Source organism: Saccopteryx bilineata, chromosome 4 (assembly GCF_036850765.1).
Source record: "Saccopteryx bilineata isolate mSacBil1 chromosome 4, mSacBil1_pri_phased_curated, whole genome shotgun sequence".
Classification (NCBI taxonomy): domain Eukaryota; kingdom Metazoa; phylum Chordata; class Mammalia; order Chiroptera; family Emballonuridae; genus Saccopteryx; species Saccopteryx bilineata.
The window spans coordinates 177,144,550-177,288,728 of NC_089493.1; positions in this window are offsets into that span (position 1 = coordinate 177,144,550).

A 144,179-nucleotide genomic window follows, 5' to 3' on the forward strand; every position below is an offset into this window, starting at 1 on the left:
CAAGTCCCCTACTGGGTGATGCTCTGCCTATCTGGGGCCACTGCTCCATTGCTTGGCAACTGAGCTATTTTAGCACCTCAGATGAGACCATGGAGCCATCCTCAGTGCCCAGAGCCAACTTGCTTGAACCATTTAAGCCATGGCTGTGGGAAGAGAAGAGTGAGAAAGAAAGAAAGAAAGAAAGAAAGAAAGAAAGAAAGAAAGAAAGAAAGAAAGAAAGAAAGAAAGAAAGAAAAAGAGGGGAGGGGAGGGGAGGGGAGGGGAGGGAAAGGGGAAGGGGAAGGGGAAGGGAAGGGGAAGGGGAAGGGGAAGGGGAAGGGGAAGGGGAAGGGGAAGGGGAAGGGGAAGGGGAAGGGGAAGGGGAAGGGGAAGGGAAGGGAAGGGAAGGGAAGGAAGAGAAGGGAGAGAGGTGGAGAAGCAGATGGTCGTTGCTCCTGTGTGCCCTGTCCCAGAACTGAACCCAGGACTTCCACATGCAAGACTGATGCTCTATGGCTGAGCCAACTGGCCAGGGACAGGAATAATTTTTTAATACCTTATATGCTTCTGAATTTTTTCAACTGTTTCCACAGAGCATTAACAACTATTTCCTCCTTTGATTATACAAATATCCTGTCAAATAACTAGGAAAGTTTTTATCCTGCTTTAACCAATTTGGTGGATACAGCCAAAAGATGCTAAATGAATTGCTTAAAGTCAGAGGACATACTAATTACAGAGCCAGGGTTTTAACTTCCAACTTCAGATACAACCCCAGAAGTCTTTTCAGGATTCCAACATTATTTTTCTAAGAAATTATAAAGTCGCGACATTTTATTAATTTACAATGAGAAACGCCAAGGTCATTCTGAGTCCTTGTCAGTTTCTATGACCTTGATTAATGATGACAATACCGAAAACAGGGTCTACACTTTGTTGACTAACAAAAGTAAGGTCCCTAAATCTGCCAAGGCTGGATACTCTTCGAATTGCCCAACTGGCCTCCCTTTGCACACGGTTTGTCAACCTTTCTTTATTATCACTTCTCTATGGAGTCTTTCAGACCTTTTTTTCCCCTAATTGTTGCCCATGAAATTTTTTTATCATGGATATACTGCATATCTGTGTGTGTGTGTGCATGTGTGTGTATATATGCACATCTGCAATTTACGCGTTGAGAGTGAAATCTTTTGCTCCTTCCTGTAGTAATCAATTGTTGCCCCTTCGGTGTCGGCATCATCCCTATTGAGAACACATGCTCTCAGGATACCCAAAAATTGAATTATGTCTTGCAAATAAACTTCAACATTATGCAACACATTTTTTTTTTAATTCCAGCATGCTTTCATTTACATGCACAATTATTTTAGGGGACATTTTTAGAGTGATGTTCTAAAAACAACCATGAACTTGATTGAGTTCTTTCCTTTGTACAGAATAAACCGTGATCCACACTTAAAAATGTGAACTTGCTGATGCCAGCTTGTTATTTAGCCAAATCAACTGGTTTGATCTCAGGTTGGCCCATTTCTCTTGTTGAAAGTCACTGGCAAAATGGAAAGGACCTGTTATGTCTTGTTGCTAGGTCTCAGTTATTAGAACCACACAGAAGTCTTTCCATCCTTATCCTGACATACAACAGCTATTGCTTTCTCTGGATTTCTGTTACTTTCTCTCTTCTTGACTAAATGCTATTCTCCTTTCTACTCATCTAAAGTCAAAGTACATTTTTTTTTTGAAAAGCATTCACAGCCCACGATGACATCTTTCTTTTCTCCTCCCATGGAATTCTATCTAGTGCTCATTTGGTATGCATTTATGCACTTCCTACGGACCTAGAATAGGACCCACACCCATTGCACCAAAATGAGGACAGAGGCTCTTTCCACTACTTCACCCATGACACATCAATAGTCAGTTCAGTCATCTCAATCCCACTGAACAACAAAGAAGCTCAAGAAAGACATTTCTAGTGATGCCAAGTTAATATACAAATAAAACCTAACTGCCTCCTGGGCTTTGTTTTCTTTATAGACCCTGAGCCCCCAGCACAACCTTCTGCATACCGACTATGCTCAAAAATTACTATTTCTTTGATAAACAAATGTATAAATGCATCTAACCAATGTGGATGTCTCCAAGAATGCCAGAGCCCACACCCAGAGCCCAATGGAAACCGGAAAGGCAAGGTCAGAGGAAAATGAAGACATTAGGTAGGAAAGAAATATTCATCATATCTGGGTGACATTTACCTGATTTCTTAATGTCTCTGGATTTCTATTTCCTGAAAAAAATGATGAGTAATTTATTCTAGGGCCATATCCTTAAGTCTCCCTGTAGCTGACTTAGAATAATTATTTCTCATAAGTGCCTTGGACACGAAAACATTTGCCAAGAAAAAAGAAGACTCAGGTGGACCCCCAGGCACTGCTTTCGCACATGGGGAAAGATGACTGAGCTCTCAGCTCAAGGCACAGAAGAAATTTCTCATAGTAACAGCCAAGGGCATGGCACACTTCCTTTGGAGAGAAGTGTCCTGTCACTAGAAGTGCTAAACAATATACTTGACAACTTTGAAAGGCATCATTAGAAGGCATTCAAAATTGAAAAGGAGGCTAGAGGAGACTTGGCTCACCATGAAGTTCTTCTCTAACCACACGAGGCTGTGATTCAGATGGTCTGAAAAGCTTCAGAACAGGCTCTCCAGAATGAACCACATTGGCACACAGATTATTTTGAACTGAAGACAATCAAGGCCCCAAAGACCCAGGAATAGCTTCTTCTTCTTCTTTCTTTCTTTTTTTTTTTACTTCACCCCTTAACTGCCTAAAATTATTTATATATAGAGTACCCGGTTCTGAAAGAGAACTATCATCAAAGATAACTAGAAAGAGCCAGGGCTGGGTATGATAAGCTTGTGGGGGCAGCTTAGCAAGGCCTGGAGATAACATTTTTCTCAGTGTCCCATTTTATCTGCCTGGCATGGCAAAGAAATATCTTTTTCCTGTTAATCTTTCATCTATCAAACATTGGTTCTTCCCATCTTCCTGTAAATTGTCTCCCCAACCCCCTCTGAAGTCACAGACCCCCTTCTTTTTAGTTCAGGATGGAACATAAGCCTCGCAGTGCCTGCGGGCCTCATGTTTCTCGGGGCTCCCCATACCCATGTAATTAAATTTGGTTTTCTCCTGTGAATCTGTCTGACATTAATTTGATAATTAGACCAGCCGAGGAACCTGGAAGGGTAGAAGAAAAATGGTTCTCCTCTACAGGTTCATCCCAGGGCTGCCTGGGTAACTTATGGGGCGTGCCGTGCTCAAACAGGACAGACCATTCTCTGATGGACCCTATTCCCTTCCCTTCATGGTGACACAGGCTGTCCTCTCAAACCCTGCCACTTCCTATGCTCAGTGACAATCAAACAAAGAAATCATTGCATTGGAGAAAAATAGCAAATAGCTTTGTAAAATTATGATTATTGCTGCAAAGAGTATTGGTTAGTCTCCACCCTTGTCCTACTCACAAAATTTACCAATATGTTTTTTTTCCCAGGTATGAGGCAGCTCTTTTTATTACAAGCTGTTTGAATATTACATTTCTTCCTGGACAGCAACTTGGTGCTGTAGGCAAATTGAGCCATTTCATTTATGTAAATACAGCCAATGTTTCAGTGATATTTTAATTACCAACTCGAAGGGGTACTTGACTTTTTTTTTTGTTTGCATGGTTTTACACAATGAATTTTCTAAGAATGCAACTATAAGTAAGTGAAGATTGTATTGTTTTGTTCAGCTCTTTCCTAAGAATCATTTACCACGTTACCACTAAACCATTCAATCAACAGCATTGCTGCTGGTAGTGTTGGTCTTGCTAACGTCACATACTTGTTATCAGTCTGCATTTATAGCTGTGACAGTCACTGTGATTCTCTGTGATTCTAAACCTGTGTGTGTATGTGTGTAAGTCCTACAGCAACTATAAGAAGGGTTGATTATATGCAGTTAGACACTGTCTTGTTTCTCTCAAATCCAAACACACATATTACAAGTGGATGTGGGTTCTAATATAATTGTACCCAGGTACTAAAAAATGCCTGTGTGTTATAAACTGATTTTCTTTTATTTCCCTTTTATATTTTATTTAGAGCATCATTTTGATTTTTATAAAACTGGGCATTGAAATTGGTCATAGTATTTATATACTTTGTATGAAGCTATGAAAGAAGAACATTACAAGTATTTGTTATAAACAGGGGGTATTGGGTTTAGTAAAGTTGAAATATGGATGAACAAATTTTTCTTTGAAATGGTGATGTTTTGATGTTTGTTACCTAGATTATCAATGCCGCAGGTCAGGGATCTGGTATATTCACCACTGCAGCCCTGATGCCTAGGACAGAGCATCTCACCTAGCACAGTCATTCATTTGCTCCACAGACGTTTGCTGAACACTGCTCTGGGTCAGGCGTAGCAGTGACTATGACCATGGGTGAGACAAGCAAAGCAATAAGTGAGCGGATAACAACATAGCCAGATGGCAGTGCTGTGTCAGGAGGAGGATCCAGGTGCAGAAGAGCGCCTGACAGTAAGGTAACTTAGAGAGCAGGCCAAAGGTGGGCCTCTGTGAGAAGGGGACTTTTATATGAAGCTGAACCAACCACGATAAGGAACCAGCAGAGTGGGAGCCAGCAAGAGTTTCTGGGCCTGAACGAACAGCAAAAGCAAAGACCTGAGGCCAAATAAGGCTGAGTGCAATCTCAGGACAGAACAGCCGGCATGTGGCTGGAGGGTGGTGAGGGGGAGCAGAATTCATCACCCCAAATATGCCTCTTTGGCGCAAGGGTTATTTTAGGTACATTATTTTTAGGAAATAGCACACACACAAGAGGCACTGAAGACAGAAGTTACCCTTTTGTAAAAGACATGCACATTTACAGGGGAACTCTCCGTGTGTAAGGGTGTCTCCCTGGCTGTAGGAGGAGGAGGGGGGGGGATGACTAAATGTCTAGAAACTCTTGGGCAATCAGGAAAGGAGACACTTTAATCTGCACGACCACTGCACCCTTCTTTACTCTGCTTGTCTCTTAATCTTTTCAATACAAGGGGTCTCAGCCAATAAACCTAGAAGGCTAGAAGGCAAAGGCAAGAGGAAAGATTATTTTTCCTCCCTTCAGCGGTGATGGAGACAATGGGGGGAGGAGTGACACAAGATGCAAGCAAGGGCCAGGTTCTCTTTGGTCTATCAGGTCCTGGTAAAGTATTTGGATTTTATTCCAGTTACAATGGGAGGCTACTGGAGTATTGTAGGGAGAAGGGAACTGAGGAAAGCATCACATAGGGGATATATAAAATGAACTCACTTTAAACAAGCTACTAACATTATTCACATTACGAAGGTTGAGGGCACAAGGAAACTTGTTCCAACTAGCCTGGGAACTTTCTAGTCCTGAGTCATTGCCTCAATATACATCATTTCATTGTATCAACACCTGGATATTCACCAGATCTCTGGATAACCCTCTTGCCCTAGGACTCATGTATCTGGACCACTTGACATCCACTGGACCTCTATTATCTAAACCACTGGACCTGAACAGACCTCCTGTGCCCATCTTCCAGACCACCTGGCATTTGTCTTCCAGACCCTGACATATGACTGATAACCATCTTGGACCAATCCTATGGCTAAGCATGTAGGACTGATACTTCACTTTTTTTTATTTATTTAGTGAGAGGAGAGGAGGCGGAGACAGACTCCTGCATGCACCCCAGTCGGGACCCACCCAGCAAGCTCACTAGGCAGAGGACAATCCTCTGCCTGTCTGGGGCATTGGTCCATTGCTCAGCAACTGAGCTCTTCTTAGCACCTGAGGCAGAGGAAATGGAGCCATCCCCAGTGCCCAGGACCAACTCGCTCCAATTGAGCTATGGCTGCAGGAGGGTGAAGGAAAGAGGGAGGGAGGGAGGGAGAGAGAGAGAGAGAGAGAGAGAAGAGAGAGAGAAGAGAGAGAGAGAGAAATGAAAGGGGGAGGGGTAGAGAAGCAGAAGCAGATGGGCTCTCCTGTGTGCCCTGACTGGTAATCGAACCCAGGACTTCCACATACCAGTCTCAAGCTCTACCACTAAGCCAACCAGCCAGGGCCTGATACTTCTTAAGAATGTACTTTTTTACCCTAAGAACTCTTAACTTTTTTTTTTTTTTCTTAAGAACACTTCTGGGTTTTTGCCTAGCTGTGTTTCTGGTTTGCAAACTCTAAGACCCTTCAATAAATCCTGATCACGTATTTCTAGCAAAGCCTCCAGATTCTTTTTGAGTTTGACAGAACTAAGATCTAGTTTCCATTTTTAAAAGACAGCTTTGACTGTGGTGAGGAGAAGGAACAGACTATTGGCATTGAACAGATGCTTAATAAATAAATGCCCAAATACACACATCCATGCATGAATGAATAAATCTATGAATTCAGTGGTGCAAAAAAAGCCAAGGGGCTGCAGCCCCATGCAGGGCTCACACTGTGCCCCTGCCCTCTTCTTCCTTGCCCGTCAGTCCGTTCCTGAGCCTCAGTTTCCTCCCAGGAGAATAGGCTTTGGAGATCCCCCTCCAGCTCTGCACTCACTCAGCAGCTCTGCCAACCCACCCGCCTGCCAAGGCTCTCAGGCTTCAAGCAGCTGAAAAGAAAAGCTGCTGAATGCTTCTGCTGTTCGCCCTCCCCGGCTTGGCATTCTGTCTGCAGCTGGGGCCCTCTCTATAAGACCACTCAGCATCTATACGCTGACTAATTTCCGTGTTGATTGCAAAGCTGGAAATGTACACACTTGTCATTTCTTATTCTTGGCCCAAACGCTGCATGCTGACAGGAGCTCTGACGATGAGGCCCTGACACCACTTGCTAGTTATTGTCTGATGTGCAATTGACACAAGTGGGTTTGGGAGGATATGTACAATCTGATAATCAGACCCCATCTGCAAAGCAATCACGAGTCGCATTATGGAGAAAATGCCAGTGACAGCAGAGGATGTGGCTTTTAGTTCTGACTTCCTTTTCCCTAGTAAAGATTGTGTAAAGAGACGCTGCTGTGCAAAACAACTTTACATAAATATATATATATATATTTAATACAACGAGCATCTCTGAGTGCTTTGAATTTATGCAAGTGCAGCAAGCGGCAGCCTACAACACAAAACGCTTTAGTGGATGTGATCTCATTTTGCAAATGCATCATCTTAAGAGTTTTAAAGTCATCTGTGTTTAATGAAGACAGCCAAACCACACAGCAGCAGGTAAAATGGAAAGACCACTCTCTGGAAGTGCACACCCAGCTCACCCCGGTGGGCTGTAGTGGTGGAGAGAAAACTCTATCTAGTCAGACTACATGGATTTGGATCCTATTTCTGTCGCTTAGACGATTTTCTGTTCTAACCTCAGACATGTTACTTCACTTCTCCATACTCCAGTTTTCTTATCTGTCAGGTAAAAATAATAGTACCTGGATAACAGAGTTGTCATAGGGATTAGTTTCTGAATGTAACGTCAAATGTGAATGTCAAGTTTAGAATAGCACCTGGCACGGATTATGGGCTCCACAAATATGAGCTACTCTGCCTGTCTATTGTTATCACCCCTCCTCTCCAAAGCCAAGCACACCTGGCAGGTGCCTACATACAGCTTTCAGTCGAGCCAGCTTCTTGAGAAACCTTTTCTCTCCCTTTTCTTTGATTAAAAATGGCACCACAAGCTACAACAAGTTTTTCATTTTTTTTTTCTTTTTCCCGGTCAAAATGGATCATGGCGACGCTTATTCTTATCGATATCTAGATCTGCATCATTAATAGTTGCATAGTATTAATTTTTTGAATGTTGGAGAACTTAGGGACTATTCCTTAGGTGATGGACATGGAGGTTGCCTGGAACTCTTTGCTGCTACAAATAGTGTGGCCGTGCATGTCACTGTCAATGGCTCTGCAGGTGCCTAGTCGATTCTCTGTGGAGAAGTAGAAGATCCTCTCGGTTGTGTATTCGTAAAAACTCTAAGGGGGAAGCAGGGTGAGTGAGTGCTCTTATCCATGAAAGAGATGAATTCTAAAAGTTTAGCAATTTCCCTAACTCCTCACAGCTAGTGCTCAGAGTACAGGTGGAAAATAAAACAAATACTCAGCTCTTCTGCTTCCAAACCTGGGGCTCGTTGCATTGGATACCATGGAGTTAGATAGTCTCCCCAGGTATCTGATAGCCTCTGTAAGTCTTACATATTGGAAATCTTAATAGATTTGTTAACTTCATGTTCACGTGGGCCCCGAAAGGCCTGACTATAAACTGACCACGCAAAGCCAATGGGAAGGGAGGTTGGAGGGCTGACTTTTTTGTACTCTTATAGGTTCTTTGGCAGGTCTAATAAGACAGATAAACAGGAGAGGGGGGGAAAAACAATTTTAATTTTATTTGTACAGGTGCTCCAAAAGAAAAGGAAGCCCCATATACAATCTGGCAATTGAGGCTTATATGCCATCTAGAGAGAAGGAAAAATGGTTGAAGTCTGAGACTTCAAATGGGAAGAAGGCAATTCACAAGGATGTGGGAAAGCAGGTGTTTGGGAGACAAGCATCTGCCATGGCATGCAGAGACAACGGGACGCAAAGAGGACTCTGAATCCGAACAAGCTCGCCTGGCGAACCCCTCCAGCCCACCACACCCACCTCTGCCACAATATTTGTCCTCATCTCTGATGAGCTTTCTTGGTCCTGGCACAGGCCCTGTATCTAAATTTTTTTAGCAACTGGGGAGAGACTGGATAGAAATCTCTTCCTGGATCTTTTATTGTTTTGTTTTGTTTTTAAATTATCAGTCTAAAATAATCCTCCTGCCAAAGAGACATATTATGGGGTGGCGAAAGCCTGCTCCTCTCACCACCTTCCCTGCCTGTTATTCAGGCCCACAGAGAGATGCCCAGTCCTTAAAGAGGGATTAACACTGGCTGAGCCCTCCATATGGCAAAGGCACTGGACAGAGGGTTAAAAGGAAGCAAAGTTGAGTCAGACACTGTGGCGAGCTCTTGCCTTGAGTCACTCCACAGTGGACATAAATAAGATATGCATAAGTAATTAAAATACAAGGGAGATGAATTGCCCAAGGAAAGTGACAAATAACAGCCGTTGAGGGCCAAGAAAGAAAAGATGATTAAAAAAACCACAGTTTACCTCAGGGGTAGTCAACCTTTTTATACCTACCGCCCACTTTTGTATCTCTGTTAGTAGTAAAATTTTCTAACCGCCCACCGGTTCCACAGTAATGGTGATTTGTAAAGTAGGGAAGTAACTTTACTTTATAAAATTTATAAAGTAGAGTTACAGCAAGTTAAAGCATATACTAATAATTACTTACCAAGTACTTTATGTAAGCGATGCTTATTCTTATCGATATCTAGATCTGCATCATTAATGCAGATTTTCACTACGTTTGGCAGAATAAATCTTTATAAAACAACTTACTATAGTTAAATCTATCTTTTTATTATACTTTGGTTGCTCCGCTACCGCCCACCATGAAAGCTGGCACGCCCCCTAGAGGGCGGGAGGGACCAGGCTGACTACCACTGGTTTTACCTTTACCCGCCCCCCTCAAAATTGCCACATGCTTATCCCTAGAGTTAATTTGGTAAGGCATTAATCCTCTTACCTCAAGCACTTTACAGCTCTTAAATCTCACCACAGAATAATCATTTACACATGAATGAACAGCAACCTTAAACTCAGCCACATATTTTCAGCTTTGTCAGTCAATTGGTAAATAAAAGTTACAAAATATCAGAGCTGTTGAGATTAAGTACTTAGATGAGATGGTCTATACCTAAGGTTAGATTTTTGTATCAGCTTTCTATCATATTCTGCAAATATTCATCCAAGTGAATTACACACTAATTTCTATTTAGTACAATGCACACGATGCATTTTTGACAAAACAAAAGCATCCTGATGCCTGTCTCACAGACCATTGTCAAACTATAACAATGTTTTTACAGCAGTAATTAGTTATTCTTCTGGGGACTTTATGACATGGTTTGAATCCACAACAATGGTACAAATGAAGTTCTATTACTGTTTTGGTGTTTGTGGTTATTTAAATTCCACAGTCAGGTAAGAAGACAGGTGGAGTTTTCCTCAGTGTTCTGGTACCTAGAATAAACTGCATCTCTCTTTTTTTTTTCTGTAGGCATGCAACTGAATACTAAAAGCTATAGCTATCTTGATTATAAATCAGTGTTAGTTATTAAGGGATTGAACTTGTTGGCTGCCTTACTCACAGAAATTTCAGATATGAACTTGATTACTACTGTTCTTTGAAATTCTGATGTTCTCAAAACCAATGCTTTGAATATCCACTCAGTTTTCCAGATAGAAATAATCCAGCTCAGGGGGCTGTTGCTTTATAATTCCACCTCCTGCTCAGTCATTAATTAAACCATAGAAAAGGAGGAGGAGGAGGAAGAGGAGAGGCAAGGCAGCATGTAAATATCATTCACACCAGTATCTTAGTTAATAATGTCTCACTCTAGGACATCAAAGTAAAACGTTTCCTGAAACCTTGCAAGCATCTGGGAGTTTAGCAAGAAAAATAAAAAAAGGGAACAATTTGATTGGTTCAGTGCAAATGAATCACAAACATATGTGTTGGGTTTCTCAATATGGGAATGTGGCTGGCAAAATTCATTTAAGCTGTGCAGAGCCCACAGCACTTGAAAAGGAGCTTGGCAAGGCTGAATATATATCTGTGCTGTCCTGTAAGCAATGCAAATAATTCTTAAATTAAGCTCAGAGATTTCTTTCCCAGTGGGCCAGAAAACCTAACTGCATAATAACAGCTTGCATTTTCATAACTATGGTTTCCCCACTCAACAATCCAGAAATGCTGTGAGCAATGCATCCATTTTTTCTCTCCCTACTTATAGAGCAAGATGGTAATGTGAGGCAGAACAAACATGGAAAGCTTATATACAGACTTTACATATATGTGTATACACACACACACACACACACATTGATCTTGTGTGTGTATAGACAAAATAAATAACATTCAGTTATGTTGAAGTTTCAAATCAAGAACCAATAATATTTTAGTATAAGGATATACCATGCAGTATTTGGGGTCACATTTATATTAAAAATAGTGTTTTAAAATAATTTATTTTATATATTGTGTTTACATAGATTCTAGTGTCACCCCAAATGCCTCCCCCCCCCCGTATTCCCCTCAACTGACCAGGCATCGCCCTTGCCCCCCTCCCTAAAGCGCCCTCCCCCCTTCCCTTTAGGTTTATCCCATCCTATCATCCCCTTTCCCTCTGTCACCTTTGATCCCTCCTCTGTCTCAGTTCCATTCCTCAGTTCACATTGTTTCTTGGATTCTTCAAATGAGTGAGGTCATAAGATATTTTTCTTTCTCTGCCTGGCTTATCTCACTTAACATAATAGTTTCCAGGTACATCTACGTTGTTGCAAAAGGTAATATTTCTTTCTTTTTCATGGCCCCATAGTATTCCATTGTATATATGTACCACTGCTTTTTATATACTCGTCCACTGACAGACACTTGGGCTGCCTCCAGATCTTTGCTATTGTGAACAATGCTGTCATAAACATGGGGGTGCATTTCTTTTTTTGAGTCAGTGCTATGGTGTTCTTGGGATATATTCCTAAAAGTGGATGGCTGGGTCAAAAGGCAGTTTGATTTTTAATTTTTTGAGGAATCTTCATACTGTTTTCCACAGTGGCAGCACCAGTCTACCTTCCCACAAGCAGTGCAGGAGGGTTCCCTTTTCTCCACATCCTCGCCAGTACCTATCCTGTGTTGTTTTGTTAATGAGCGCCATTCTAACTGGTGTAAGATGGTATCTCATTGTGGTTTTAATTTGCATTTCTCTAATGAATGACTAGTGATGAACATTTTTTCATATGTCTATTGGCCATCTGTATGTCCTCTTTGGAGAAGTGTCTATTCATTTCTTTTGCCCGTTTTTTGATTGGATTGTTTGTCTTCCTGGTGTTGACTTTTACAAGTTCTTTATAAATTTTGGTTATTAACCCCTTATCAAATGTATTGTTGAATATGTTCTCCTATTGTGTGGTTTGTCTTTTTTTCTGTTCATATTGTCGTTAGCTGTACAAAAGCTTTTTAGTTTGATGTAGACCCATTTGTTTACCCTGGCTTTTATTTCACTTGCCCGTGGAGATAAATCGGCAAATATATTGCTACGAGAGATATTGGAGAGCTTACTGCCTATGTTTTCTTCTAAGATGCTTATGGTTTCACGACTTACATTTAAGACTTTTATCCATTTTGAGTTTATTTTTGTGAATGGTGTAAGTTGGTGATCTAGTTTCATTTTTTTGCTGGTAGCTGTCCAATTTTCCCAATACCATTTGTTGAATAAGCTGTCTTTACTCCTTTGTCAAATATCAGTTGTCTATATAGGTGTGGGTTTATTTCTGGGTTATCTGTTCTGTTCCATTGACCTATATGCCTGTTCTTATGCCAGTACCAAGCTGTTTTGAGTACAATGCCCTTGTAGTATAACTTGATATCAGGAAGTGTGATACCTCCCATTTTATTCTTCTTTTTCAAGATTGCTGATTTGTGTTCTTTTTTGGTTCCATATAAATTTCTGTAATATGTGTTCTATATTTTTGAAGTATGTCACTGGTATTTTAATTGGTATTGCATTGAATTTATAAATTGCTTTGGGTAATATAGACATTTTAATGGTTTATTCTTCCTATCCACGAACATGGTATATGCTTCCACTTGTTTGTGTCTCCCACAATTTCTTTTATCAATGTTTTATAATTTTCTGGGTACAACTCTTTAATCTCCTTGGTTAAATTTACTCCTAGGTACTTTATTATTATTTTTTTGCAATAGTGAAGGGGATTGTTTCCTTAATTTCTCTTTCTGACAGTTCATTGTTGGTATATAAAAATGCCTCTGATTTCTCTGTATTAATTTTATATTCTGACACCATGATGAATTCATTTATCAGGTCCAGTAATTTTTTGACTGAGACTTTAGGGTTTTCTATATACAGTATTGTATCATCTGCGAATAATGAAAGTTTTACTTCTTTTTTCCAATTTGGATTCCTTTTATTTCTTCTTGTCTGATTGCTGTGGTTAGAACTCCCAGAACTGTGTTGAATAAGAGTGGTGAAAGGGGGCACCCCTGCTTGTTCTTTATCTTAAGGGTATTGCTTTTAATTTTTGCCCATTGAGTATGATGTTGGCTGTGGGTTTGTCCTAGATGGCCTTTATCATGTTGAGGTATGATCCCTGCATTCCCACTTTGCTGAGAGTTTTGATCATGAATGGGTGCTGGGTTTTATCAAATGCTTTTTCTGCATCTATTGAAATTATCATGTGGTTTTTCTTCTTCTTTCTGTTTATGTGATGAATCACATTGATTGATTTATAAATATAGTACCATCCTTGCTTCCCCAGAATAAATCCCACTTGATCATGATGTATGATTTTTTTCATGTATTGCTGAATTCAGTTTGCTAATATTTTGTTGAGGATTTTAGCATCTAAATTCATCAGGGATATTGGCCTATAATTTCCTTTTGCTGTGTCCCATAAATTTTGAGTTGTTGTATGCTCATTATCATTTGTTTCTAGGAATTATTTTATTTCTTCTTTGATCTCATTGTTAACCTGTCATTATTTAATAACATGCTATTTAGTTTCCATGTGTTTGAGTATTTTTCAGTTTTTTTGTTGTGGTTGATTCCTAGCTTCATGCCATTGTGATCAGAGAAAGTGCTTGATATGATTTAAATCTTTTTAAATTGGTTGAGACTGCTTTAGTGCCCTAACATGTGGTCTATCCTACAGAATGTACCATGAGCAGTTGAAAAGAATGTATATTCTGCTGCTTTAGAGTGAAAGGTTCAGAAGATATCTATTAAATCCAGTTGATCTAGTCTGTCCTTTAAGTCTGCTGTTTCTTTGTTAATTTTTTTTCTTGAGAATCTATCTAGTGATGTTAGTGGGGTATTGAAATCCCCTACTATTATAATATTGCTGTTGTTTTTGCCCTTTATATCTATCAAAGTCTGCATTATATATTTAGGTGGTCCTATATTAGGTGCATAGATATTTATAATGGTTATATCTTCCTGTTGGATTGCTCCCTTTATCATTATGTAGTAACCTTCTTTATCTCTTACCATATATAGCCTTTGTTTTAAGTCCATTTTATCTGATATAAGTATTGCTACCCCAGCTTTTTTTTCATTTCTATATGCATGAAATATTTTTTTTCATCCTTTTACCTTCAGTCTATGTGTATCTTTTGTTTTGAGATGTGTCTCTTGTAGACAGCATATGTATGGATCCTGTTTTCTTATCTACGCAGCTACCCTATGTCTTTTGATTGGATCATTTAATCCATTTACATTTAAGGTTATTAATGATATGTAGTTGTTTTTTGCCATTTTATTCTTTAAAGCTATATTCCTCTTTTACTATATTCTTTCCCCCCTTTGTTCTGTTTTACAACCAGTCCCTAAACATTTCTTGCAACATTGGTTTGGTTGTAGTGAATTTCTTGAGTTTTTTTTTTTTTTTTTTTTTGTCTGGGAAGCTTTTTATTTTTCCTTCAATATTAAATGATAGCCTTGCTGGATAAAGAAGTCTTGTTTGTAGGTTCTTTTTCTGCATTACTTTGAATATGTCTTGCCATTCCCTTCTGGCCTCCAGTGTTTCTGTTGAGAAGTCGAATGTCATCCTTATGAGGTCTCCTTTGTAGGTGATAGCCTTTTTTTTCTCTAGCAGCTTTTAATATTTTCTCTTTATCTCTTAGCTTTGGTATTTTAATTATGATGTGTCGGTGTAGATTTCTTTGAGATTCTCTTTAATGGAGTTCTCTGTGCTTCTTGAACTTGTGCGACTTTTTCCTGCATTAATTTAGGGAAGTTTTCAGCTATGATTTCATTGAACAAGGTCTCTATCCCTTGTTCTTTCTCTTCTTCTTCAGGAACCCCTATGATGCAAATGTTGTTTTTCTTTAGGTTGTCACAGAGCTCTTGGAGTTTCCTCAGATTTTTTTCAGCCCCTTTCCTTTTTCCTGCTCTGCTTCCGTGTTTTTGTTTATCTTGTCTTATAAATCGCTGATTCAATCCTCTGCTTCATCCAGCCTGCTGTTAATTCCTTCTAGTGTAGTCTTCATTTCTGGTATTGCATTTGTCATTTCTGACTGGTTCTTCTCTATTATTTCAATGTCCTTTTTGATGCTTGTTATTTCTTTATTATGTGCTCATTGTGTCCATCCACTGTTGTTCTAAGATCTTTCAGTATTCTAATTATCATTATTTTAAACTCTGCATCTGGTAGTTTGCTTATTTCCATCTCACTCAGTTCATTTTCTGGAGGTTTCTCTTATTGATTCATTTGGATTGCACTTTTCTGTCTTCTCATTTTGTCTGTGTATACCCTCCTCATTTGGGTGTGTTGTTTGTAGAGCTGGCTGGCTAAGGCTTAGGTTGGTGTTATCTGCCTCCAATTTTCAGTTGTGTTATTTCTAGGTCTTCTTGGGTTGGCATTAGCTGTTGTTTGTAATCTGCTGTCAGATTTGGCTTTCATAGTAGAGCCACTTTGAAGTCTTCAACTGATGTGAGCCAGTAGTGGAGACCAATATAATCCAGTTTACTCCTTTTCCAAGTTCATCTGAACAATTAGTAATTGACGATCAGTACCACTCAAGATAAGACTTTTCAAATCAGGAATCACAGTTATTTCCAACAGGAAGAAGAATGGACTAATTTCTTAAATTAGAAGTTCTCCACTTATCCCGTTCAACAGCCCAACCAGTGACTTCTTCCATTTTCCCCTTAAATAATTTTTAATATAACTGTCACACAATATTTAGGATATGCTTATACTAAAAAGTATTTGTTGTTTATCCTTAAGTCAAATTTGATTGGATATTCTGCATTTAAACTTCCTACACCTGGCACCCCTGGTTCTTTCACTTCCCCCAACTAGAGAAATGAAACAAAAAATGTAGTTTTTGTATTAGAGAGGGTTGTTTTTATTCAACAGAAGGAAAATTTAGAATACTGCAAAGGCTGGAGGTGGCAGAAACTTTTCACCAACTATTGGGCTCAGAAAAGAAAGGCAGTCACAATTTGTGAAAAGTACACAGAAGTGGTTTTATAAGTGAGACTCTACTTGTGCTGTCCTCAAAGCCCCTTCCTATTTCAGTAATATTATGGGACCATGAAGTGTGCTTAGAAGGAAAATGGAGCATATATTCTACTGGGAGGACTCCTTAGGCAGGTAGAGCCCAAGAGGTCACTGCCAAGCTGTGTGGGAGAAGAGAAGGACACACTCTGAGTAAAGGAAATGATAGGTGTGTGGATACTCAGGAGAGAGTGCTGTGCCAGAGAGGGTTGCAGACTGAAAATCAAGAACCCTTGTGAGTTTCTCATCCTCTATTTTGTTACATGTGCAGTTCTTAGCCAGTGTTTGACAATGTGAGCACTCACTATTTGTGGAGGAAATGAACAAGTAGACTTCCCTGTCTATAAAATAAAAAATGAAACCAAGTTACATAGAACAGCCAATGGGAAGGGAGCAAAGGGAATCAGATGTTTAAGAGCCTGCTTTTCTAGAGAGTTACAGCTTCATATGCTCTCCAGGGCATCCCCTGTTGCATTGGGACCTAATCCCCTGGAGTGAGCAGGACCATTACTGGTCATTACTGGAAGAGGAATAAAGAGCAGGAAAAATTCCTCTGCTGGGCACGTGCCCAGTAGAAGTCAGAGTGGCATAGGGGGAGGTGTTTCCTCTTGAGAGTAAGTGTAGTACAAACCAAGATGGCAACCACAGAGGTCTTTCAGCCTAGTACCTAGTCCTTCCCAAAGCCAAAGGCAATATAATCAACCTATCAAAGAAGCTCTCTCCCTCTCTTGCTTGGTTACACACTCACCCATTCATTTTGTGAGTTCTTCAGTAGCCATTTAAGCCTAGGAACTACATGGGCACCTGGGGGCTGGCAACCACATGGACTCTCACATACAGACCCTGAGCACAGGCCTAGACACAGTGCTAACAAGAGCACAGCCAGGAACACAGGTTATGCTAACTGGACAAGAACAAAGACTGAACTGGACTAAGCTTTGATATGTACCAAATCATGGCACAGAATATCTGGACACTGGTCTTTGTATTGGGCCTGATGAAGACTAGGCTGGACTTTATCTATGGTGGTATGGGGGAAATGAGACATTGGAAGCCTGGGGGCCTATCTATTTCAACTCCATTAAATATTACCAAGCCACAATTGCCCATTCATGAGTCCTTTGGAATGCCTCCCCTGAGACTTCATGAAAGGATGCCGTTTCCACCTGCAACAGAACTGTCACATATCAAACCAAGTCATTTTGGAGTTAAGCCTAAATTTCTGCAGACGTATCTGAGTTTACCTTCATAGGAGTTGTCAGAAGCAGACAGAGACCCAGGGACACTTCTTCTACATCAGTCAGGTCACCTCCTTGTCTATTTCTCTTTGGCCTTGAGGTTCAAGTAAAAGTTAATGTAGAAATGGTTCATTGCAGAACTTAGAAAGTTCTGAAAATATGGTTAAGTTTTAGAAGAAATGCCTTTGTTCTAAGTCCTATGACTCCATCTACCTGCTATTCTTCAAAACAAAATGATCCACATGTTTGCTCCAAGCCAATAGGACATGGTGACTGAGAAAACACAGACTAAAGAACAGGACGGAAAAGTGAACCTGCCAAAGGATTCTCTCTCTGGTCTCTAGTTTCCCCCAACAGTTCATCTCAGCAACAGCAAGTCTTGCCTGGAGTGATAATTACTTCTCGAATCCCAATACAAAAATGAGGAAGAAAAATAATCCTGTGCAATCTCTCCAGCAGTTTGTCATTCTGAAAATGTAGCCTAATTGATTCTGCAAATGCGCCGAGGGAATATAAAACTGTAATCAGTTTCTTCGGAGTGTTTATATCTACAGTGACGGAAGTCTAATTGCAAAATTTATCATTATGAAATAAATGGTAGAGATCACAGGTATACACGGCGATCAGCAGGATGAGGTTACTCGTTTTTGGGTAAATCACTGTTGGCATTGTTTTTTGTTCTGTATACAAACCGGTCTGGGACAAGCTCAATTTTGACCGTGTCGAGTTATATTCCCATTGCTATGTTAAGTGTTTTAATGATCTCTGTAATCTATTAAGTGGGTTGCTTCTGTCCCCACCTCCACCTCCAAGAAATCTCTACCTGCCTCCAGCTCATGAGCTCAGGTGAGAATGTTACAGGGAGGCTACCTTGAAAGTGTCCTTGAGCCACGCTCTGGTCTGAGCCCTTGGCTTCAATGGCTGCCCATTAGCACAGAAGAAATTCAAGCAGCTCACTGTTCTCATCTCCGGAAGCCCCTCCTTTGGTCTTACCATGCACCCCTCACTGCATGGCTCTACCAGATTACTTGCCAGTCACTGAAAACTCGATTATCTCCTCCTTCTCTGGCCCTTTCTTCATTTCTCTGAATCCTCAGGTTTTATGTGCATATTAAAATATCTATATATAACCATTTTGACATCAGGCATGCTCCTAAGCATGTATCTGTCATTAAAAGTAGGGCAGCAGATTTCTGCTTTTGGGAGGACAGAATAGATATATTTTCCCCCTATTTCTCCTACAAAGGACTTTCTTTATATTAAAAACCAAACATCAGATGACTCTGAAAGGCGAGGAGAAGCAGGCAGACCAGCTAGGGAACTGTGCCCTGAACGAGGAGTTTCCTGGGTTTCCTTTTGCCTCCTGTATCCCAGACTGGCGACTGGACAAGCCCATCCCGGGGAAATGTCAGTGGGCACAACAACAAAAGCAGACAAATAAAAAGTCAGCCAAAGGAAGAAGAAAGGGGGAGCCTGGCCCAACACAAAACTTTTAGCCAATAATTGCTCTACTGTAGCAAATATCACCCCAAACCAATGGCCTCACCTATACCTACAACAGGAGAGGCTAAGTGGGGAGGCTGCATTTCCTCCCTGACCAGGCTGTTATTAGGAGCCCTGATCTCCCCAAGCCCTGCTGGGGTGGTGTCTAAGAAGGCCAAGCGAGAAGATGGGACTTCATCCCTGCTGGGCAGTTATAACCCCCCACTTCCTGTCAGTAATAACCACTCACTTTCTGTCAGTATCAGAGTGAGTCATCTGGAAGCCTGAACTACCACCCAGACACATCAGTAAGAAAGCACACCTACCTCCCGCTCTGGGTGGCGCAGCCTAATGGAGAGGCAGGACTTGAGGACTTTAACATCACCCAGTGGTAACAAGGCCACTCCACTGCCTTGGTGTCAGTGGGGACCAATGAGGAGCTGTGAGGTGGACTCTTATTCTTCCTCGCCAGGGAGATTTCAGTGGAGCCCTAGTGGGGAAGCGAAAGTCCCAGCAATGCCCACTGAAATGAGAGGCTCCCCACCCTCAGGTGTAAATGGAGGCCAAGAGGGAAACCAGGACATCTATTCCTACCAGGCAGTAATGAGACAGAACCTTCCCACACCTCCTCTGCCAGACTGGCATCAGAAAAAAACCAGTTAAAACAAGTGAGGTTTTATTTATTCTGTATCCAAGATACACAATATAATACCCCAAATATCCAGATTTCAATTAAATATCACACATCCTACCAAGAACCAGGAAGACCTGAATTTGAAAAAAAAAGGGGGGGGGATTTGTAAATATCAACATTGAGATAGAGAGGCAGAGAGGCGAGGCTTATCTGACAAAGGCTAGACTTACCTAGCAGCCATCGCAAAAAAAAAAAAAAAAAAGCTTCACCAAATAATTAAACATGCTTGAAATAAATTTAAACAAAAATAGAGTCTCATCAAAGACAAAGATATAAAGAAGAACCAAAAGTAAGTTAGAGAACATCGCATATAATAACCAAAAGAAAAAATATATGAATGGGCTCAAATTAAAATGTAGGGGAAGGAAGAGAAAATCAGTGAACTAGAACGCAAAATAATAGAAGTTACTCAATATGAACAAAAGAGAAAAAATAGACAAAAATAATAAACAGAGCCCCAGGGACTTGTATGTCTATTGCAAAAAATCTAACATGCATGTCGTCAGCCCCAGAAAGAATTCAAATTACAGAGTTTTCTCTGACTATAATGGACTCAAGCTAGAAATCAACAACAAAAAGATGACAGTGACATCGCCAAACATGTGGACAATAAACTATATACCCTCTCAATAATCCATGAGTCAAAGAGAAAATTGCAAGAGAAATTAAAAAGTAAACTGAATGAAAATAAAAATACAACATATATACTCAAATAAGATAGACAGGTGGCAAATAAGCATATGAAGAGATGCTCCACCTCATTTCTCATTTGTCATCAGGAACATGGAAGTTAAAACAACAATGAGATGTCACTATACATGCATTAGAATGGTCAGAATCCAAAGCACTAAATCCATCAAATGCTGGCAAGGATGAAGAGCAGTAGGAACTCTCATTCATTGCTGGTGGGAATGCAAAATGGTAAGGCCACTTTGGGAAACTGCTTAGTGGTTTTCTTACAAGACAAAAACTCTTAATGTACAATCTTGTAATCACATTCTTTGGTATCTACCCCCAAAAGTTAAAAACCTATGTCTATGCAAAAACTTGTACAGATGCTTATAGTAGCTATACTGCCAGAGCTTGGAAACAACCAAGATGTCCTTTAGTAGGTGAATGAATAAGCTGTGGTACATCCAGACAATGGAATATTATTCAGCACTGAAAAGAAATGAACTATCAAGCCATGTAAAGTCATGGAAGAACCTTAAATGTGTATTACTGAGTAAAACAAGCCAATGTGAAAAGACTACATATAGTATAATTCCAACGATATGACACTCTGGAAAAGGCATGGCCATGAAGACAGTAAAACAGATCACTAGTGGCCAGGGGCTCAGGGGGAGGGAGAAATAAATGACAGAGCACAGAGAATTTTTAGGGCAGGGAAACTATTTTAAGTCAACTGCAATGGTGGACATGTAGTTGTGCATGGAATATACAACACCATGGGGGACTGTAATGCAAGCTATGGACTTTGGGTGGAGTATCAATTCATTAGTTGTAACAAATGTACCACTCTGGTGTGGATGTTGACACTGGGGAGGCTGTGCATGTGTGGGGCAGGGAGTGTATGAGAAATCTTTACACCTTCTCCTCAGTTTTGCTGTGAACTACTTGAAATTAAGTAGACTGGGCCTTGGTCGGTTGGCTCAGCGGTAGAATGTCGGCCTGGTGTGTAAATATCCCAGGTTCAATTCCTGGTCAGGGCACACGGGAGAAGCAATCATTTCCTTCTTCACCCCTCTTCCTCTCCCTTCTACTCCTAAAACTACTCTTAAAACAGTCAAAAATCCATTTGATGGATTTAGTGCTTTGGATTCTGACCATTCTAATGCATGTATAGTCCAAAAAGACTACTACTCCTAAAACTACTCTTAAAACAGTCAAAAATAAACACCCATAAGCATGAGCATACACACACACACATATGCGTAAACCCCATGTGAAAATTCGTGTAACACAGCTAATGCAGTGCAGCGAGGGAAGCTTATAGCACTGAAATGCTTGCACTATAAAAGAGAACAACTCTCACGTCAGTAAGTTATGCTTCCACAGAGGGAAGAAAATAATAAATGTAAGGGCATAAATAAATAAAATTGAAAACAGAAAAGTAGAGGAAAATATCAATGAGGTGAAGAGGTGGCTCTTCATAAATATTAATTATATTGATAAACCTCTAGCAAGACTGACAAGTATCAAGAAAAAAAATGCTAATATTGGTTTTGACACAGGTAATTATTATAGAGTCTGCAGACATAAAAAGTGGATAATCAGGGTTACAACATGAACAACTCGACACACATAAATTTGAAAACTTAGATGAAATAGACTAATTCCTTGAAGCTACTATAACACTCATTATGAAACAAAGAATTTGAATAGCCCTATAACTATTAAGACAATTTAATTCATAACTTAAAAACTCCCAGTAATCTCCAGGCCCAGATGGTTTTAATAAATAATTCTACCAAATTATTAAAAAGAAGTAACACCAATTCTACACAATCTCTTCTAGAATACAGAAGAGCAGAAAATACTTTAATTTTCTTTATGAAGCTGTTGTCACCCTGATACCAAACCATACAAAGACAATACAAAGAAAGGAAATTAGAAACAAATGTCTTTCAGAAATATGGACACAAAAATCCTTAACAGGATATTAGAAAAAGAATTCAACAAATAGAACAATAATTATACACTATGATCAAGTTGAGTTTATTCTGGGAACGCAAGGCTGGTTCAATATTAAAAAATATTACCTTTTAGTGGAATTTACCATACTGACAGGCTGAAGATGAAAAATATATAATCATATCAATCAATACAGAAAATGCACTTGACAAAATTCAATATTTATTCATGATAAAATAAAACTCATAGAAACATAGGAATAGAGAAGACGCTCTTCACCTTATTAAGAGCATTGACAAAAAAGCCCTACAGCTAACACAGAACATAGTGGCAAAGGACTGGAAGCTTTTCCCCTAAGATCAAGAACAAGAAAAGATATTTACTCTCACTAGTCTAATTCAACATGGTGCTGGAAGTTCTACCTAGTGCAACAGACAAGAAAAAGAAATAAAAGACATATAGATCAGAAAGAAAAAAACTAAACTATCTATATTTGCAAATGATAAGATTGACTATAAAGAACATTATAAAGACAGCAAAAAACAAACAAACAAACAAAAAAACCCAAAGGATATATAATAACCATACAAAAATCAGTTACATTTTCATAGTCTACCAATGAGCAGATGGACATTAAAACTAAGAATAGCATAATTTATAGTAGTGCATAAGGAAATAGTTAGGTGTATATTGAATAAGACAGTTATAAGACTTGCATACTGAACACTAAAGACTGCTTATGAAAGAAATCAAAGTATACCTAAATAAATAGACATATTGTGGCCCTGGCTTAGAAGACACAAAATAGTCAAGATGCTAATTCTCTCCAAATTATTATATAGGTTTAATGTAAATCCTATCAAAATCCCAGTGAGTTGTTTTTTTTTTTTTTGTCGATATAGGCAAATTTTTCTAAAATATATACGGAAGTGCAAAGGAATCTGGATAGGTAATACCATTTTGAAAAGAAGAATAATATGGAAGGAATCAGTCTACTGATTTCTTTCTTTCTTTTTTTTTTTTATTCAGAGAAGGGGAGGCAGAGACAGGCTCCTGCATGTGCCCTGACTGGAATCCACCTGGTAAGCCCACTAGGGGGCAATACTCTGCCTATCTGGGGCATTGCTCTACTGCTTAGCAACTGAGCTATTCTTAGCACCTGAGGTGGAGGCCACAGAGCCATCCCCAGCACCTGGGGCCAACTTGCTCCAGTTGAGCCATGGCTGCAGGAGGGGAAGAGAGAGACAAAGAAAGAGAGAAGGGAGAGGAAGAGGGGTGAAGAAGGAAATGATTGCTTCTCCCGTGTGCCCTGACCAGGAATTGAACCTGGGATATTTACACACCAGGCCGACATTCTACCGCTGAGCCAACCGACCAAGGCCCAGTCTACTTAATTTCAAGACTTAACATACAGCCTCAGGAATCAAGACTGCATAGTACTAGAAGAAGTACAGACATAGATCAATGGGACATAAGAGAGAACCCAGAAATAGATGCATACAAATACGTCCAACTCCTGTTTCGTAAAGATATAACAGCTATTTGATATAGGTAAGGCAGGCTTTTTAACACATGGTGCTGGAACTACTGGACATTCATGGTCCATAGGCCAAAAAAAAAAAATTTTTCAACCTAAATCTCAATTTCACACCTTATAAAAAATTAACTCAAAATGAATCACAGACTTACATTTCAAATGTAAAGCTATAAATATTTTAGTAAAAAAAAAAATAACATAAAATCTTTAGGATCTAGGTCTCACCAGAGTCTCTGTTTAGACTTGATGCCCAAAGTGTGATTCATAAAGGGAAAATTGAGAAATTGGACTTCATTAATATTAAAAACTTCTGCTCTGTGAAAGACTGCATTAAGTGATAAAAAAAAAAAAGACAAGCGACAGAGTGGGAGAATATATTTACAAAACTCTTATCTGACAAATAACTCAGATCTACAAAATAGAAAGAATTTTCAAAAGGAACACTAAAATATCAAATGATCAAAGCAAAAAAGAAGCAAAATGTATGAATAGACATTTCCCAGAAGAGGAATAACAAGTAACAGATAAGCAGGTGGAAAAATGTTTAGCATCACTTGCCTTGAGAAAAAATGCAAATTAAAACCACAATGAAATATCACTACGCCCCTAGCAGAATGGCTAAAATAAAAGAGTGAAACCCCCAAATGTTTGTGAGGATCTGGAACAATTTGATTGCATTATGGGTGGGAATATAAAACAGTACAGCTACTCAGGAAAACCTTTCGGCAGTTTCTTAAAAAGGAAAATGTAACTACGGTTACTACCCGGCAATTACAATCTTGGACTTTGTCCAGAGAAATGAAAATTTATGTTCACAAAAAATCTTGTATATGAATGCTTCTAGCAGCTTTATTCATAATTATCTCAAACTGGAACCAACCTAGATCCCCTTCCCTAGGTGAAGAGCTCAATTGTAGTAAATCCACACCTTGGAATGTGACCATGTGACAACCTAAAGAGGAATCATCAGAAATTGAGTGAAAAAAAAAGCCAGTTCAAAAGAAGGTTGCATATACAACGTGATTTCATTCACATAACGTAATTGTCAAGACAACATTACAGAAATGCGCAATGAATGAATAGTTTCCATCGGTTAAGAAGGGGCTGTGGACGGGAATCCAGAGGAATGACGGTTTAAAAAGGCAACATGGCCTTTGAGGTGGCGGAAATAGCCTGTATACAATTGGACTGTCATCGACGTCAGAATCTTGGTTGTGACCTTGTACTATAGCTATGAAGATGTTAACATTGGGATAAACAGAGTAAATAGTACATAGAATATTTCTGTATTATTCCTTAAAACTTCCTGTAAATTGCCGGGGAATGGGGGAGGGGAAGGGGGGATAAATGGTGATGGACAGAGACTTGACTTAGGGGGGTGAGCACACAATAGGGTGTACCGAGATGTGCTGTAGAATTGGACACTTGAAACCTGTGTAATTATGTTAACCAGTGTCACTGCAATAAATTCAGTTTTGTTTCTTTTTTAAACTGCCTGTGAATCTGATTATCTCAAAAAGAAAAGCTTAGTTTAAAAATTCAGTAGCCTGGAGTAGAGAGAGGGGTGTATTTCGGTGATATGAGTTCCACAATGAATACAGACTGTTGTTATGTTTGAAGGAATCTGCAGCCCAGTTCCTGCCCCACTGATTAGGAGATGCTACTGCATCACCCAGTGCCCCAGACTAACATCCCTATCGTGTGATTTCTGCAATGCTCCGGTCCTCTTTGGTGCTTCCCTCTCTTGACTACCACCCGTCAGCCGCATTTCCACGCCCTCCATATTTCTTTCTTGTCTGTCTGCTCTCTGTGTCTCATCTGGGCAAGCCTCTGTAACCTAAACCAGAGATGGTGAAGTGAAAGTTTGTGCTGCTGCGTTTTGTTTCCCCACCCGGGGAGGACATTACTAATTGACTGTGACTCCCTGCTGTTAATCAACCATAGCTGTCATTCAAGATGGAACCCGCTGGTCAAGCCTCGTTAATTTGCCCTTTGCCAACAAGCTTTTTGACAAAAATTTCCTTTAGTATATTGTGATTTACTATCTATTATTTATAAGGCAGTGGAGGGTAGACAGCCGATTTTAGGAAGCTTCGCATTGGGATAGATAACTTGGCACAAATAGCCCTGCCTTGGGGTGGGCACGCAGCAAGCTCTGAAAGAGAGGCAGGAGCCTCAAGGGAAACATACAAAGTGAAAGGTTACATGCTACTAATGGGCTTGGGGGAGTCTTCGCCCAGACGTGCAGAACTATGCCATCATCTCCTGGGTGGAGAGGACTTAAACTGCTGGAGATGACAGAAAGAACATTCTGTTCCCAAAGCAAAGGCAGTAAAATGTAGGGAGAGTAAGGTGTACACTGGGAACAAGAAGGTGTTACTTTGTTGCCCAGGGAGTTCTGATGCAAATGGCAGGGGAGGAAATTGAACAAGAAAACAAAGCCAAATCTTGGAGGACTTTGGATCACATGAGCTTAAAACAGCTGGATTTGCCCACACAGCCAGCCCACAGATGTGGAGGGTCAGAGACACATTAGTTTCAAAGCTGGAAGAGATGTGGAAGGAATGATCATCTCTTTACATTTTCCACAGAGACATCTTACAGATAAGGAAGCTGAGAACCAAAGAGGCTGAGTATCGGAGAAGTTCCAGAACCAGGGTGAAATCCAAGGGTTCTGCCACTTGGTACTGTTTTCCCTCTCCCCTAGTTCCCAGGTGTCTGCCCCTGGGCACAGAAGCAGCCAATAACCATCACCTCGTTCCTCTGCCTGAATCAGGCTTTCCCCAGACTCTTCACCAGTAGTGACTTCTTCCTCATAACTCAAGTTTCAGCTCAAAGGTCACCTCCTCAGGGAGGCCTTCCTTGACTACCCTGTCTGAAGTAGTCCTCTCATCACTGCCCATCCCATCATCCTGATTTTGTCCACAGTGTAAACCACACTTAGAAATGATATACTTTGTTCATTTATCAATTCATTTTTGTTTTTGTCTTCTTTTGAATGCAAACTCCAATCTTTCTTTCTGCTTCTGCCAGAATTCTATCTTGGACTACTAGCATTGTTCTAAAACTAGGAAAAGGCGAGAGAGAGAGGGGTAGGGAGGAAGGGTAGGAAGGAGAGAGATGGAGAGAGGACATTTACAAGGAAGTTAATACAGTTTAACTAAGTTATTCAACCGTTTGTGAATCACGGAGCCAGACAGAAACAAGAGGAATACAGGAGCGACCAGATACGGTTCTTGTTTTCAGAGTTCTAAGCCAAGGGTAAAGTCAAAATGTACCCAATTCATTAACTAAGTAAAATTAAAACTACAAGTAGGATTAATGCAAAGAATGAGAAACACAGGCTACTAGGAGAGCCTTTGACAGAAAGACTTGACCATATTGGAGGAGGCTCCACTGAGAAAGTGATGCTTGAGCTGAGGTTTGAGGGTAGGAATGAGTGAATGCGGTAAAGAGGAGAAAGAGTATACTAGGCGGGGGTTAGAGCATCTCAGCAGTCATGTGTACACGCCTGGTTGTGTTACCGATAGTGGTCACCAGGCAGCCTAAGTGGCCCTGCCACTATAGGTCACTGTCAATAAAGCAGAGTTCTGGACATATGAGAATCAGCAATGAATTATCATTTCTGGCGCTGGAGTCATTATTTGTTAGCATCCAAATAAACACCGAGTAGCTAATGTGGCTTTATCTGTCTACAGCAGAATTTTAATTTGCATGCTTTAGGACACTCATCTTTGTGCAGTATTGAGTAGATAGCTTTTACAGTCAGATTTTCTCTCCATTCTTTTAATATAATGTGGGAGGAAATTAGGAATTCTTTTCTCCCCTTCTCCCTTTAGAACTTCCCTTTCCTCTGGGCATTGCTGTTTTCTTTTCACACTTCCATTAATTCACCTGCTTATTAATTTAACTAGAGTTTGCTAAGTCTACTATGGGCAAGGCCCATGGGAAGAACTAGGGAATTCTAGCTCTCAGGAAACAGAGGTGTTCACGGGCTGAACATTCTCTTTTCTTCTACATTGAAGACAGAAATCCTCCTCTACATGCCATTCCCCCCAAAACGCAATGTTGTTCCAGGTCTTCATGAGTGGGACTTGCCATTTTCTTTGTCTGGATTTTCCTCCTCCTTTATTACACACCTAATGATCTTTACGACTGGGTTAAATTCCTATCTATTCTTTGAAGCCATGAATCTCCCAGGATTATTTTGATGGTAACGACACAAGAAACCAACTCTAACTAGCTTATGTTTAAAGAGGGAATTTACTATCACGTAGGTGAACAGTCCTGGGGAAAACCTGGCTTCGGGAATTGCTTGTTCTAAGAAAAACTAATGTCACTGGGAACCTGGCCTTTTAAAAATATGTATTATTACTTTGGTTCTTCTTTTACATATATTCCATCTCCTATAAACTGTTTGTTTCACATCTTATAAGGAAAATACAAGTATTATCTCATAAATCTCAGAGAAGGGTTTCATTGTTTTCCATCAGCCTGTAATGTATCTCATGACCATTCTTTCTATTACAATACTACTATATTTGGGGGGGGGGATGTAAGGCTCTGATCAGACAGGCCTCTCCCATGATAGTCTTGTTGACCTGTGGGTATTTCTTGAGGACCTCTCCATTCCTACCATGTGGTGCTGTTTTTCTTTTGCCCCACATGCACTTATAAAACTTTCTCTTCCATACACTTTAAAATTCTCTGTGGCAGGTGAGATGGAGAAAGGGATAGGGGTATGGTGATGGGGATGAAAGGGCCCATAAGAGACTTACTTGCAAAAATATTAATAAATTAGTATTCTTTTGTTGGTGGCTTTCTCTGCCCAAAGTATCATAGGACCTACATAGAACACTAGTTTAAAAGAGGAGTTATGGCCTACACCCAGGAAACTGGACGAGGGTGCTGTCAAACGTGGTTATAATGAAAATATCATCAATGCACCATTATAATGTATCAGCTATTTTGCTGGGGGCTGTAGTAACATTTTGCATTTAAAACACACAACCATGTATTAATTTATAGATGGGAAAAGAGAGGCTCGAGGCTAGTAACTTTCTCAGTCTTTCAGCAAGTGTATGTTAAAACCTGAACCCACTGTGCCAAGAGAGGAGAATGCACTGGTGTTCAAAACTCAGAAAGGTATTGTCCTCACAGAATCATACAGCTTCAGTGAGAGTCATCATTCAAGTAATCATGCACATGAAGGTCAAATTATATAGAGAAGCACAGGGTGCTATGAAAATATATAGCAGGGCATCTCGAAAGATTCTTGTGGAGACATTAGGTTTTAATTAAGAATCAAGAGAGGGATCTAGGGTTAACAAGCTGGAGAAAGGAGGAATATTCCAGATGAGATCACAGTGTGGTCAAATGCTTTGAGGAGCAAGGAAACATGGTATATTGGAGGACCCGAAGATGGCCAGAGTGGCCAGGATACCGAGAAATAGCCTGGCCTTTGACTGGCCTCATGTGAAATTAGACTGTGGTCCCAGTGGCCAACCTTGTGGGCTCTGGTAGGTTATGGCATGCGTTTTCATTTCAGAGTAATCGAAAATATTTGCAGGGTTTTGAGCACAGGAGTGATTTGCTTAGATTGAACTGCAGAGCAAGAAAGAAGCAAGAAGGCAAACTAGGAATATATCGTACAGCCCAGGAGGGAGACAGCTGTGTGTGAGCAATGGCTAGAGAAATGGACGGATTCAAGAAATGACCAGGGGGTAAAATCAGAGCTACTCAGTCATGACAGTGGGCTTAGACAGCATGTGGGAGGGTGGAGTGAGAGAGGGAAGTGTCAGCATGAACCGAAGGTAATAGGAAGGCAGAGAAGTAAGGTGGCTCCTTCAACAGGGACTCTGGGGAACACAAAGAGGATTGAAGGAGGGACCACTGTGCTAAAGGTAAGAGACAGACCTACGTGGCTGGTTTTGGTGAGCACAGAAAATTGGCAGGAGCCATTTGGTGGGAATGAACAGTAGGAAATAAGGCGGGAAAACCGGATGGGAATAGGTCGAGCAAAGTCTCAGGAACCGGGCTAAGATGTTTATACCTAATCCAGGAGCAACGGGGAACCATTGAAAGAAAGTGACAGCAAAGAGGAATGGCCTGACCATGTAAGCATGTCAGACAGGTTCCCAAGTTTCCATGCATCTTATAAAAGAAGGAGGGAGGGGCACAGCAACGAGGAGCAGGGGAGACTGGGGAGACGAGCAGCCAGGAGGCTGATGCCATATGTTCAGAGAAAGACAGAAAGGATCTGAAAAAGGCTACTGGAGACGGAAAAGACAATCGGATCCGAATTCTAAAGTAATGTGAACGTGTCGTGTTGTCACGCTGGGCGCCGTGGAGGTTTGTGAAGGATTAATAGTATTATCTTCTGCCTGAGGGAGTTTAAAGTTTAGGGAGGACTGAGATTTTCTTTCATTTCTGAAAGCCCAAATAAGTAATAAGAGATAGAAAATAAAGCCACAGAACTTCAGAAGACAGAGGGGTGGTTCTCGATCAGGGGTCAAGCTAGACCTCATAGAGTGATGAGAATAACTTAGAATGCGGTTTAGTACAGTAGCAGACAGGAGGACAACTGGTTTCAGAGGCCACAGCCTCAGATGCCCGTGTCTCCAGAGGAACGGGACTCTGATGTTTGCCAAAGACTGTACTGTAGCGTGTCTGATTCCTTGGTATGCTTTCGCATCTCTTTGTTTTCAGCCTGTCAACTAAGTACCCTCTACAAATTACTCTGAGATCCGTAGCCCTGGTCTGGAGAAGTTAATGAGATGGTAATGAGATTGGGCTGATCTCTGATCCTGGAAAGCCCCCTGTAGATACGGAGACCTCCCTGCAGCTGTGATTCCAATCATTATCACCCTTTGTCTGTTTTACCATTACATTCCTTGACAGTTTTCAATCCTGATAACAGTGCTCATATCCAAGCTGATCTATAATTAATATTGCAGATGGGATCCCATCAAACTCAATCGTGCAGTTTCCCGAGATGCCAACATGCAGCACACAATGCATTTATTTCATGTATTACAATTTTAATTCTATCAGAAAAGCAGTTAAGGATTTCTAACATTTTCTGTCCTCATAACTCTAAGTAGCATAGCCATTTATAGTCATAGCTGTGGGGCTGGTCGCTTTGTTAGAAAAGGAAGTTATAATTACCAGGGATTTTTCTAGAATCATAGAAAAATGATTTTACAGTAGAAAGGAGATGAAGAGATAATCTGATAATAATGCTCATATTTGTTCAACAGTTTTATAGTTTTTAAACATTCTTTTCACTTGCCCCAGGAGGCACCCTGGGCAGGAATTAGCATCACCATTCCGTAGTTGAAGGAACTGTATTTTTATAGGAGTAGATGACTTGCTCAAGGTGACACAGCTAGCTATTGGCACATGAGCCTGGAACCCAGGTCTCCTGGTTCATAGATTACTAACAATCTAAGTACTTTACTGTGAATACTGTAGTATGCTGGCCTATAAAGTGTTAACACTCTCAGAAGGTTGTCCAAGTCAAACAACATCAGGGGACTGGGAAGTATGAATATTTGAAGCACTTGGGTATTAACAAATTTGGGAACGATGGAACTATAGCCAACAGGGAGAGTCGCCTAGTGTATAATTAGTCTAAAGACAACATAAAACATAATCTTAAATACTCTTCTGGATGAATATACCATGTATGTAAACTAAATTTGCCTCCAGGCTGCTGGGCTATGACCCTTACTTCAGCAACTAAAAAACAAAAAGTCATCTAGTTCTGATTCCTTCAACCTCTAGGATTCTTATATTTTATTTATATTTGTATGTTTGATAATCATCTTCCTATATTTCTGTGTCAACTACTCAGATATTCAGGTTTTTATATGTCCTTTGTAGAATCACATTTATATCAAGGAAGCTTTTAGGCATATGGTTATCATGATCATTTAGGGGATAAATTATATATATAACATAAGAGGCACAGTTGAAATGACTATAGGAGCTCAGAAAAGGGAGCTTTTCCTGGGGGCTGAGGTGCTCAGCTGAGGTTTCCTGGAGAAGATGTTGCCCTCGCTGAGCTTTAGAAAAACCAGGTAGTTCCCTGTTGATGGTAACATTAAACCAGTGATCTCTTCCATGGAGTATAAAAGTAAACTGTGTTAGGGGCAAATAAAAACATGGAATTGGTAGAGAAAATAAAACAGACGCAGCACAGAGTCCATGACTGGCAACCATGGGTGGTCCTCATGTCAGGTGTTTCTGTTCTGTTCTTTGCTTTGTTCCTACAAACCTGTCCAATGTGGCTGCTGTGACACCATTAATGGCCATGGGCAGTGGCCACCTCAAGAGTGTTCCTTCAAGAACTCCTAGAGGTTTCTGCTTGCTAGGCTGACATAGTGTGCTGGCTTCGGGCAGGCTGCCGATCTCACTGTGTGTCCAGGGTCCCTTATGTAAGCAGGGAAGAGAGCAAAACCTTTCTCACAGAACCAAATTCATGTCCTCCCTACAGTTACTACTAGGAACCCTCCTGTAGCCGCAGAATCCATGTCCCACTGGCCTTGAATTCCATTATTTCCAGTTTTATACACTAAAGTTTGATAGACTGTGAAACCCATAAAAAAAAATCACTGAGCACATGATTTAGTCTATGCCTCCAAGTCACTTACACAGAAATACAAAGAGTCAGAATTAATTTTTAAATATTATAATTGTTTGTATGTCTCTCAAGAGACATTAAAAGAAGACACAATGGGCCCTGGCCAGTTGGCTCAGCGGTAGAGCGTCGGCCTGGCGTGCAGAAGTCCCGGCTTCGATTCCCGGCCAGGGCACACAGGAGAAGCGCCCATCTGCTTCTCCACCCCTCCCCCTCTCCTTCCTCTCTGTCTCTCTCTTCCCCTCCCGCAGCGAGGCTCCATTGGAGCAAAGATGGCCAGGGCACTGGGGATGGCTCTGTGGCCTCTGCCTCAGGCGCTAGACTGGCTCTAGATGCAACAGAGCGACGCCCCAGAGGGGCAGAGCATCGCCCCCTGGTGGGCATGCCGGGTGGATCCCGGTCGGGCGCATGCGGGAGTCTGTCTGACTGCCTCCCCGTTTCCAGCTTCGGAAAAATGAAAAAAATAAAATAAATAAAAAATAAATAAAAAAAAGAAGACACAATGTCTGTTAATCTTCTCATGTGACTTTGTCTCCTCCCCAAGCCTCTCACACAATGCTTGGAGTCTGTGGGACTTCTCCTCTTTCTAATTTTATATTATGTCAGGGACCCTCACATATTGTATTACATCCTCTCTCTTCATTTTGGCTTTTTCTTCCTTAGCTTATTCATTGACTTCTATATTACAAAACTTTGAGACTCATTCTGGGAGCACAGGACATTCTTGTAGAACAGGATGCAGTGACTTGGGGTGAACACACTCATGGATTCCATCATAGTGGACAACGCTCTTTATAGAATTGCCCATTTCTATAGCATTAACTCACTAAGGTATGCTACTTGATGTAATAAAAATCAGCATCATTTTATCTACCAGGAGCTCAAAATTAAGTAGAAACCAATTAAAAGAATTTTCCCATGCCTCATTCTATTGTAGGCAGGGCAGCTTAAGTGCTACTTTGTATGCAAGATCCAGAAAGTGCAAACCACACAATTTAACTTGGATAATACGTATCTAGCACCAAGCATTGCTGAATGGTCTAAGACAGGGGTTGGGAACCTATGGCTCGCGAGCCAGATGTGGCTCTTTTGATGGCTGCCTCTGGCTCGCAGACAGATCTTTAATGAAAAAAATAATAACGTTAAAAATATAAAACATTCTCATGTATTACAATCCATTCATTTCCTACTGCTCATGTTCATGGTTGCGGGTGGCTGCAGCCAATCACAGCTGTCCTCCAGGACAACACCAAATTTTTATTGGATAATGTGTAACGTACACGGGTCGTTGTATGGCTCTCACGGAATTATATTTTAAAATATGTGTCGTTCATGGCTCTCTCAGCCAAAAAAGTTCCTGACCCCTGGGCTAAGAGACTACCAAGCCCTGTGTTACCCAACCTGGAGTCTCTGCGTCCCAGCCATGCACCAGAGGACATACAAAGCTACAAGGAAACCGTGCACAACATTATGACAAAAAAAAACCCCAAACTGTAAATGATAGTGACTGTAAAATTTAACAAGTTTTAGTGTAAAACAACCACAGATACATGGTTCAATAAATAAACAATTGGAGGCTACTTTTAAAATGTAGAAATTGAGCCTGACCTGTGGTGGCGCAGTGTATAAAGTGTCGACCTGGAAATGCTGAGGTCGCCGGTTCGAAACCCTGGGCTTGCCTGGTCAAGGCACATATGGGAGTTGATGCTTCCAGCTCCTCTCCCCTGTCTCTCTCTCCTCTCTCTCCCTCTCTCTCTCCTCTCTAAAATGAATAAAAAAAATAAAATTTAAAAAAATGTAGAAATTGAGATTTTTCATTGGACTGCAGCAGGTTATGCCACACTCCTGACTGGAGTGTAGAGTCACCCCCTCTGTCTGTGGGACAGTGGTTTCCAAGTCTGCATGCACACTCTAGGGACCTGGGGGTGCTATATCAGTTACAGTGCTCTGGTGAACCCCAACCCCCAGCTCAAACATATTTGAATCAGAATCTCTAGACACTGCACCTGGGCATCTGGGCCTTCTTATCATTCTTATTTGTTTTGTTGTAAAATTCAAGCTCATTGGCCACTCTAATGTAAAACCAACTCTGAGAACCGCTGACCCCGGGGGTGCACTAGCAGACCTGTAAGAAAAGCACTGCACAGCATCTGCTTTTCATTTTATCCCTAAGGCACCTGAGGCTCAGAAATCAGAAGGAACTCACACGGGTCACATAGCATGTTGCTGTCAGCGCTGAGACGGGAAAGCAGATTTTCAGATGTTTATGCACTGTCTCTTATGTTCATCATCACAGCCTTTCTAATCTGCCAGTGTCGATGTCATAGACACTACCTACAGCAGGGGTCCCCAAACTTTTTACACAGGGGGCCAGTTCACTGTCCCTCAGACCATTGGAGGGCCGGACTATAAAAAAAAAAACTGTGAACAAATCCCTATGCACACTGCACATATCTTATTTTAAAGTAAAAAAAAAACAAAACGGGAACAAATACAATATTTAAAATAAAGAACAAGTAAATTTAAATCAACAAACTGACCAGTATTTCAATGGGAACTATGCTCCTCTCACTGACCACCAATGAAAGAGGTGCTCCTTCTGGAAGTGCGGCTCCATTCTGGATAAATGGCCTCAGGGGGCCACATGTGGCCTGCGGGGCCATAGTTTGGGGACCCCTGACCTACAGATGGCTATTTAGAAAAAGAATCTCAAGCATAAACCACTGAAGAAAGTATTTTCCTAAATACAAAATTAAGCAACCAGGAGTATATGAACTGACCCCCATGGGTTATTTCTATGGAAATAGCCTGACTTAGAAGAGTTGCACTCTCTCTCCATTTCCAAATTAACATATTTATATAAACATGCAGCCAGGCACAGCCCAGTGCTAGAGGTCCCAAGGAAAGCAAACAGGATCGCAAATCCCCAGTTCAAGAGGAGGGAAGACTCCCAGATAATTCTCTGAGAAAACGCATTACCACTGTCCATGCTCAACTCCTTTAGGAATACAGAGCAGGGAGGAGGACTCAAAAACTGAGAATTTGGGGTTTTTTAAAGGAAGACTCATGGAGATGGTTGGGGAACATGTATGCATAAGAATCAAAATGAGCACCAGTAGGCAGAATCCATGGAGACATAAGACAGTCTGCAGAAACAGGTCACATGTGTATCCTAATCTGTCTCACATGTTCCCCAAATACAAGGGAATGTTGTTCCAAACTGCTCTGCTATCGCCAGGGGCCTTTTCCTTCTGTCACACTGTGAACCCCCCCCCCCGAGGGTAGGACAGTGCCCTGTGATTCCTGGTATCCCTGGCTTGGTAGGAAGAGATGACCTGCAGATGTTAGAAAGGGGAGACGTAGGAAGACTAGCTGACTAAACACCTGCTACACAGGCTCGTTGTAAGAACGAAATAGTTGTGAAAATGTTTTACACCATGTTTTGTACACTCGTCCCCCTTTTTGAATGTGACTAATTCCCCAGCAGTGCTCATCAGAAAGGAGTGGGCTGTGTCTGGGCATCATTAAAGTTGCTGCCTGTGTGCAAACCATGCATTTCTCATCCAAATACATCTTTACCACTGCTCAGGGGATAAAATGTGAGCCCTTCATTCGTTCCTAGGCCTCCGAACAAAGAAGGCGGAGCCTGCCACCTTCTTCTGCTCTCACAGCTCCCTCGTGAGCACAAGAACGGCATTCACTTGTCAAAGGATGTTTCCCTACCCTCCATCTTCCAAGGTACTCAGCTAACTCTCTGTCTTGCATCCTTTAACTAGCTTCAGGAACAACTAATGCCTCTTTCCTGTTTTGAAAGACAAGCTGTTACAAAGCTTCCTAAGAGACAAATATATAAAAATGGTGTTCTTCTTTTCAAGTGAGGTGCTAGCACTTAAGCTTTGATGCACCGTAAAGTGCAGCCCCTATCCTTACTTACTTTGCTCCATCTTGTCTTCGGCGTTCTCCAGATACATGCGTGCCTAGCACTCAGCAGGCCATGGGCATGGCTACCACGCAGGCAAATGGAAAAACTACTGGTTTCTCAGAGCTTTTACAGCCCAACTTAAAAAAAAAAGCAATAAATGAACAAACAAGACAAATCAACTGACAAAAACTCATGAGGCTCAGACATCAGTATGATGGTTACCAAAGGCAAGGAGGGTGAGAGGGAGAAATAAAAGCTAAAGAGGGTTAAATATACAGCGATCGCGGAAGATTTGACTCTGGGTAGCGGGCACACAATGCAATGCGGGGGGCTCCCTGGGTTATGAATGAGAAAGGTTCTGTAGGTTTGAAAATGCTTAAGTTTTAACATGCACAGAAAGGTGAAAATAAATACTGTGTTAAGACAAACATCTGTGTGAGTTGCATTTAATAGGTAAGTGTGCCTGTTTCAACTCACATACAAATTCAACTTCAGAACAAACCTACAGAACCTATCTTGTTTCTAACCCCGAGGACTTGCCTGTGTACAGATGACATAAACAGACAGAACTGCACACTTGAAATACCCCAATAAGTGTGAAAAAAAAAAACCTCAACAAAGAAGTGCTGTTTTTCAGATGTTGGGGGAGTGTGGATAATCAGAAGGCGAGGGAGGATGAAAAAGAGGGCGGGTCGGGTAGTCAAGGCAGGTGGGGAGCTGTCTTAGATATCACACAGTGGGGATCCATGACTGAGCATACAACGGCGAGCCTTCCCCAGGAAAAGGGGAATCGACCTCACAGGCAAAGCCGTTCTGAAATGCGAGAGCACAGGAGGCCCCCCTTTGGAATCCCCCTAATGTAATAGATGCTGGTATGGGATTGTATATATACTTTGGACAAGTTGGGGGAGAAGGAAGAGAAAGTAACTCCTCCTACCGCATTTTAGAAGAATACTAGCAACTTAGTTGAATATTAACTGTATTTGTAGGCAGGATTAACTTGTGGAGTTCATTAAGACGGATCACATATGGGTTATAAATTGTCTTGAAAGGCACAGCTTTTAACATCTAAACTCCTTACTATTCCTTATTAGCTGCTCTGACCCTGACCTCTGTCTGCCTCCTCCAGTGTACCCCTCATACCCCTCACCGCTCTGGACATTGAACTCGAAGCTCCAGACCCACTGAATTTTTCTCAGGCCCTTAATACCGGATTTTTACAGCTCTTTTCTATACTTGAATCTCTTTACTTTAAAGGGTCAAAAAGAGAAAGAGAGCCTGACCTGTGGTGGCACAGTGGATCAAGCATCGACCTGGAACGCTGAGGTCGCTGGTTTGAATCCCTGGGCTTGCTGGTCAGGGCACATATGGGAGTTGATGCTTCGTGCTCCTCCCCCTTCTCTCTCTCTCTCTCCTCTCTAAAATGAATAAAGTCTTTAAAAAATTAAAAATTTAAAAATTTAAAAAAAAAAGAGAAAGAGAAAGACAGAGAGAAAGAGGTTTTATTTTATTCATACATAACCTTAATAAAAGCAATGTTTTAAAAAATATACCAAAACTAGAAAATCCAGCTTCTACTTTGATTTTTTTTTTCTTTCATTTTTCCGAAGCTGGAGGCGAGGAGGCAGTCAGACAGACTTCCGCATCCGCCCGACCGGGATCCACCCGGCATGCCCACCAGGGGGCGATGCTCTGCTCCTCCGGGGCGTTGCTCTGTTGCGTCCAGAGCCATTCTAGCACCTGAGGCAGAGGCCACAGAGCCATCCTCAGCACCCAGGCCAACTTTGCTCCAGTGGAGCCTTGGCTGCGGGAGGGGAAGAGAGAGACAGAGAGGAAGGAGAGGGGGAGAGGTGGAGAAGCAGATGGGCGCTTCTCCTGTGTGCCCTGGCCAGGAATCGAACCCAGGACTCCTGCACACCAGGCCAATGCTCTACCACTGAGCCAACTGGCCAGGGCCTCTACTTTGATTTTTTTTATGCCTGTTGGGGATCTAAATTTTTTTAATTAGTCAACTATTTTTTACAATAAGTTTCATTCTTGGTGTTGTGCATGCTATGGGTTTTGATAAAGGCATAATGACATATAAATATATTCACCATTGTAGTATCAGATAAAATAGTTACAGTACCCTAAAAAGTCTGTGCTCTGCCTACTAATATACCCCACCCTCGTAACCTCTAGTTTTCTTATTCTCTTAATAGTTTTGCCCTTCCAGAATATAATATAGTTGGAAACACAGCAGGTCACCTTTTCAGATTGCTTTTTTCCACTCAGTTATATGCATTTAAGGTTCCTCTGTATCTTTCTATGGCTTCATATATCATTTTATTTTAGTACTGAAGAGTATTTTATTGCCCAGATGTCCCACAGTTTATTTGTTCACTTGCCTACTGACGAACATCTCGGTTGCTTTGGAAAATTGGAAATTATGAATAAAGCTGCTATAAACATGTGTATGCAGGTTTTTGTGTAGACACGAGGTTTTTTTTAACACACTTGGATCAATACTAGGAAGCACAATTGCTGAATCATATGGTACAAGTGTGTTTAGTTTTGTAAGAAACTGCAAAATTATTTTCCAAAGTAGCTGTATCATTCTGCGTACCCACTGGGAGTGGACTCCTGTTGCTTCACATCCTCGCCCGCATTGAGTGGTCTCTACTTTGGATTCCGGCCATTCTAATAGGTTTGCATGGTATCTCATTATTGTTTTAAATTGCAGTTCCCTAATGACGTGATGGTGGGTAGTTTTTCTTTTCATGTGCTTATTGGCCATTTGTATATCTTCTTTAGTGAGGTGTCGGTTCAGATCTTTTGCCCATTTTTAATAGAGTTGTTTTCTTAATGTTGGGTTTTCATGATATTGTTTCCTACCGCTTGCTGAAAGATAAGCCCATTTTTAAATTCAGGGGTCAGATTTTTAATTTCCAAAATGAATAGATACTTCATGTTCACATTTGGAATTAACATCTGGAACTTTGATCAGAAAGCAAATGTAGATGAATGATCACACACTTGCAGGCATGCGTGCATGCGTGTGCATTTGGGGCTATAGTACGTGATTCCTTCTATATGAAATTGCAGCAGCGGAGGTGTGAGCTCAGCTCAGGTGGAGCCTGGCAAAGCAGACCACGTGGCACATGAAAGAACAGCCTGCTGGGCAGTAACAGGGTGTAGTCTTTACGACATCTCCACTTGCCCCCTGACCCCCTAATTCATTTCAGTTTCCGTAACCTTGTGGTCCTGCCAGGAACTTTATGATCAATTCAATCCTCTCAGGCTTTACTGACTCAGGGAAAACGCTTTCTGGTTTCCTTTCTCATTCCAGAGAGAAGGGAAAAAAAATGAATCAATGAATTATTAATTTTACTAATAACATGAAATCATGACAACTCATTCCTCCCAGCCTGAGGAGGAGCTGCCGTCTAATTAAAAGAGCAGTCGCTGCGAGCATCGAGCATCATAAGAGAAATGGGCGTGGGTCATTAATTAGGAGAAACATTACCATTTCGGTAAAGGCCGAGATGAAGTCACTGAGACATAATGTCCTCCTGGAATTGTTTTGATCTTAAAGAGACGTGACTGTCTAGTTCCACTGAGTTTCCCTTTCCGGAGAAAAGCTTCATGTGGATGTGGCATTAAGGTAAAAAGCTGTGATGCGCGAACAAGAAGAGAAGAATACTGCAATTTCTGTTTCCTCTGTGCTCTCCTCTCCATCAGCACAGAGGGAGTACTGAAGGGGGACTCCCTGTTTGAATGTTCCGAAAAACATTATTACGGACAATCGAAAAGCCTAGATATTGGCATCATTTTATTTAGACCTTTTAAGTTGGTGTTTGCTTCCAGTTTGGAGAAAATGAATTGAAATATCTCAATCAAGTGAGTGAGGTGCACTAGAGAGATACTGGGAAATTTCTCAAAGCCAAGGATAACTAAAGGTCTAAAACCACAGGCTGGGAAGTCATCCAGGAGTGAGGTGACCATCTACCTGCCTCTTTTACCCATCTTCCCATAGTGCTCAGACAAATATACTTTCCCGAGAGCAGCACGGTGTATGTTTCCTCTATTCAAGCAAATGGACCAGAATGAGAGACATCTCAACCCAAATGCCAAATACCTGAGTAAGAACATCCAACTGGTTCACTGCAAGTCAGGTGTCTATGCTGGTGTGCTCAGCCAATCCTGGCCATGACAGGGACAGGATCACACCATAGCCACGTGGCTCCTAGGGCTCACCCCTGGGAGTGGCATTGGCAGCTGCCTGAGGAACAAGACCCACTATCAGCTGCTCATACATTCACGAATTCACCTCGAGCTTTGGTCTGAAAGAGCAATTTTCTCTCTAGAAGTCTCTACCCCCGTTAATAGTCATCATCACATTATAGGAACACAATGGTAAGTGGAATTCAAATTAATCCAACAGCTCTCCATGGCACCAGTTTATAACTCACCCCCACATATTTATTGAGACTCTGATTTCTGTTTGGCTGCCTTGCCTTATTTTTTTTTCCCTCAAGAAGCAGATGTGCCCTCTGACAATAGGTTTGATATAGTATTGTCATTGGTTTATCTCCAGATGTGGCCAATTTAACAGCTCAGTCAGAGGATGGCAAATAAGTACCTTCCAGGGAGAAAGCAAATGATGACATTTAAGTCTTAATTGCTACTTATAATAATACCCTTTTTAATGTCTGATTCAAATAAATTGATTCTCATTTTCTTTATGTTTAACTGAAAAGAGTTGAGTTTAAAAATACAACAATTTACTTCTACAGCATGTTTTAAAACTAAAAGAAGTGTGATCTGTAGGAACATTTTTGTGTATATGAAGCGTGACTACCGTGCATTGGTTCTATCATAGTTTATATCTCATCTCCCACATACGTACTGATGTATGCAATTCATTTGCTATTGTAACATAATATCCTGCAAACATCTGTCACCCTGTATGCCCCTCCACCTACATAACAATAGGGTCTTGCATTGGTAAAGCAGGAAATTAGCATTTTCTTCTCTCTGTTAGCCCTGGTGCCTGAAATTCTGCCCTCAAAACACAAGTTATTTTATTTACAGAATGTGCTTCCAGGAGTCTCCTAAATACCCCCAGAAGGGAAAGTACATTAATTCATTAGGCGAGTAATGCAATGTAGTTCAACATGTGTTGAAAACGTGTGAGTCCATGCTAACAGACTTGTTCAAGGGGAAAATGAGACCGGGGAAGGGATGATAGATTCCCTATTGTAGGAGGCTTCCAAGCAGAGGCTAACCAGCCACTGGGAAGAGGTATTAAAGATAACTATTTAGGCATTGAATATAATACAGAGGGGAGCAAAAGCAGGCTTACAGTTGTTTGTATGGAAAATAAAACAACAATCAGTAAGCAATACAAGAATAAAGTCTGTGTTTCGGGTACTCGCAACTGCCCAACCCAATACTGTATTAACTATGATGACTGCTGACACACGTACTTTCACATATGACCGTCTCTTAGTTTGCTTCTCTGTCCAGGCAGCCATCCTGTATCCAGTGTCTGCTACTATTATAAGATCTGGGCAATCAGTTGTAAACAAGAGACAGAGCTGAAGAGATTATAATCAGAGGCTCTATGATTAGCTATTGATATTACAGCATGAAGTGGTTGATGAAAAATTTACACGCGTAACTGCTCAAACAGTTGCAGATAATTATATGGTAGGAGGATTGCTAAATCTGGTCCAGCAGATGTGTAAGTAGATCATAGAGATAAAGGTCCCAGGATAGAAGAGGACAGTAGTGGAAATGTACCAGAGGTACCTAGAGAATGATGCCCGAGAGGTGCTTCTGGACTCACAGGGTCATGAACACCCCGGCCCCGTGTTCAAACCCTCTCTAAACTGTCTTTCTCCCCCACTTAAAAAAAATACCGAGTGACAACTACCTTATCTCCCCTTGAAGCAGCCTAACTTTTATTATGTTCCGGAGCTGTTAATACTACTAGCACAAATAGCAAACACATCTAGCAATTACTGAGTGTGTACTATGTATCAACCATTGTTATTAATTTGCATGTATTATTTCATTTTAAACTGTATCCTCTGAGGTAGAGTCTAATATATATTATTGCCATTCTACCGATGGGAATCACTAAGGCTCAGTGCAGTGAAGTAATATGAATGTGGTAACAGTAAGTGGCCAAGCTGAAACCCAAACCCAGACCAATCTAATATCAAAATCCTTTCTCTGTAATTTTTTTTAAAAAATATGGGGCTTAAGTTAATTTCTCCGGAGTGTCAACCAGTGAATCTGATTCTATCTTCTGAATTTTTATAAAAGTTGTTTTTAATCATATTATTGACACTAAAGATATGTTCCCAAGACAACAGTGGTCTTCTGATTAAACGGCACTATTTCCTTTATTCTGTATTCATGGGAAGTGCTTTATAAATGCCTACCCTGCTTGGTTTCATATGCCTCTACCCATTAGAGTTCAGTGACATTCTCCCATTCTCCTCAGACTCCTCAGAAGTAAAATACAAGAACTGAGCAGACAAGCTCTAAGTGGAATAGAGTCATCATCATCATTACTATCTATTGACCTTGTCTACTGGCCATTATGACAACAGCAAATACTAGTTAAATTCCAATTAGAATTTACAAGTGGATTTAAATAGACAACTGCTATTGTTCTTCACAATTTCCTACTTGGCTCTTGACACCATTCATACAACTGAAGAACATTAAAACTTTTATTTATTTTTTTTAATAGAAAATTTCTCCTTCTCATGTGTTGAAGCCTATCTTCCTATAGCTTTCAATCTCTGGTCCCAGTTCTGCCAGAAGACCACAATCATGGTGAATGGAGGAGTTTGGGTTCCCACCCAGGTTTGCATTTCTCCAAAGCCTATACTCTAAGTCACAGTACCATAAAGTTCTGAGTGTCATGTGAAAATGTAGTCAGCACGTCCTGATCAAATCACTGACAAAGGTATCAACAGAACCAGGCTGAGCAAATAACACTGGCACATAATCTTCAGGTACGTACTTCTTTGTTTCACCGAGGGTACAGTAGAGTAGTTCCTTTGTCCATCCCAGAACTCATGAGAACAACCGAAAATCCAATCAGAATCTCTCCACACTACCTGGCAATTTACATAGAGGTGTTGCCAAGAAAGCTACAAGACTGGAGTCCTGCAATCTATTTGTTATAGCAAAACAACTCATTTCTCCCAGGAACAGCAGCACATCGATTACCCCTCAGGGGAGAGCTGCACCAAAACCAGAACTTTAAACAAGACTAAATGCTGGATTTTAGACGATTTTTAAATCTCAGTACCAGATATTTATTTAATAATTATTAATCCCTTAGACTTAGAGGGTATATTAAGCTCTTTTAATACAAATAACTAAGAGTGGCACTTAAAATTATGTTATCTCTTTAATTTTTACATCTATGACTCCCTTTTTTCTCATAACAAAATAGGTAAGAGAGGTATTATTTCCCCCAAATTGCTATGAAGGAATTAAGACACAGGAATAAAATGTATAACTCAGAGAGTCAACATTAACAAAATTAGGGAGACTTATGACAGAACAGATATTATTTTAACTGAAAGCAATGGCAAAATAATAAAATCTACATAATTAGGGTATGGAGAAGGATATTATCAAACAAGAAAATTCAGATTAACAAGAGTCATTACTATTTTCCATGAAAGGTAACTCCAGGCTTATTGACAGTCAAGAGGAATGAAGGAAAACCTATAGACTCCACAGAAAACATTTAAAGAGGGAAGGACACCCATGTACTGGGCAAGAGAAATGTGGAGCATGGATGTCAAAGAACTGATTACATGAACTATATCGAGAAAGTTATATAAATATATATAAAACTATACACTTTCCAAACAGGAAGGAACTTGAGATCTTTCTGAATGACCTAATTTTACAAATAGATAGCCTTGGTATACAGAGAAGGGAAGTAAATTTCCCAAGACGGCTAAAGGTATGAAATGAATAACACTAGGATCAGGGGCTCAGGTTCCATCATGTTTTCTGTGTTATTCACATACAGTACTTGGAAATCCACAGCCCCTTCCTGTGAGAGGAGGGAGGAAGGAGGAACCCCAAAGACCTTGATTCTTAGTCCTGTACTAAGAGCTCAAAATACAGAACCAAACTAGCTCGGATTAAGAAACGGTTCAAACATCTTCCTCCTGTCTTTCTTTTTAAAGAAGCCTAAGTTTAGAGAGCTATCTTTAACTATGCCTTAGTTGATGAGTAGAAATAACGAAAAATTATAGGGCACAAAGTCTCTGCAATTCTCAAGGAGGAATATGACAAAGGAATGAGAACAGCAACAAAAAAGTTGGTTTATACCCATTTTAATCACAGAAACAGAAACAACAATGTAGCAAAAATTAATGTTAAGTAGATGCTGGGTATGAGGCAGGCACTGTATCAGATACTTATTATATAACTTATCTTTAATACATATTACATAACTTAATCTTTACAAGATTTTGTGAAAGTAGAATTCCTGTTTTACAGATTAAAAAAAACAGGCAGAGATTATATACATTTTGTAGATTAGGAAACTGAGGCAGAGATTATACACATTTTCAAGAAATACACCACGTTAGGGTAAAACTAGGACATGAACAACGGTCTGCCTGACTCAGAACTCCCAAGTTTCTTGCTCTGCTATGGCAGGACAAGAATCTAATGAATGAGAAAAATGGAGTCTACATGTGAGGGGTGAGATGGAGTGGAGTGTGTGTGGAGTGGCAGGAAGAGTGTTAACAGAAAAGAGAATTCCTAGAAACTCTATCAGGATCTTTGGCTTTATGCCCTAAATCTTACAAATGGGATTAGGAAAGAGGTCAATTTAAAATTTAATAAACTTCATTTTTCTGTTTCTGTTTTTGGACTATTTTTTTTAAAGCTTTCGTTTTGGCTGTTAGTTCTTACTTTTCCCCACACAGAAACTAAGCTTCTATTCCCAGTAAAGAAATAAATCCTGACCAATACAGGAAGTACCTCTTCCTGCAGGGGAAACACTTCTGATGGTACAAGCCATACATTAGAACAACAGGACGGCCTTGAACCAAGGTGCCTCTGGTCCAGGGACCACCCACCCCAAATATCCACTGCCCCATTGCAGTCACTGCCTCTGCACAAATTTTAACCACCTGGAAAGGACACGACTTCTTCCTATATCTGTCCTACATGTTTATGTGCCCTATACATATTTTACATAATTACAAAACAAGATTTTAAAAAATTTTCCAAAATCAAGAGCAAATGAAGACCCATGAATTCAAGTGTGCATATTCACACAAAGAGGAAGTATTTCAAGTGATTTTCAAGTAGAGTGATTTGGCAGTACATCCTTTTGAGACACATCCTAAGAACAAAGGAAACAGCAGAGAAGTCTCAGCAGCTTTTAATTATCATCCCATTAGGGAAAATACTATGGCAATGTACTTCTGATCCAATTATAAATAAATTATAGGATAAAGTGAAGAACAGCATCAGGAATCAAGAATTTCTAGCAGAGGAGAAATGAAATATAAATATAAAAATCTAAGAAGGGGAAATCTTATAATCCTACCTTTGAATTGGAAACAATAGTTTCTAGTCAAGAAGTCTGTGTTCTTTTTCTTTTGCAATGCTCACTTCCTAGCTCTGCCAACTGAAGAGACCTATGAATGATACATTAACTTAGCAGCCACGATCGCCCCTAATGCCCTCACTGTAGTCTCCAATATAATTTCCTAACCGAAGGACCAGGGTATTGTTTGAGAAAGGTTGATTCTAGGTTTAAGGTAAGAAATGCAAAATAGGACTCTAGAATTTCTTATGTCAGAATACAAAGAAGTTCTCAATTACTATGAGCGTCATATCAAAAAGACTCAATGGTCAACTTGAAAAGGCCCAAGTAGGGACATTACCGGACATTATTCAATAAGAATAGTAACTAATGGCCTGACCTGTGGTGGCGCAGTGAATAAAGCATTGACCTGGAAATGCTGAGGTCGCCGGTTCAAAACCCTGGGCTTGCCTGGTCAAGGCACATATGGGAGTTGATACTTCCAGCTCCTCCCCCCTTTCTCTCTCTCCTCTCTGTCTCTCTCTCTCCCTCTTTCTCTCCTCTCTAAAAATGAATAAATAAAAAAAAAGTTAAAAAAAAAGAATAGTAACTAAGAAGTCATTATAAAAATATCATGCTAAGCAAAATCAGCTTCATTAGAAAATATTAAATAAATAACTCATAAAACTTATATTGGGAAACAACATTTCCCCAGAATTTGAAATTTGAGTTTTTGAATCGGTAATGTATTCACAAGGTTCAGAGAAATTAAGTATAAAGGATCATACAGTGAAAGTTCTCCTATCATCCTTATTCCTCATCCCCCCAATTCCACCTGCCGCATCCCCTGGGGAGGCACTGTTTAGTCTCAGGTACCCTTCCACAGTTTCCCTAGGTGCATACAAACATATTTAAGTACAAACTGATAGCCCCTTTTATTGTAATTTTAAAAAAAAGCACAAAAATCACAATAGAATGGGTAGTAACTGCAGTGGCTTTAAACATATCTACTAAGTTTACAAACCTAACTAATAAATGTATAAGTTCATAATAAAACCAAACAATAGCATGCAAGAAAAATGTATTGGTCAGTTTTAGAGTTTAATTTAAAAAACAACAACAACAGAGTTTACCAATTGAAAACTGGGGAGTAAAATTTTGAAAGTATTTATCTTGCCTTTCCTATGTGAACAGGAACTTTGGATAGTCCCTTGGTCGGCAAACTGCGGCTCGCGAGTCACATGCGGCTCTTCGGACCCTTGAGTGTGGCTCTTCCACAAAATACCACGTGCGGGCGCTACCTTGATAAGGAATGTACCTACCTATATAGTTTAAGTTAAAAAAAAATTGACTCTCAAAAGAAATTTATTTTTTTAATTTAATTTTTTTTTTTTTTTGCATTTTCTGAAGCTGGAAACAGGGAGAGACAGTCAGACAGACTCCCGCATGCGCCTGACCCGGATCCACCCGGCACGCCCACCAGGGGGCGACGCTCTGTCCACTAGGGGGCGATGCTCTGCCCATCCTGGGCGTCGCCATGTTGCGACCAGAGCCACTCTAGCACCTGAGGCAGAGGCCACAGAGCCATCCCCAGCGCCCAGGCCATCTTTGCTCCAATGGAGCCTTGGCTGCAGGAGGGGAAAGGAGAGATAGAGAGGAAGGTGCGGCGGAGGGGTGGAGAAGCAAATGGGCGCTTCTCCTGTGTGCCCTGGCTGGGAATCGAACCCAGGTCCTCCGCACGCTAGGCCGACGCTCTACCGCTGAGCCAACCGGCCAGGGGCAAGAAATTTCAATCGTTGTACTGTTGCTATTTGGCTCTGTTGACTAATGAGTTTGCCGACCACTGGGATAGTTGGTGAGTGGCAGTGCCCAGCCCACCACTGTCAATGTGACGCAGACAGGGAACAGGTAATCAGCATCATGTGCTGCCCGATGGGTCTATACATTCCACTTCTGAGGAGTCTTCTTTTAAATGTGCTTAGTGATTTTATTTTCATGTTTTAATTGAATTTATTGGGGTGACACTGATTAATATCATTATCCAGGTTGCAGGTGCCCAGTCCCACAACATCTCTCTTGCTGAATGGTTGATCTTATTTACAAATCACAAAAAATACAGGTGAGAAAAAAATATGGAACCAGCAGGATCAAGAGAATCAAAAAAAAAAAAAATAGAGAGATGGAGAATCTAACAATTATAAAACTTAAGAGACTCAGCAATCAATTAAAATGAATAGCCCTTAGTTTTGTGCTTTGAACAGTTTGTGAAAAACAGAAAAGAGGGACACACAGGGCCAGCTTTTTTACAGTCAACTAAGAAAAGTTGAATATTTTAGTAATTATTGTTTTATCTATTTAGATGTGATAATGATACTATAAGTTTTGTATTTTAAAAGAATCGATTTTTTAGATATATATGCTGGTATATTTGTAGATGAAATGACATGATAGGCTCTGATTAAAAACTACCCAATATGAGAATATACATATAAAACAAGATTAGCCATGAGTTGTCTTATACAAAAAGAATTTGAAAATTGTTCTTGATTTTCCCCCCCTATTGTCTAAAGTAAGCACTGAGATTGGGTGATCTTTACATCTTTGATATAGTCCCCCTGTGACTCATGGGGTCTGGTGCCTGTATCTGTGTGTGTATAAAAGTGGTACAGTTTTAAGTGTCCACCTTTTGAAGCCAGACATGACTTTGGTTGAGCCCTGATACTTCCCCAAGAATGACTTTATGTAAGTTACTCAACTTTGAGTAGTGAGTTTTTTCATGCTTGCTGGCACCTGGGAGTGAGGTTTATTTTTTTTTCAAAAAATGAAATTAGTTCCAGTTCCAGTTTTACTAACTTAAAATTATGTTTGTTTGATAACCAACTTATGGAAACAAGAAGAACATACATTTGCCTGCACATCTTTACTGCTCTGGCTCAGAGTTTGAAGACGTACATGGATGATCATACTCTGGACGGTCGGGAGGCACGAGGACGTATGTGAACGTTCGTTCGTACTACTCAGAGGGTTTAGCTCACCTCGTCTCACTTTAACAGTAAAATGAAGGTAATAATGCCTAGAACCAGGACTGCTGTCAGGACATTAGTTTCTTATCATTGCTATGTTCCTCCCCATTATGCAGGACATTTATATGTAATGTTTCTTCTGTCTAGATTTCTCTTCCTCTTCTCTTTGCTAATTAATGCCTACTGAGTCTTTCTATGTCAACGCCCATTATTACTTCTTAAGGAAACCCATTCCTTTTTCCTCCTTGTCAGGTCAAATTCCTTTACTGCAGGGCCTAATCATACACCTCTCCTTTTTTTTTTTTTTTTTTTTTTTTTTAATTTTCTGAAGTTGGAAACGGGGAGACAGTCAGACTCCCGCATGCACCCAACCAGGATCCACCCGGCATGCCCACCAGAGGGCGATGCTCTGCCCATCTTGGGGCATCGCTCTGCCGCAATCAGAGCCATTCTAGCGCCTGAGGCAGAGGCCACAGAGCCATCCTCAGTGCCCGGGCAAAATTTACTCCAATGGAGCCTTGGCTGCGGGAGGGGAAGAGAGAGACAGAGAGGAAGGAGGAGGGGAGGGGTAGAGAAGCAGATGGGTGCTTCTCCTGTGTGCCCTGGCCAGGAATCGAACCCAGGACTCCCGCACACCAGGCCGACGCTCTACCACTGAGCCAACCGGCCAGGGCCTACACCTCTCCTTTGAAACTCTTTTCACGGAGAGATGACGTCAGAGTAATGGCGGGGTAGGAAGCGATACCGATAAATCTCCCCCAAAACTCAACAAGATCTTCAACCAGAAACAGAAAAACCTATCCTTGGAGCCTCCAGATGTTTCGCAATACACCCAAAGATATGGTCGAGCGAAAAATTGGCTAAATATATAATGAAGCTCTTTTCACAACCTCACGTTCACATTTGTGCAGTGATATCTGATTCACAGACCTTTTATCCTCTATACTCCATGATGTCAAGGAGAGAGTCTATCTGCTGCACCGAGTCTCCCTGGCAGCTAACATGGTGCATAATCAGCACACTTTAGCTGACTAGATGAGTGAATGAAATACTGAGCTCAGTACCTGACTGAGCCAGCCCTCAATAAATGCGGTTATTACTTTTTACCTCCATTGTTATTGTTTTTCTGTAATAGCTGAGAAGAAAGGAATAAGGCTGTTGAGAAAAATACAGGGTGTTAAACGTAGGGCATCAACTATAGGGCAATAAGACTTAGAGCAGTTCTCCACACTCAATAGGAAACAAGACATTTATATGGTAGCTGACCCTTACTGTTTAACCTGTTCATCATGGAGCTGTGGCTTGGAGGGTCACTAGCCACAGGCACAGATATACTGCACCTATGCTGTGACCTTCTCCAAATCCAGGCTGCTCTTGTCAGCAGTTTGGTAGAATGGGCCTGAGCCAGGCAGGGCATACATCCTTCACCTTAGTTGTCCTACTTGGGGAAGCATGAACTCCTCTAGGTCCTTAACAAGTATGTTGAGTTGATTCTAAATCTGTTGAACTCAGTTGATGCAGAAGCAATGAAATCTCATCAGAAACTGTTGATCACAACAGAACAAAAGGTTAGAATTTCAGTTTTAAAAGTTTTGTGAAATCAAAATATGTGAAATGAATGGATTGATCCAGTTTCACCATGATAATTATTTCCCCAAACTTCACCCCCTGCTTTGAGACAGAGGAAATAAATTTAAAAAAATAATAATATAATTTGTGTAGACTGCGGCAAAAAGGGCTAAGATATATCCCTATTCCATCTGCTAAAAGTTTGCTTTAAATTCAGCAAGTTGGGAATGGTTTGTAAATATAAGACATCTAAGGCAGTGTTCATAATTTTGCGGGTTACAGTTCTCTTTGAGATTCCAAAAATAATGATACTTCTCAGAAAAATTCCAATCTAACCACAATTCGCTTTACCTTGTTTGTGGAATCCTTGGAGCTTACATAGAAATCCTAGGGCAGGAACAGCTGTTATGGAGCTATGGCTCTGTGTGTGTGTTCCGGTGATTAAATCTAGCTTTTCACAAAGCGATGACTTCCATATTCATCAGGTCTGCTGATTAATAGTCAGTGTTCACGGAAAACAAAAACGCAAGGAAAAAATACCTCAACGTCCTGCTGCGTTAATGATGACATTATTTGATTTAAACTGATCATCATCAAGTTCTTGCAACAATGAAAACAAGCTGTGTCTATATGTATCAGTACAAGTTTTATAATCATTTAGGTCGAACAGCATATGATTTGTGGATTGTAGTTTAATGTTTATGTAAAATACCAAATAAAAAGTATCTATTTTATGGATATATAAATGTGTAGCAGAGAAATAATAAAACATTCACAGAAATTGCAAACACTAAAATTCATAATAATGTTTACTCCTGGGCAGAAAGGAAGGAAATTAAATGCAGTAGAATATAGAGGATTTTAACTGTAATGTTTCCTTCATAAAAGAGAGAGAGGACCGGAGCAGATATGACATTAAAATTTGATAAATATGAGCTGGTGGGTACAAAACAGTTCATTATGCTATTTTTCCTCACTGTCCATATAAAAACTTAAAAAATAAAAATAATGCACTGCCTAGCTCACAGGGATGCCATTAAAAAGCTAATGGAAAGGTAAGTGAAAATGCTTTGGAAAATATCAAATGCCATACAAAATTCGGACAAATGTTTCCCTACCTAAATTCAATTCATTTTATTGTAAGTTCAGCCCAATAAATCTTGACTAAACAGGGTTACTATCTCATTAGACCTAAAGAACACATGAATATAAGATGTTAGTCACAGATTAATGGGGCCTTATTACTCAACTTGTAGATTCCGAAGTGTTATTCTCAGACTCAGGTAGATATATAAGTCAGGGTAAAGAAATATGTTTAATTTATTAAATCTCTGGGCACTCATGATACTTCAACCAGAAGAGCATCCTTTCTCTTAGGTACATTTTGTCAAATGTTTTGTTGGCAACATTGATCAACTGCTAGAAATTTACTGGAAATTGTTGATCTAATCCTATCACATCTCGAGGACTCGAGTGCTACGAAGGAAGCATGTTGCCTTTGCTGCCAACCTCTCATTTCTCCTTATGCCACCAGAGCCCTGATTTTATTTTGGGTAACACCCTTCACACATTGGGTACTGTCTGCTGAGCTAGCAGTGAAGATGCTTCCGGGTGGGAGGGGGAGCTTATCCTGGGAATCAAGCCATGGGACCCAAACTCCTTCAACTTGGCACCAACCCTGAGATGTCTACATGAGCACTTGGCAGAGAGGGGGTTCTCACTGCCACTAAACTCAAACTGATTGCGTAACATGCAAATCTCAATCTTCTGGAAACCGTCTTGCCTATCTGAGGGACCAGAAATTGCTCGGGACAGTGGGCCTGACAAATGGAGCTACCATCAAGGACAACATAGTCAAGAAATGGAGAGAGATTGGGTCCTAATATTACCTGAGCACCCGGACCAGCTGAGACTGGACTATTCAGCCACCTGAAATAATAAATTCCCTCTTTGTTCTAAATAGTGTCTTGATTCATTGTTGTTTCCACTTGATATTTGAAAAAATGTCCAAATCAAGTGGCTCTCTATGCTGCCATATACCCCTCCCCCATTTTACCGTAAGTGATGGGGAACTTAGTGTCATATGTGAGTTCCATCTTTGGGCTGACTTCAGAAAGTTCTTTATGTTTAGCTAAAATTTATGTCCTTCTTTTACACCCATTTCTCCTGTTCTTTCATTTAGAGTCAGATGAAATATGTCTCATTGTCCATGTACGATACTTGGATATTATTCTAGCCTCTCTTCCTGACTCAGCCCCTCTACTCACCTGTCCTCTGTCCACCTCCTTCCCAGAGTTTCTTATACACTGAAACTTCAACCTACATTTGAAGCTTACCTTATCCACAAAATATTTTTAATACAGCATCTTAAAATGACTATTTTTGTTATATTGCACAATCACTGGAATTAAAATTCAACTGACAAAGTCAGTTTTTGTGAGTAGGTATCTCACAAAAGTTAACTTTTTTCCTTTCTTTAAACTTCTCGATCTGCTTGCACCATGTAAGTCCTTGAATGGGGTATGATGAGTACAATCCTCTTATCCAGTACAGTGAAGCCCACTTCTCACAAAGCAACGTGGAAACAGGTGCCAAACCTCCTCACTCCATTTTTCAGAGAATGAAAACAGCTGTGGAGTGTTTCACAGATTTCTAGAGCAAGACATAAAGAAATTGCAACGGAAATCCTTTCAAAGCAGGAAATATCAACAGAAACCCTTTCAAAGCAGGAAGTATCAACAGAAACCCTTTCAAAGCAGGAAGTATATGTGCTCAAATCCTTGAAAAATAATCTTACAGAGTGGTAAAAACAGGCAAGATCTTAAAAGTTAGCACATAGTTCCAGAGAAGAGACTTTGTCAAAGTCAGAGAGAGGTAGCAGAAGATCTCAGATCTGAACACCTTTGCATCTGTTTTGATGCTAATTTCACGTAACAGCATACAATAAATTATCACACAGATCATTCAGATATCAAGTGCATTGGATCTAAAGGAAGGAGATAACACTAACACGTGATCTGGAAAAATAAGAACCGGACTTGATAGGCAATGATTAGCTTGGCCAGCGGGTGAGACCTAGCCAGGAACTCCATCAACATTGTTCCTAGATTCCTAGTCTAAACAGTGATCTAAGGAAAACGAGATGGTATGAACCAAAGGAAATTCTGAGAGCTGCTGCTTAAGTATTCCTACAGGCGTGGCTTTACCAAACATTTCTGAGTATCAGAGACAAGTCCCTGTGTTGACTGTGTCAGAAATGTCTCGATGGCAGAAGGTGTGGAGGTGGGTGGGAACAATGCCTGGTCTCAAGAAGCTGACAAACTCCGAGGAAGTTCCTAAGACATAAATAGATTTTCCATGTTAACTAACAGTAAACGTAGTGTTAAATCCACCTCATCCTCTCTACTCCAGTCACGGGGAACTCTTTTTGTCCTGAGAACACAGTAGACCACACCGGCCTTAAGTGTTTGCTAAATATATATTTGCATGAAAAGTTGAGAGTCTTATGTTATAACTAGTAAATGCTGTATCTCCTTCTCCCCACCCCACCCCCAATACTATCCATCTTTAAAACCCAAATTTTCTGCTTATCTACAAAGCTTTCTTAGAGGTCTCTTCACTGACATTAACCTTTTCATGAGCCCCTGTAACATATGTTACTGGCACTTCTTTTAATGCTTAAAATATATGCTGTCTAATGCAGTTTTTTAACTGCTTTCTGTGTTAGGGCTGATTTCCCCAGCTAGATTAAGCATCTGGGAGATGAATGCCTTCCTTTTCTTTTCCTATTTTCTCTAGTTCCTAGAACAGCACAATTTAAGTGTTCCATGTATTTCAAAGAAAGGAATGAGCAAATGCTACTTTCCTTTGCTTCTCCATGGCCAATCAAGTCTATTCCAGAAATTCCAGAAACCTTTTCCTGTTCAGTGTCTAATAACCTCAGTCAGGACCGAGTTATGAGAAAACGTACCGTAAGTGCAAGGGTTTGTTTGTTTGTTTATTTGTTTATTTATTTATTTTGGATAGAGACAGAGAAAGGGACTGATAGGGACAGACAGGAAGGGAGATGAGAAGCATCAATTCTTCTTCATTGCAGCACTTTGTTGTTCATTGATTCCTTTCTCATATGTGCCTTGATGGGGCAAAGGGCTAAAGCAGACTGAGTGACCCCTTGCTCAAGCCAGCAACCTTGGTTTTAAGCTGGTGAGCCTTGCTCAAACCAGATGAGTCTGCACGCAAGCCCGCGACCTTGGGGTTTTGATCCTGGGTCTTCTGTGTCCCAGTCTGACACTGTTCACTGCGCCACCACCTGGTCAGGCAAGGGTTGATTTTTATTTCAGTTTTGCCAGTTTTTTTTAGATGAGGAAAGCCCCTTATTTCACTTACATCATCCACTAGAAGTCTAAGGGACATTTGAAGAGGAATGAGATTTGGTGGTAAGAAATATTTAGAATTGAATTAGCCAAAATGGTATAATATTGCCTGATATTGAAACACAACATATTCTAGGGAAGTATCGTCTAAGCTAATAAAGCAGCCACTGAAAACTACAGCCAGATCATCAACTATCTTACCTAGAAGTATAAGAAATTCCAACAATTTTGTATGGGCAGAAAGCATGAGATTTTTAATGTTTTCAGTGGATGTGTGGAGTCCAAGCTTTGAAGATTATTTAGAGTTCAGTCAAGTGCAAAAGTGATGGTCAGAGTAGTTGAGAAAGAAAAAAAGGACTAAATTGTAATGGAGTAAAGCCAGTCTCTTCAATAAATGGTGCTGGAAAAATTGTACAAGTACATAAAAAAAAAAAACAAAAAAAACAACAACCCCAAAATGAAGCTAGACCACCAATTTACACCATATACAAGAATAAATCCAAAATGGATAAAATACTTAAATGTAGGTCATGAAACTGTAGAAATCCTAGAAGAAAACATAGGAAGTAAAATCTCAGACATCTCTCATAGCAACAGTTTTGCTGATATGTCTCCTTAGGCAAGGGAAATAAAGGGAAAAAAAAAACAAATGAGACTACGTCAAATGGAAAATTTTTTGCATAGCAAAGGAAACCATCAACAAAATGAGAAGGTAGCACATTGAATGGGGGACCATATTTTTCAATGATACATCTGATAAAGGGTTAATTTCCAAAATATATATATAAAGAACTTATACAACTCAATATCAAGAAGACAAACAATCCAATTAAAAAATGGGCAAAGGACCTGAATAGACACTTCTCCAAAGAGCATGTACAGATGGCTGATAGACATATGGAATGATTTTCAAAAAATCTTTTAGCTTCAATTTAGAGTTTATTTCTTCACCAAATATTTTTATAGGATAAAAACATTTTTAAATAACTTATTTCTGTGACGGATGTGATACCTTGTTAAGCTGACAAAGCAAACTCACATATCATCTCAATTTTATTTTTGTGCCAAGGGAGAATAAAAATCTACCCAATTCAATATAAGAACTCCATACAAAGGTTTTTCCTTGCAAACCAAAATCAAATCACAATTTCAGATTTTCAAGGTTAAATCTGGGATAACGTTTGAGCTCACTCATTTCATTGTCCTGCATTCCCCCTTGTTTTCGAGGAAAAGTTTCCAGTATAAGTTTGCAAGTTTTGTTTCAGTAATTGCGAATGACTAAGACTGTTATGGATGCTGGTGTGCTGATGCAGCCATTTTATTAAAATAGTATGATAGCTTCTTATATGGTTAAACCAACACACATTTACAACCAATCCAGTAATTCCACCCCTAGGTATTTATCCAAGAGAAATAAAAAGATATGTCACATAAAAGCCTGCACATGGGCCCTGGCCGGTTGGCTCAGCGGTAGAGCGTCGGCCTGGCGTGCAGAGGACCCGGGTTCGATTCCCGGCCAGGGCACATAGGAGAAGCGCCCATTTGCTTCTCCACCCCCCCTCCTTCCTCTCTGTCTCTCTCTTCCCCTCCCGCAGCCGAGGCTCCATTGGAGCAAAGATGGCCCGGGCGCTGGGGATGGCTCCTTGGCCTCTGCCCCAGGTGCTAGAGTGGCTCTGGTCGCGGCAAAGCGATGCCCTGGAGGGGCAGAGCATCGCTCCCTGGTGGGCAGAGCATCGCCCCTGGTGGGCGTGCCGGGTGGATCCCAGTCGGGCGCATGCGGGAGTCTATCTGACTGTCTCTCCCCGTTTCCAGCTTCAGAAAAAGAAAAAAAAAAAAAAAAAAAAAGAAAAAGAAAAAAAAAAAAAAGCCTGCACATGAATATTTATAGCAACTTTATCCATAATTGTAAAACGCTTACTACAACTCAAATGTCCTCCAAGTTTCTAAAGGATAAAACAAGTGTGGCATGTCCATACCATGGAGTAGTATTCCGTAATACAAAGGAATTATCTACCATACATACGATGACATGGTTGGATCTCAAACACATTACACTACGTAAAAAAATACCAAAGTCATAGGCTACTACTGTATGATTCAATTTACATTTCATTCTGGAAAAGGCAAAATTAAAGGAACAGGGAGTGGGGATTGGGAAAGAATTATGATAAAACTTTCATATACCTTTATTGCGTTGGGGATCACATGATTATACTAGTTCATCAAAATGAATAGAAATGTACACTAAAGAGTGAGTTTTAGTTTGTATAAATCATACTATAATAAAATAATTTTCAAAAAAGGTTGAAAAACAACAAAAGAAGGTCTTTGGCAATGAGTTACACAGTAGCTATAGTAACATTAGCACTGATGTTGAAAAATCCTGTAAAAAACTACTAGTATTCTTCCAATGTGTTTTGTTTTGGGTTAATACTCAAGCAGAAAACAACCCAAAAATTCAACATTATAGGGTTGTTTAAAAAAAAAAAAGGTTGATCTGCTTTCTGTTCCACTATTTGAATGTTTAAAGATTTCCTACAGATTTTAATGGAAACATAAAAATTTAGAATTTGCAAAAAAAAAAAAAATCAATAATACTGTAAGACATTTAAGCTGACTTTAATAAAAATTCACAGATATCTGAAATCAAACTGAATTTGGGCAGCAAAGAAAGTATGGCCACACTGAAAATTATTAAAAATATATATTGAACATCACCTTTATCAAACAAATGTTGTGGTTTAATTATTCTAACTCTGCATATATAAAAATGCTCATAAAGTTTGAAAACTGCTGTGTTTAATTTGATTGGTGAAAACTGTGCATTTTTTAGAGGCAATTATAAATGTGAATGCTTTGCAAATAACACCAAGTACATTTCAGCTCCATAAATATAACTTAATTTAGTAAGAATATAATATTATGTCCCAGCAAAATGTGCATTTTTATTATCACTACAAAAATTATCATAAATGATAAATTTTAAATGAATTTATGGTCAGAATCAAAATAATGTCACATCTGACTAGTGACAGATATAGTTGCTTTTATTTGAATCCCATAAATTGGATAACAAACTGAATCATGATCAGAATGAATTAATCTTATATTAGAAGCATCTGATGATAATGGTGTAAAACAAGTCTCATTAGCTGCTTGCAAAGTCTTTTTTCTGCTAATAGAGGCCATATATTATCAGTTATTATATCATTTTCTTTATATTCACAGAAAACTTAGAAATGAGAACTAGTAAAATTAAATTTAGAACATTCATTTAATTTATTAGAAATTTGTTAAAAATACAAATTTCTTTTTATTTTTTTTTATAAAGGGACAGAGATAGAGTCAGAGAGAGGGATAGATAGGGACAGACAGGAACAGAGAGAGATGAGAAACATTAATCATCAGTTTTTCATTTTGACACCTTAGCTGTTTCATTGATTGCTTTCTCATACGTGCCTTGACCACGGGCCTTCAGCAGACCGAGTAACCCCTTGCTCGAGCCAGCGACCTTGGGTCCAAGCTGGTGAGCTTTTTTTTTTGTTCAGGCCAGATGAACCCACACTCAAGTTGGCAACCTCGGGGTCTCAAACCTGGGTCCTCCGCATCCCAGTCTTAAGCCTTATCCATTGCACTACTGCCTGATCAGGCAAAAATACAAATTTCTTAACCTCCAACCCAGACCTGAAGCAGAAATTTTGGCGTTGGACCTCAGCCATCTGTGTTTTCTTTTTTTCTTTTTCATTCAATGTATTGGGGTGACATTGGTTAATAATTTAATCTTTTATTTTTAGGTGTACAATTCTATAGTGCATCATCTGTGTGTTGTATTGTGTGTCCACCACCCCAAGTCAAGTCTCTTTCCATCACATCTGTGTTTTAACAAACCCTCCAGAATATCCTAATACACATTCAAGTTGAGATCCAGAAAACTAAATGAAAAGTCCTGTTTCACAGAGTGTTCTTTAAATATGCAGATATCCCTTGGACAGCCACCACTGTTGAATCATTGTCTCAGGCGAGGTCTTTGTAAAATGACTACTGACTACTGAGTACAGAAATAGACTTACAGGTATACTTTTGAATTTTCAACAAAGGTGTGCAGGCAACTCAATAAAGGAAGGGTAATACTTGCAATAAATGCTGTCATAAAAATTTGATAATTATAGGCAAAAACACCAAAAACTTCAATCCATATCTCCCACCATATATAGAAACTAACTCAAAATTGATCATAGATCTAAAAGTAGTAATACTATAAAACTTCTAGTATAAGATGATAGAACACCTTGATAGCCTTAGGTGTGAAAAGAATTTTTTAGACAAGGCATGAATAGCGAAACCATAAAGGAAACAAAGTTTATCAAAATTTAAAGACTATGCCCCTCAGAAGACACTGTTAAGAAAGCAGAAAGGCAATCCAAAGACTGGGAAACAATATTTGTAAAACATAGCCAGTAGATAAAAAAAACCTTTATCTATATTATAGATATAAATATATTTCCAATTAAAAATAAAGTATTGGTCAAAATTTGATAAAACACTTCATAAGAGAAGATATAGAAATGGAAAAAAAACTACATGAGAAGATGCTTAACATCATTTATCATTAAGAAAATACAAAATAGAACCACAATGAGATATCCCTGCTCCCCCACCAGAAGAGCTACAGTTAAAGAAAAAACCCCCAAAACTAACCATATCAAGTGTTGGCAAAAATATGGGAAAATGGGAACTCTCATACATTACACACTGGATTGTAAAATGGTACAGCTACTTTGGAAAAGTTTGGCATTTTCTTAAACATACACTACTGCAAAATGTAATCATTCTACTCCTACATATTTACCTAGAAAAAATGAAACATATTTGTACCCAAAGACGTGTAAATAAATGTTTATAGCAGTTTTTGTTATAGCCCCAAACTGAAAACTCACATATTCATCAATAAAGGATAAATATACTATAGAATATCCATACAATAGAATACTACTGAACAATAAAGGAACAAAAGATGAACATGAATGAATCTCAAAACTATGTCAACTGAAAAAAAGCCAGACTTGCCTGACCAGGCGGTGGCACAGTGGATAGAGCGTCGGACTGGGATGCGGAGGACCCAGGTTTGAGACCCTGAGGTTGCGAGATTGAGCGTGGGCTCATCTGGTTTGAACAAAGCTCACCAGCTTGGACCCAAGGTCGCTGGCTTGAGCAAGGGGTTACTCAGTCTGCTGTAGCCCCATGATCAAGGCACATATGAGAAACCAATCAATGAAAAACTAAGGTGCCACAATGAAAAACAAATGATTGATGCTTCTCAGCTCTCTCCGTTCCAGTCTGTCTGTCCCTATCTATCCCTTTCTGACTCTCTCTCTGACTCTGTAAAAAAAACAAACAAACAAAAAGCCAGACTCCTAGACACACTAAGAATATATATGATTCTATTATATACATTTCTTAAAGATGCAAACAAATCTATAGTGACAAAGAGCAGATCAATGGCTGCCTTGAGAGAGGGTGAGAATGGGTGATGGGCAAGGAAGGGCTAGATTGCAGAAGTGCCCAGGAAAATTTCTGGGGATATGGGCATATCTGTTATCTTGGTTATGGTGATAGTTTCACAAGTTTACACATGTGTCAAACTCACTGTGTTAAACACCTCAAATATTTGCAATTTATTGCACTTTGATTATACCTCACTAAAGGTGAGAAAAATTTAAGGAGAAAGATCTAGTTTAATGCCATTCCAGACAACATAAACCAGGACTGCCTCAAATAAACCAAGGTGTATGAATAACCCAACTGTATGAACACAAGCACCTACTTACATGGTTAATTTTTAATATTCTTTCAGCTTATAGGTTAAGTCACATCTCCTCTTCCTCCAAATGATCCATTCCTTATCATCCCTGATGAAATTTCCCTTCCTTACATTTGCATTCAACCACACAGATTTTCTTTCAGGACTTATCACATTGTACATTTGCATTGATTTTCATTGAATTAATGTCTACCTTACTCCATTGGATTGTAAGAAACACAAGTTCTGTAATCCTTTTTTTTTTGTTCTTTTCCCCTCATTAGTATATTCAGTGACTGATACCTATGCCTAATTAATATTGATCGAAAGAATAAGTGAATCTGGCAGAGAAATAAAAGATCTGATAAAAGGTGAGAAACATACTGTAGCCTTCTAATTAATTTGTGCAATCAATGAAATAATTATAATAACATGCTTTACAAAGAAAGCATTTGCTATGAGAAAACATCCCTCCTTTCACTATTCTATTTGAACTTTGTAAGAATTATTTAGAGAGTGCAAAACAAATAAATGAATGAATGAACTTGGGACTCAAATGGTCACATGGACATTCAAGCTGTGAAAATAAGTCCTGAACCCACAGATTTGACACCAAGGCCAGTGTCTCTTGCACTAAAACACAGCAATCACTATAAAGGTCTTTGTCATCTCATTCCCAAATATTGCAAATCCCTCTTAACACAGATTCTCAACCTTTGACGCATACTGCAAAGATATAAACAGTTGTGGGTTTTTTGATAGTTTTATTTTTTTAATACTGATATTTCCATTCTGATCTCAAAGATTCTGATGAATAGCTCCGGGATGCCTACTCAGCATGAAGAATTGTCTAAGAGCTCCATGTGATTCCAGCATGCAGTGAAATTCAGAGCCACTGGGACATCTGGTCTCTGTCTGGGGAGTCACATGGCCTCTAACCCATTCTCAACAATGAAACAAATGCCAATGGTTTCAAATACAAACATAAATATGTTACTCACCTACTGGAAAAAATTTTAAAGTTACCATACAACATATAGGGTGTCCCGTAGCCCAAATGCCAGACCCAAAATAAAGACCTGCCCACCCAGAAGAAGCAGAAATAACTGGTTCCACGGTTGAGATAGTGAAAGGTATGATGAGCCCAGGATATCTAGTTCCAGAGAGAAGGGCTGAAAGGAAATGGAAAAGTCATATCAAAAGGTTACAGAGACAGCATAGAGGGACTCCTGCTGGCTAATTTGAGCCTCAAAATTAATAATGACAGTAACATACTATCACCAATTGTCTGAATTAAGAACCCACCATTGCCCTGGCCAGTGGGTTCAGAGGTAGAGCATCGGCCAGGCGTGTGGAAGTCCTGGGTTTGATTCCTGGTCAGGGCACACTGGAGAAGTGCCCATCTGCTTCTCTTCTCTTCCCCTTCTTCTTCCTCTCTCTCTCTCTCTCTCTTCCCCTCCTGCAGCCAAGGCTCCATTGGAGCAAGTTGGCCTGGGCACTGAGGATGGCTCCATGATCTCTGCCTCGGGCGCTAGAATGGCTCCTGCCACAATGGAGCAATGACCCAGATGGGCGGAGCATCAGCCTCTGATGTGCTTGCAGGGTGGGTCGCAGTTGGGCACATGCGGGAGTCTGTCTGACTGCTTCCCCACTTCTGACTTCGGAAAAATATTAAATAAATAAATAAATAAATACAAACCCCCACCATTCCACACTGACAAACAAATAAATAAATAAAGGAAGAGAAGGGGAAGCCCTTTGGTAATAAAATACCAATAATTACATTTAATAGAAAACAGAAAACTAGGGGAGATCAGCCTTTTAACCATCACACTGAAATTGGCTCAGACAAAATAATTACCACGGAAGGCTAAAATCCTCAGGTGAAAGTTTTATAACGAAAACTGGATACTGACATAGTCTCCAAGTATCTCCCATAAACTGCTTATTATATGATATTACCACCTTCTTATGTTCTTACAATAGGTAAAAATAATAACATTACAACAGACAGGACTGACTGACATCACCACAAGGGACCACAGTTAAAATCACCAATAAAAGGACATCCTGTGTCTCTGGTGTGATTCTGTGAGGAGGACACAGTCTCATTTATGTAATTTTCCTGCCAAAGGAAAGTGCAAGATCTAATTACAAAACCAGCAAACCCAAAGTGAGAGACATTCTACAAAGGTAACAAGCGGTGCTTTCCAAACATGGCAAGACAGGCCGAGAAAGCATTCTGAAATTGCAGGAGGTTAAAGACACCCAACAACTGAATGCAACGGGAGTCTTGGATTGGATACTGAACTGAGGGAGGGTGGTAACCCATGACTTATGAAAAACACATGTTTGGGTCAATGGTAAAATATGAGTACAAAGTGTGGTTTAATATTAGCATTGTACCGATGTGAGATTTCCTGACTTCAGTAACTGTACTGTGGTTGAGGTAAGAGAATGTTCCTAAGAAATGCACAATGAACTCTGTGAAGAGTTAAAAGAGCAACATATCTATAATTTATTTTTAAATGATCTAAAACCAACATTACAGGGAAAGGGAGTGGAAGGGGGGATAGGAAGAAAGAAGAGGGGAGAGATGGAAAGATCACTGGGGCCACACAGAAGCAACAGTACTTCGTACCATTCTGACCACTGTTCTGTAAGTTTGAAATCTTATCAAAGTAAAAGCAACAAAAATCAAACAAGCAAAACAGAGGGTGCCCACCTCTGCACCCTGTTCTTCCAGACCCCCAGATGCATGCCTGTGTTCATCCTCTACTGAGACCCTGCTGTGCTCTGAAGTCACTGGAAGGCAGCACAGCAAGAAGCTGGGGAAATTTCTGGGCCCCTGGAACAGGGAAACAGACAAGAGAATTAAATGAGGCGAAATAATTTGACCAATTTACAGGCAGCAAGTGAATTGTAAAACCTTATCTCTTCTAACCAAAGACACTTGAGAACAAGTGGTTGAGCTTCTCCTCTCTGACTGGAGAATAGATAGCTTTAATCACCCTGATCAAGGAGATAGAGGGCGGGGACCCAATTAATGCCATCTGTGCTGGCCAAACCCAAGGATGGAGGAAGTCAGGGTAACAATAACAAAAACCCAGTTAGAGCCAGACAGACCCGAGATAAAAGCAAAACAGTAAAGTCGACCAAAGAATAATCCTAAACTCCCCTATTCACTCATTTTGCTGGATCAACACACTGAAGGACACATCTGGGAAGCTGGTGAATTTTCTGCTGAAACCCTCCCCTAAGACTCTTCCCTCCGCACAGAAGAGAGATAAAATAAACCCCTCAAAACCAAGACTCGGCTAGAGCACAACCATGCCCCTACTCGGGCATGAAATTTTTACTTTCTTTCTTCTAAACTCTAAGGGTCCCCATGAAACTTGCATCCTGGGGAGCAGCAGGCAGCAGCAGCAACAGCAGCTCATCCTGGGCTCAGCCCTGAACCTGCCTCCCAGGCCCCCTTTCCTCAGACTCTCCAATGAGCTAACAGCAGCCCCACCTTGGCTCACTTCTGTCCTAATTGTTTCTAGGGAGCCAAAGCAGAGCCCCACCCAGGCTCTCTCCTGATGCTTCTTCTATCCTTAGACCTTCCTTTGCTTCACTGTCCCCAGCTTTAATACACATACTCTCAACACCACTTGGATTCGTGCTGGGAAATCTGTCCTGCACAAGGTCAAGAACCTACACACCACCAGCCCACCTGTGGCGGACCCACTGCAGCACAGTCCCCATTCAGTAATAGCCGTGCTCTTCTTCATAAGCAACCCCAGTTAACCACCTGGAACATGCCAGGTTTCATTTCTCTTGGGTAATTCCTACGCATTCAAACTCACTGCAGGCATTCTCTCATCTGTGGAGTTCCCTCTGGCTGTCCCCAGCCTACCTCCTTGGCCTTGACTCCCCCTCCCCCATGTCCCCATCTCACACACTGTGCATTCCTCTCAGAGGTCTAGCCACACCATCCTACTGTCCATCTCTGCTGGACAGCAAGCACTTCATCTTACTGTCCATGACCCATTGATCCCAGTCTCTTAGACCAAAAAAGTATGCTATCTAAAAGTAATGATTTGATAGTTGAATGAATGCCCTCCATCAGCACAAGACCAACATCAAACGCTGTATGTATTTTAGCATATCTTTTAGGAATGGAAAAAGGATTTCTGAATTAACTTATTCCTATGATTTTCATTCAGTGTATATTATCGGAACATTTTTTTTATGTGCACTACACTGTATATATGCTAATAGAATCCTTAAAAATTGCTATCTTCTGACAAAAATGATTATTTTTCTGCTTGCAGTTTCTAAGGTGACAAACTCGTAATAATTGAGTGGCATTTATTTGATGAGCAGTGATCACCTTTCTGCCAACACCGTCGGATTGAAGCACATTCTGGGGATGGGTACAGCGGGGCTGTGGCAGAGCTGAATGACAAGGAGACCAAGAGCTTGCGGGGGGCATCTGGGAGGAGGAAGGGGCTGACAGCTGCCCAGGGGGAAGGGTGAGAGGGAGGGGGGAGACCCAGAGACACACAAGCTGCAGAGAGAGTCTGGGGGAAGAAGAGACATTCTAGTGCACTGTAGGTGTTCAATACGCATTTGCTAAATAAATGAATGCATGGGAGTGTGAGGTGTATGTGCAAAGTGAAGTCTGGTACTGTAAAATCTTCATTTATCTCTGCTGCGAAACCTTCAGTAAGACAGATACTTTCATTAACGTGTGGTAGAGTAAATTGCGGCGGGGGGTTGGAGAGATTTGTTCAGCATGGGGGATGCTGGGGCGAGGGGAGAAAAGGCCACACACAGGAGCCTGCTCCCTGCTTCACCTGGGTACATGACATGCACACTCGGGGCACAATAGGCACATATAGGGTCATAGTGATTTTTTAATTGCTAGAATCCATTCTTATTGGTCAGGGCCTGTTATGTTATATACTAGTTGTTAAATATTTTAAATGTCTCCAATAATATAACAGAATACAGATAACAGCATAATATGAAAATACAAAAAGAAATGCACACAAATTAATTTAGAAGATGTGATATATTCATTAAAAAAAAAAAAGCCACCTAGCCCTGGCCGGTTGGCTCAGCGGTAGAGCGTTGGCCTGGCGTGCAGGGGACCTGGGTTCGATTCCCGGCCAGGGCACATAGGAGAAGCGCCCATTTGCTTCTCCACCCCCCCCCCACTTCCTCTCTGTCTCTCTCTTCTCCTCTCGCAGCCAAGGCTCCATTGGAGCAAAGATTGTCCGGGCGCTGGGGATGGCTCCTTGGCCTCTGCCCCAGGTGCTAGAGTGGCTCTGGTCGCGGCAGAGCGATGCCCCAGAAGGGCAGAGCATCGCCCCCTGGTGGGCAGAGCGTCGCCCCTGGTGGGCGTGCCGGGTGGATCCCGGTCGGGCACATGCGGGAGTCTGTCTGACTGTCTCTCCCCGTTTCCAGCTCCAGAAAAATACAAAAAAAAAAAAAAAAAAAAAAAAAAAAAAAAAGCCACCTGCCTAATGTCTGGATGTCCCAGGTTTGACCCCCAGTAAGGGCACACAGGAAAAGCAACCATCTCCTTCTCCCCACCTCCCTCTCCCGCCAGCTTGATTGATTTGAGTGTGGCCCTGGGTGCTGAGGATAGCTGTGTTGGAGAGCATCAACCTCAGGCTCCAAAAATAGCTTGGTACTCTAGCATTGATCCCAATGGGGTTGCCAGGTAGATCCCAGTGGGGGCGCATGTGGGAGTCTGCCTCACTATCTCCCCTCCTCTTACCTAAAAAGAAAAGGCCACTGCAAACAGCAGTCATATAAAATGAACCAAATTAGGGTTTCAGTCAGTAAGTGCTTCTACTGTTCAAATGTCATGACATATTGGGACCGGGATGCTGAGAGGAGATCATTTTATAAGCTTCTGTTTTTATAGAAAGTTTCTATAAATATATGTTCTAGATTATTATTGCACATTCTGTTGTGTTAAACACATGCTCACTACATATGCTGAGCGCTGAGGCTCTACCCTCAAGGAGCCTGTAATCTAGAAGAATAAATTAATATACAAACAAATAATCTAATAAAAATGGTAAAGCTTACAAATGAAAATGTTTTACACTCTCAAATTATCCAAACATTAGATTCCAAAATAAATGGAGCCATGGAAACAAAATCTGAAATGAAAAATTTCAGTGATTTAAACTTATTGTATTGATTTGATTTTAGAGAGACAGAGAGAGGAAGAGAGAGAGAGAGAGAGAGAGAGAGAAGCATTCATTTGTTGTTCCACTTAGTTGTGCATTTATTGATGGCTTCTCATATGTGCCCTGATGAACCCACAACCTTGGTGTTTTGGGTTGACACTCTGACTGAGCTAACTGGCCAGGACCCTTCAGTGATTTTCTAAATAAAGACAATGTAGAGTGTAAGGACGCTACAATGTAGCCATGTGGCCAAGAGCACTTAATTTGGGGTCAGATGCCCAAGTAGAGACTTTGACCTTGTCACTATGGAAATATGTAATCTTGAATAAGACAGTCACTAAGCCCATCTGAATAGCAGTGAATCTTTTATAAAATAAGAGACTGGATAAGGTTAGGGATTTCACATATTCTTCAGAAAGACCCTATGGGGTGACAGCGGGTCTATTGGACAGGACTCTGTGTCCCCATCCCACTCCCCAACCAAAGCAGCTCCACTTTCATATATTCTACATATTGTAATTCTGCTTCTGTTTTATTTGAAAGGTTCTACCTCTTAAAAAAAGATAAAGGTTTTCTCTAAGTCGTATTATATCTCCTCAAAGACCTTGCTTATTTCTTAGGGAAAAGCATTCAGAGCTGAACAATGGTGAATATGTCCATGAAAAGTCCCTTTGTCTTTATAGATATAATTCTATAAGCTCCCACTGAAATCATTTTAGGTTAATGTGTGTTATATTATATATTTTAAAACCTTCCCCCAATTGTTAATATTAAGTTCTCTCTCTCTCTCTCTCTCTCTCTCTCTCTCCTCTTTCTCTGCTAGGATGAAAAAAATCTCTATTGCTCTTCTCCAAAGTTCTAACCAATTAACAGCCGGGATTTCATGCAAGCAAAATCCAATTAACATACTTGATACATTCATCATCTATTAATTTAATTAGAACATTCAGCAAATTGCCATCATTGTATTCAAACCTGGCTGAGTGCCTTGGATACTTGGGGGAAGTCAGGATTGCAACACAGATGTGTTTTACATCTTTAGGGATCTAACACTGCAGGAAAAAAATAACTGGTTTCTTCCATCTTTTTCACTTTCAAGCAATTTGGATACACTGACCTCCTTTTAAGAAATTGAGACCACCAACTGGGTTTTCCAGTTGCTAGAATAACTCTCTCCATTTTCACGCATGCATTTACTACTTCCCTAGAGACCACTAGACTCTTAGCTAAGTGGGGAATCTGCTCATCAATTGTGAGCTCTTGTCTTAATAAACCAGTTTGGTTACGTTATGCTATGTTAAACTAGATTGGGGATGAAATGATATTAGTTGTTAAAAAATGAAAGGTCCATCCTGGTAAATAACAAATACAAATTCAACTCTTTGATACTTTGCCCATGGCAGACATCACTAATTGATCACTGCACTGTTACCCTTGCATATCCTCTAGGATGTATTCAATTGACAGAGTCCATTCATCTTTCTTTTCTGGTCTCATTTGATACCCCAAGACTGACCTCTTTTCCAAACAGTATAGATACTCAAACTCCTCCCTAGATGCCATGTCTGAACTCTTCTCCCCTTCTATCACTCTCAACCTAACCTAGAAATCATTCCATTTTTGTCATGCTTAACACTTAACTTTACAAGCCTAGTTAGGAGAAGAAAATCAGCATATTGTCACAGCTCCAGATTAGCAGCATGCCCTATAATTAAACTCTTTTTTTCTTACCAACCCCCCTCCTTCTGTACTCCCCCTTTATCCTTCCCTCTATCTCTCCTTTCTCTGGGGATGCTTTCTTTCTGTGGATAAAAGGTTGACCTGGAATGCTGAGGTTGCCAGTTCAAAACCCTGCACTTCTCTGGTCAAGGCACATATGGGAGTTGATGCTTCCTGCTCCTCCTCTCTCTCTCTCTCTTTCCTCTCTAAAATGAATAAATTAAAACAAATAAGATGCTCTATTTCTGAAAGCTTAAACGTGAGCAATTACTTTCCCCAGAGCAAGCCAGCAGTGCAGAAATCACCTCTGTTGTTTCCCGCCCTCCCCTCGATGCAGATGTTAATTACAGAGCTGTCAGAGGCAACAAGAGACTGGGGTAGGGAGCTCTGGGGTGGGCGATTGGCTTACCAACCAAGAATGGTTCTTCTTGGTACCATTGCTGCAAGGAATTTGATTTGAAGGCAAGGAAAACTATCTAGGGAGATGATTTAGCAAAAACAGTTAAGAATACAAGCTATTAAGTCAGACAAGCCTGGGTCCCCATCCGACCATTGCCACCCACTAGTCTAGGGACATTGGTCCCTTCTCTTTCTTCTTGAACAAAACATTATTTGTAATTATTTCTTGCAGCATTGGTGTCCAAATTAAATGAAGGTAGGGCTCTTGGCAATTGTATGGCACAGAGTAATCATACAATAAATTTGTATCAAATTCTATCAACATGCAATTCCCAAGAAAGAAATGGCAATTCTTTTGTTACCTAGCAATGCCTCCCAAAAAATAAGGCTGAGACACACAAGCAAAATTACAGTGGTTCTTAATTACTCTCATGTGATAATAATGATGAAGAATGCTTAACATATACCTCATACTCAATAAATCACCTATTTTCTCAATTCTAAGATATTAGTGTTTGTACAGTTTTATTGCTTCTGAAATTAGGACACGTTTTAGAATTGACGCATACATTTAATGTGGCACTGAAGCTATTTTCTCTTGAAAGTTTGTACTGAAGTCCACAGGGTGTCTTATAATCAATGGTGTTTTAATTGCATAATTAAGTAAAATAGTATTAAAAATGCATCATCTCTTTTAAGAAATGAGAGCTGAGCTATGCTCTCAGAAGTCTAGTTGATTCTTCAAAGTGTCGCCAAACGTTCCGTTTAAATGTTTGCTGTTCTGAGTCTCTCATACTTTGATTCTTCATTGCCATAACTGTTTTCTGATCACTTGCTATGTTCCAAGTTCAGTGCTAAGTGCTTTATAAACATCATTTTATTTACTGCAGACAGCCCGAGAGGTGGGTGGAATTAAAGATGAGGATATTGAGACTGATGAAAAATGAAGTGCAGACAGGCAAAATGACATGGTTCTAGTTCACAGAGGCTGAGATATGGGTCAAGTTCAGGTCTGACTCTAAAAGTTGTGATTCTTTTTTTTTTTCATTTGGATTTATTAGCTGCCTAAGCTAGCTAAAATCTACATAAAAGTTTTAAGACAAATAAGTTGTCCATTGATTTGCAAGAGCAATTTGCCATTTAGTGAAAGTTTCCCAGAGCCATTGTTGTTCATCCTTTGAAAAAAGGAACAACAATAATTTTGAGGCTCAAAACCTATAAGCTGTAAGGCTGCCTATGCCCCTTGATAATCCAGGAGGCAACAAGATCAAAATATGGAAGTGTATTCCATGGGCTATTAGATGGTTCAGTGTGCCCAAGCTGTAGCTGCTCTTGTACCAATTGAGCAGCTGCCCTACGTTTCTCCTGAGAAAGGGGCCATTGGTCTACCCATACAGGATTATCTGCTTTCCAAGTAATTGGGTCTGCACAATGCATTATTGAGGTAGCAGGAGCTACCAAGGCCCCTATGCTAAATTTTGATATCCTAATCCACACCTTCTGGTATTGGGTGCCACTTCTATGGGGGTGAGAATTCCTCGCTGTTCTTTCCCTAGACCCTTGGTGGGCAAAAATCCCCGATCAAGCATCTGAGTACTGACTAAACCATTAGGACTGACAAGAAACACTCCCATATTTTTCAAAACATCTCTACCTCACAAATTAATTGGCGATCCAAGGAGAACATAAGGCTTAAAAATCCAGAATGACCTTCTTAATCTTCCCAATGTAGAAAACTAGGACTTTGTTGAGGGGATTCACTCTGCCCTATACCTTGTAATTCTGTGTCTGCTGCATGAGTGGGCTAGGAAGGAGGCCAATGTAGCTTAGCAATAACAGATACATCAGCTCCAGTATCTAAAAGTCCTTTAAATTTATGCTCATATATTGTTAGTTCCATTTTAGGGCGTTCCTGACCTATTTTTTTTTTTTTTAATCCAATTGGCAAAATCAGAGGAGCCAAATCACCAATTTGCTTGGGGCCTATTTTGCAGGATGTGGCCTGAGAAGCAGAATTAGCATCCTTATACTATTCTTCTAACTGTCTGTATTAGCCGTGAGACACAGTTTTTTTTAATTTTGATGGGGTGACATTGATAAAATTGTCTTCTGTCACCTTCTAACTGGTTTTCTTTGTGCTCCTCCCCTCCCCCTACTCCCTCCCTCTCCTCCCCCCCCAACCTGAAACCCCAACACTGTTGTCCATTTCTCTGAGTCTCATTTTTATGTCCCACCTATGTATGGAATCATATAGTTCTTAGTTCTTTCTGATTTAGTTATTTCGCTCAGTATAATGTTATCAAGACCCATCCATGTTGTAAAAGATCCAATGTCATCATTTCTTATGGTTGAGTAGTATTCCATAGTATATATATACCAAAACTTTTTAATCCACTCACCCTCTGATGGACACTTGGGCTGTTTCTAGATCTTTGCTATTGTGAACAATGCTGCCATAAACATGGGGGTGTATTTCTTCTTTTCACACAGTGCTATGGTGATCTTGGGGTATATTCCTAACAGTGGTATAGCTGGGTCAAAAGGCAGTTTGATTTTTAATTTCTTGAGGAATCTCCATACTGTTTTCCACAGTGGCTGCACCAGTCTGCATTCCCACCAGCAGTGCAGGAGGGTTCCCTTTTCTCCACATCCTCGCCAGCACTTATTCTGTGTTGTTTTATTGATGAGCGCCATTCTGACTGGTGTGAGGTGATATCTTAAAATTAAATTGTGGTTTTAATTTGCATTTCTCTAATCATTACTAATGTTGAGCATATTTTCATATGCCTATTGGCCATCTGTGTGTCCTCTTTGGATAAGTGTCTATTCATTTCTTTTGCCCATTTTTGGATTGGATTGTTTGTCTTCCTGGTATTAAGTTTTACAAGTTCTTTATAAATTTTGGTTATTAACCCCTTATCAGACGCATTGTCAAATATATTCTCCCATAGTGTAGTTTGTCTTTTTATTCTGTTCTTATTGTCTTTAGCTGTGCAGAAGCTTTTTAGTTTGATAGAGTCCCATTTGTTTATCCTGTCTTTTATTTCACTTGCCTGTGGAGACAAATCAGCAAATATATTGCTGCGAGAGATGTCAGAGAGCTTACTGCCTATGTTTTCTTCTAAGATGCTTATGGTTTCACGGCTTACATTTAAGTCCTTTATCCATTTTGAGTTTATTTTTGTGAGTGGTGTAAGTTGGTGGTCTAGTTTCATTTTTTTGCAGGTAGCTGTCCAATTTTCCCAACACCATTTGTTGAAGAGGCTGTCTTTACTCCAATGTATGCTCTTATCTCCTTTGTCAAATATCAGTTGTTGATAAAAGTGTGGGTTTATTTCTGGGTTCTCAGTTCTGTTCCATTGATCTATATGCCTGTTCTTATGCCAGTACCATGCTGTTTTGAGTACAATGGCCTTATAACTTGATATCCAGAAGTGTGATACCTCCCGCTTTATTCTTCTTTTTCAAGATTGCTGAGGCTATTCGTGTTCTCTTTTGGTTCCATATAAATTTTTGGAATATGTGTTCTATATCTTTGAAGTAAGTCATTGGTATTTTAATCAGTATTGCATTGAATTTATAAATTGCTTTGGGTAATATAGACATTTTAATGATGTTTATTCTTCCTAACCATGAGCACGGTATATGCTTCCACTTGTTGATATCTTCCCTGATTTATTTTATCAATGTTTTATAATTTTCTGAGTATAAGTCTTTAATCTCCCTGGTTAAATTTATTCCTAGGTACTTTATTTTTTTGGTTGCAATGGTAAAGGGGATTGATTCCTTGATTTCTCTTTCTGACAGTTCATTATTAGTATATAAAAATGCTGATTTCTGAGTATTGATTTTATATCCTGACACCTTGCCAAATTCATTTATCAGGTCTAGTAGTTTTTTGACTGAGACTTTAGGGTTTTCTATATATAATATCATATCATCTGCAAATAATGATAGTTTTACTTCTTCTTTTCCAATTTGGATGCCTTTTATTTCTTTTTCTTGTCTGATTGCTGTGGCTAGGACTTCCAGAACTATGTTGAATAAGAGTGGTGAAAGGGGGCACCCCTGCCTTGTTCCTGATCTTAAGGGTATTGCTTTTAATTTTTGCCCATTGAGTATTTTATTGGCTGTGGGTTTGTCATAGATGGCCTTTATCATGTTGAGGTATGTTCCCTGTATTCCCACTTTGCTGAGAGTTTTGATCATGAATGGGTGCTGGATCTTATCAAATGCTTTTTCTGCATCTATTTAAATTATCATGTGGTTTTTCTCCTTCCTTTTGTTTATGTGATGAATCACATTGATTGATTTGTGAATATTGTACCAGCCTTGCCTCCCAAGAATAAATCCCACTTGATCAGGGTGTATGATTTTTTTCATATATTGCTGGATCCGGTTTGCTAATATTTTGTTGAGGATTTTTGCATTTAAATTCATTAGGGATATTGGCCTATAATTTTCTTTTTTTGTGTTGTCTTTGCCTGGTTTTGGAATCAGAACTATGCTCGCCTCATAAAAGGAAATTGGAAGTCTTCCTTCCTCTTGAATTTTTTGAAATAGCTTGAGAAGGATAGGAGTTAGTTCTTCTTTGAATAATTGGTAGAATTCACTTGTGAAGCCATCAGGCCCAGGACTTTTCTTTTTTGGGAGTTTTTTGATAGCTGTTTCAATCTCATTTGTTGTAATTGGTCTGTTTAGGTTTTCTGATTCTTCCAGATTGATTTTTGGAAGATTATATGTTTCAAGGAATTTGTCCATTTCATCTAGGTTGTCTAGTTTTTTTGCGTACAATTCTTCATAGTATTTTCTTACAATATTTTGTATTTCTGTTGTGTCAGTTATTTCTCCACTCTTGTTTCTATTTTTATTTATTTGAATCCTCTCTCTTTTTTTCTTGGTGAGTCTGGTTCAAGGTTCATCGATCTTGTTTACCTTTTCAAAGAACCAGCTCTTGGTTTCATTGATCCTTTGTATTGTTTCTTTGACCTCTATGTCATTTATTTCTGCTCTGATCTTTAATATTTCCTTCCTTCTACTAGCTCTGGGCTTTATTTGCTGTTCTTCTTCTAGTTCTTTTAGATGTAGGGTCAGTTGTTTATTTGAGTTTTTTCTAGCTTCTTGAGGTATGCCTGTAATGCTATAAACTTCCCTTTCACGACTGCTTTTGCTATGTCCCATAAATTTTGAGTTGATGTATGCTCATTATCATTTGTTTCTAGGAATTTTTAAATTTCTTCTTTGATCTCATTGTTAACCCATTCATTATTTAATAACATGCTAGTTTCCAAGTGTTTGAATGTTTTTCAGTTTTTCTGTTGTAGTTGATTTCTAGTTTAATGCCATTGTGATCAGAGAAAGTGCTCGATATGATTTCAATCTTCTTAAATTTGTTGAGACCACTTTTGTGCCCTAACATGTGGTCTATTCTAGAGAATGTACTATGAGTGCTTGAAAAGAATGTATATTCTGCTGCTTTAGGGTGAAAGGTTCTGAAGATATCTATTAAATCAAGTTGATCTAATATGTCCTTTAAGTCTGCTGTTTCTTTGTTAATTTTCTTTCTTGAGGATCTATCTAATGATGTTAATGGGGTATTGAAATCCCTTACTATTATAGTATTGCTGTTGATCTGGCCCTTTAAGTCCATCAAAGTCTGCTTTATATATTTAGGTGCTCCTATATTAGGTGCATAAATATTTATAATGGTTATATCTTCCTTTTTGGATTGCTCCCTTTATCATTATGTAGTGACCTTCTTTATCTCTAACTATGGTCTTTGTTTTAAAGTCCATTTTGTCTTTATACTTATACTTTGATATAAGTATTGCTACCCCAGCTTTTTTTTTCATTTCCATTTGCTTGAAATATTTTTTTCCATCCTTTTATCTTTAGTCTGTGTGCATCTTTTGATTTAAGGTGTGTCTCTTGTAGACAGCATATGTATGGGTCCTGTTTTCTTATCCACGCAGCTACCCTATGTCTTTTGATCGGATCATTTAATCCATTTACATTTAAGGTTATTATTGATATGTACTTGTTTATTGCCATTTTATTCTTTAAAACTGTATTCCTCTTTTGCTATATTCTTTTTCTCCTTTGATCTGTTTACAACAGGTCCCTTAGCATTTCTTGCAGCCTTGGTTTGGTTGCAGTGAATTCCTTGAGGTTTTTTTTGTCTGGGAAGCTTTTTATTTCTCCTTCAATTTTAAATGATAGCCTTGCTGGATAAAGTAGTCTTGGTTGTAGGCTCTTGTTCTGCATTACTTTGAATATTTCTTGCATCCTCTTCTGGCCTCAAGTGTTTCTCTTGAGAAGTCAGAAGTCATCCTTATGGGGGCTCCTTTGTAGGTGATAGTCTTTTTTTCTCTAGCAGCTTTTAATATTTTCTCTTTATCACTTAGCTTTGGTATTTTAATTATGATGTGTCTTGGTGTTGATGTTTTTGGGTTTCTCCTTAATGGAGTTCTCTGTGCTTCCTGAACATGTGAGATGTTTTCCTGCCTTAATTGAGGGAAGTTTTCAGCTATGATATGTTTGAACAAAGTCTCTATCCCTTGTTCTTTCTCTTCTTCTTCAGGAACCCCTATGATGCAGATGTTATTTCTCTTCATGTTGTCACAGAGCTCTCTTAGAGTTTCCTCAGACTTTTTGAGTCTCTTTTCTTTTTTCTGCTCTGCTTCCGTGCCTTTATTTATCGTGTCCTCTAACTCACTGATTCGATTCTCCGCTTCATCCATCCTGCTTTTAATTCCTTCCATGTATTCTTTATTTCAGATATTGTATTTGTCATTTCTGACTGATTCTTTTCTATTATTTCAATGTCCTTTTTTATATTTGCTATCTCTTTATTTAGGTTTTCGTAATGACCATCTCTTGTTGTTCTAATATCTTTGAGCATCCTAACAATCATTATTTTAAACTCTGCATCTGGTAATTTGGTTACATATGATTCATTTAGGTCCTTTTCTGGGGATTTCTCTTGGTTCATTTGTGTTGCATTTCTCTGCCTCCGCATTTTCTCTTCACGGGAGTGGCTGTGATCACATGCTCAGGTGCACAAGCCTTGGTGGCCTTGGCCTTTGCACCGCCCCCGTGGATGACATTATGCTCAGTCCTGAGGGCACTGGCGAGTACCTTTGCTCAGCTGTGGGTCTCTGCCTGTTTCTGGGCTTTTGCCCCACCCTTGCAGGAGGAGCCCGCTCGTGGAAGGGCTGCTAGCCTTGGCTCTACCGGCCGGGCAGGACTGCATGCTCTTACTCAGCTCAGAAGTGGAACTCCGCCTGTTCTGGGCTTTTGGCTCCACCCCCACGGGAGGAGCCAGCTCCCAAGTCAGACCACAAGCCTGGGTTGCATGGGCGGGACAAGGCTGTGCTCCTGCGCCCTTGCTCAGGGGCTAGTCTCCACCCTTTCTGGGGTTCCCGTCCTTCTCCTGCAGGCTGGATTACAGGGTGCTGGCAGCTGGGCTTGACCACTTTTGCACGCCCCCTCCTCCCCAGCCGGGCAAGACTGAGCTCACACCTGAGCCCAGTGGTGGCCAGCCGGCTTTCGCCCCTGCCAACAGAACTGCGCTTCTGTCTCCCGCTGCCGCCTGCCCTCCAGCGAGCCCTCAGCTGCATGGGTGCGGGCACTGCAGCTCAGACCCTAACACTCACTACTGTAGACCTGAAAGCTCCCTCCTTCTAAGCAACTCTGCTCTGAGTGCCGCGAGAGAGCTTGTTTGGCTGCTCTCCTGCTTCCCTTTGCTGATATTGCTGTTTCTGGGGAAAATATTCACTTCAGATTTGGGGAGTGACTCATCTCAGGGATTAGGGTGGCTATCTCCCAAAATGTTTCTCCCTGTGCCTCCTAGATTACACTCTCTTCCTGCTACTCTGGTATTCTCCTCTCTCCCTGTCCCCCAGAGCCCCAGGTGAGTGGTTGTGAGAGAGGTGTTCTGCGTGGTCCCTTTAAGAAGAATCCTGGGTCTGAGAAATCAGACTCTTTCTCACAAACAGTATCCTGACTTGTTTCCAGCTAAATACTGTCCTTACGCCTCTTCTGAGCTCTGGGGCTGCAGGCTGGGGCTTTGTTCCTGGGGCTCAGGACCCTCCCCTCTCTGCAAAACTCACTTCCCGCCACGCGAGTCTCTCCCGGCTGCCATTCACTTCAGGGAGCTGGGCAGCCCTCTCCACGTTTCCACTTTTCCTACCAGTCTCGGTGTGGCTTCTTCAGTGTTCCTTGGTTGAAGAGTCCTCTTAGTTTAGTCCAAAGTTGGTTTTTCCAATGATAGTTCTTAAAATTAGTTTGTAATCCACTTTGGCTCTGAGAAGTAGGAGTTGGTACGTCCGCCTACTCCAGTGCCATCTTGTCCAAGTTGTGAGTCTTAACCACAACTAGAATTCCTTGATTAAAAGGAAATGACTTCAACAATCAATGCAATTAATCCAGTTCCCATAGATATAATTCTAGTGGTAAGCAGAGGACCAGACTTCTCAGGAGGAGAATGAGGTTGGCTATCACTTGCAAGGAGAGATGTTGCCTATAAATTGTTTCACTATCAGCAAAATGTTTTTCACCAGAATCATGTCTGGCCTCCCACACTCTGAAAATTTTTACAACTGAATCATTCCTTTGGGCAAAGAATTGTTTTCCTCTCATTTAGATGTGGCTTGGGAGGAGTTTTCAATAGGTTTTATTAGGCATCTGGGATCTACTTCTTTATTTATTCTTTACAGAACTCTACATGCATTTAAGTTGCTAAACATCTCATATATGACTCAAGGAAAGGTGGCCTCATCACCTAATCCAGGTGCAGATTGTGTTCTTTAAATTTATCTTTCAATTACAGAATACGTTCAGTATTACTCTGTGTTAGTGTCAGATGTACAGTATAGTGGCTAGACAATCATATACTTTACAAAGTGGACTCCTAGAATCCTTTACCCAACAAATTTATGAACGAAAACTTAATCTTCATGCATGGAAGACTGGCACATTTCTTGAAAATGTAGCTATCTCAAGCCATTCCCCCAAATTAAAAACACAGGCTCTGGGTTTGAATTCCAGGTCCACTGATTGTTGGATATGAAATTATGGAAATTGCTTAAGCTTTCTGAACCTCCATGTCTTCATATTTAAGATGAAGTTAAATCAGATCATGCATGTACTTAGCATAATTTCTTAGACATAACAGTTAATGTCATCATTATCACTGTCATCATCACCATTCTTAGTTCAGTGTGTTCTTGTTCTGCTTCTATGATGATTCTTTTTTATTAAGTGAGGGGTGGAGGAGGCAGGGAGGCAGAGAGACAGACTCCTGCATGCACCCCAACTGGGATCCACCTGGCAAGCCCCCTGCATGGCAATACTCTGCCCATCTGAGCATTACTGACAACCGAGCTATTATAGCACCTGAGGTAAGGCCATGGAGCCATCCTCAGTGCCTGAGGCTAACTTGCTTGAACCATTAGAGCCATGGATTCAGGAAGGGAAGAAAGAGAGAGAGAGAGAGAGAGAGAGAGAGAAGAGGGAGGGGGAGGGGTGGAGAAGCAGATGATCACTTCTCCTATGTGCCCTGACCAGGAATCAAACCCAGGACTTCCACATGACAGGCAGATACTTTACCCCTGAGCCAGAAGGCCAGGGCTCCTTGTCCTGCTTCTAATGCCTACTCACAGGTCACAATGCAGCTTAATCACTGCTTCCTCCAGGAAGCCTTCCCTGACCTTTTCTACATCCTCATTTATTAATGTGAGCATAACATTTAACATGCAAAGTGATATTTCATATGTATGTTTTTATCTGTGCATAAAACTATTGTATTTTACACTGTATATATTGTAAATGCCTTTTTCTCACAGTTGTGAGAAACATGACCCACTCGGGGTCACCCAGATGGAAGCCTAAAATCAAGGGATCCTTAGCTCACAATTTAACAGCTTTGAAGACTCCCGTAAGGGGAGCTTGTTCTGTTCTGAGGTAACCATTTCCTAGATGGGTAACTCTTTTTAATATATAACCCTTCCACCTTTTACTGAGTTCAAGTCCACTTTTCAACCACTTAAGACAGTTGGTAGTTCAAATTCTTAAACCCTTCAGGATAAATCTCATCCTTCATCCTCCTGACATCCCTCCAGACACTGGAAGTCAATGATATTATTTCCATTCAATTCTTTCTTCGAACCTGAGCAATGCTGCCAAATCTATCAGATTGTAGCAGAATAATTAGAATGATGGGGGAATTGGAACGGGGTGGAGGAGAGGAATTCCAGGTAAGGACAAAGAGTTCAACTCTTCGGGGGGGGGGGGGGAATGGGGAGAGCTATCCGATACTTGATATGATGGAATAATCGAAATGAAATGGCACAGGGCATCTAATTGGGTGTCCCTTACTACCTGGTCCCATTGCCTACCTGGAAGAGGACAGTAAATGAAATTAGCAGAGTCTAAATTTAGAGAAGATCAAAGAAAATCCTTCTCTACACCGTGTGCAATTATCCTGTACTGCAGGATATTATTGAGGCAAATTAAAGCAAAAAGAATTTGGAAAAGGATTAGGTGCTTATATGAATAAGAACAATGTGTGCCCTAACCAGCAAGGATAACAATTACACGGCCAATTAGTTCCCTGGTGTCCAGGTTGGGCACTGAGCTCAAGCCGGGGTCAGAGAAACTGCTTATAGAATAGTCCAGCAGCATCCAATTTTCTAGGTGCATTATTGGATTTCCCTCTGATTGATTCCTCGGAAGAATCTAAGGGAAAACACTTCAGTTGGTAAAGTGTGGATTGCTTACATTTGGCTTTTGGATCTGGGTCAGAAATAGAAATGGCCTCTGGGAGAACTCCCTGGAAAAAAGGGACAACACAATTGAAAAATGACTTTAAAAATGGTGGACTGGGAAGGCTAGCACACTAGTTATGGGTGCCTAGTCCCATTTTATAGTAGCGACGGACTCGAAGAGATCACTTGCATTTCTGAGCTCTGCTATTTTTTTTTAAGTGGGAAGCTGGAAAGCAGAGAGACAGACTCCCACATGCACCCCTACAGGGATCCACCCACAAGCCCTCTATGGGGCAATGCTCTGCCCATCTGGGGCGTTACTCTGTTGCTTGGCAACTGAGCTATTTTAGCACCTGAAGCCAGACCATGGAACCATCCTCAGTGCCTGGGGCCAGTTTGCTCAAAAATTTTGAGCCATGGCTGCAGGATGGGGAAAGTGAGAGAGAGAGAGAGAGAGAGAGAGAGAGAGAGAGAGAGAGAGAGAAGGGGGAGAGGTGGAGAAGCAGATGATCACTTTTCCTGTGTTCCCTGACCAGGAATCGAACCTGGAACTTACACACGCTGGGCCAATGCTTTACCACTGAACCAATCAAACAGGGCCTCCGGTTTCCTTTTAATTGAAATAGCAGTCACTTCCTAGCCTTGTCTGTGTAAAACGGAACCCTAGTTCCCTAGACCTCACAGTCTAGAGGGGCATAGTCAAGAGTAATTGAATTTTAAATTAATAGATAATACAGGGATAGGTCTATGTAAAGTATGTAAAAGCAGCAAAATGCTTTTGCTCCAGTCTTCCAGGAGGAGAACATCTGACTCACAGAGTTAACCTTGGGCCCATGTTTTCTCATTGTTGATAAGCACTCTCTCCCCTCTTCACATGCCCTGGGGTCACATAGCTAGCTCTCTGCTCCAGAAACTTTTTTTTTTTTTTTTTGAGAGAGAGAGATAGAGGAAGGGGGGAGGAGAGACAGAGAGAGAGAAAGAAAAGCATCAACTTGTTGTTCCACTTAGTTGTGCCACTGATTGCTTCTCATATGTACCCTGACCAGGGCTTGAGCTGATGAGCTGTCCACAGCAGGATCAAGCCAGTGACCTTGGTACTTTGGGATGATGCTCTACCCACTGCACCACCAGCCAGGGCATTCCAGAGCTTCTTAACAAACTTCTTCTCAAGTCTCTCAAACAGGAAAGGCCCAGCCTTAGATTCATGTAAAATCTATATGTGAAAATTTTTCTGCTTGACATGTTCCCTCAGGGTGAGGTCCAAGAACAATATATACTTGAGAACAAAGATCGGACACTGGGGACATGCTTTTAGCTTCATCCACTTCCTTCCTCGGTTCTGCCTTCCCGATCAGATGTCCAGAAGAATACAGTAATGGGGGGAATCCACACCAGTAATGAAACCAGGATAAGGTTGCACCTATTACAAAACAATTGGAAATCTTTTCAAAGGAAAATATACAGAGAACAGCAGAATGAAAGATGGATAAACTGATCCACAATTATCTACTACTTATCAAAGATCTACTGGCTTAAAAAATAAGTGACTCTCCAGTGAACACCTACCTATCTACATTCTCTGATTTATAATGGGACTAGAAGAAAAGAGTAATTAACAAATGACATTTTTTACTCTAGCAGTGTATCTAGGAAGCGCCCATGCATCACACTGATGCTTATCCTATGTTCTAACCAAAGGTTACGGCCACAATAGAAGCAATCACTTCCCTGTTAGAGATGCATTGCCGCAGCTAATGGTGGGGCCACCGCAGCAAGCACAGTGAAGGAATCTCTGAGAACGCCACAACTCCCTGGCTCAAGCACACAACTACCTCTTCTAACACGAGCTCCCAACTGTCAAGTAAAAACTATAGTTCCATGTTGGCTGATTTGGTTTGGTTTCTTTATTTTTAAATACAGATTTAAAGATGTCAATATAGCATCCATCCATTGTCGAAGGGAGCTCATGTCAAGTAGCCGGGCATTGGGGAAAGATGGGAGAAGAGAGTTTCTAAGCAACTGGAAAGCGACCGTGGTTCAAAAAGTCAAGTACAAACTAGAGAGACAGAGAAGCTGTCTCCGCCAGTCCTTAAGTGCTGTTTCAGAGGTCCCTGCTCAAAACAGATGGCTCTGAAAAGAAGGCATCAGGCAGTTACTAACATATGAAAAGTGAGGAGGAGATGAAATCATGGACACAAGATGTTTTATCTTCCAGACCCTGACTCAAAAGCATTAACAAGTAAGAAATCTTCCCATTTATTCTTACTAAACTAATTATGATTTTAAAAACCTTATAAAGATAAAAAAATAAATGAATACTTCTAAATATCAACCCCCAACTGTCAAAAAAAAAATGTAGAAATGCTAAATAATTTGAAAATAAATCTAATCCAAAGCTAAGGATAATATATCATGAACAAAAAGGGGTTATTTAGACATGCAACATAGTTAGGAAATCTATGAACATAATTTGTCAATAAATAGATCACAGGAGAAATAACATTATCACAATGGAGGCCAAATCCAATTGACAAAATTCAACACAGATCATAACTAAAAAGTCCTGATAATTTATGAAAAGAAAACCACTACCCTTACCCTGGAAAGAAAAATGCTATCTGAAATCAACTGTCAACATTGCACTGAAGACAAAATCCTAAGTAAAATCTGAAAAAATAGAAGATGACATTATCACCACAAAGTTCGGGGAATGCTGGACATTAAGATAGAATGAATTCAGATAAATAAAAGGCAATTATAAGAATTATTACAAAAGCCAAGACCAAACATTCATGAACTACTGAGGTGCTGGAAACAAGGTGATTTGAATAATGAACATAAGGAAAAGTAGAATAATTATTAAATCTTATTAGAGTTTGTTAAAATGACTTATTATGAAAGAAAAAATAATGTCTAGGGCAGGGGTCCCCAAACTTTTTACACAAGGGGCCAGTTCACTGTCCCTCAGACTGTCGGAGGGCTGGACAATATAAAAAACTATGAACAAATCCCTATACACACTGCACATATCTTATTTTAAAGTAAAAAAACAAAACGGGAACAAATACAATATTTACAATAAAGAACAAGTAAATTTAAATCAACAAACTGACCAGTATTTCAATGGGAACTATGGGCCTGCTTTTGGCTAATGAGATGGTCAATGTCCAGTTCCATATTTGTCACTGCTAGCCATAACAAGTGATATGACGCGCTTCTGGAGCCGTGATGCATGCGTTCTGCGTCACCAAAAGTAGTACTGTATGTGAGCAACGCTGCACTTTGTGGTGCCGCCACATACAGTACTCCACTGACCACCAATGAAAGAGGTGCCCCTTCAGGAAGTGTGGTGGGGGCTGGATAAATTACCTCAGGGGGCCGCATGCGGCCCGTGGGCCGTAGTTTGGGGATCCCTGGTCTAGGGTCTTATAGAAAACAGTGAGAAGTATGATTTTTAAAATTCTACTTGAATAGAGCAATCAAAAATAGAATATTCATTGTTCTAAACTTGAAGTAGGTGGGACCTGTTTGAAACCAACCTTTAATTAGAGATATAAGAGATGTCTTATAGAAGTTAAAAGAATTACCATGTTTTTGAATAGAAAAGTTCAACATTTCAAATATCTTAATTTTCTTCAAATTAATTTTTAAATTCTGTATTATGCTCACTGAATCTCAATGGAAATTGCCTTCTTCATATCTGAACAAAATGATTATAAAAGGAACAAATGAAAAAGAATAGCTAAGAAAATTTCCAAAGACAAACAATAGCAGGTGACATGTTTCTAGCCGTTCAAAATCTGGATGACGATTCAGTTATTAAAGTTCTGATAATGGCTACAGACTAGGCAGGCAGAGGAATGAAACTGAAGTAAAATTTCAGAAACAGACACACCTATGTAACAGAATTGAGTTTGAGATATATGTGACATTTTAATACACCAATTAAAGGATGAACTGTTCAATATATTGTGCCAAGAGAAAAAGAAAGCTAGTACTTTGTCTCATGTGATATCCTACAATAATCTGGGATGAATCCAATCGATAAATGTTAAAAAGAAACTAGAAAAAAAAAAAAACCTAGGGAAAAAATTTCAAATAATGACAGCATAAGGAATTTCTAAACACCAAATGCCAAAACCATAATTGAAAAGAATGATAAGTAGGTAACATAGGAATTTTTTTTATTGATTTAAATTTATTGTGTTTCCATAGATTCAAGTGTCCCACAGAATACATCCCCCCACCCCCGTGTTCCCCTCAACATCACCCTTGCCTCCTTCCCTCCAACACCCTCTGCCCTTCCCTCCAGGATTTGCTTTTCTGCTCCCTATAACGCTGTTATGTATATATAATTTCACCTATTTCTTTCCCTTCTCTGATCCCATCCTCTCATCCCCTTTCCCTCTGTCTGCTTTGCCTCTGGTTCCTTTGATCCCACTTCTGCCTCTATTCTGTTCCTCAGTTCACATTGTTCAGTAGATTCCTCAAATGAGTGAAGTCATATGATATTTTTCTTTCTCTGCCTGGCTTATTTCACTTAACATAATAGTTTCCAGGTCCATTTATGTTGTCTCAAAAGTAAGATTTCCTTCTTTTTCATGACCCCATAGTATTCCATTGTGTATATGTATTACAGTTTTTTAATCTACTCATCCACCGATGGACACTTGGGCTGTTTCCAGATCTTGGCTATTGTAAACAATGCTGCCATAAACATGGGGGTGCATTTCTTCTTTTGAATCAGTGATTTGGTGTTATTAGGATATATTCCTAAAAGTGGGATAGCTGGGTCAAAAGGCTGTTCGATTTTCAGTTTCTTGAGGAATCTTCATACTGTTTTCCACAGTGGCTGCACCAGTCTGCATTCCCACCCGCAGTGCAGGAGGGTTCCCTTTTCTCCACATCCTCACCAGCACTTATTATGTGTTGTTTTGTTAATGAGAGCCATTCTGACTGGTGTGAGGTGATAGGCAGTAAGCTCTCCAACATCTCTTGCAGCAATATATTTATATTTACCAATTTATCTTCACGGGCAAGTGAAATAAAGGACAGGATAAACAAATGGGACTATATCAAACCAAAAAGCTTTTGCACAGCTAAAAACAATATGAACAAAATAAAAAGACAAACTACACAATGGGAGAACATATTCGACAATACATCTGATAAGGGGTTAATAACCAAAATTTATAAAGAACTTGTAAAAGTCAACACCAGGAAGACAAACAATCCAATCAAAAAATGGGCAAAAGAAATGAATAGACACTTCTCCAAAGAGGACCTACAGATGGCCAATAGGCATATGAAAAAATGTACACATTACTAATCATTAGAGAAGTGCAAATTAAACCCACAATGAGATATCACCTCATGTCAGTCAGAAAGTAGGTTACATAGGAATTTAAAATCACTGGATAAAAAATTATTATTTTATTATTATTATTATTATTTTTTAAGTGAGAGGAGGAGAGATAGAGAGACAGACTCCCACATGCGCTGACGAGGATCCACTTAGCAACCCCCATCTGGGGCCCATGCTTGAATCAACAGAGCTATCCTCAGTGCCCGGGTGGATGCTTGAACTTATTGAGCCACTTGCTGTGAGAAGGGAAGGAGGAGAGAAGGAGGAGAGAAGGAGGAGAGAAGGGGGAGAGAAGCAGATGGTTGATTCCCATATGTGCCCTGACCAGGGATCAAACCTAAGAGGTCCGTGCGCTGGGGAAACGCTCTATCCACTGAGCAAACAGGCCAGGGCCAAGATAATTATCTTGAAGAGTATTAAAAGGTCACTGAAAAAGTGGGATATTTGCAGTATCAATGACAGAAAAAGGCCAATCCCATAATTAAAAAGTATCTCATTACTTGAAAATAAAAGGATAGCCAACTAGGAAAATACATACACAAAAAGGATTATACTGTAGGAAGTCAACAGAAGATAAACAGAAATCCTAACAGAACAAAAGTCATCCACCTAATAATGTCACGAAAATAGTAAAATACTATTTTTTCATCTATGTAGCTAGGAGGGATTAAAATACAGCAATTCTGTGATCTTGAGCGGATACAGTGAAAGACACAGGCTCATATATAGATACAGACATTTTAAATTGTACCAAAACATCTAAAATATATATAATCTTTAACCCATTAATCCAATTGTGGGGAACTCGCTTAAGAAAACTGTGGTAGGTATTTACAAGCAGGTCTTCACGAGGACATTTACTAAGCATTGCTTAAAATAATGAAAAAACTTGGAAACAAACTAAGCAACATAGAAGACTGGGAATCCATACTGACACATTAATATTACCATGTGTGTTGACGCTGCTAAAGATAGAACAGAGTAATGTTTACAGTAACTTTTAAGCTTTTAAATCCTGTTAGAAGTCAAAACGTATACGGTTTGAATCATGTGAAACTGATAGCATCTAACTGTTTTGGCCTACAAAGATGGCAATTTTATATGCCTTGGCCCAATAATAAACTATTCTGTGGCTTTTGTGAATTATACATACATGCACAGAAAATAAAATTGTGGCAGGAAACTAATCAACAAAATATTTCTCTTACTGGTTGGCAGATGAAAAATTTCCCCCTTATATAGGTATTTTTTTTCTGGAGCTTATATATTCTGTAAGTTTTAATCTCATGATAAAATATTTTTAAAATAAACATGGAATGGGGAAGGGGAGGAGTGGAGAAGCAGATGGTTGCTTCTCCTGTGTGCCCTGACTGAGAATTGAACCCAGTACATCCACATGCCGGGCTAATGCTCTACCACTGAGCCAACCAGCCAGAGCCTGTAGGATTAAACTAAAGCAAGAATTTAGTACAAACACCTAGGTAGAAGGGCCCAGTAGTAATGTAGCACCTCATTCCCCAGAGTGTCACCCAGGATCTTGTGAGCAATACAATCAGGACTCACCCAGACTTCCTGCGTCAGAATCTTACTCCTCACCAAACCCACAGGTGACTTATATGCATACTGAAGTGGGAGAAGTGCTGATGTGGCAGACCTCTCGTCTTCAGCCCCGGTTTTACAATAGAATGGGGACAATGATCAACCATGGGTCACAGCTCTTCTTTAATGGAGAAGGGCATGTAATAGATCACCGAGGATGTCCTTCTATGGTTCTAATATTACAGGCCCAGGATCGAGGTCATTTCATATGGGTAAGACAGATCTGGAGAAAAGAAGAATTGAGTGAAGGCAGAAGAGACCTTCAATACTTGAACAAGCCTCTCATACGGAATAAGAAGTCCAAGTAGTCTTTCATTAAGAAGGGCAAGCCGAACAGTGATTGCTGGAAATAGAAGTTAGAGAAGTGGTTCACTCAAAATAAGAAAGAATTTTCTAACAAATACACGCAATTGGCATTAACTATCGGAGGGTTAAGATTACTGCTGTCACCCGCACCACCATCTCCACTAGCAGAAACTTAACTGCATCCTTACCCCTAGTCCATTTTTTTTTGTTTGGCTTTAAGGTCCTTTTTACCTTATTTTACACAACTAATCTTTTCAACCTACTGTCAACAGGAAACTCAGAGACATTAGGCAATTTGTCGAGGATCAGCCGGTTAGTGAGTAGCAGAACTAGCATCCAAACCTGAACCACACTACTTCCATCAGGAACTAGAGCTGCTGAAGGGGGTCCTCATGCCTCAGATGAGCTGGGGACAGCCTTGTGCTTTCCAAACCTTTCTTGCTGAGGAAGTGCTTTTGTAAAACTGAAGATTCTAGAAACCTCATTCCTGAAAAGTCCATGATCATTAGCCTGGGGGACAGGAGGAGATTGGTAAATATGTGTATTTTGAAAGGATTGTTAATATTAGAGATAGTATATTATCCTGTGCTTCCCTGGTGTAATTTAACACCCGTGTGGGGCAGGGGAATGGTCTGTGATACCCTATTCTGAGTTCTTCCTGTACCCACCCTTGGTCATTACTAATAAGAGAATGAGCATCCAAGGTTGAGCTGTGGATTGCTCACAAGCCCCAAATAAAATAGTGAAACTCAGAAGGGCTCTCAGATTCTAGGTTTTCTGTGAAGTTGGCCATCTGCTCCAGGAAACCTAGTAACCGGCACTGAGCTTCTTTATCTTAAAAATGAGAGTAATTATTATCTTGCAATTCCCTAGGGATATTATGAGGGGCTTTCAGAACATGAAACAGTTTTATCTTCCTGTAACGAAGCAGGAGGTGTTTTAAATAATAGCGGCAACAAAAATAAAAATAAATGGGCGTGGCCACACAATTTCTCTAAGGAAACAGGTCTTTAAATGCATCAGCTGTCCAAAAGGAAACACAGAGAGTTGCTTTCATTTTTCTTGTTTTCTTTAGTTTCATAGAGCTCATTAGACAGCAATTATGTAACAAATACACACAAGAAATAGCTATAGTCTTTGAATTCTGTTTGACTGCTGAGATGTCTCAACATACTAATGAAGAAAAAATGAAAATTCATATGAATTTAAAAATACAGTCAGTTTGAAGCCATCAGGAAACAAATCAGTTCAGTGTACTATGCTGAAATACTTCCTGAGGGAGAAAGTACATCTAATATATTTTAAAAAATGAATAATGATTTAATATTCTAAATAATCATCATCTATGACTAGTTTCATTTTCTTCTCAAAGGAAGATTGTATCTCTCTACATAAGCGTTATCTTTCTTTTTTGTCTTAATGGTTCAGAATGAACAGTATCACCCCCCTGAATAACTGATGTTTGAAAATAGGTACAATGAAAAGAATATAACCATTTTTAAAAAGACAGCCCTCTGGTAAATCTCAGTTCCATCACCTATTAACTATTTAAACTTGGACAAGTTCCTTAACTTCTCTGGGAAGATGAGATAATAGTTCTTCCTCAAATAAATGTTTTAAGCTTCATAGATAATTTATGTAAAATATTTGGCACAGCACTTGGTACACTGTAACCATTCAGCCAGTGTTGTTTTCCTAATTTTCCCTTTTATTGTGCTGGTAGAAGAATGGGAGAAAGTCTCTCATGTATGGAATGCAGACCCATCAAATAAATGCAACTTAGTACAAAGGTTTCCTGCCTTGGGTCACCAGACTGATCCTATAGCTCTTGAATTATAGGCAAGATGTGGCAAATGATAGTTTGAGTTTGGGTACAATCGTTATTTGAATCTTAAGTGTGTTTGGTTTTTAAGGCTTGGGGAGAACTGCAGAACACCTGTACATGGAAAATGCATGCTTTCCCTTGACAAGTATCATAAATACACCTTTTGGCTTCTTAAGAGGCAAAGCTGTTGGGCTCTCCAGCATCCTGATCGAGCAAGGTAAACACTTCCGTCTGTGATAAAGCACCAAATGGAACCTGTGGACAGGACTGCCATCTGTGCCATGGCTGGATGCAGGCCCAGTACCCCAGTGGACCTGAGTTTTGTGAAAGGATGCTTAGTCCCTCCCCCTCCTGCTCATTGGACGCACTGCTCCACCTGGAGTGGTGAGAACAGGACCTGGACCCTCTTCCGAGCTCAGTGCCCACCCCTCTTCCCCACTGGGTCTGGAACTAGCTGGAAGCGTCATTAGACTTCTCCCTTTGTGCTCCCTAAGTCTTCACAATCCTTTTCTACCATTGTGTCTCTCTCAGTTGCATTCCGGGTAATTTCTTTTCATCCATTTTTCCTTAATTCTTACCTCCGCTGCATCTAATCTGTTGTCCATACCATCCATGGGTTTCTAGAGTCAGATATATAGTAGTTTCTCTTTTTAGCTTTTATTTAATGTTTAAAAAGTCTACGATAACACTAGTTATAGTTTCTTCTTTTTAAATATTTTAGCGTTTGTTTCTTCCGTTAACTATACTAGGCCTAGTGTTTTATAATCTATATCTGATAATGTTACTACCTGAAGTCATGGGGCATCTCTCTACAGCTGTTGTTTCTGCTGGTTTCTATGCTTGGTGACTTGTGGTTAGGAGGTGTTTTTTTATCTGGGACTGTGGGCTGATTATTGGCTTTGGAACATTATTTTCAGGGATTTCTTAGGACCTAGAGTGAAGGAACATTTCTCCGGAAAGAATTTCACAACCTTTTTTCTGGAACCTGGAGACCGATTGTGTCAAACCACTTTAAACCAAATACAAGGTTTGCGGGGTTTTGAAATCATTCCTAATGTAAAATTGGCCTGACATGTGTCTAGAGGACCAGAACATAACGTCCTACCTGCCAGGGGTGGGTTATCTTCATACTCAGGCCAATCCTGAGTTTGCACATCCAGTGCAGCGATGCCCGGGCCATGAGGGTAGGTGTGGACAGCAGTGGAGCCGGGCTTGCCCTCACCTAGACTCACATACAAGTTGTGCTAACCAGACTGTCCACTTGTAGGCTGGCCTTGAGTCTCTACCTGCCTGTCCAAGAGCTGTCAATCACAAGCTCCTTTCCTCAGTTCTGCTCTTTCTCCTGTGTGGCCAAATGCCCTCAGTCAGATGAGCTTACAGCACTTTCTTACTAGTCAAAGGTTCTGCCACTTTTTGGATCTTGGTCTGGTCATCCCTCGCTATATCTCATCTTTACAGTAGTTTTAAGCAGAATTTAAAATCCATTTTGTCCAGGAGTTTGAGTTGCCCTCTGGTGAGAGATGTGGTCTGAAGAATCTATCTCATTATTACTAGAAAGATGACAGAAGGACAGTGAAAACAGAGTATCTTTCTCCATTTGATTCAAAAGGCTCACTTTTACAAACAAAGACAGCAAGAAGAGTAGCCAAGAAAAGCGTTTGTACTAGTATTAGTTCCATTTTACAGATGAGAACATGGAGGCACAGGGAATCTAAGCTAAGTTCATAGTAAAGCCAGAGTGGGGATGTAGGCAGACCATCTACCGCCCCCACATGCTCACCCAAGACAAAACTGTGATAGCTGTTGGCTCCTTTCAGGCAGAGCTGTGGAAATTGCTCTATTACACTGAATACCTTTATTATCTGGCCCTAAGTTATTTGTTTTGTCCCATCTTTAAATATCCCCATGGTGGCCTGAATTGAGGTCTGCCTTAGTTTCCTCTAGTTTTTTTTTTTTTTTTTTTAACAGAGACAGAGAGAGAGTCAGAGAGAGGGATAGACAGACAGGACTGGAGAGATAAGAAGCATCAATCATTAGCTTTTTGTTGCACATTGCGACACCTTAGTTGTTCATTGATTGCTTTCTCTTACGTGCCTTGACCGCGGGCCTTCAGCAAACCGAGTAACCCCTTGCTCAAGCCAGCGACCTTGGGGTCCAAGCTGGTGAGCTTTTGCTCAAACCAGATGATCCCGTGCTCAAGCTGGTGACCTCAGGGTCTCGAACCTGGGTCCTCGGCATCCCAGCCCGATGCTCTCTCCACTGCGCCACCGCCTGGTCAGGCTCCTCTAGTCCTACTTTTACATTGTTTTGGCATATCCAAATTTTCTAATTTTCTAAATATCGATATAAACACCACCTCCTCCCTCAGCCTCCCAACGTAGGAAGCGCCAGGCACTTGGCTAATTTCATCCATCATGTCAGTGTTGTTATTTTCCAGTAAGGAAACTCTGATGAGTTAAAGAACTCGCTTATCTTAAAAGCGGTACACGGTCCAGGCAAGATGTGGTTCCTAATCTGTTTCCCTCAAAAGCCTGTGTTCCTAGCCACTCTCCCACGTCTACCTCCTGTCCCTGAATATAAATGTGCTTCGGACCAACTTCCTCAGGCTCTTTTCACTTTGTATCTTGCAGGAGCATTATCATAGGGCCTGTCTTCTCTCTCCCACCATCCAGTGAACATCTTGGGACACAGGAGTATGTCCCGTGCCGTAAGCCTACCCTGATGTTTATACACAGTGAGTCTGTCTTCTGCTGGCTGGACAGACAAATGAATGAACACAAGGAACTTGATTTTCCCAAGGACTTAAATTGGGCTTTTTTGGACGTATCTTCATTAATGTTTAGTATCTCATATACTTAAAAACTTCACGTTCTTTATCAGTTTTGGTGAGATATTCCACGTTAGCTTGATGTGAATTGATTTCTACAAGGACCTTTAGTGGTGTTTTAATTACTGATTGCAAGATAAGCCCTGATTAGGAAATCATGATAGAAAAATTGGAAAGACACTGTCATTGGTGATTAAGCACTTGGAAAGAGCCCATGAAATATATATATTCTACTTATATGTCTAAATATATATATATGTTGGTGTTTAATGCAGAATGGAAAAATAAAGTCATGCTTCCAGATATCAATTAGCTATAAATTTAAAATCTTAAAATACATTTCATAACTGACCACAATTACATGCTTTTGTGATGGGAGAATGCTGCAAGAAGTCACACAGCTCACAAACAAACTGTTAAGAATTTAACTGGGAGAATTGCTAAGAGACCATTACAATCTGTTGCTATACTTGTTATATTGTATACATCATTATGTTAGTCCTGCTGGTAGGTCTCATCATAAGTAGGTGAGACTAATTACTCAGTAGGGAAACATAGAGCACCGGCCTCTGAACTTATTTCTAAAACTTTATGAGGCATCCTTTGAAATAGGAACTCGGTCTCTAATTAACACAGGATAGCGATGCTCCTAGTAAATTGGAAATAGAGCCGTTTGGAGAGACATTTAGATTAATGCACTGCCTCTTATCTTGGAGGCAAAGGTAACCACCACCTTTAATTTTTAAATGGGTGAGACCTTGGAGGATTGAAAAGTTTACGAGCTCTCTGAGGTTGCAATGCAGAGTGACAGGCCCCTGGCGACATGTCCCAACAACTGAGCGGCACTGCTCACTCTTCTGGGGGTGGAGGGAGAATGTTCTCTATTCTGGGCCTTAATTTCCTTATCTATAAAAAGAATTCAGATCCAATCATCTCTAAGTTTCATTTCAGCTCTAGAATTTGTGACAAGATTGTTCCTGGCACATTTTCATTAGCGGGCTATTCTTTTGTTGGTCTACTTATAATAAACTTCAGGCCCATTCTGTGACCAGGCTGATGGCCTTGAGGCAGAGAGGAAAATGGGGAGAGAATGATGTATATATGAAAAATGTAATATGACAAGGCTAACTGTGAGGACTGTGATGGTATTAGAAGTGATATGCTTAGGGGAGGAAGGGAACAGGGGAGGAAGGGAGGAGGAGAAGTAAAGGAGGCAGAGAAGGGGGAAGAAAGAGAGGAAGAGGAAGAAGAGGGGGAAGAAGAGGGAGAAGAGGAGGGGGAAGGGGGAGGGTAAGAGAGAGGAAGGAGAAGGAGGAGGAGAAAGATGAAGAAGAATAAGAAGAAGAAAAAGAAGAAAAAGAAGAAAAAGAAGAGGAGGAGGAGGGGGAGGAGGGGGAGGAGGAGGGGTAAGAGGGGGAGGGGGAGGGGAAGAGGGGGAAGGAAGGGGGAGGGGGAGGGAGAAGAGGGGGAGGAGGAAGTGGAAGAGGAAGAGGAAGTAGGAAGAAGAAGACATGACTAACATTTGCTGAACCTTTACTATGCTCTGACCACCACTCTCGGCATTTTGGAGATTTTATTTTAATTCATTTCCCAGACCATCCTAAGAGGCTAGTGCTGTAACCACCTTCATAGTACAGCGGAGGAAGCTGAAGCAGAGACCAGTTAGACAAGGTCCTGAAATCACCCAGCTGGAGAGCAGCAGAGCCTGGATTTGAACCCAGGCAGTCTACCTGTCTACCTACAGATACTACCCTCTTCACCAGGGCACGTGTCTGCCTCTTCAAAAGTGAGGGTTGTTTCAAACAATGTGAGGGCTCTGTTGGTATGAAGAAGAGATTATGGAGCACAGTTGCCACTTGTACAGAGCCCCTCAGAGAGAGAGATACAAGAACATCAGTGAACACAGAGCAAGTCCCCTGTACTGTTTACTGCTCTTGATGCACAGTGGCTCTCCATCAATGGGGCTGGAACACAGGCACTGAGAAGGGGGTCTAAGGACCTCCCACTCCTCCTAAACCCTACTGCCTCAGATCCACAATCCCAACTCCTGCAAGGAAAAGTTCAGAACAAAAGAGAGAGTGTTCCTGGAAAGCCAGTGGGGCCATTCCATTCGCTCCTCTTCCTGTAAAGAGAAAAGACAGTGTGGGCAGACAGGCGTCTCTATACAGGTACCTTTGGAAGCAAAGTGATTCTAGCCTCAGCATCAGTTACCCAATAAATCTGCTAGAATTTGGCCAATCAGAGTCATGTACTTTCTTGCAAATGGGGTACAGGATGGAAGGGTGAGATGAGAGGCGGAGAAAAAACAAAGTTTATCCTTTTCTTCCCAGAGGCTTGGAGATCCCAATGTGTTGGGAAAATCCAGCAAGCCTTCTTAGCAGAGACAATATGTGATGTGAGCCCAGGATTGTGTAGGTTGAGATGAGACGTGGGTATTCCAGATAGAAAAGGCAAAGAAACTGTATGGCAAGTGAGAGAGACGGACAATACATAACAGGGTAGTATTACAAAATAATCCAGAAAAAAAAAAATAAAGAGGATGGGATGAGGAATGACTACATAAGATCTACCTCTGCAAATCCAATTGGAAGTTTGTGGGGGAAAAGAGAACCTGCATTTCGGAGAGAGAGCATTATCAGAATTTCCCTGTTTCGTTCTATTTGACCAGCTACTGGAGATGGTTAATATATAATCAACCTGGCTGCTTCCAGGCAGCCCTGTGGCTGCTTCCAAATGTTGTAGTCTGGCCCCCTGTGGACTTTCTTCTTTCACGCTGCTCTTTGTCATGGAGAGAGGACATTCCCAAGAGGTCGACTAGCCCCACCATCCCTCCCTCACCTTCCCTGATCATAAAGTGCTTTATTAAAAGGCTATTCTCTGAGTGCTTGCCTCCTTTCCTTAGGCCAGAATAATCAATTGTTGCCTCGGGGTGATTCAGAAAGCAGCCCCCAAAGCACCCAGCATTTATAGCCAGCTAGTGAGAGCCAGGGGAAAAAAAAAAACAAAAACCCTAAGACTTGTTATGTTCTCAACTCTAATGAGCAGAGTAGGAACAGTGGTTGCACAGGAGGGAGCAATTAAACAGAATGAGTGGTGAGACGACATTTCAAAGTCAGATGGAAGACTGGAGGGTCTTCATTATCAGCTGGCAGAAGGCAATTTAGGGAAAGGCTGGAATTCCCAACTAAGGCAAAGCAGTGATTAGGTGGACAAGGGACAGGAGCAAGGAACGGGTGTTACCGTCGCTGATTGACTCATCCTGTCTGCAACCTCCTAATGATCCATAGACACCAGTCTTTGCAGTGGGCAGAGTAGGAGGGGGAGAGTCATAGCTTTGGGTCTTTTTAACCCAAGGGAGTTAGACAGGTCTATAAATTTGTGACATTAAATCCAGGTATCACAGAAAAAGCCTGGGAACCAGAGGTAAATTCCTTGGGCTCTTAGAATTTAGAATCCATGACTTAGTAGAAATTCAGGGGCCAAGTACAGCCTGAAGGTATACATGGCTTACGTCACACAAATTATTTTTTAAAAATTGCATTAGGTGCCCACAGTTAAATATTGGGAAACTCCACTAGTCTAGTTGTCCAGCTTCTTTGAGCAACAACTGTCTGGATCTTAATGCAATCTTCCGAATCCTCTTTCCACAGTCCTCATCACTCTCCGTTGTTCTCTGACAAGTCAAGGTCACTTACATTTATTGCGTGCAATGGGCTTTATTTTCCCTTCATAGTTGCAAAGCGTTCTCTATTTTCTTTTTCTCTTTTAATACACGGTGGGAAAATGAAAGACCAGAAGAGCTTCATTTTTTATACCTGACTCATTTATATGCTCTGCCTAGACCCTGCTGCATTGGAGTTTATGTTCCCCTATGGTAATAGCTTGTATTATTGAACACTGTATGTAGCAGGGATTCTTCTGGTCCCTACACATTAACTCATTCTACAAAGAACCTAGCTACTTTATGGGACTACTATTATCTCCATTTTATAGGTGAGGAAACCAAGGTGCTAAGACATTACATAATGACCAAGGTCACACCGGGCTACCGTGAGCCAGGGCTCAACCCCAGATATCCTGGCTTCAGAATCTATATAACCTTTATAACATACTGCTTCTATCACAGCAACCCAATGGGAACAGAAAGAGAAATGGGCACAGTGATCATTGTCCGTACCCACCCCTGCCATTGGAAAAGAGCAGTACGGCGCATTCTCATCATGGGATGTTCAGGGCCTCTTACATTGCTACAAAGTTTACAGTGAGCAAGGTGCCCTTTGTAACAACAGGCATGCAACAGAAGAAAGATGCAGGTAATAAAGCACATTTTTCCTGAGCTCCAAAGTTATAGCTCATTTGTATCCTATTATTTATGGTCAATTTCCCAAATTTTGTGTAATCAATTTTTACTGTTATCAGACAAAAGAAGAAGTTGCAGTCAAGAAAACAGTGTTGTTGATGGATCTCAGAAGATTAATTCCTCCATGTCTCTCCACCCAAGTGTGTTAGAGACTAACTAGCAGGTGGGAGAAAGGTACTTACCCAGAAGCCTCTGCAAAAGTTGCTCAGATTCCTCGATTCTCTTTTTTTTTTTTTCCTTTAGTAGCAGATCGTTTGGAGGATAATGAACTGCAGGTAAGAACTGTATCAGTAATATGAAGGGCTAAAATCCAGAATTATGACAATGTCTGCCTGAAAAATCCAGGTATCTCTGGGTATGTAATTACCCCTGGCCTCTTTCTCCAGCACAAATAAGTATAACCACTCAGTCTACAGCTGAATTAAAAAAAAAAAATCATCTTTCTTTGGATATTTGAGACCTAGGATTTCTTTATAAATGTGCTTCCTGGGAAACGGCCTCTGTACCCAGAAAATAGCCTTGTCGGACCCATTCTCAGGAACTCCTTAAGCAAGTTAGAAATGATCACGCTGATCTTTCCCATCCCACATCCTTTGCTCCACCTCCCCACCCCACCCCACCAAATTTTGCCCTATAATCATATGCTATATGTTCCCAGTTTGATTGCTTAGTGCCAAGCTTGGCATCCATTACATGTGTAATAAATGTGTCATAAATACACGTGTGAAGGAGGGGAAAAAAAACCCAGAAAAATGTTGATTGTGATTTGCAAGATGAGAAAACACCTTTCCTATATGCCTTTGTCTTTAACGAGGGTAATCATGTAAGTTTGGAGTGGCAACGAGGCAAGGAGCTAAACGTCGTGGGTTCTAATGTGGGTACAAATCTTAGACAATGTTTAATTATTGAAAGTGTTGGCGAATTGACGTTTTCTAAGGCAAACAAATTCTTGTATGGGAGATTGTACAAGGAAATACCGACCAGACTGATCATATGGAGGGTGTGGGCATAACTGATCCTGAATTGGGATATATTAAAAATGTCCTTTAACCTTAAAGACAATTAATTCTAAAGAAAAGAAAGATAAAAGGAAATGAGTTGAAAGGGATCTGGATATATTCAGATTGATAAAACTGTATAGTTACAAAAAATAAACAAATGAAAAACAAAACAGAAGAAAGAATAGGACACCTCCCACCTTTGAAGATTAACATCTGACCTGACACCTCCTCCGTGAAGACTTCCCAGAACACACGTTCATACTGTCTGTCTCCCGCCTTCCCACAGAGCTTTTGTAACTCTGCCGTAGTAACTCTATTATTTGCACTTATCTATCCCTACCATTGGCTTGTAAGCTCTACGATGCCGTTGTAAAATGTGTATCTTCAAAAGTGACACATGCCACAAACAGAGAGATTAAAGAGAGATTGAAGAACTGGGCTTGTGCTTTTGAGAACCGCAGGGTTGAAGGAGATAGCAGTGTTATCTATCCAGTCCAGATGTCCAAGCAGCTTTGAAATGCTCACTTGGCTCGCAGATGTAGGGGGAGCCATGCACGGGAAGGAGGGCTGCTCTGGAGGAGGGTGGTCTGACTGTGCACCCTGCCCGGGAAAGAGGGCTGCTCTGGAGGAGGGTGGTCTGACTGTGCACCCTGCCGGGAAGGAGGGCTGCTCTGGAGGGTGCCGGTCTGACTGTGCACCCTGCCCGGGAAGGAGGGCTGCTCTGGAGGAGGAGGGTGGTCTGACTGTGCACCCTGCCCGGGAAGGAGGGCTGCTCTGGAGGGTGCCGGTCTGACTGTGCACCCTGCCTGGGAAGGAGGGCTGCTCTGGAGGAGGAGGGTGGTCTGACTGTGCACCCTGCCCGGGAAAGAGGGCTGCTCTGGAGGAGGGTGGTCTGACTGTGCACCCTGCCCGGGAAGGAGGGCTGCTCTGGAGGAGGGTGGTCTGACTGTGCACCCTGCCCGGCAGCTGTGTGTTGCTCTCCTAGCAGGATGCTTGCCTGCAGCAGGGTACTGATGACCATGCCAACCTCGCCACGCATTCCTTTCCCTCATGTGTTAGGCTCCAGGCACCTGGCCTTCTGGCTGCTACTCTAGCGCTCCAAGTTTTGTTCCTTACTGCACTTAAACTGCAGTTTCCTTTGCCTGCAAAGCATGTTCCCAGATCTTGGCATCTTAGGCTCCATTCCTTATTGTTTTCAACTTCAGTGTCACTTCCTCCAAGAGGACACGCCTTACCACCCTACCAAATTAACTCCCCCCAGTGATGCTTTACCATCATTGCTTTTAGCTCCACAACATTCGTCACTACCAGGAATTATATTATTTATTTGTATACTCATTTATTCTCTGTTGCTCTCCACCCCACTGAACGTGAACTTCAAGAGAGCCTGCTAGCTCTGTTCCTGGCCAGTGTCCCAACTAGCCTAGAACAAGAAGGCACTCAGTAAATGTCTACACAATGAAGAGTGGAAAAGATGCTTCCTGAGAAACTACGCGGCTAGCACTCTGCTGAGCACTTTCAAAGACACGATCTCATTTGATTCTTACCATGAGCTTTGAAAGAGGCATGATTGACCCACAATTTGCAGGTGAGGAAAGAGCCTCAAAGAGGTGGAGTAACTTGTCCAAGGCCACACAGCAAGTACTCAATTAATGTTTAGGCTAAGAAAGTAGGCAGACAAGCAGGCCAGCAAGCATCTAGGATGTGGCAGCTCTACCTAGCCCACATCCAATTCATTTCATCATAGTTTTAATGTACATCAACTTCTATTTTGACAAGAAGAGCAGTATATTCTATGACTCCCAAGCCTGACCTTTTGAAAGTATCTTGCTGACAGTTGGAATCAATACTTTGGTATGACAAGCTGTAATTTTCACCACCGATCTGACATACGATTCCCACGTAACACTCCCTCCTTTGATCCAAGCCACAGATTATCATCTTTTACTGGGGAGAGAACAGAATTCAGGGTGAAGATAGTTACCATTAATTCCCTACTGCAGTCTGGAATCTACCATCTAGATTTGGAGAGGGCTCTTGCCTTCAATTAGAATTTTTAAGAAAGGCAAAAAGCAGCTCTGTCTCTCTTGGCAACTGGACATTTCCAAAGTCTTCTCTTCACAGTCATGTCTCGGTTGGGTGCTGTCCTCTGGTTGAGGCTGGATGGAAGCTCACATGGCTTCACACAGCCTTCAACGTCCAGCACACCCTGGTCCCTGTCTACTCCTCCAGCCCCACCTCTGGCCACTCCTCCTTCTGACATCATCTCTCAGCAATTCGTTTCTGTTTTGTTTCCTGTTAGTGCTCCATTGTCTCTGACATCTTCCTGCTTTTACTTCCCATCAAAATGCTCTCCAACTGCTTCTTTATCTGGAGCAATTCCACTTCAGTTTTTTAGTTGTTTTTCGTAAATATGGCTTTCTCTGCAAAGCTTTCGCCGATCATCCACAGTCTCCTGGCCAACTTTGATAGCTCTTCATCTGTGGTTATGGTGTGCCTTGTAATAGCTCTAAAATGAATACATTGCATTTCGATGAACAGTTGTTGGGTTTTTCTCTCACTAGATTACCAGCAATTTGAGGCACAGTGTCTGTCTTATGATAAAATTATGAGCCCAAAGAACTAACAATTTACATAGTGCTTACAAAGTATTAGGCATTGTGTCAGACACTTTACATACATTATCTCCTTTAATTCAAACAATGACAGCATTAGTATATATTAAGCATATTATTTACTCAGTTGAGCACATTATTTTTCAGGTATCACACAGACAACTGCATTCTCACAAAACTATGTAATATGCATCATTATTCCCATTCCACAGATGAAAAACTAAAATCCACAGATGTGAAGTCATTGACTCAAGGAACAGAATGATCAAATAGCAGAGACATAGTTCAAACCCAAATGTGATGCTCATTTTCTTTCAGGCTATGTGTGTGTGAAAACATCTGTGTTTCTTTCCTGTCAATGTCTAGAGAACACTGACAGAAAATGAGTTCATTTTCTATTTACTAAGGGTGGTATCTGAGGCTATACATGAGCCAGTGTCATCATATATCCAACCTCATTGTGAAGCCAGTAGTCATGGCCACTATCACAACCGCCTGGCCCTTGCAGGTTCACATTAGATTCGGACAGACGGTAATGAAACAACAGAGCCAAGAACTGGTGGGCCATTAGCTTTAATCCTTTGCACCCAGCAGGCAAATAAAAACACACACAGGGTTCCAAAACCCACTCTTTCAGTGCCCACAAAGCTACTGACTTATCCGAATTTCCTAGAATCAAAGGTTTCTAGCTCACCGAATTTCTTAGAATCAAAGGTTTCTAGCTCACCGGCCTTATTCACCTCTGTTCCCCATCTCCTTCTCTCTACACAAACTGCACAAACTGGTTTTTCTTTCAGCACTCTGCCATCTTGACTGCTTCTCCTCTCCTCCATGTGGCCCTTCTCTGCTCTCCTTTTTCTGCTCTCTCCTCTAATTCTAATCTCAGGAACCTAGAGAGAGCAAGCTCCCAGTCTGCCCCACTTTATAGTGTAGAAACCAAAACCTTTAATCCAATATATAAACAAAAAAGTCTCTGATACAAAATCACTTATCTGAGGCATAATGGGATTCCTCATGATAGTGTACCACCCTACATCAAAAAGGGTGGGAAAGGCTTAATCCTAAAACCAAGCCCCAGGATACAAGGATCTGCCTGCCCACAGCCCGCCCCCAACACACATTAATATAATCACACCCATCCCAAGGAGAAGGGCAACCAATACCATCACCTGGGCAACGGGCTTCCACGTGGGCAGCGCCATCTTTAACAAAGTGAACATAATATATTTTATCTGCCCAACACTCATCTATCTGAAGACCCTCTGAGCAAGCCAAACTAACCTTTCCATAGTCCCAAGACTCATCCTGTTCACTCCTGACATATCTCATGTGGCCTGCCCACCGGAAATGTTAACACTCTCCCTCTTTGCCTATACAAATATCCCCCATAATCTCAGGTTCATATTTTAGAATCACAAGTTCAAAAACTAAAGCCAACTTTTTCTAACCCCAGAATCACTATCTGTATGTCGAATATTGGTACATCTTTAGCATGAAATAAAGCAAAAGATTACACAGGAAGAAGTACCAGACATAACTTTCACTGGCTTTTTGAAGCTGGACCAGTTCTGAAGCCTCAGTTTCCCGATCTGTAAAATGAGGACAGCAGTAGTCCTTAACCTCATTGAGTAGCTATGAGAATTAAATCAGACAAGTCACCTCTGTCATTAACATGGCTTCTGCTTCATAAGGGGTCAATGTATATCAATCACCTGGTCTTATTATCCAATAAGACAGAGATTATTGATACTAAAAGAGGGACTAAGTTTTTGAGTTTTCAAATGAAAAAAAACAGTCCAAGAAAGAGAGAGCTACTGACTCAAAGTCACACTACTCACCAAAAAATTGCATCCTAGGCTTCATGACTCTCAACTTTAAGCAACTTTTTATGTATCTGTTTATATCTAACAAGTATATGCACCTTCAAAAAATAAACATTTACTTAACTTTCTTTTTCATTTTTCATTGTTCCTAACCAAGTGCTTATTAAAAATTTGCCAAGCAATGGATTACAGAGTTTCTAGAAGAAAATTATTTCGCTAAGCCTTAACATTCAGTGGCATTTTTCACCATCATGGAGTTAGCTTTCTTTGAGATGGAGAATGGGGCTAATAACTAGCGGCAGTAGATTCAGAAAGGAAGAAGGAAATGAGAAAACATGAATGATCCCAGAAATAGAATCACCAGGCTTGCAAATTCTAAGCATCTGGGGAAGGAATCAGACTAGTTACAGGAAATGGCTCTTTACTGAGAGGTGAAGGGACTTTGTTTCCCTAATCCAGGCCCTGCTAAGCCTTTTGTGTCTAAGTTTCAAAGAAAATGCAAATCAAGGCGAGAACAAAATTAATTTTCTTTGTCGAGGTACGCCATTGAACAGAAGACAAACTTCCTCCAGACTGACAGACCCATGATAAACAGTTTCCCTTTTCAAGCACAAAGGCACAGGGTCAGATGAATCTATCGGCATTGTGTGGCCCCCATTCACAACTCTTCTATCATGGGACTACGGTTCACAAAAATTATAAAGGAAGTGAAGTCTATCAGGCTGTATTTATGCATCATTTATAATTTCCTCACATCACTTATTACCTTCATTAGGGCTCTCAAGCTATATCCACCCCATGGTTGGCCAAAGCCTTCACCAGAGAGAGATATCCCACCCGAGTCAGTTTCCTAGAGCCCAACATTCACTATCTTCCCTAAAAATCTATTCTCTTAATGTAAGAACCATAACTCTACTGTAAGCTTCTTGACAGTGGAGCCTTGTCTTATGCAGGCATCTCTCCTAGAGTAGCATAAAGAGTGTACATAGTAGAAAGTCAATACCTATTTGGCAGGTGTGTAGATGGATGAGAAGATGAAGAAGAAATTCACCGGATGTGAGATGGGAAGAATCTACACAACATTACTTGTGTCATAGTCGATATAGTAGCTCTTCCATTCGTTCTTTCATTTTGGCAGAATATTGATTTTTTTTCACCCAAATGCAGTATTTTGAGGGAAGATATGTGGGTCAAATGTCTTTCTATTCCCCAGTAATACTCCGGGCAGCCACATACTCCCGTATTTGGGAGGGCTGGAGGTAGGATGTGTAAGTATCTGCCTGTCTTTAATATATGTTTAATTTGGGAGTGAGTATTGGTACCCACTGTGCCTTTGATGAGCTCAAGCTATCTCCCTGCCATACATAATGAATGCATTAAAACAAAATACAGCAACAAATTACAATAAAATAAATACTAATATTAGGGGTAGAGGAAAGAAGCTTAGATAACTTAGTAAGTTTGAAAACTTGAATTTGAAATACCTGATGCATAACAGGCTTTGTCCAGAACCAACTGATTAGGCTTATTCTTCAAGATATTAAAATTGAAAGCTTTATGGGGGAAAAGCACTAAGATATACCCGCATTAAAGGGATTGTGATGGGAATCTGAAGACTGACATAAAGAAATTTTGCATCATAAATGTGAAGACCTGAATTTGAATTCTGCTTCACCATGTATTTCATTCAAAGGACCAGGGTCATTCACTTCAACACCCTAAATCATTTATCTTGTTTACGAAATGAGACAGTCGACTGCCAAGTGCTGGGATTGTTCATTTTCAGGGAAGGAGGCCATCTTCCCACTGAAGAAATGTTATTACATGAGCAGATACTCAGCGCCCAGTGTGAACAGCCATTCTCTCTCCTCTGTTCCCACAAAGGGAAGGACCAAGGGGCCAGATGAAACCCGCTCCTCATCGCCCAGGCCAAGCTTTCTTTCATCAATGCTTTGCCGCCTCTGCAATACCTATAGTTTGGAAAAGACCAGTGATTCACCCTCTTTCAACAGCCAGCCGACAGATCACACAGTGACCACAGCTTTGTGGTGACATGGGCAGTTGTTCAAAGTCAAAACTGTTCCAATTTATCTCTTCCTTTTCAATTTAAGCTTCTTTCCAAAGGGGCTATAAACTATTCTGGTTGAAGGCAGTTTCTTTCATCAAGCCTCCTTCAGATGAAAGACAAGGCAAACATGAGCTGGTATGACAATGGTATTGGGGTGCTTTACTCTCTTTCCTGTTGCAAAAGAATGATAAAATCTGACCTGAAGACCATCCGATAGGCCTTGCATGGTCTTAATATATACGTAAAAATCTCTAGAGAAGTGCTGTCCAGCAGAAATATATTGTGAGCCACATCTGTTATTTTAAATTTTCTAGTAGCCACATGAAAAAATAAAAAGAGGGGATAGACAGTGATAGAGGGAGACTTGCTTGGGGTGGTGAATGCACAACACACTGTATAAATGATTTATTATAGAATTGTGCACCTAAAACCTGTATCATTCTATTAACCAATGTCACCCCAATAAATTTAATAAAAATTTAAAAAACAGTCACAGGGATGTAAAGTTCAGCATAGAGAATATAACCAATAATATAGTAACTAAGCGTGGTGTCATATGGGTATTAGAGTCACCGGGATGATCACTTCATAGATTATATAAATGGTTATATAAATATATAAATCACTATGTCGTGCACATGAAACTAATATAATGTTGTATTTCGCGCGTAATTAAAAAAATTTTAATTGTTTAAAAAGTAAAAAGAGACAGGGGATGTTAATTACCACATATTTCAGTCAACATATCCAAAATATTATCATTTCAAAATGCAATCAACACAAAAATTATTTGTGAGGCGTGTGTTCCTGAGTCCACAAAATCCATTTCATACTTTCAGCACGTCCGTTCAGTCTAACTATCACTCAATGCCCGGTGGGGATGTGTGACTGGTGGCCACCCGACAGGATGGCACATCTTCAGACCTACGCTATATTTCCTTGTTCAACATCTATTTCATTAGTGGGGTTCACAGAGGCTTTACCCAGTAGGAATAAACAATTAACACAGAGTCAGCTATCAATAAATGTTTGCTGCTTTAAATTAAAAAAAAAACAAAACATGTTAATGGCTTATTTTAAAAGGATGCTATAATTTCTTCAATTATTTTTGGGGGGTGCCTAATGATATAGGACAAAGAGGGCTCTGTCCCACAAAGAGATGAAGATAAGGGCCCCCGAGAGAGACGACAGCTAAAATGGAAATGATGTCTTAAGGATTTGTATTCTAATAGGGAAGACAGAACACATGTTTTCAAATGTCAACAGAAATCTATAAATATGTAAACCCTCAAACAAGAGAACCAACCAATATATTTCATAGAAATCGAAGAGACAACAGTCTACCTCTCAAAGAACTGAATATTGTAAAGATTGCTAATATGCATTGTTGGGGGTGGGGGAGAAGCCTACGCTTCCATATGCTACTGGAAGTGAAGATGACATTTAAAAAATTTGTCCAATATCCTTAAAAATGGCATCTTTCAACACATATCACGAGGAAATTAGTAGATAAAGACATCACACAAACATAAAGAATGTCTACTTTACTGACACAGGACTAATGAAAATTCAATGAAAAAATTCTGGTTTTGGAACAATATATAGAAGATGCCATTTAAAACATACACATAGCAGTGGGGACATTTAAATTCTGCTTTGTCCTTTTTGGAACTAACGTTCTTTTAATCGGCATACGATCTTTTAGTAAGAGCTAACAATAAATCACTACCTTTGGGAAAAGAACTATACCCAGGATGCTTTCAGAATAACAAAAAGAAAAGAAATAAACAAAGACAAGATGGTGGGCTGTAATGGCGAGGGAAAATTTCTTCAAAGAGCACTGACAGAAGGAGAAAATATAAGGAGAATATTCTTCATCAAACGTACTTCATTTTCCTGTGACTCATTTACCTTGATTTAGCCTCAAGCCCTTGATCCTCTTTAACTTGAAATGTAGAAGAAAAAAAAAAAAAAAAACCACATCAAACTGGGGCTGTAACATGATTTCTTGATTTCTTATTTGACAAGCTTAAAGACTATGACTTTTACGGGGACGTGAACTCACGTTTACCTGGGGGCAGGGGGCAATCAAATTCTAGCCCAGCAATTAGCACATAAAACCAGCCCAGGAAAGGTCAGCTGAGGATGGGTAACATGGGGCATAACACAGGCAGGGCCTTCCGTCAGGGGAGAAACATGTCACAGGTTATCTCGGGGCTCTCTGAGAAAGATCCCTCTTCCTGATCCTTCCGCCACAGCGCGCACTGTGCCCCATCTATCTGCTTCTATCCCTCTTCACTGCCAGGAGACAGGGTCAAGTCCGCATGATCTGCCCCACCTGGGCTACCCCAGCAGACCTTCTCTCTCAATCCCCCCAGGAGCTGTCCTTCCCTGACTCCACACTGTCAAGCGCTCCTCAGTGCTTTCTAGATAGCCCAGAGGACATAGCCTCTACAAACAAACATTCAGCCAGCAGATTACATCCTTAATTTTTTTTTTTTTTGCTTTACCTAGTGATGAAAAAATGATTAGCTGTCCATTTTTGAAATGTAGAATATTTCTCACAAAGTCCCATATTTTCCCCTCGCAAAAAAATTAAAGGAGGAGCTCACATGCTTGGGACACAAAATGTCATTGAATTGAATGCCAGTTGCCCCTTTTCAGTGGGGACAGGGTCCTTGGTGACAGGTGTCTTGCTCCCTCTCCTTCTCTCTATCTCCCTCTCTTACTCTCTTTCCCCTGCTCTGTTCTCCACCCCTCAGTTTGCTTCACTCATTACCTGTGTTGTCACTGCAGTCACAGAACCTACAAGCCTTACATGGTGTTGCTTGAGCCCTTCTCAACATAACCTAACCTACCTTCCCAGAATTATTTTCTATTTGCTTCCTTCATTTACTGGTCTATTCCCTGTGAACTCTCAATATGCTCTTCTCTTTTCTATTCCCTACACCCTGCCTTCATATCTTGAAGACAGCCCTTAAGTTTTACATATAAAATTTCTACTGGGTCTTCTGAATTTTCCATCTGCAAAAGTCAACCCTTCCTTTACATTGGGTCAGAAATGAGCATCTGTACCTTTCATTTGGAAACCACGGACCTGTGTGTGTGTGTTCTGATGTTCAGAAAGGGTTGAGCCCAAGAACTCTGTGTTCCCCAGAGAAGAGAGTACAATGCTCAACAAATTTCTGTTGACTGTTCCATATACAAATTGGGCAATCTGTTTCAGCCACACATCATCTGGGAAGTCGAGAGCAATCAAATCTAGAAAACACAATTTTCATGATGGATGGATTGACTGGACAGCTTCCATAAAGTCACTCAAGTGAGACCCAGTGAACAACTTCTTGGTAATACAAGAATTGCTTTGGTAATTGCCCAGGTCCATTTCAAATAAATGAGTGCTATGATTACAAAAGAGTTTTGCTTATTATGCCTTCCCATTGAATCTAAAAAATAAAAATCTTAGTTCTGGGACCAATTTGTAATCTTACATTTTCTCTAGTTCCCTCGCTTACTGAGGAAACATTCTCATGATTTGTGCTTTGAATGAAGACAGGTTCTTTTTTCTGGGAAACAGACATCAATTTTATCTTGTACAGATCAGCTGTAAGTCATTAGTAGTTCTGATTGGTATCTTGGTCATCATGCATTATCTATTGACTTTCACTAAACTTCTACTCTTTCATTCACCCCATAAATAAGATTTAAATATTTCTTATCTTGACCAATCATTGAATAGGTTCTCATGAGTCTCTGAATCCAGTAAAAGGAAATCTAGGTTGAGAGATAAGTGATTATCCTCGGTCATAGCAAGACGCAGCCCTAAAATGTAGTCCTCCCCTCGATGAGGAGTGTTTCCACTCCATTACATTGCCAAGAGAACTGTCTTTACATCAGGCCCTGGAGATTATTAAACCACTCATCCTAATTTTAACTAGGAATTATCTGAAATATCGAGTATTTGCATCAAATTTAATATGGTTCTACTTCAGAGATTAACAAACTAGAGCACAGAGATCAAATATGACTCACCACTCAATTTTGTAATTAAAGTTGTATTGGTACACAGCCATGCCTATTTGTGTATTGTCAATAGCTGCTTTACATAGGAATGTAGTGGGATTAGTTGACACAGAGACCATATGAATGTATAACCTAAAATATTTACTATATGACTTTTTACAGAAAAATTATGTAGAGGCCTGCCTTCTTAGTTAAATAAATAAATTTCAAATAATACCATGGGAAGATAAGCCCCCTTACAGACCATCAAGCCCTATCAAGTAGATAGATCAATGGATAGACACATAAACAGATGAGTGAATGAATGAATGAATGAGTGGGTGACTAAATGAACTCCTTTGAGGATTAACTTTGAATACTTGGTTCCGGAACAGTTGAGACTGGTGCCACCAAAGTCACAGAGCAGGAAATTGAATCCAGGAACTTGGAATTTTCTTGGGGTGGTTCTTCTAGTCTATAGGGTAACTTTGTTATTAGTTGCTTTTTTTGGAATTAAATGTAAAGACTGGCATCCTGACTCTTTTGTCTACTCATCTTTGGTTCTTTATAAACATTAATGGGAAAGTGTGATGCCATATGGCTTTGGGTTTGGTAAGTTCAATGACTTCAGGGCCCGTGCAGAGATGAGGCCACACATTCCTCCCTACAGAGTCTTTCCAGCAAGTCTCATTGCCTCTACTCTTCTAACATCTCTAATTCGTCTTTAATCTTCTCTCTTTCCAAATAGACATGGCCTTAGGCTACTTCCTTCTCCCATTAGAATTTCTGGAAGTGTTTGTTAGTGTGCCTTCCGTCTTACATGCCTCAAACCAGTTGTTTAAACTGTTATGAAAAGGAAGAATCTCAAGTATACACAGCTAAACATGCCTCTTCCTTGCTTACATGTCTTCTCTGGTCTCCCATGCTTCCAGGATAAAGTTCACATATCTAGTCCTGGTGGACAGACCCTTCATAACCTGTTTTCCTTCTTCATTCTACCCCATTCAGTAACTGCCCTTCCCCTTCACTCTCTGACATACCAAACTACACAGTCTCAGGAATCTCACTCAGAGCTGTTTTCTTTTCCTCTTGTTATATCACAGTGAGTAATTACAGTTTTATATGATGACTTAGTGAAGGCCAGTCTCTACCCTCCATGGTAAGTCTCACGGAGGTAGGGCCATGTCTACTTGAACCTAGTGTCTAATACATTATCTGGCCTTATATAAGTACTCTTAAATATTTTGTTACATAAATGAATAAAATATAAGTCAGTGTCAAGGTTCCATGTCTAAAAATATGTTAATTCCCTTGCTTGGGATTACTTCTTCTTTTTGCCTCTTCCCATTAAATCATTCAAGTCCTAGTTCTAGTGTTCTGGGCATATTCATTCCTTGCTTGCTTTCCATTTCTGTAAAAGAAACTTCCCAGGTTTATCATATCCCTTGATGTGACCAAAGCAAAACATGCTGGTCCCACCTATTCTCTTCACACATTTCTTTAATTACACTTATCACATTATATTCCATTGTTGGCTAGAATGTCTCTTTCTGATATGACACAATGACACACCAAAGAGCAGGGGCTGTATTTCATTCAATTTTGAATTCCCAGTACTGTACATAGCTTAGCACCTGACATAGAATAATTGCCTAATAAAAGTTGGTGAATAAATAATCATATAAATGAATAAGTTGGTGAATCAACAGGCGAATAAATCTGTGAATGAATTAGTGATCATGAGTTGGGCAGCAAACTTTTATGTACTCTCCCAACAGTACTTGGACCTCAAAAACTTCAGGTGTCCAGCCAAACTGGAGAACCTGGTCAGTGTTTGTATTTCTTATAGAGAAGGCACCAATACTATCTAGAATTCCCAATGGGGCTGCAAACACAGGTAGAGAATGGTCAAAATGTATTAGAGTCAGAGTCTTCTTCAAATACATATCTGAACATACTGTGATTTTCATCGTAGACTTTCAATCACCCCCCCCCAGTGTCCATAGGAAAATGTTCAACATTCTAACACTTTGTCATTTAAAATGGCTTCATATCAAACTTCCAACTATCTTTTAGTCTTTGATCTCTATTCCATCTTCCCACACACTTGTTGTTTCCATAAAGACCAACAAATCTACTAGAACTACTACCTTTCCTCATTTTAATTCATTTCTCTCCTTCAGTTGGCAGCCCTGGCCCATTTTCTCTAGATAAATTCCTGGTCATCCATGGACAACATCTAAACTACTACCTCCTCCCTGAAGCCTTCCTTGATTCTTCTACTCAAGATGAGCATTCTTTCTTTTCTATTGCACCAGTAAAGGGCAATGTATACATATTTCAGTGTCATACTCATTACAGTTGACTAAGGTCAACTGTTGTATAAGTTGGACAGTGCACTTACTGTCACCGCAAACCTTAGTTTCTTTTCTGAAAATGGGATCAATAATAGCACCAACCTCATGGGATTTTTGTGAGATAGAGATTATAGAACTTAATCCATTAGCAACATTATGCGTAGCACCTGGCAGGAAGTAATGTTCACTAAGATGGCCCTTCTACTCTTTCTCCACTTCCTTCTTCTCATTATTATATTCCTACAGTGTTCTCTGAAAACATGTGCTTCATGTCTGAATCTCATCCCCTCTGAAAACATCACCTATATTATTGGTCTGTCCAGACTAATATTTTATTTAAGAAAATCACAATCTTGATAAGAACATCAAGCTTTGTGGCATTTGATCTTTTGTAATTCCATTTTCATCTTCTCAGCAGCATGGTAGCCTGGAAAACCAACTTACAAATACAGAAGCTATAAACATCGGCAGCTTAGAAACCACTGGAGGATCTGAAATGAACTTGGAGGTTTCTAAAAGGCTTATCCCCCAAAAGTTGTCATAATTTGACTATCTGGCAATTATCATATTGAAAACTCAAGTATTCTTAGGGCTTATGTTTCTTTGACATCACTTACAGCTAGCTCATTGTTGTCTTAAGAGCCCTACCCATAGGTATTTTTTTAAAAACAATCAGTTAAAATTGTATAACATTGTAAATGCCTGAGAAGGCCTTACTGGTATATTTAACAAGAGAATGCCTAAGAAGCTTAAGAGGAAAGACGAGCAATAAAATATAGACAGGGGACTTTGTAAAGCGCTGACATACTATTCCTAAGGGAAGCCAGGCATTGGATTTACTAGACAATGACTTCATTGCAACACCTTAGTTGTTCATTGATTGCTTTTTCATATGTGCCTTGACCGTGGGCCTTCAGCAGACTGAGTAACCCCTTGCTTGAGCCAGTAACCTTGAGTCCAAGCTGATGAGCTTTGCTCAAACCAGATGAGCCTGCGCTCAAGCTGGCAACCTCGGCGTCTCAAACCTGGGTCCTCCACATCCCAGTCCGATGCTCTATCCACTGCTCTATCCACTGGTCAGGCTAGACAATGACTTCAAATCAGCTATTTTAGACATATTCAAAAAGCTAAAGAAAAATGTGTTACAAGAATTAAATGAAAGTATGAGAACAGCATTTCACCAACTATATAATGGTAATAAAGAGATATATTGTTACAAAGAATTCTGAAACTGAAAAAAAAGTACGTAAAATAAAAAATTCACTTTAGGTGCCAAACAGCATATTTAAAGTGGAAGAAAAAAATCACTGAAATAGAAGATAGGTAAATTAAAGTTTAGTCTGAGGGAAAGAAAGAAAAAGGGATAAGGAAAGAATGAATAGAGCCTGGCATAATGGGAGAAGCAGAGAAAAGGAGAGAAAAAGCATAAAAAAAAAATAATTAAAAAAATAATGGACCAAAATTTCCCAGATTTGATTTTAAAATATGAATGTACATGTTTATAAAGCTTAATGAACTCTAAGAAGGATAAATTCAAAGGGATTCACACCTATGGATATCACAGTCAAATTGTTGAAAGTGAAAAAGAGAATCCTGGGATCAGCAAAAAGAATAGGACTCATCACCTGTAGAGGAGCCTCAACATGAGTAGCAGCTGATTTCTCATCAAAATCTATAAACATCAGAGTGCAGTAAAATGACATACTGAAAACACTGAAATAAAAACAACCCCAACCAAGAATTTTATATACAGCCCAGGTATGTTTTCACAATGAAGAAGAAATTCTGACATCCCCAGGAGGCACAAAATCTGAGAGCATTTATTACTAGTAGAACTGCCCTACAACACATAGTAAAACAATCCTTCAGACTAAAATGTAAGCACACTAGACAGGAAGTTGAAACCTCATGAAGAAATAATGAGCACTGGTAAAGGTAAGTGCATAAGTCAATATGAAAGCTAGGACAAATGTATTTTTGTTGATAACTCTTTTCTTCCTATCTGACCTATAAGAAAACTAAATAAATCAATAATTATAAAATTATGCTGTTAAGCTTATAGAAAGGACGGAGGAGGAAATGATGGAAATTTTTCAGTACAACTGAAATTTAGTTGGTACTAAGTCAAAGTTGAAGGTAATATGTTAACTGCATCAGGGCAGCCACTAATAAAATAACTAGAGTATATATGGTAAATAGGTAAATAAATTAAAAATAAATAAAATAAAGAATTAAAATGGTATTACTAAAAAATACCTATTTAACACAATAGGAAATATTAATGGAGAAATACAAGGGGAAAAGACAGAAGACATATAGGAAACAAATAGTAAAATGGCAAGCAATTACAATAATTACATTAAATTTAAATTGACCTAACATGCCATTGAAATATAGAAATTGGCAAAAATAAATCTGAAAAAAAAACTTTACCTACCTTTATGTTGTCACCAAGAGACACTTTGAATTCAGATGCGAGTTAAAAGCCAAAAGATTATAAAAGATATAACATGCAGATAGGACTCAAAAGAGCAGGAGTGACTACACTAAAATGCTTTAAAACAAAATTGTTTTTAGAATCAAAAATAGACATTTTAAAATGCTGAAATGTCAATATAGGAGGATGACTTCACTATAATAACATGATCTTTTAAACCATGTAGACCAAACAGAAATCTATAGAACAGGATTCCCAATAATAACAAAATACACATTATTCTAAAGAGCACACAGGATATTCTTCAGGTTAATCATATCAGGCCATAAAGCAAATTTTAATAAATATTAAAGCAATGAAACTATACTTAGAATGCACATATGTTCTTTGACTAATATCTATTGAAATTACAAATGAGTAACAGAAGGAAATTTTGCAAACTCACTAATGCATGAGAATTAGAAAACAAACTTCTAAATAACCAATGTGTCAATGAAAAAATATTACAGAATAAATTAACATTTTCAGGTGAATAAAAATGAAAACAGAACTTACTGAAATTCATGCAATGTTGTCAGAGCAGTGCTAACAGGGAACATTCTAGCTATAAATGTCTATAATAAAAATAGGAAAAACACTTCAATTAATAACCCAATCCTTCACCTGAAGTGAAAAGAAAATTAAACTAAGTACAAAGCAAGCAGAAAGAAGAAAATAACATAAGCCAAGGAGGAAAGAAATGAAGCAGAAAAAAAATAGACTAAGAAAACCTAGTTATTTAAAAAAAAATAATTGATAAAATTGACCAAATTTTAGCTAGACTGACCTATAGGCTGAAGGAGAGAGAAGGAAAGAGGACATATTTTACTAAAATCAGAAATTAAACAAGGAGATATCACAATTGACTTTTCAGAAATTATAAAAAATTGTAATACTATAGATGTTGTATGTCAGAAAATTACATAATGTAAATGAAAAGAATAATTTTCTAGAAAGAAACTACTGAAATGAATTAAGAAACAGAAAATATAAAGTAATCAAATAATAAACTAATAAAAGCCAAAAAAGTTACTAAACAAATAAAGTATTTAAATCAATAAACAAAAACCAGCCTACAAAATCCAGGACCATGTGGTTTTATGAACAAATCCTACCAAACATGTAAAGAAGAATTCACATAAATCTTACAGAAATTTTTCCAAACCTTAGCAGAGGATTGAGAATTTTTAAAGTCATTCCTTGAGACAGTATTACTCTAATACCCAAACGAAGAATAGACAAAAAAGAAAACTATGGACCAATATTTCTCATGAATATAGATGTACAAATCCTCAATATATATAATACTATCAAACTAATTCCAAAAACATATAGAGAAGATTATATGGTATAGCTAAGTGGGATTTACCTTGGGAATACAAGGTTGCTTTAACATTCCAATGTTAATCAATGTAATACAACACATTAATAGAATAAGAGACAATAGAATCACATGATCATCTCAATTATGCAGAAACAAAATTTGACAAAATTCAACTTCCTTTCATGACAAAACAAAACAAAAACCTCAACAATCTAGGAATAGAAGGCAGCTTCCTGAGCATGATAAAGGGTATTGTTGTGGGTTGGATGGTAGTACCCCGAAAGATATATTTACACCCTAACCACATTTTACAATACCTTATATGTACATTTTACCTTATATGGCAAAAGAATGAATGTTATCTTATTTTGCAAATATGTAATTATGCTAAGGATGTTGAGAGTAGAAGTGAATCCTTGATTATTCGTGTTGGCCCTAATACAATAACATGTCTCCTTAAAAGATATAGACACATAGTAGGGAAGGTGGTGTGAAGACAGAAGCAGAGATTACAGTGATGTGGCCACAAGCCAAGGGGTACTAGAGCAATTACCAGAGGCTGGAAAAGGCAAGGAATAGATTTTCCATTTAAGCCCCCCATGGAAGAGCAGCTCTACCAGATTCTAAACTTTTAGCATACCAATCTGTGAGAAAATATTCTTCTATTATTCAAAGCCACCAAGTTGGTGTTAACAAACACAGGCAGCTACAAAAATCCCACAGTTAAAATCATATTTAATGATGAAAGATTAAGAACTCACCATTAGGATTGGGAATAAGACAGGAATATCCACTCTTGCCACTTCAATTCACATTGTAATGGAGATTCTAGACAGGGAGTTTTTTGGGGGGAGGGTAAGAAATAATAAAATCTAGATTAGGAAACAGAAGTACAACTATATCTCTATTTGCAGATGACATGATTTTGTATATAGAAAATTTTAAGGAATCAACAAAATGTATTAGTTCTAATACACATGCTAAGCAAAGTTTTAGAATACAATGAGGACATTAAAAATCAATTGTATTTCTTTCTTTTTTTTTTTTTTTTGCTCTTTAATTTTTAAGCTGGAAACGGGGAGAGACAGTCAGACAGACTCCCACATGCGCCCGACCGGGATCGACCCGGCACGCCCACTAGGGGGTGACGCTCTGCCCACCAGGGGGCGATGCTCTGCCCCTCCAGGGCATCACTCTGTTGCGACCAGAGCCACTCTAGAGCCTGCGGCAGTGGCCAAGGAGCCATCCCCAGTGCCCGGGCCATCTTTGCTCCAATGGAGCCTCGGCTGCGGGAGGGGAAGAGAGAGACAGAGAAGAAGGAGAGGGGGAGGGGTGGAGAAGCAAATGGGCGCTTCTCCTGTGTGCCCTGGCCGGGAATCGAACCCGGGACCTCTGCACGCCAGGCCAACGCTCCACCACTGAGCCAACCGGCCAGGGCCTCAATTGTATTTCTATACAATAACAATGTACAATCTGAAATGAAACTAAGACATTAATTCCATTTATAATGGCAACCAAAAAATATAATATACAATATTCAAGAATAAAATGAACAAAGGAAATCTAAGACTTTTACACTGAAACTATGGAACATCACTGTATAAAATATAAAACTGCTAGGCTTTTTGCATAAATTGACAAGCTGATTATAAAACAAATATGGAAATGCAATGAACCCTAAATAATCCAAATTTACTAAAAAAAAACTGTGACCAAGAGAGTGTGATACTGGCATAAGAAATAACATATAGATCAGAGGGATAGAATTGAAAATTCAGAAATATTCCGGTCAATTTTTGACAAGAATGTCAAAATAAATCAAAGGTAAAAGAATAGTTTTTTCTACCGATGATGCTGGCCCAACTGGATAACAGATGGGAGGAAAAAAAAGTCGGGTTCCTTCCTCATCCCATACACAAAAACTAACAAAATAAATCACAGACTGACATGTAAGTGCTGAAACTATGAAACAGAAGACAGTATAGGCAAATCTTCATAGTACTGGATTAGCCGCTTCTTAGCTCTAACACTAATAATACAAGCAACAACAACAAATAAAATATAAATTGGGCTTTACCAAAGTCGTTGGCCAGATAGCTCCCTTGGTTAGAGCATCTTCCTGAAGCAAAGAAGTTGCCAGTTCAATCCCTAGTCAGGGCACATACAGGAGCAGATAGAGGTTCCTATCTCTCTTTCCCATTCTCTCTTCCTCGCTGTCTAAAATCAACACAATAAACATTTAAAAATATTTTTAAAAAGGTTTTATTATTGCTTCAAAGAATATTGATAAAGTAAAAAAAACCCACACAGATAAAAAAACCTAACTTAAAAATAAATGAAGTATTTCAACAGACATTTGATTCAAAAACATACAATGTTCAGAAAGCACACAAAAAGATGTTCAGTGTCATAAGTCATTAAGGAAATATCAAAACCACAGTGTGATAACATTTCACATTCACTGAAGAGGCTATAAAATGACAAAAGGAAAATAAGAAGTGTTGATGACTTTTTGGAGGATTTAGAACCTTCATTCATTTCTGGTGAGAACGTAACATAGTGCAGCCCTTTGGAAAACAATTGGGCACGCCTCAAAAAAAAAAAAAATTAAAAAGTTACCATATGCAATTTCATTTCCTGGTAGATACCCACCTAAAACCCAAACAGTTATATTCGCACCAGCATTATACATAACAGCCAAAAAGTGGAAATAAGCCAAATTTCTGTCAGCTGAGCAATAAACAAAAGGTGGTATAAAGTCAAATATTATTCTGTTACATGAAGGAAGGAAACACTAACATATGCTACAAAATAGATGAACCTTGAACATACTAGTGAAAACATCTAGACACAAAAGGCCACATAATTTATGATTCCATTTATATAAAATGTCCAGAATAGACAAGTCACAGATTTGTGGTTATCAGGAGGAGGGGTAGAGAAGACAGAATAAAAAGTGACCACTAATGGGTAAGGGTTGCTTTACTGAGGTGACGAAAGCAGTTTGAATATAGATGGTGATGGATACACATCTCTATTTTAAAAACCACTGAATGGTATACTTTTGACAAGTGAACATAAGGTATATAAATTACATCTCAATTAAGATGTTATTTAAGAAAAGAGTAAGAAGTGGAATAGCTAGATCATGTGGGAGTTCTTTTCTAAGTGGGGGTAGAGGAAGGGGAAAATGCATAAAGGGGGTTAACCGTATGATGATGGATGGAAACTAGATTTTCCGGGGTGTGCACAATGTAGTATAGAGATGTTGATATATAATAACATACACCTAAAACTTACATAATGTTACAAACCAATGTTACTTCAGTAAAAAGAAGAAAAAAAGATCAACATCCTCTCAAGAACATACAGCTGGTAGTAAAGATTCACCTTGGATTTGAAATAAGTTCATATCACTCAAAATCCTGTGACTATTATGCCATAGTACTTCCTAGGTTTGTTCACTGTACTGAGGAGAGTCGGGTAGGATACAGGATTCAGTGTGATCGTTCTATACTATGCTTTCAGACTCCATGCACTTCGAAAGAAAATGGTGCTTTACGCAGAAAAGGAGCTTCAGAGAATTGTAAGCGAAGCTCAGAAATTCAAGGTGATGAGTCCCCAAAACACAAAGCAGAAGAGAGAGGCTAGGATCACCCAAGGGTCCGCTTTCCTTCTGAGAAGTCAAGAAACTTCGACACGGAGACCACAGTCAGGCTTGGTGGTGGAAATTAGAGTTCAGAAAACCAACAAAGAGCTGTAAGATGCTCTATTAAAGTGTAGAAGGTCAAGTTATGCCCTCCCATTATCTGATGACAAGGAAGAAAAGAAAAGTAAAGCTTTAAGTTGAAAGCCAGGTGACGGGGGACAAAGTATGTGAGCGTTTCCTGGTTGCTCTCTTAAATTGGAGCTTTTTCACTGAAAGAGTGAGAACACGGGCCATTGTGGATTTTTCTAAAGGTAGGTGAGATGTTTGACAGCTCAGGGTAGAAAGAATAAGAGGCGCTGGGAACTAGCAATTACTGCTATTTGGAGACAAAGGCGCGTGTGTGTGCACGCACATATGTGTGTGCCCGCCATTCTCTGGTTTCAGTTCATTATTTAATTTCTTCCTTCCTGCCCACGGAGGAGGCCCGTTCTCCTGTGAAATTGGCAAAGGGAAGTTAGAAAACTGAAAAGACCTCAAAGTTCACTGTTGGGTGGAAATTTACCAACTGCATAGAAGATCTAGTTTCCAAAGTGAAAAATTATTTATTTTTCCAAAAGCAGTCTTTGTGTTTTAGGTGTATTTTTGGGATTTTTTTCTCCCTCAAGCCTGTATTTCTTCCTCTGCCCATGGTGTCCCATATAGTTGATTGCTGCAGCTCTACAGGTTTTAAACCAGGGGTCCCCAAACTTTTTACACAGGGGGCCAGTTCACTGTCCCTCAGACCATTGAAGGGCCAGACTATAAAAAACAACTATGAACAAATCCCTATACACACTGCACATATCTTATTTTAAAGTAAAAAAACAAAACGAAAACAAATACAATATTTAAAATAAAGAACAAGTAAATTTAAATCAACAAACTGACCAGTATTTCAATGGGAACTATGGGCCTGCTTTTGGCTAATGAGATGGTCAATGTCAGGTTCCATACTTGTCACTGCTAGCCATAACAAGAGATATGACCCGCTTCCGGAGCCGTGAAGTGTGCCTCCCCTGTCACCGGAAGCAGTACTGTACATGAGCGACCTTGCGCTTTGCCACGCCGCCACATACAGTACTCCAGGAGTACTCCTGTGCTCCTCTCACTGACCACCAATGAAAGAGATGCCCCTTCTGGAAGTGGGGCGGGGCCAGATAAATGGCCTCAGGGGGCCTCATGTGGCCCTCCGGCCATAGTTTGGGGACCCCTGTTTTAAACTATAAACCAGCTGCTTGTTGTAGATGTACTGTGGGTGGAGTTATGTTCAGAACATGATCATGAACCAGAGAAAAAGAGGAGAAAAAGTCAAAGAGAAGCATGGGCAAACACCACTAAAGTGAAACCAGTTTCCTCATAAGAAAACACTTCACCTTGAGATTTTTACACTGAATTTAGGTACGAACATACTGTGCCTGCCATTGTAGTCACATGGATGTGAGAGTGATGCTACTAGGAGATGGTATGAAACTCTCCTCAGTCCCTGAGTCTTGAAGCATGGAGCTAGAATTCTATTTTTTATCACTTATTGGCTGTGTGATCTTAGGAGTGTTTCTTAAACTCCCCAAGGCTTAGTTTTCTCAAATACAAAGTGACGATAATAATACTCTACCATCCTGTAAGAATCTGTGAAATTTTCCCTGGCCAGGTAGCTCAGTTGGTTAGAGCATCACCTCAATATGCCAAGGTTGTTGGTTTGATCCCCCATCAGGGCACATACAAGAATCAACCAATGAATGCAAAGTAAGTAGAACAACAGATTAATGTTTCTCCTCCACCTCTACACTTGCTCTCTCAAAAAAACCAAACAATAAAAAGATAGAATTTGTGAAATTTAGAGCATGCATACATATATATAAATTCATATATATAAATTCATATATATACATATATATGGGCATATATGTATGTATACACACACCCACACATGTCAAGGGTAGAAACACAGAGGTCTTTATATATAAATAAATCACATCCATTACCATTCTAATTTCATGGGATTCACAACTTTAAAAATTATAGAACACTTTCTATGAAAATATTTAAGATACAAAAGATAAGCTAGGATAGTGTGGTTAAAATATGGTGAGAGATAACATAAAAAGCCAGGAGCCCCTTTATTGTGCCTCATAGAACCTTGTCCAGTGTAGCCCCTGGAGAGTTGGAAAACCACACATCATCACAACTCCAGGCTCTCTTTTCAACTGAGAAACCCAGGAACGAAAGAAAGAAATAAACTTTCTCAATGTTATACAGTCTACTTGTTGGCAAAGCTTTTAATAAAACCCAGTTCTCATGACTCAGAGCCCAGAACCTTTCCCCTGCACTGTAAGCCTTCTCAAATCCGTTTCCCATTTATTTTTATTGGTAAAAGAGGCACAGAAGTAATAGGTTAGAAGAGAAAGTCTAAACTTATTTTAGAAATAGATGGTTGGACATTGATACCCAAAAAACATAGGAGATATATATATCCAGACACAGTGAGAGAGGAGGTAGGGAAGCTAAAAAGATGGAAGAAATGAATCTATATTGCCATTGAGGTAAATGTACATTAAGGACAAAAGCTATTCCACTGTGCCGAGCACAGGGAACACATAGTTCTAATGATAACTGTAGTCACTAGGAGTCATTCAAAAATTGTGTGATAAATTATGTATAAAAAGTCAGGGAAGTCTAAAGTGTATTATATGGGATTTATACCCCAAATGGGTAACATTGAACAAAGAATATGGTTTTGACTTTAGAGGCTAAGCTTCAGTAATCTGAAAAATGAACTTTTTATCAAACACCGCATGCCTCAATGAAGTTAATTCTTTAGGGAGGTTTATCTGTTTGTGCAGTGTATTTATCAATAAGTTTGTAATTTTCACTGTTTGGAAAGATAAAAGTTGATGCAAAGCAGATACACATAGTTAGAGAAAAAAAAGTATTTTTTAAAGGATGGGTGGGGAGAGAAAGGGCTTTCATTACTTCTCATAACTGCTAGGTGTTTATGTATTAATAGTATCTTCTGCCATCTAATGACCTTCCCTGTCCCCTCATTATCTACCCAAACAAAATATTATCTCCTCTGTGGGACAGTCTGTCTAACTACTCCTAGCCCACACTGACCTAACTTTTTCTGTTTTATTCATGCAGCTTCAGAGGGCCTTATAACATTCCTTGAATTACTTGTCTTATACTTTATAAATTGTTTATTTATAATATCCCACACACATGTGTCTTACATATATGTTTAAATTAAAAATGGTTTAAATATTGATTTAATGTTGGCTCTTTTATTACATCAACCAGAACACAAAATGCTCAGCAATAAATGAATAAATGTATGAACAAATAGATGATAAATACATTTAGGAGCAGTGTTGAAAATCCTGAGTGACAATACCCCAAACCTAGTGAATACTTTAAAAATGTTTATATGTGAATTAAATTAAATTTACAAATTTCAACCATGAGATACTGGCTGATTCAAGGAGGTCTCCGTATGGTGTAATGGAGAAAAAATATAATGGAACTGGCCGGATAGCTCTGTCGGTTAGAGCTTCGCTCTAAAGCACAGAGGCTGCCGGTTCGATCCCTGATCAGGACACACACAGGAACTGACCAAATGAGCCACTGACTCAATTTGAAGCAGATCACATCACATCTAGGCCGAAGTTTCTCCACAAATTAAGTAAGCAGACTGAATTAGAACCTCTGAGGCCACTTCTAATTTTGACAATGTTTGATTTATGACAGGATGGGAACTGAGGAGGAAAAGACCAAGCATTCTCCAGCCATGTAGAGAGAGAACCCAGTTTTTTGGTTTTACTCAGAATCTATTGGTTCTTAACCTTGATAGCTCTTTAGAGTCACCCATGGAAAACCCACAAACACGGGGGTACAGTTTGAGCTCACCATGGTTGTAGTCCACGTGTCGCCCACATTTTGAAAACTACCAGTGCTCTACTCTAATCTCAGTCAAGTCAGGACTCTTACCTGCATTTTCTTGTACGTAGCACAAAGACTAGCATAGGAAGATCGGCAATAGATTTCTCTGTAGTATTACAACACATGAATGGACACAAAACCTGCCATCACACCCACTGGACAAAAGCATATAATTTGGTGGCAGAAAGACCGGGTCTGACAAGAGAGAAATACCCGGTTGCCTGTGCACAGGAAGAGCAAGAAGAAAGAAATAGTCTTATACAATATTAAAACCCAGTAATTAAGATTATATTAGCACATGAATAAATAAATACCCGGAGAAGAGTATAAAATCCAGAATTACCCCCTCACACATTTAGAAGCTGAGTATACGCTCAAGGAGGCATTTCTAATGAATGGGCTCTAGATGTACGCTTCAGTAAATGATACTAAGGAAAGGTGTGTAATATGTGAAACGGGCAGGTCACATGGTAAGAGACAGGCAGTGGAGGTAGAATAGCCCTGGATGGCCATTGCATGTTCCTGGAGTCTGGGGAGAGGTACTGATGCCAGAAAGAGGTTACTCTTTGGGCGACTCTGTGGGTTTGTCAATGATGGTCTAAAATGAGTTGCAGGAAGTACCAGTGGACCTTGCCACCCTAACCAGACAGAACATTCTCATGTACAATGCTCTCTCTGCTACATGCTGTCCCTCTGCTGGGACTGCTCTTTATCTAGATAGTTTATACTTACCCTGCAGTTACCAGCTCAAAAGCCCTTCCACCCCAGAAGTCATCTCTGAGCCACGGCAGCACTAGGACCCCTTGACATATGGTCTCAGAGAACCAAACTACCTCCCTGTAGAACACTACTCAGTTTGTAAATACATAGGCATGTGTATAATTATTTGACCCCGTCTATCTTCTGCTGGGAAAGTAGGCTTTCAAATTATGAAACCAAAGACCATCTCTCTCGTGCTCATGATCACAATAGCTTATAATAGTTTCTCTATAAATATCTATCGACTAAATGGCTAGAACTCATGATCCAAGATTCCTAGAGGCGTACTTTGTCCATATTGCTAACCATATGTCTTAGACTTACTTAATCACCGTGGCGTTTTCTGTGTAAGATTCTATTCATGTTTTCAGAAGTGGTCGTTCCCAGAGCACACTTTTGGAAGGACAGGGGTGTGAAATCAGCACGGATCTAGGTATCTGCAGACCTAGATCCTTTTCCAAAACGGTTAGTTCCTCTCTGCTGCACCTAGGGAAGTCTCAGACCCTCCCTGGCCCTCAGGGCTCTCACCTGCCAACAATCCTCCTTCTTCCAACTCTACTTTGTCATAGAGTGAAAAACAAACAGGTAGCTGGTCCAATTTGGGAAAAAGAAACTGAGGTCCAAAAAAAGAATACAGGATTCAGGCTCTGGGTGGCAGAATGACTGCTTTTAGGATTAAGACCCAAATCTTAGGCTTCTCCTTGGTCATCTGGTCTCATCTCTCACTGCTGTCCTAACTTGGTAAATTCCACCTTTTAGTCCCCCTGACGTGGTCCTTCTCACCCTTTTTAGAAGCATCGAGAATAATATTATTTGTAAGACACAGTGAGGGGAGTATATACAGGAACTCTTGTGTCCAGGATGAGGCCTTGTATTTTTTATATCTATGAAAATATAAATGTCCTCCAGTTTATAACTTCTCTCCCTCCTATGCAGCATCTGTGTAGTTCCTTTGGAATGTGTCGATTGCGCCCGTCTGTTCCCAGCATTCTCCAGATTACTGTCCCTTTCAAACCTGCTTTGTCCCATTACCTTGGAGATTCTGATTTCTCCTTCCGCTACTGCACTTCAGTCATTCACGTTTAGCTTAAGCGGCAGCTGGTGGCTGGCTGAGTAACTCTGCAAAGAGAAGCATTATTATTTTAATAAGTGCATTTGGTTTCTTAATCTAAATGGGGATCCCTCGAGCACCACAGCAGGGCCAGTAGATCAAATATTTTGTACCAGGTCCAATCTGCCAATGCTTTAAGGAACATTTCATTCAGGCCTCTCTGTACCCATGCTGAGACCAGGCACCGCAAGAGGTGCATTAATGAAATGGAGTTAGTGTACAGCTCTGTGAGCTTTCGTCCTCAAAGCTGCGGCCTCCCCAAGGTTAGGAAGGCACCTGAGGGCAAACCCACTGAGTCAGCAGGGAGATGGATTGGGGGCGAGGGCACTGCAGAGGGGAAGATCGATGCCAACCCAGTTCGGAACACACAGCAGGAACGTCAAGACTACTGAAGGGATTAACATAACAAACAAAACAGAAACCGGAGAGACAGACAATAATAGTATGATACCAGAGTTAGAAAGGGGGTGGGGCAGGTAGAAAAGGATCAAGGGGAGATCAGTGGCGATGGAAGGAGACTTGACTTGGGGATGGCAATATAATATACAGATAATATATTATAGAATTGCATGACTGAAACCTATATAATTTTATTAACCAATGTCACCTCAATAAATTCTGTAACAATGAACAACAACAACAAAAAAGGACTACTGTAGCAAAGCAGAGAGCAGGGATCCAAGCCAGATGCCTCACAGCTGGAAGAGAAAGCTCTGTTCACTGCTCCGATGCCATAGATCAAATGCCACACAGGAGTGCAAATGCACCAGCCCCTGGATATTAAGATGTGCCCTTGCTCTACCACTGATCGTGTACTCGGCAGTCTCCAAGGAAAGCCCTCTGCTCTTTAATGAATTAGAAAGAAGGTCCTTCAAATATCTCACCTGAAGCAAAGCCTCTTTAGAGCTCAAAAAACCCTCAACCCTGTAGTAACCATATGGCCCCATCTATGTGACCCCTCCTCACACACACAGACCCCATCCTAGAGAGGACTTTGCAGATTTCAGAGCACAAGCTGCTCCAAGATCCATTCTCAGTGACTCTCCCTCAGTAGCAGAGGTCGGCAAACTTGTTCTGCAAAACATCAGTGAGTAAATATGCTAAGCTTTTGCAGGCCATACTCTCTCTGTTGCAATGACTCAGCTCCGCCATTGCAGGCTAAAAGCAGCCACAGGCAACATGGAAATGAATGAGTACGTCTGTGCTCTGATAAAACTTTCTTTGCAAAGGCAGGCAGTGATCTGAATTTGACCCAGGGGATGCAGTTTGCTAACCCCTGCTCTATAGCAGAACCAGGGGCACACGTCAATACTCCCCTCTTCTCACTTGTTTGTACCTCATGCTCCAGAAAGAAAGATCCCCGAGGTCCCCAAACTCATGCCCGAGTTCCTCACTCCCCCAGGGCACACCTCACCTTCCTCCCCAGTCAAACTTCATCGCACCAAATTCTTGGACTTGAGTCACTCAGTGCTCTCATTTCAGGATGGCAGATAACAGACAAAGGAGCTCAGGGGAGAAGAGCCCTGCAGACTCACCAGCAGATTACCAGTGTTTTGAGTAGTTTTGCAATGATTTCTACTGAGGAAATTGGACTCGGGAGTCTTGCTTCTCAGCTTTATGTCCCATTATAGGAGGGGTTAATGACAAAGACAATGTGATCGCAATTGAGGGAATTGCTGTCAGCCTTTACTGATTAAAGCATGTAAATTAAAGACACACAACAAAAAACAGAGGAAGGTGGCAATGCCTTGGACCAGAAGGCCAGAGGCCCAGGGATGGGGATAACTAATGGTCTGATGTCTTCAATTAGTGATTTTCCCCACTATTAGACTAGGACATCATTCTCTCTGACACATATTGTCATCACTCTGAATGGAACACTTTAAACTCTCTCCCTACCCCCCACCCCGAAAGCTGTCAGTCTGTTCTCCATATCCATGAGTGTTTCTATCTTGTTTGCTAAGTTTATTTTGTTCATTAGATTCCACAGATAAGTGAAAGCATATGGTACTTGGGTGAAAAAGGTAAAGGAATTAAGCAAAGAAAACTCAGACAAGGACAGCAGCATGGTGATTCAAAGGGGCGAGTAGGGAGAGGTTGAAGAGGGCAAAGGGGGTAAAAATGGTGATGGAAGGAGACTTGACTTGGGGTGGTGAGCACACAATGCAATATCCAGATGGTGTGTTATAGAATTGTATATCTGAAACCTATAAAATTTTATTAACCAGTGCCCCCCATATACTCAATAAAAATAAAAGAACAGATTGACAGCAACAATAGCAACAACAAAGACTCTCCCTAAGCTGTAGATAAAACCCAAATTCCTTGCTCACCTCTCCAGCCTCACCTCTCACCACTTGTCCCCTCCTATTCTGCCCTGTGGCCATGGATGTAAGACATGACTCCCCTACTCGAAAACCTACATATAGCTTTTCTCTCCCAGTAGATCAGTAATTATTTCCCACCCCTAACCTCCTTATTTCCTAATCTTGCTTATCGTTCTAGAGCCTATTTGGACATGTCTTGTATTATACCTTTTTTAAACTTCTAAGACTGGATTAGATATTTCTTTTTCACAATCTCACGTAACTCTATCATTATGCTCATCACACATTCCTATATGTCCTTGTTCACCCGCTAGATAATGACTTCTTGAGCACTAGAATTTCTTTGTAGTCACACTGTACCCTCAAAGCCTAGTACTCTAGAGTCTACCTGACACACAAGAGTTCAATGTGATGAACTAATAAGACAGGATAGTTTAGAAATACTTTGAAGAAATGTAGAAGGATCTAATTCTCTGAGGTTAAAATGTAAAAAGCACTCACCAAAATCTTGCCTTGATATAAATGGTTTTCTTGGATGAATAAAAAATCTTTCATTCCCCCCCCCCAATGAAATCTACTCTCCAAACTCATGTCCAAACATTTTAAAACTCTAGAAATTTGCTTCAAAATAATTCAGCAAGGTGGGGGTAAATAAATTGAGATAAATAAGATAAAGCATTCAACAAAAATTAATGACTGTTGAAATCGGGTAGTGGGTACATGGGAGGTTAGTATAATATTATATAAGATGTCTTTTTACATGTTTGAGATTTTCCATTAAAATGTTTTACAAAAACCAAGACTGTCTAATGAGCAAAGCAAAGTGAAGATATCTAACGGGTCCCAATCTATTCATATACTTTCCATTTAAAACTGAATTCTATAGAAAGAATTACTTTGGATTTTAAAATATAAGGTCTACTGGAAAGTTCTGTTTTTGGAAGAAAACAAAATACAAATTTTTCTTATCGTCAATAAACTTTATTAAATAATATAATTGCCATTATTATTAATGATTTCTTGCCAGCGTGAGGGCAATTTGTATATCCCATTTTTGAAAAATGTTTTATTTTTTGATGCGAAAAATTGAACCAGTGCTTGTTTGATATCTTCTTCATTTTTGAATTTTTTGCCCTTCAAAAAATTTTGTAAGGACGAAAACAAGTGATAGTCGGAGGGTGCTAAGTCCAGGGAATATGGTGGATGCGACAGACATGCTTCTGTAGCATTTCTTCCTTGTTGAAATTCATAAAAATTACAGTGGCATAAATGAACTTTATCAGTAGCCATGGGTACACTATCGCTTCACACATAAGACTAACGTGAGTCAACTTTGTTTTAGTTAATTTGCTACGTCAGTATGTATACATTAAGTGATAAAAATAGAGAGGCACACATGCACCAAATAAACATGTGCTTATATGTCAAAACTTGTTGTGATAGAAACAGAACTTTCTGGTAGACCTTATATATTGATTCAATAGTTCAAGTGTTATAGAGTTATCTACCTGAAACCTGTGTTTTCTTTATCTTTTATTTTATTTTATTTTTTTGTATTTTTCCGAAGCTGGAAATGGGGAGAAACAGTCAGACAGACTCCCGCATGCGCCCGACCGGGATCCACCCGGCACGCCCACCAGGGGTGATGCTCTGCCCCTCCGGGGCATCGCTCTGTTGCGACCAGAGCCACTCCAGCGCCCGGGCCATCTTCGCTCCAATGGAGCCTCAGCTGCGGGAGGGGAAGAGAGAGACAGAGAGGAAGGAGAGGGGGAGGGGTGAAGAAGCAGATGGGCGCTTCTCCTGTGTGCCCTGGCCAGGAATCAAACCCGGGACTTCTGCACGCCAGGCCGACGCTCTACCACTGAGCCAACCGGCCAGGGCCAAACCTGTGTTTTCTTATTGACCAATGTCACCCCCATTAAATTTAATTTCTAAATAAATAAATTTTAAAAAACAAAAATAATGAAAAGATCATACAGTTTCAAAAAAAAAGTAAATAAAATGTATTGATTCAAATGTGGGATGAATTTAAAACTTACAACTCAACCCTGCAATTTAAAATTGCATGTCATGCTTTGCCTAATTATAATTTCTGAAATTGTGTTATCCATCATTAATCAGTACTATACAAACTAAAAAAAGAAAAATTGTATTATAATTTAGGTAATTTTTATAAAAAAGTGTAAAATGTATTATTTTTAAAAAAATAAGAACTAGTGCCTTCAAAAGAATGGGAGACTCATTTACAAATTTGAAATGTCTTTTCTGTGATCAGTGGTCTGTTCAATGTTTGAAAGGTTCATAAAAAGCCTTTGTATAGAAAGCAGTCAGTACTTTGTCAAGGCAGCGTTGATCAGTTGCTGGTGTTTGCAGCCTGGCACATCTTGGTGAGACCTCCATGCAAGTTCACAGTGATGAACTCTACAACTAATCACCCAGTGCTACCTCGCAGGGCATTCAGACGGATGGTTTATTCACCGACAAAGCAACCATCAACTAGAAATCCAAGAAGTTTTGTTTTCCTTAATTTCTCCACCTGTTTCTTTTGTCATCAATGCATAAAAACTAGAAATGGCCTTTGAGGAGATATACCGTCAGCTTCTGAGTACTGTAAGGATGTGTGCCTGAGAAAGAGCAAACACTGGGCTTACAACTTTCAGGCACCAGATGCATGTATTAACTAGGACAGTTGCTGTCTGGTCTATGCTAAGTCACATTACACCTCCAAGCTTCAGGTCCCTCCAACAGACAGCAGAGAGGACAACAGGGATTGTATGAGATGATGCACGGTGTATTACATTTTCATTTCAGCTAAAACAGACTACCATGAACTAGTGGCTTAATGCACAGATTTCTTACCTTTTAGTTCAGAAGTCCAAAGTCCAAAATGGGTCTCACTGGGCTAAAATTAAAGGCTGCATTTATTCTGGGTAGTCAAGGGGGAAAGAATCCACTTCCTTGAGTTTTTGGGTTTTTTTCTACCTCCTGAAGTTTGCATTCTGTGTTTCATGGTCTCTTCTTCCATTCTCAAAGTCAACTGATAGCATCTTCATGTATATATTCATATGCTTCAATATATGTGAATATGAATATACATACATATATATATGAAGATACACACAAAGATGCAAAGACACACAGAGACATATGTGTATATATACACATACACACTTATGGAAATTTATTTCAATAAACCGATGTCTGTAATTGTGGGGGCTGGAGGGGCAAAATCTGTAGGACAAACCTGCTGGCCAAAAACTCTGGGACAGGAGGTAGAATTTATTCTTTCTCAGGCAAACCTGTTTTGACTGGATGTGGACCACCCAGATTATCAAGTATAGTAATTCCTCTACTCAATGTCAACTGATTGAAATGTTAACCACATTCACAAAATACCTTCATAAGGATTAAGGTAAGTATGTATATATATACAATTCCCTGCTGAGAAAGTATGAACAATGATTACATTTCCTTGTATATATTGGTGTGTATTTTCTGAAGTTAATAATTGCCTTATTGTTGTCTTTTGCTATCTCTTTTCCAGTACAGTCAACTGCAGTGGGTAATCATTTGTTCCATCATTTTCTAGAAGACCTGCTTCTATAGAAATTGTGTGCCCTAGGATTGCTGAACAGTTTTGGCACTAGGACATTTCCTTTGCTATCTTTCAGAAAAATTATTTCTCTCTCTTTTGTGTCAGATATATTTCCTGTATCCCATGTCTTCCATCCTTTGATGTGTTCCATGTTTTATTGAGTACACCCTGCGTAGATTCCTCAGAAGAATGCTTATAGGTAACATCCACATGCAACTTTACATCTAGACCTTTAGACCTGACTATTCATTTGGCTTGGGATGGAAACCTAGATAAAACTGATTTGCCCCCAAATCTCTTTGTTATTTTTTTAAATAATAAAACAACTCTTATAATTTTTGCACAATTCAGTTTTCCTTTTAATATGCATAAGTTTTTCAAAGCACATTATTTTTTAAGTTTTATCAAAGTAGAGTTGGTATCCAACATTATATTAGTTTTAGCTGTACAACATAGTGACCCAACATTTTTGTACCTTACTATGCGATTCCTACATAAAGTCCAGTAAGCATCTGCCACCAGTAAAGTTATTAAGTTATCATTGACTAAATTCCCTGAGCTGTACACTATGTCTCCATGGCTTATTTATTTTACAACTGGAAGTTTGTGCCTCTTATTCCTTTAAGTGCTGCTCTAATTCTATCTAATGTCTGGTCTTATTCTGATTTTGATTCTAAATTTCCCTCTCCTTTATCTCCATAGTAATTACAGGCTCTTTTTTACATTGTTGTTTTGCAACTTAATGATAACAATGTAGATGATTTGATCAGCAAGGGATGTCCTCTTTCTGTCTAGGAAACTTTTTTTTTTTCTGTATTATCTCTCTGACATTTTTTCCCCTTCATTTATGGGATAGTGGCCATCCTAGGATTCTTTAATTATACAGTGTGTCCGTAAAGTCATGGTGCACTTTTGACCGGTCACAGGAAAGCAACAAAAGATGATAGAAATGTGAAATCTGCACCAAATAAAAGGGAAACTCTCCCAGTTCCATACCTATTCAGTGCAGTTCGATGTGGGCTCACACACAGATTTTTTAGGGCTCCTTAGGTAGCTATCCCGTGTAGCCTCTACAGACTCGTCACTGACTGATGGCCTACCAGAATGGGTTTTCTCCACCAAACTGCCGGTTTCCTTCAACTACTTATCCCACCGAGTAATGTTATTCCTATGTGGTGGTGCTTTGTTTTGTTTTACATTTGTTTTTACAAACAAAACAAATTTGATTTGTTATAAACACATCAATATTCACATTGCACTTTGGTCACAGATTCAAACTTAGCGAGCCACAGAACACACTGAACTTTCCTCTGTACCATCCACATCTCGACCAGCATGGCCGTGGGCTGCTCCACTGTATACACGGTGTTACGTCATCATCTGCGCACACGCACATGCTGCCACATCATCCTACAGAAACTGGGAGGGTTTTCCTTTTATTTGGTGCAGATTTCACATTTCTGTCATCTTTTGTTGCTTTCCCTTGACTGGTCAAAAGTGCACCATGACTTTACAGACACACTGTACTGTATTATCCAATTTTCCAACTCTTTCTATTCTACTTTATAGATTTCCTTGACTTTATCTTCCAATTGTCTACTGAGTTCCCTCCCCTCCCCAAGCCTAGCATAACAATCGAAAACAAAGACTATCTGGGATATATTTCTGAATCTACCACTTAGTATTTGAATGCTTTCAACAAGTTATTTAACTTTCCTAGGCTGTTTCCGCTCATGGAAAGTAGGGATAATACTACTACTTAACTCTCAGGATCAAATGACTTAAGATTTCTATTTTAGAAGACTGCCTGACACACACAAAATGCTGCATAGTTAATCTAAATAATTATGGGCTGCAGCTATCTAAAACACTGAAAGGGGGGAGGCAACCAATATGAATTAACAAAAAGCTGTACCTTACAGTGATTCGAACTTTGTCTCCCGACCGTTTCTTACTCATTCATTCCTTCTCAAACCTGCCAGAAGCACTCACCTCTCCTGTTGTCTCCTCTGCTCCAAGATTATAAGAATGATCCCTGTCCCCTCACATACACACACACCCACACTCCTAAGAAAATTCCCTTCAGCTATCTTACTTGGTCTATACATTACTCAACGTCTTGGTCATGATCCTTTCCAGGAAGCACAGATCCTTTCAAGTTATTCAGAGAAGAGGATTCTGAATCTCATCATTTGAAGAACATTGGGAAAACGAAGCTCTTTACCTCCAGAGATTAGATGACTCAAAATTAAGTAAATGCTTCTTCCTCCCTGTGCAGTATCCTTCAAGTCAGGGGTCGGGAACCTTTTTGGCTGAGAGAGCCATGAGCGCCACATATTTTAAAATGTAATTCCATGAGAGCCATACAACGACACGTGTACATTAGATATTATCCAATAAAAATTTGGTGTTTTCCCAGAGGACAGCTGTGATTGGCTCCAGCCTCCTGCAACCATGAACATGAGTGGTAGGAAATGAATGGATTGTAATACATGAGAATGTTTCATATTTTTCACGTTATTATTTTTTTTATTAAAGACTTGTCTGTGAGCCAGATGCAGCCATCAAAAGAGCCACATCTGGTTTACAAGCCATAGGTTCCTGACCCCTGCTTCAAGTAGTTCTAACTCTCTAATTCTCCTTTGGGAAACCATCCTCCCTCACTGTCAGTCTAGATTTTTCAAGTGAGACTGACCATACCCATTGGCTATAGGAACTGAGAGGACAAGAGAATTGGCCAATCAGGGTACTGAATCCCCTAGTTTTATTGAATGGACCAGGAAATAGACCCAAGCCTACTCAGATCAGTAATAATTTTAGGGCTCTTCTGGATCTGTTGGGAAAGGTATGCTAAGAAGCCAACACAAAGGAAAAACAAGCACAGAGAAGGACAGACATATTAGCAAGATAGCATCCCCAAATCCACTTGTACCTAAAACTCCTCGCTATGGAACTTTTCATTTATATAAGCTAATAAATTTCCTTTTTTTTTTTTTTTGTGAGCCAATTTGAGTTGGGATTTGCTTTTCTTTCAAGCAGAAATCCTGACTAACTCAGTGGACATGAAAGCTGCCTTAATGGGCATAAAGTAATAGCATAATTGAACTGACTTAAGTCACTGAGAAAATTTTTATCTCATGTCTGGGCTATGCCACAATGTTCAAGTTTTCTGCAAAGCTCTGGTTGTGACAGTTGACTAATTTATAAATTGACCTTGGCCTGTGTAATACCGGAGCATTTTATTTAGCTCAACACTTGAAAGGGACAGGTTTGAGTCAGAGTTCATCTCTTCTATTCATATAAATATCTACAGTCACCCATTTCTTATTTTTCCAGTAGGGTAGATACTGTAAAATTTATATCTTCTCATAATAGGTTAATAAACTGTTACTTAGAAAACAGGTCTTGCTTAAGAAACTCAAGAGTTCAACAAAGAAAAGGGACAATAGAAGTGTAAGGGCACAGACCCTGAAATTGGACTGATCAGAGTTTTAATCTTGGCTCTGACATTTATTAGCTGTACACTCTTGAAAAATTTACATAAAGTCCTTTATGTTTTGGGCTCCTCAATTGTAAATTATCAACAATTGTCACAACTCACAGATGGTTGTGAGGATTATTATTTTCTTATTTTTTAATCATTTTTTATTTTTCAATTATAGTTGACATGCAATATTATATTAGTTTCAGTTTTATGTGTACAACCCAGCAATTATACATTATATAACTTACTAAGTGATCATCCTGTTAAGTCTTGTGCCCTTGTGACACCACACAGAATTGATAGAATATTATTGACTGTATTCCCTATGTATTTTACATCCCCATGATTATTCTGTAACAACCAATTCATACTTCTTAATCTCTTTACCTTTTTAACCCAGACTTGGTTCTCTTGGCCCAGATCTATATAGGTATTGTACAATGGACAGGACAGAGTGACAAAGAGACAACATCGATTTATACCTGAACTAATTACTTTACATACCAACTAGTTTTGTAAGTATTTTATATTATTCATTTAATTATCACAAATCGATAGGTATTATTATTATTATTCCCCTTTGTCAGAAAACAAAATGAAAGCTCAGAGTGATTAAGTAGTTTGTCAAAGGTTACTGTTAGTTAACAATACAGTACTCAAATCTATGGTCAGTCTTACCCTCTGTGACTTAGCAGTGTGTGTGTGTGTGTGTGTGTGTGTGTGTGTGTACATATGCATATGTATCATATGTATCTGTTTCCAGTTCCTGGCACAAAGCTCCCCAAACCCTTTCCTAAGTGATAAGTGCCCAAAGAACATCTTTTGTTGTAGTGTCTCTTCTTTGATCCTGGTTTCTGATACATATCTCCTAGATCCCTTGGAATTTCCCGGGTGATAGGGTATTTTTGTTTGTTTGTTGAAATGAGGTGATTCTTGGTGAATTCCTGGAGAGTTTCAGGATGGGGGATGGTCACCAGAAAGACCAAGCCATGATTAGAAACGGAACTTTTGGCCCTATGCACCGCCCTCTAAAGTGGAGGAGAGGGGCTGGAGAGGGGGTTAATAATTGGTCCTGCCTACGTGCAGAGGTCTGTGGGAAGTGGAGAGCTTCCAGGTAGTTGGACACACCCACTCATCTGAGGGGACAGAAGCTCCTGCACTCGGGACCCTCCCAGACCTCACCCTGACGTTCCTCTTTGTCTGGCTGTTCAGCTGTGTCCCTCATCATATTCTTTTATAATAAACCAATAAATGGAAGTGTCCTCCTGAGTTCTATAAGCTCTTCTAGCAGATAATCACGTCACAGGGGGCGATGTCCTAGGAAACTCCAATCTGCAGCCAAGACAAACAAATTGCGGATAAACCAGGATCTAGTATTTGTGATTCGCATCTGAAGTGGAAGGGAGGAAAGCTTTATGGGACTGAGCCCGTAACCTGTGGGGCCTGTGCTAACCAGCTGGTGTCACAGAGCTGGTAACACTAGCTTGTTATGAAGGAGAAAACCCCCCATCTGCTGTCAGAAATGTTGTGTGGTAAGAGGGTGGAGTAAAGGAGAAACATGGGAAGAAGAATGAGTTTTTCTGATTCAACCTCAAACTCATATTCTTTGTCACCAATTAGATACTATCCCCCACATAGGACCCATACCCTTGTCCCATTCAGGTATGAATGAAACTATATACAATTAGTGTAGGCCAGAATCCTAGGATGGGCACCACCTTAATTTGAGACTAAAATACACTGGGTCTACCGTGGAAAAGATGGAAAACACAAAAACATACATATACATAATATGTTGAGTTAGGAAACAGAATTTTAAAAATGTTTATTAATACTAAAATATTGTTTTTATTTAACATATTCATTTCTTATTATCTTAACTAAAATACTAATCACTTAAAATTACCATAATTGTTCTGAATTTAATCACGTTCATTTTATCCTACAGAATATTTTTCATATTATTGAATTTAGTTACTCTGTTGCTTTAGGCAAATTCTATCAACTGATTGGGAAATTTATAATTTATGTTAATAAAGTGATTTGTATGTGTGTATGCACATGATTTTATCCCCAATCTATAAAATGAACAATCTTAAATGATTCCATTTATTCTCTTTTGCTTTCCAGGTGAGAAAAGTACGGGCTAGAAAGGCAAAGACATTCTTGAATTTACTACTTCAAAGGACATAGAAAAAAGCTCGATTTACCTAACCCTAGGGGAATAGTAAGTTTTGACAATGTTATGTAGAAGCAATTATTTGGATTTTTCTCTCATTTGGTATTTTAGGTATAAATGTTTGGCATGTTATTATGTTCTCCATTTTCATCACGAAAGACCCAATATATAATTTTCCCACAGTCTCCACAAACCATGTGATTTAAGTAAGCATGCATAAATTAGTTCTGGTATATCTATTTTGCATGATACTGTAAGAGTGAATAGATACCATTACAAATTTTTCTAAACTTACGGAATACACAGTATAAAGTGTAAAGTCTAATGTAAACTACGGACTCCAGTTAATAATAATGTAAAACATTGGCTCATCAATTGTAACCAATGTACCACACTAATGCAAAGAATGATGGGGACACTTGTCTCTGTGGGGTGAGAGGATGAGGTCATCTATAGAGAACCTCTGTACTTACTGCTCAGTTTTTCTATAAATCTACACTTCTCTAAAAATAATGTTTATTAATTAAAACATTTTGTAGGTTTTTTTTTTAAAAAGAATTAGTTCTATTATATAACCTGATAATAGCTAGTTAACATTTTTAGTATCTTAATCGAGATGCTCCCTCTGGGGATAGTAGCTCACACAGGGTTTAGCTACCTTTATCTTTCATCAATATCAACGATTGGGTTAATTAGCATAAGAGATATTAAAAACACCTTTGTCGGAAAAGATGTAAGAATCTGGCTGGCCTAGAGACATCCTTCAGAATGGTGCCTAGAAGGACGATTCAGAAGGGCATCAGTGCAGATATTGATGTGGGAAATTTGTGTCACTTGACTTCACGGAATAGAGATTCCCAGAACTTGAGTAGTCTATCTCATCTTTATGAACTTTACACATGACCAGAACTTGTCTACTTGCTAGTGTTTGTGGCAGATATCAGTCTGTGGATTTGTTTTTTTATAGCATCCAGCTCAGGAAGAACCTACAAGCCTTTACTTACTTCTAAATCATGGAGGCCACTGATAAGTATAAAAAGCACCAAAGAATCATAAATGACCAAATTCGCTCAGGTTTAAGAGTCAGGAGCACTCTTTGAAATAGTTTGGTGTTTGAACAGGGGCTGTGTGAGCACCCTCTGGATGCTCCCGGGCTTGATTCAAGATCAAACGATAAAATGGACTCTATGTCAATGATCCCTGAGCCTAGCTGGGCTGGAATCACCTGGAGGGGTTTCAAAAACACGAGTGACAATCTAGCTCCGGAACTACTGCACCAGAATCTCTAGGGATGAGACACGTGCACCTGTATTTCTCAAAGTTCCCGGTGGGTCTCAAAAAGGCAACCTGACCCGAATTAATGAACTAGCTGGCCTTTGGAAATCACAGAGTGAAATGACCCTTCAACGTTTGTTCTGTGATTTGATGTTTATATGACTCCTGGCTAAAGAAGCCTTCACGCAATCATTTGCAATATGCATTGTAGAGGCTGCAAGGTAAAAAGACAGGAAAGAAATCAAATGCTGCTTCAGAACTAGAGAAGGTGGGTGATGAGGGATGAGACAACGCTAGCAGAATTCTAATTAAGGATATTATAATCTGGGATGATTGTAAGGACCACTAGACAGACTCCGTTTTTCCTCTGGAACTGAGAAATCAATCATAAGCTAACGGCTGACTTTTGCCAACTCCCAGTTAAATTCCTGGCTAGAGTTTGTCTCAAGCAAATGAATTCTAGTTATGCCTCCTAACTCTTGTTGGCAGAACACAGGACATTTACCATCTGCTCAGCTTTTCCTTGGCAATAGGTAAACACTTCCTATTTCTCCAACATAATGAGTGGAAAGAGGTAACATCACCGAGGAAAATGAGGGTGGGGCTCCCGTGTTACGTCTGAGAGCTGTGTGGTTCCCCTGCACAGGATTTCTGCTGCTCCTGGGGCTTACTTACCTAGCTGGGGGAAGGACCTTCACTCCTAGGCACCATACCAATGCAGTTAGAGAACTCCATGATGCTGGAAATTCAGAAATCTTCCTTACATTATCTTTTATGCTCTTCATGATTTCTCCAAGCTTTTGCACTTAAAGCCTAAGGTTTACTGAGAGGTTACGTTTTCTGAAGCTGTCTCTTTCAGTGATGGAGACCCAAGGTTCCCTGCTGTCCTGAAGTTTGCTGTCTGGCATAAGAAACAAATAGGTAACCGACAATATTCTAAGTATAAATATTATAACAGGGGTGACAAGAGTTCTGGGGGGCCCGTAGGAAGTATTTACTTCTTAGTGGCTCTGGGGTGCATGTTGTCAGGAAAAGAATTTTTAGGCAGTTTTATTTCTAAAAAGGACCAAAAGATGAGTATGAGTTAGCTCAGGTGTGGCCAACAGTTTTTGCCCCCGGACCAGATTAGAAAGAAAACTTTTTTTCATGGGCCAGACAAAATATTAAAATTAAAAAATGTTAAATACAAAAATGATTCATTTAAGTAAACAAAATTTTATTATGTAATTTGTTTATGAATAAATGTAAGTACTTTAGTACAACAGATTAACAAAAAAACTAATGTGATGTGTTGAGGCGCTTTGCATTGCCTATTATTTTTTTAATATCTGGCTCTGTACTTGTACTAGCTATTCTTAACACAGCCTCCAAATGTAAATCATTCAGTCTTGATCTTGCTGTACTTTTATTTAGATTCAAAAGAAAAAGTTTGTTCATAAATATAAGTTGAGCTGAAGATGACTGAAGATATCGTAGTTTATGTATAAAGATTTAAAAGAACCACTTATTTCATTTCCACAGTGCGTCGTGAGGAGAATATTAAATTTTTTTTTTTGTATTTTTCTGAAGCTGGAAACGGGGAGAGACAGTCAGACTCCCGCATGTGCCCAACTAGGATCCACCCGGCACACCCACCAGGGGCGACGCTCTGCCCACCAGGGGGCGATGCTCTGCCGTGACCAGAGCCACTCTAGCGCCTGGGGCAGAGGCCAAGGAGCCATCCCCAGCGCCCGGGCCATCCTTGCTCCAATGGAGCCTTTGCTGCAGGAGGGGAAGAGAGAGACAGAGAGGAAGGAGGGGGGTGGGGGTGGAGAAGCAAATGGGCGCTTCTCCTATGTGCCCTGGCCAGGAATTGAACCTGCGTCCCCCGCACGCCAGGCTGACGCTCTACCGCTGAGCCAACGGGCCAGGGCGAGAATATTAAAAATTTAATCGCAGGCCACATAAACTCATTACGTGGGCTGGATGTGGCCCGTGGGCTGTATGTTGGCCATGCCTGAGTTATCTGGTAGAAAAAAGGAATCCCTGAGACAACACAAATACAGTCAACAATGTCCACACGCCTAAAGTGTAGAGACAAAGGTAGACAGCGGCCAGAGCTCAAGCTAAAAAAGGTCCTCAGGGTTTGGTTAACAAAGATCTCTTAGGTCATGTGAAGGAGGTGAAATTTTGTCCTGATGGCAAAAAGAAGACCTCCAGGATCTTAAACTTGCGAAAAACGAGAGCCACCATTGGGCCAGTCTGCCGCTCTAAATCTCTTCATTCAATACTCATTTGACAAAGATTAATACTGTATTTTCCATTTGATCGCACTGCTCTAGGCAGGGAAGTATGATGATGAACAAACAGAAAAGGCCTATATCATCACAAAGCAAGAAAAATAAGAAAACACACACGGAAGATAATTTCTGGTGGTAATATGTATGGTGAGATAATAAAAGTGGAACGATGTGATTAAGACTGACTGAGGTGGTGTGTGCAGGGTTGTTTTGTTTTGTTTTCACCTTGAATTCAAAAAAAGATCTGTATCAATGAGTGTTTCAAAAATTATTATCTACTCCCTCTTCTCAAGAGCAGGCCCTTATTTCAGGCATTGCCATATTTCTAAGCAACAAAGTAGAAAGATTTTCAATTGATATTTGTTGAATGAATGGATGAATGAATGAATGGATGAATGGATGGATTTCAAATACCAACTAAGGATGTTCTTTTTTTTTTTTTTTTCCATGCCTCTGTTAGAAACAGCTCATTGGTCAGAAATGACAAGCAATTATTTCAGATGAAAACTGATCAGTTGGCATAGCTATCAGAAAGCTTTGAGGAAAGAAATTCTGAGTCTATATTTGGGACCTAATATGCAGAAAAGAGTAGCATGATTAATTAGCAGTGTCTGTCGCATGGGTGGGAGGAGAGCAGGTGATCTATCTGCTGAGTATATTCCATCTACACAAAGATGTTTAATTTCAGTTCACCTTGGATAGGACGCTTATCGCCCTCTGCTCTGTATTTTGATCGTGTGTACCCACGTCTTCTCTCCCCTATTTGACAGGCAGCTTTTTCAAGCCAGGAATCACGTGTCTATGCCTTAGTTTCCTCATCTGCCAAACAGAATAGGTAATAAAATCCTCTTTATACTATAATTTACAAGAGATAATGCATTCCCATCACTGAGAATAGCACCTGGTTCACAGGATGTGCTCAAAAAAATGTTATTGCTTTTGTTACAATAATTGCAATCATGATGATAATAAGTACTTTTTTTTAATACCTAGGGCTAAATATCAAGCCTCACACACAGTATGTAAAATGGCTATTAAATAAAAGTAGTTAAAAGTTTTTTGAGGCTAAGTCCAGTGAGCGAGCTGCTCTGATACGTAAGCATTTGTTGTTTGTAGGGACACACACAAAAAAATCATGAGCAACCTTTCTGCCAGTTGAGTGTGTCCTGAGCAAAACCTAGAGCAGCAATTTGAGAGGTTTGTTGGACAAAACTCTGAGGATGGTTTTACCCCATGTTAAGAAGGTGCATGACAAAAAAGATGAGGTGTCATTGTTAGCGTAGGTAGCTAGATATTTATTAATAAAGGGAGGAGGCAAAGGGAATCAAATATTAATCATAAAAATTGAGGGAGCTGAATTATATAATAAGACTGCTTCACGAGGAAGTTGCAGCATTCATAGGCTGCCCAGCGGATCCCAGCATTACTCTGCTAAAGGGATAACACCCCCCTCCCCGCTGTGTACGGAGGAAGCATTTCTCTGTTGGGCACATGCCCAGTAGAAACCAGAAGATGCTGAATTTTTGGACATATGCAGTAGAAGCCAAGATGGCGTAGGCTTCTACTTTGAGGCAGCCTCAGTAGAAGCCAAAAATGGTTACATACGGGGTTGGGCCTGGTCTGGGAAAAGGACCGGATTGGCTGAGGAACACAGAATTCCTGAAGATCTAGGAAATGAATTGGTTGGGGGTAGGATCCAACACTTATATGCAAAAGGCTGGGAAGTTGATTGGTTAGTTTGATAAAGTGACTGGACCTTTCCAGGCCCGAAATAATATAATCAGAGCCTAACAAAGGCTCCCTTTCCTCTTTCTTTCTCTCTCCCCCAGTAACACATACTCGCCCTGTGCCCTCAACACATTCTCTCTCCATAGCGCCCATGCAGCCCTAACAGCTACCTGGCACCTGGCTGCCCTGTGGGCCTCGGCACAGCATCAGCCAAAGCGCAGCTGGGAACCAACTAAACTACCTATATGAGGACAAGGACAGACATCGACTGAACCAGTGGTGCAAAATGTCGGGACACTGGCCCTATTTCTGGGCTTGATAAGACAAGGCTGGATTTCTCCACAGCGGGACAGATGGAGAGAACACTGGAAACCCAGGGGGCAGTCCTCTGATTTTGCCTCTACCGTAAACCTCATCATACGCCACCTCAATCCCCCACACACGGGTCCTTGGAATGCTTTCCTTGTGACCCCATGGAAAGATTCCTTTTCTACCAGCAACATCCCCACCTCGAACCTCTGGAATGAAAGCCTACTGACAGATAGAGGAAAAACCTTCAATGCCTTGCACCTAGATTCACACTGTCCCTCTTCCTCACCCTTAATTCAACACAGCACCGTGACCACATGTGCGAGCTGGCCCCTGCTGGCTGAGAGCCTCCATTCTGCGAGCTCTCTGCATGGTGGGAGCAGATCCAGTGAACCTTCGGGGAAAAGCACCAACTGTCCATGTTCTGTCCAAAGTACTACGGACATACACATGCACCTGCCTTCACCCTGGTATTGCAGAGTGAAAGCTGCTTCACCCCTTCCCCAGCCTGGCCCCAGCTGGGAACAGCCCCGGGTTAGTTAAACTGGAGGCCTCAGCTCCCCCCAAGCCGGTGAGGTACCACCTGTAATTACTGGGCTATTTAGAGATGCCAAGTCTTTGTATTTGCGGTATTCAAAGTGCATTCAGTCCCTGAGGGTGGGCCCTGAGGACAGGGGAAGAGGTATTACAATAGAACTATAAGCAACTCCATTCGGAGAAGAATAGAAATCCCCACGTGGTACCAAAGCACAGAGGAAAGAATTTCATCAGTGCCAGTCAAGTAATGTGCAAAATAATATTAATCTTCTGCTCGAAATGCGGTGAAAGGAAATGAGCAATGCCCCCCTCCCTTTGGGAATATCAGCTTCCATTAGAGTAAATAAAACACATTCAGAAGCAAATGAGGAAGCAGGTGCTTTTGACCAAGAAAGAATCACAAAAAGCAAAATGATAAAAGAGCCAAGAATCTAGACTTGGGATCCAGGCAGACCAAGGTTAGAATGAGGCATAGCGCTGTGATTTTAGGCATTATTTCCCGCTTTTAGTTTTCCCCCTCTGCGAAGAGCAGGACCTACCTCAGAGAGGTGTCCTGGGGACTCAGTAAGAAAATATATGCAAAATACTTTAGTGTAAAGGCTGGCTCAGAGTCGGCAATCCATGCACCAATTTCCTCAGCAAATATCTACTGTGTACACTACGCAAGGAATTGTTAGATGCTGGGAACAAGACAGACACAGCTCAAGCTTTCACGTAGCTTCCATTCTAAAGGACTAGATGATTTGGAAGAATAACTTTAACATCCCCTGAGGCCCTCCTCTGTGCCAGGCACACCGATAGAGCACGTAAAAGCTGGTGAGCTCAGTACTGTCTCAGCAATATGACCCATGCAGAAAATTGAGAGGTGCCATGCTAAGAATGGGAACTATCTCTCTGGGGAAGGTGATATCTGAGCTGGGGCCTGACCCTCCTTCCATGCAAAGAGCTGAAAAAAAAAAAAAAGAACTTTCTAAGCACTGTTAACTCAGTAAGTAATAAGCAGGACTACTAATGTTACCACTAGGTTCCCAGTGCATGGTCCAAGCTGTTTGGTCTGGAGGAGTCGGGAAAAGCGCTCTGCCAGAATAGGACGGAGATACTGGGGACTTCTGTGCAGAGGACGGGGGTCTCCAGCAGGATGCTGAGAGCGAGGAGCAGTTAGTGACGACGAACGAATGAAGGCAACAGCATTGCGCATTCATACGTCACTTAAGACAAGGGATCAGAGGAACTGAAAGTCCTTCTCGTTCATTTATGGGTCGCCTGTGACTGCTTTTGCACTATAATGGCACAGTTGAATAGCTGAGATAAAGAGAATGATCATCTAGCCCATAATGCCTAAAATATTTACCATCTGGCCCTTTGCGGAAAGAGCTTTCCACACACTGTGTTAGAGGTTACAAAGCACATTTAACCGAATGTGTGTGTGTGTGTGTGTGTGTGTGTGTGATTATTTTTTCTTTTCTTTTTGAGAAAACTCAAGGAGATTTAGGATAGGCTTACTGAAAAGCCTACTCATGGCACAGAAGTTCATAAACATCCACTTTGGTCCATCTCCAAACTTAAGTGTAGCTGAAGGCACCTGGCTTGTGCTTACTTAACACTGGTTGCATGGGAATGAATGAATCAGATGTCTCAGGGGGCTTTTACACATAAAAATAGTTGAAAAGGTCTTCCTCCCTCACTTTACAGACAAGGAAATTAAAGACCTTAAGTAGATACAGTAAAAGCTAAGACTAAAACCAGGTGTCTCATCACTCCAGGTTTGATGTTCTTTTCCACTGGGATGCCACTGGCAGACTCAAACCCACAGTGCCCACCTGCCAGCCCAGAACAGCTCCAGGTATGAAGGGTGCCTCCTTCCCTTGCCATCTGCAAAGCCTCAGCCAAACCTCAGGCTGCCAATCATTCTGACACCTGGTCCTAATTAATCACCATATGGCGCTGCTTCTGCCGGAGCAACTGCTCTCGCTCATCCGAAACTGTGCTCTGTCCCGGGAAGACACATGGGAAGGTTCGTGGGTGTTCGCTCTGATCATTCCCAGCTAGCCATCACTGGAAGCCCCACAGTCGGACACAATGTTATGCTCTCTGAAACTTCCTAACTATATGCCTTTTTTTTTTTCTTTACCTCCTCTATCACATGGGGAAAGTTAAGTCCTACCATTTAGGAGTTAATTGCTTCTTCATGCATATTGGGAAACTTTAGCAAGGAAAGAAATATTCTCAGATCCTGCATGTGATAGAGACAGAATGATGATTCATCAGTGTGAACAGGAGATGAAGTAAGGGTCGTAAGTCAGAGTTAGCCCAGAGACGCTATGGAATAAGCAGTTAAAGGAGTTTGAGCTCTGAAGACCCTGCTGTCCAAGTTTAAGTCCTGCCTCTGCCCTCACCAGCTGCATGACCTTGGAGAAGTCACTTGATCTTTCTGAATTACAGTCCCTTTACCTGTAAAGTGGGGGACTACGCTATTGTATATTTTATTGAGTTCTCATCAGAACCAGAACCAGGGCAATTGGTACAGCACATTCTCAAGGGTCCTTGCTAACAGCAGAAAATGATGGCGCTGACACTGGACTTCTCCAAACCTCAGCTTCTTCATCTAGAGACCAAGAATGATAATAGTCTCTGGTTTACAGAGCTTCTGCAAGGACTAAATGGCATAGGAAAGCTAAAGGACTTGGCAAAGATCCTGGCATTTATTTAATGGGTCATTAAATGTCACCAAACAAAACACACCAAACAAATGTTAATACCTGCTTGAGCAAGCTGACTACAACTCTTTGTGAAGTTGGAAAACAAAAAGATTATGAATAGAAAAGTGCTTGTGATACACTAAATGGCTCTGCCGGCATGGCGGGCTGTCAGGATTGCCACCCGGCGGGGGGAGCCTGTTTCGTGTCTGTTTTCTTGGCCTGTGGTTGGCAGGTCATTCATGGAAGTTGAGTGTTTTGGTGGCCAGGTGTGATTGAGGCTAGGGATTAATTAACTTGTGATCTATGACTTTTAATTATTGTTCTCCAGTCTCACCTAATATTTGTAAGCAACTCTTAAAGAGCCATATGGTCGAGCAAGCAAAAGCATTTGGGACCAAAACATGTTGGCAGAGACTCATCTGTGTTATTCCACTGCCCTTATCAGGTTTATGGAGAGAGAAGACACTTGCTGGGCTGAGGGTTGGCCAGCACCCAGACTAGAGATTTAAACTTTTGTGTTTAAATACACACAAGCACACATGGGTGCCTACGACACGTATGTGAGC